The following is a 132967-nucleotide window of genomic DNA, read 5'->3' as shown; positions in this document are numbered from 1 at the left end:
TCAGTCTCCTAAAGAACTTCTGACACTATTGAAGGAATTATGCACAAAATGGTTACAACCCCAGAAACACTCAATAGACCAGATAATTGACTTTATTTTGTTAGAACAACTTTTGCAGGTATTTGACATTAAACTCTGTACATGGGTGGAGGAGCATTGGCCAAAGAATTCTAAAGAAGCAGCAGAACTGGCTGAGGTGTTCATGGCTGCCCATCGTCCAAGGAACCTGCGGAAGGAAGATAAAGTCATTCAGAGGCCCAGAACCACAGCTAAGCCCACAGGTATGTCTCGGGGTGAAATGGGTCGTGGTCCTATAACCACCAAAGCCAGATTATAGGGGAGGTTGGTTGTGTCATGGTTGTGGACAGAAAGGCCATCTAACTAAGTTTTGTCCAAACAAACGAAAGGAGACAAAACTTTGTTTTGTTCCATGCCCCATACCTGAAAAGAAGATGCCTTTTAAGAACAGGGAGAAGATTCTAGGGGTTTCTATGACAGGTAAGCTGTACCCTGCATTAATAGACACAGGAAGCACCCAGTCTTTGGTCAGGAAAGACTGTTTGGTTGACCAAGTGGTACAGTCAGGTCAGCAGGTAGTATTGAGGTGTGTCCATGGTGAAGAAGTCACCTATCCTCTAGTCCGGGTGAATCTGGAGATTCAAGGTTTGGGTTATGAGTTACCCATGGGCGTATTAGACAACATGCCTTACCCGATTTTACTAGGGTTGGACGTGCTGGGGACCGAAGATCTCTTACAGGGTACTCTGCAGGCGGAGACTCTGATGTTCACAAGGGCCCAAGCGGCAAGGCAAAAACAAAATACCCAGTATGGCTGGGACGTGCTGCCGTTTCGGGAAGCTGACAAGAGAGGCACAGTCTGTAAAGCCCGTAGTCAGAGAAGGCGTTCCCCAGAAGCAGGGCAAGCTCATATTGCCTTTGGATCTCATAGGAAACAGTAGCAACTTACCGAGTGATGTGGCTTCCACTCAGCAGGATGACCCCAGTCTGCGTGTCTGCTTTGACAAGGCCCACAAAGGGTTAGCAGTCTAAGACGGGAGAGAAATTTATGATTCAAGATGACTTCCTGTATCATCAAGATGACTATGGGCAGAGACTGGTGTTGCCATCTAGTCTGAGGGAGAAAGTGATACATATTAGCCATAGCATTCCCTGGTCAGGTCATTTGGGGCAAGTAAAGACATCCGATAGGCTAGCAGGACATTTTTATTGGCCTGGATGGTCCAAAGGTGTAGCAAATTATATAAAAGCATGTGCAGAGTGTGAGAAAGTTGGACCAGTGAAGAGAGGAGACAAAGTTCCACTAATACCTTTGCCTGTAGTGGAAGAGCCTTTTTCCAGAATAGCGGTTGACATTGTGGGTCCTGTCCAATGTAGCTGCACTGGACATAAATATATTCTGGTGGTGTGCGACTATGCAACCCGGTTCCCAGAAGCCTTTCCCCTGAAAAAGACAATACAAGTAACATTGTGAGAGCTTTAATACAGCTAATTGCCAGAGTGGGGATCCCAAGAGAAATGTTAACTGACCAGGGGTCCAACCTAACAGCAAAATTGATAAGACAGGTGAATAGTTTGTTAGGAATTCTGGGGTTAAGGACCACACCCTATCACCCGCAGGCAGATGGGCTAGTGGAGCAATTTAATGCCACCCTAAAACAGATGTTAAGGAAATTTGTTAGCATGACTGGATCAGATCATAGGAGGTTTTGTTTAACCCCTCCTTTAACCGCCACCTTATCGTGGTGGAGGGGTTTGAGTGTCCCAATGATCCTAGGAGCTCTGTTGTCCGGGGCTTTATGCCCCTGGTAGGGCCACCCAAGGCAAACTGGTCCTAGGTGAGGGATGAGACAAAGAGCGGTTAAACAAAACCTCCTATGATGAAAAACAATTTTGGACGGCGTTTTCCCTTGCCCGGACGCGGGTCACCGGGGCCCCACTCTGGAGCCAGGCCTGGAGGTGGGGCTCGATGGCGAGCGCCTGGTGGCCGGGCCTGCACCCATGGGGCTCGGCCGGGCACAGCCCGAAGAGGCAACGTGGGTCCCCCTTCCCATGGGCTCACCACCTATGGGAGGGGCCAAGGAGGTCGGGTGCAGTGTGAGTTGGGTGGTGGCCGAAGGCGGGGACCTTGGCGGTCCAATCCTCCGCTACAGAAGCTGGCTCTTGGGACGTGGAATGTTACCTCTCTGAAGGGGAAGGAGCCTGAGCTAGTGCGCGAAGTTGAGAGGTTCCGGCTAGATATAGTCGGACTCACCTCGACGCACAGCTTGGACTCTGGAACCAATCTCCTTGAGAGGGGCTGGACTCTGTACCACTCTGGAGTTTTCCCCCGGTGAGAGGCGCCGAGCGGGTGTGGGTATACTTATTGCCCCCCAACTTGGAGCCTGTACATTGGGGTTTACCCCGGTGGACGAGAGGGTAGCCTCCCTTCGCCTTCGGGTGGGGGGACGGGTCCTAACTGTTGTTTGTGCGTATGCACCGAACAGCAGTTCGGAGTACCCACCCTTTTTGGAGTCCCTGGAGGGGGTGCTAGAGGGCATACCTTCTGGGGACTCCCTCGTTCTGCTGGGAGACTTCAATGCTCACGTGGGCAATGACAGTGAGACCTGGAAGGGCGTGATTGGGAGGAATGGCCCCCCCGATCTGAACCCAAGCGGTGTTTTGTTATTGGACTTCTGTGCTCGTCACGGATTGTCCATAACGAACACCATGTTCAAGCATAGGGGTGTTCATATGTGCACTTGGCACCAGGACACCCTAGGCCTCAGTTCGATGATCGACTTTGTATTCGTGTCATTGGACCTGCGGCCACATGTCTTGGACACTCGGGTGAAGAGAGGGGCGGAGCTGTCAGCTGATCACCACCTGGTGGTGAGTTGGCTTCGATGGTGGGGGAGGATGCCGGTCAGGCGTGGTAGGCCCAAACGTGTTGTGAGGGTCTGCTGGGAACGTCTGGCAGAGCCCCCTGTCAGAAGTAGCTTCAACTCCCACCTCCGGCAGAACTTCGACCACATCCCGAGGGAGGTGGGGGACATTGAGTCCGAATGGGCCATGTTCCGTGCCTCTATTGTTGAGGCAGCTGACCGGAGCTGTGGCCGTAAGGTGGTCGGTGCCTGTCGTGGCGGCAATCCCCGAACCCATTGGTGGACACCGGCGGTGAAGGATGCCGTCAAGCTGAAGAAGGAGTCCTACAGGACCCTTTTGTCCTGTGGGACCCTGGAGGCAGCTGATAGGTACCGGCAGGCCAAGCGGAATGCGGCTTTGGTGGTTGCTGAGGCAAAAACTCGGGCGTGGGAGGAATTTGGGGAGGCCATGGAGAACGACTTTCGGACAGCTTCGAGGAGATTCTGGTCCACCATCCGGCGTCTCAGGAAGGGGAAGCAGTGCAGTGTCAACACTGTATATGGTGGGGATGGTGCGCTGCTGACCTCGACTCGGGACGTTGTGGGTCGGTGGGGGGAGTACTTCGAAGACCTCCTCAATCCCATTAACATGCCTTCCAATGAGGAAGCAGAGCCTGGGGACTCAGAGGTGGGCTCCCCCATCTCTGGGACTGAGGTCACCGAGGTGGTCAAAAAACTCCTTGGTGGCAGGGCCCCGGGGGTGGATGAGATACGCCCGGAGTTCCTCAAGGCTCTGGATGTTGTAGGACTGTCTTGGTTGACATGCCTCTGCAACATCGCATGGACATCAAGGACAGTGCCTCTGGATTGGCAGACCGGGGTGGTAGTCCCCCTCTTTAAGAAGGGGGATCGGAGGGTGTGTTCCAACTACAGAGGGATCACACTCCTCAGCCTCCCTGGAAAAGTCTATTCAGGGGTCCTGGAGAGGAGGGTCCGTCGGATAGTCGAGCCTCAGATTCAGGAGGAACAGTGTGGTTTTCGTCCTGGTCGCGGAACAGTGGACCAGCTCTATACCCTTAGCAGGATCCTGGAGGGTGCATGGGTGTTTGCCCAACCAGTCTACATGTGTTTTGTGGACTTGGAAAAGGCATTCGACCGTGTCCCTCGGGGAATCCTGTGGGGGGTACTCCGAGAATATGGGGTACCGGCCCCCCTGATAAGGGCTGTTCGGTCCCTGTACGATCGGTGCCAGAGCTTGGTCCGCATTGCCGGCAGTAAGTCGAACCCATTTCCAGTGAGAGTTGGACTCCGCCAGGGCTGCCCTTTGTCACAGATTCTGTTCATAACTTTTATGGACAGAATTTCTAGGCGCAGCCAGGGCGTTGAGGGGGTCCGGTTTGGTGGGCTCAGGATTGGGTCACTGCTTTTTGCAGATGATGTTGTCCTGTTTGCTTCATCAGGCCGTGATCTTCAGCTCTCTCTGGATCGGTTCGCAGCCGAGTGTGAAGCGGCTGGGATGAGAATCAGCACCTCCAAATCCGAGACCATGGTCCTCAGCCGGAAAAGGGTGGAGTGCCCTCTCAGGGTTGGTAGCGAGATCCTGCCCCAAGTGGAGGAGTTCAAGTATCTCGGGGTCTTGTTCACGAGTGAGGGAAGAATGGAGCATGAGATCGACAGGCGGATCGGTGCGGCATCCGCAGTAATGCGGGCGCTGCATCGGTCTGTCCTGGTGAAAAAGGAGCTGAGCCGCAAGGCGAAGCTCTCAATTTACCAGTCAATCTATGTTCCTACCCTCACCTATGGTCATGAGCTATGGGTAGTGACCGAAAGAACGAGATCGCGAATACAAGCGGCTGAAATGAGTTTCCTCCGCAGGGTGTCTGGGCTTTCCCTTAAAGATAGGGTGAGAAGCTCAGTCATCCGGGAGGGGCTCAGAGTAGAGCCGCTGCTCCTCCGCATCGAGAGGAGTCAGATGAGGTGGCTCGGGCATCTGATCAGGATGCCTCCTGGACGCCTCCCTGGTGAGGTGTTCCGGGCACGTTTAACCGGGAGGAGGCCCCGGGGAAGACCCAGGACATGCTGGAGGGACTATGTCTCTCGACTGGCCTGGGAACGCCTTGGGATTCTCCCGGAAGAGCTAGAAGAAGTGGCCGGGGAGAGGGAAGTCTGGGCATCTCTGCTCAAGCTGCTGCCCCCATGACCCGACCTCGGATAAGCGGGAGACAATGGATGGATGGATGGATGGACTGGATCAGATTAGGACCAATGGCTACCATACCTGTTGTTCGCTTACCGGGAGGTTCCGCAGGCATCCAAAGGATTCTCTTCGTTTGAGCTGTTGTATGGTCGTCATGTGCGGGGACCCCTTTCTGTGCTAAAAGAAACCCTAGAGGGAGATAGAGACAGAACTGAATCCCAAAATGTGCTAACATTTGTCCTTAAGTTGCAGGAAAAATTTGCCAACCTGTCGCAGTTTGTAAAAGTAAACATGGAAAACGCACAAGCCAAGCAGAAAGCGTGGTATGACAAGGCAGTCAGAGACCGAAAACTTACAGTTGGACAGAAGGTACTGTTATTATTGTCTAGTTCAGAGAGCAATCTTTTAGCCAAGTGGCAAGGGCCATACACTGTAGTTGCTCAAAAAGGTCCTGTCACTTATGAGATTGATATGCCTGACCAGAGAGGAGCTGGAACAGATGAAAGGTTTAGGCATCATCGAACCTTCAGTGAGTGACTGGTGTAGTCCTGTGGTACTCGTTCCTAAAAAGAATGGACAGATGAGGTTCTGTGTGGACTACAGTAAGCTTAACGCCATCTCAGCTTTTGATACCTACCCAATGCCTAGAGTGGACGAGCTGGTAGAGCAGCTAGGTCCTGCAAAATATTTAACAACAATTGATCTTTGCAAAGGTTATTGGCAGGTTCCACTCACAGAAGAGGCAAAACCACTTAAAGCTTTCAGGGCTCCCGGAGGTTTGTACCAGTTCACGGTCATGCCATTTGGGTTGCATGGAGCTGCGGCGAACTTCCAGCGCCTCATGGACAAAGTACTGCAAGGAGCAGAGATGTACACTAGAGCATACATAGATGATGTTGTTGTGTACAGTAAGACCTGGGAGGAACATCTACAACACCTAGCAGATGTGTTTGATATGTTAAAAACAGCTGAGTTTGTGGTTAACCCTGAAAAAACAGTCATTGCTAAAGAAGAAGTGCAATACCTTGGGTACACCATAGGGGGTGGTTTGATCCGACCCCAAATTGACAAAATGGCCACTATAAAGGATCGTCTGCGTCCTGGAACAAAGAAGCAGGTACGGTCGTTCCTTGGTTTGGTGGGGTGGTACAGAAGATTTATTCCTAATTTTTCTAAGATTGCAGTGCCCCTCACCAACCTGCTTAAAGGATCTGCACCACAAAACATCAAATGGACAGAATCATGTGAAAATGCCTTTCAATCTCTGAAAAAGATATTTTGTAAAAATGTTGTATTGCATTGTCCTGACTTTGCGAAACCTTTTATTTTGCAGGTTGACGCCTCTGGGGAAGGTTTAGGAGCAGCCTTGATGCATGGGGAGGGTGACGAGAAGAGGCCAATTTTGTTTATTAGTAGGAAGCTGTTTGACCGAGAGAAGAAGTATGCTACTTTAGAGAAGGAAGGATTAGCAATAAAATGGGTTGTAGACAGCCGAAAGTATGATCTTCTTTCCAATAAATTCATTGTGGAGAGTGACCACCGAGCGTTGCAGTGGATCCAAAAGATGAGGCATTCTAATGCTCGGGTGGCCCGCTGGTATTTGGCACTCCAGCCATACAGGTTTCAGGTATGTTATGTTGGTGGGAAAAAGAATCTAGTGGCAGATTATTTATCCGGAACATATGACCTGAAATCTTGAGGGGGAGGAATGTATGGTAATGTGCCCTACTGGCATTACCAGTAATTAAAGAAATTTAGTTTAGTGTCCTCTGCAGTGTTAAGAGAGAGGCATTTGTTTGGAAATAAAAAGAAAAAAAAAGGTATAAAGAAAGGAAACTTGCCTTTTTCTTTTATATAGTGTAGAGAGACATTTTCGCTGATGATATGAGCGCCTTTTGGGGAGTGTCGCAGCGGGTCTCATGTAGACTGAAGAGACGGCCCTGCCATTAACCGGCCGGGATTGCATTGTCAGTCCTCCACTCCTGCATGTGCCTCCCGCGACCTCATAACTCTATACACGATAAAGAAAGTGTGAAGCGCCTTAATATTAGTTTATCGCAGTTTAGAAAAGGGATCCAGTGTTTGCAGTTGTCTGGGCTGTAGCTCAGGGGAAGGAGGAAAAAAATTAAAAATGCTTACTTTCACTTTTGGGAAAAGCGCAGTTCGTGTCTCAAAAGCCAACACTGCTATGCACGCGCGCCGGCTGCTCAAACTTTTATAGTATTTTTACAGGGCAGGAGACGCCACTTTTTGCAGACGTGTTCACGTCATCGCGTGCCTACGGGGGGATGATGGAGTGCAATTTAATTGGTCGGCGCGAGGGTGCCGAATACAAAAGGGAATTACGGCCTTTAGAGGCTGGTTCCTCTGACTAGATCTTGCTAGAGGAAGGTACTTGGTAGAACAATTATTTGAATTTACCAAGCACTACTGCTTGTGCCATGATTATTGTAAATATTTTTCTTGTATATATATATATATATATATATCCATCCATCCATCCATTTTCCAACCCGCTGAATTAACTTTGGTGGAGTTATTTATTGGGTTGTGGTTATTGGTGCACTGTTTATTTTTGTATATACACTTTTTTCTGTGTTTTGAATATTTTGGGTGAATCCTGTATTATACACTGTTTGGAGGAGCAGCTTCCTGACTTGGATCACTGTGGAGGAAGACAGCTTCACATTTTTTTTCACAGGGTGTCACACTGAGGAGTAATTAAAAGATACAATGACAGCTTTTCTCCTGCCTGATTACTGAATTGTCCTGTTAGAGGATGTTTCTTTCTTTAATAAGATGTTAAATTTCTACCACAATCCACAGAGGTACCGTAAACCAGGGGCGCTGCCATTTTCTGTTTCAGAGGAGTAAATAATCCAGGTAAACTGCCTTCTCTTGTCCCTCCATTGTACTGGCATCCCAGCCAATTAAGGATACTTTATCAAGTGCTTCCAAGATTCTAGCATATCCATTTCTGTCCATCTCCTAACTGTGGCACAAACCACCCTGCCTATTTGGTGGTCCAGCCTCCCAGCCAGGTAAAGAATCTTGAACCAGTCCAGCTGGAATGCCATTCCATGCCTGCCGTCCATTACATTACAGTAATCCCTCGGTATATCGCGCTTCGACTTTCGGCGGCTTCACTCTATCGCGGATTTTATATGTAAGCATATTTAAATACTAGCAAAATACAGCGGAGAAGTAGTGTATTAAAGAGGTTATGTAACCATATATATATACATAAACATATATACATATATATACATATCTACATATACACATATCTACATATACATATATATATATACATATACAAATTTACATATCTACATATATATATACATATAAATATAGACATACATATATACATACATACATACATTCACATATATATATATATATATATATATACTGTATATACTGTATATATACATATCTACTTATTGGCTCCTGTATTTAGGATATAGCAGGTTGGATAATGGATGGATGGACATCTGTATGCATAGCCCTATTTGCCCGTTTTCGTTTTTTTTCTTTCTTCAGTAATATTTCAGTAAACCCGGAGCTTGTCAATTCAAATCCTGGTACTGACACCACTGTGTGACCCTGAGGAAGTCACTTCACCTGCCTGTGCTGCAAAAAACAAAAGTAATGTAACAAATTATACCTCAGATGTTGCAAGTTGCTGGAATAAAGGCATAAGTAAAATAGATAAATATGTATTATACACATAGGAACTATTCATTTATTTTCAGTTAAGTCATCTGCAGCAAACCTTTATAAATGAGGGTTTCTCCTTTTTAGATAGTGCAAACTGTTTGTTCTTCATTGAGGTTGTCTCTTGGAGAGCTTTTTTCATTTCATTGAAAATTAAAGCAGCAGCTGCCAAAATATGTAGCTTTCTTATTAATTTTTCAACATTGTGTAAAATAAATTTATAAAGTAACATAAAAGGTTTAAATACTGGTTATCCTTTTATACTAAAATATTACTAAAGAGATACAAAAAAAGTAAAATGCATATGTTATTTTTCTTTAAGGAGATTAAATATTACTGAAGAAAGAAAAACAAAAACTAAAACAGCCAAATGGGGCTATGCATACGAACTTAAAAGGTTTAAATAAAACAGAAATATATACTTTTATTTTTACTTGCTTAACTTGTTGAGGGTGTATCCTGTAGCAAAGTCCTAACTTTTTTCGTGAAAGCCCGTTTCAGTCAATAAGTCTTAAAAAAAGGTGTAAAAATATTGACAATAAGCTACGCAAACCCAGCAAGACATGGAATCGTTTAAATCAAGTATCATTACATCTTCCTTTCTTAAAGAGAAGTAAGGCAGTACTTATAAGCTTACATATATATATATATATAGACATATATATATATATATATATATATATATATATATATATATAGCAAAATACCCACGCTTCACAGCGGAGAAGTAGTGTGTTAAAGAGGTAATGTAACCATATATATACATAAACATATATACATATATATACATATCTACATATACACATATCTACATATACATATATATATACATATACACAGCCACATATACATATATATATACATATACAAATTTACATATCTACATATATATATACATATAAATATAGACATACATATATACATACATACATACATTCACATATATATATATACTGTATATATATACTGTATATATACATATCTACTTATTGGCTCCTGTATTTAGGATATAGCGGGTTGGATAATGGATGGATGGACATTTGTATGCATAGCCCTATTTGCCCGTTTTCGTTTTTTTTCTTTCTTCAGTAATATTTCAGCAAACCTGGAGCTTGTCAGTTCAAATCCTGGTACTGACACCACTGTGTGACCCTGAGGAAGTCACTTCACTTGCCTGTGCTGCAAAAAACAAAAGTAATGTAACAAATTGTACCTCAGATGTTGCAAGTTGCTGGAATAAAGGCATAAGTAAAATAGATAAATATGTATTATACACATAGGAACTATTCATTTATTTTCAGTTAAGTCATCTGCAACAAACCTTTATAAATGAGGGTTTCTCCTTTTTTTTTCTTCTTCATTGACGTTTTCTCTTGGAGAGCTTTTTTCATTTCATTGAAAATTAAAGCAGCAGCTGCCAAAATATGTAACTTTCTTATTAATTTTTCAACATTGTGTAAAATAAATTTATAAAGTAAAATAAAAGGTTTAAATACTGGTTATCCTTTTACACTAAAATATTACTAAAGAGATACAAAAAAGGTAAAATACATATGTTCTTTTTCTTTAAGGAGATTAAATATTACTGAAGAAAGAAAAAAAAAAAGTAAAACAGCCAAATGGCGCTATGCATACGAACTTAAAAGTTTTAAATAAAACAGAAATATATATTTTATTTTTACTTGCTTAACTTGTGGAGTGTGTATCCTGTAGCAAAGCCCTAACTTTTTTCATGAAAGCCCGTTTCAGTCAATAAGTCTTAAAAAAAGGTGTAAAGATATTGACAATAAGCTAAGCAAACCCAGCAAGACATGGGATCGTTTAAATCAAGTATCATTACATCTTCCTTTCTTAAAGAGAAGTAAGGCAGTACTTATAAGCTTACATATATATATATATATATATATCTATATCCGAAGCCGTGCAAGCACACTCTTGAGAATGCAACGTATAGTTGTACAGGAGAAAACAATCTTACCTCAAATCAATGGCAACCTTTTGTAGGTCTATGAACTTAATTTAAACTTTAGGTTTACACGGTGCTTTCTTTCCGAAGTACCTGCACTCATTAATATGTCTGTATGTGTCAGTCGGTCAAATCCACGCGCTTCGCACCGGCGAAGTACCGCTTTTAAATTTTTATTAAGAAGAAAAGAAAACCTTTTTAAATTGAGGGAAAATATACTAATAACAGTTTGTTAAGGATCTGTTTTTTTGTGAAGCTGCCTTCACTCGAGTGATCACTTCGAGCTGACTTGCTGGCCAACTATAAGCATTACCTGGTAGGTAACCACCGATACAATCAGATTGTGAATCAGACTACGAATGCCGTGAATGTAATTACCCCGATCTACATGTTGTCAAATAAACGAACCACACGCCGTGGCGCAATTTTAGGGGCTTCGCCTCTAGCGCTGACGTCCGAGGTTCGATTCCCGTAAGGGAGTGAAGTGAGTGGCTGGTTACCTACCAGGTAACGCTTATGTTTGGCCAGCAAGTGAGGTAACATCAGCCACGGTGCCTTCAGTTGTGAGAAGCAGATCATAGAATGGTTGAAAATAGTTTACTGTCAAATAATGCAAAGAGTACGCGACACGTCTTTCCCCCTTATTCTTGGCTCATCAGGCGTACACACTCACTGCACTCGCTTACGGTAATCGAACCTCGGACGTCAGCGCTAGTGGGGCTTCGCAGCGGTGAAGTATTGCTTTTAAATGTTAATTAAGAAGAAAAGAAAACCTTTTTAAATTAAGTCTTAAAAAGAGGTGTAAAGATATTGACAATAAGCTACGCAAACCCACCAAGAAATGCAATCGTTTAAATCAAGGCGCGAGTCGAAAAACACCATCCCATAATATTAGTTAACCCATCCATCCATCCATCCAGTTTCCAACCCGCTGAATCCAAACAGGGTCACGGGGGTCTGCTGGAGCTCAATCCCAGCCAACACAGGGCACAAGGCAGGGAACCAATCCCAGGCAGGTTGCCAACCCACCGCAGGACACACACAAACACACCCACACACCAAGCACACACTAGGGCCAATTTAGAATCGCCAATCCACCTAACCTGCATGTCTTTGGATTGTGGGAGGAAACCCACGCAGACACGGGGAGAACATGCAAACTCCACGCAGGGAGGACCCGGGAATCGAACCCAGGTCCCCAGGTCTCCCAACTGCGAGGCAGCAGCGCTACCCACTGCGCCACCGTGCCGCCCATATTAGTTAACGATTAACACATTTCTATATGTATTGTAAGCATACAATACAACTGATAATATGTTGCGCTTATTTATCTGGTGTACCGACATTTTTGCGCGTTTAACGTCTGAAATCTAACATGGTTTGTGCCCTTCAGAATGAAAACAGTTTGCATTTACCTTTTTAATAAAAGGCGAGCTTTTAAGCCTGAGAAATCATCCCGTAAATGCACACGTTTAATTGCACATGTGTTAATATGTATGCTTACACAGTATTAAAAGACACTCAACAACGTCATTTACCTTTGTTCCCGTGTTTGATAAAAGGCGAGCTTTTAAGCCTGAGAAATCACCCCGTAAATGCACACGTTTAATTGCACATGTGTTAATATGTATGCTTACACAGTATTAAAAGACACTCAAAAATTAACATCATTTACCTTCGTTCCCGCGTTTGACTCGTGCTGTAAATCTCTTCCTTGTTTTTAGTTCACGTGATTACGTAGGAGGCGTAATGATGTGATACGTGACTCCGCCTCCTCCATTAGAGTAAATAGACAAAAGACAGGTTCCAATTATGACCATTACGCATAGAATTTCGAAATGAAACCTGCCTAACTTTTGTAAGTAAGCTGTAAGGAATGAGCCTGCCAAATTTCAGCCTTGCACCTACACGGGAAGTTGGAGAATTAGTGATGAGTGAGTGAGTGAGTCAGTCAGTCAGTCAGTGAGTCAGTCAGTGAGTCAGTGAGGGCTTTGCCTTTTATTAATTAGTATAGATATATCGCGGATTTTTTGCTGGTTCGCGGATTTCTGTGGACAATGGGTCTTTTAATTTCTGGTACATGTTTCCTCAGTTGTTTTGCCCAGTTGATTTCATACAAGGGACGCTATTGGCAGATGGCTGAGAAGCTACCCGACCAGAGCGCGTATTACATATTAAATAAAACTCCTCAAATATATTGTGAGTACGGGGGCTGTTCGCACCTCTAGAGGATACGGCCGCTCCTCAAAAAACGCTGAAAGATTACCTTCATATTGCTCTCTTCCTTGCTGTGCTTACATATGGCTGCTTTGTCAAGCGATATGCTTCCCGCACTGTGCTTCGCATACTTAAAAGATCAAACAGCAAATATTGATTTTTGATTGATTGCTTTTCTCTCTCTCTCTCTCTTGCTCTGACATTCTCTGCTCCTGACGGAGGGGGTGTGAGCAGGGGGGCTGTTTGCACCCCTAGAGGATACAGACGCTCGTCTGAAAATGCTGAAAAACTACCTTCACATTGCTCCCTTCTGTGGAGCTGCTTTGTCAAGCGACATGCTTCGCATACTTAAAAGCTCGAAGGGCACGTATTGATTTTTGATTGTTTGTTTTTCTCTGTCTCTCTCTCTGACATTCTCTGCTCCTGATGCGCACTCCTTTGAAGAGGAAGATATGTTTGCATTCTTTTAATTGTGAGACGGAACTGTCATCTCTGTCTTGTCATGGAGCACAGTTTAAACTTTTGAAAAAGAGACAAATGTTTGTTTGCAGTGTTTGAATAAAGTTCCTGTCTCTCTACAACCTCCTGTGTTTCTGTGCAAATCTGTGACCCAAGCATGACAATATAAAAATAACCATATAAACATATGGTTTCTACTTTGCGGATTTTCACCTTTCGTGGGGGGTTCTGGAATGCAACCCCCGCGATCGAGGAGGGATTACTGTATATTGACAATCCCCAGTTGTGATGAACGGCAAGTTTAGTTTTTAAAATTATTTGTGTGTCTCCTGCCTGGGATAAAATTCATTTTGAATTATTTTTTTTAGACAAAAGGAATTCACCTTATTTTTAATCAGAGGCTACCCAGAAATGTTTATAATTATTTAATGCTGTTTTTGCCATCATTTTGTTATGCCCATGGATGTTACAGGTACTGCCTGGCAACACCAGTCTTAATGGAATTTATGACCCTGAAATTCAGGAGAGAAAAAAACAGCGAAGTCAAGAGACACAAACAGTGCATAGCTCTTATGTTCTGAAAAGCACAAATTAATTTATTGAACAACGTTCTTGATAATAAAGTACATGTTGTCACTTTTCTCTTAAAACAATATACATTTCCTGTCAGTTATTTAAGAATATAATTCTTAATTGTATACTCATAGCCATACTTGCATGAAAACAAAATACAGTATATTTATTAATTAGTAAACCTAAACATTTGTCTTACCGGCAAAATTCCTGTTGTACCTTCATTCAGTTTCTAATGGATATCTAATTGAAAGCACACTTTTAAAAATTCCACTTGTTATTCCTATTTTTCTTTTAGATTTAGGCCTACTTTCTTTAGTATTTAAATGATTACATCACACTTTACATCACTAACATTTACTTTTCAAAATAACAAACATATTCAACAAAATAAATAAAATATTTAGCAAATAGAAATTCCTAAAATATTAAACTTTATTATCAATCTGGAATCCAATTAATCAAAAGAAAATGGACTGAAGAAAGTTACATCTCTCAAACTAACTTTACTACTAACAGGTAAAGTAAACATGACGCCTCCATTACAGTTTCTTTGTGTGGCCTATGTGCTCATTGCTTTTGCACTAAATGAACAATAACCTTCACAATTTTGCAACATTTACCCCTGGTAACTAATTGTGACTTGCAAACTTTATGCACATTTCCCATTTGTAACTCACAAAGTTTTTCATTCCACTAACCTGAAAACAGTGAGAACAGGAGACACAAAAAGCATGTACCTTTTATGTTCTGAATTGCTCACATCAATGAGGAAACACAGTACTCACAAAACTACTAATCATCTCAGACTCACTTGTGGGCTCATGCTACAATCTACTGGTGAGGAGTGGAATAGCAAAATGGGTTTACCAAAGGTGCAGTATACTGCTTAGAGAAAGAGGTTAAATCCATAATTTGTATGGTTTTCTAGAGATACTATTTCAACAATGAAAATTGAAAATACTAACTTTAAACAAATGTGATCATACATTAGTGGGCATCACAGGGGCACCACCATTTTGGAATAGTTGTGTGGTCATTCCCTTGGCAAACTTTCCCATGATGTATGGGGAGTGTGCAACGGTATACGGGTCATTACCTGAATTTCTTGGATTATTTAAGATATATTTAATTTTTTTTGTGACTCCTAGTTATAGAAGAATAGCTTTGAATTCTTGACTTTGATTTTTGGGTTAGTGATTTGGCTTTGTAGACTTTATGACTTCTGGTTTTGACCCATGCCTGTTTTTGACCATGTCCTTTCTTCCTCATCATTGCTCATACATTTTTTTTCTTCCTGACTGCTTTTTCAGTCAGTACACCAACCTTTCAAACTTGCCAAAATTATGTGTATCTTTTCATATTATACTCATTCCCATCAATAGGATTCAGCTAGGTTTCTGTTACTATGACATCAGTATTTACATACTACTGTATACTGTATAATTCCATAATATACTATGATTTTTTGCTAACACTTTGTAGAACACATTAGCTGCCATACAGTAATTTTCACTACAATTCATTTTGTATTGGTAAAAGTAAATGTAAATAAATCTGGCTCAGGATCATGTTGTATTCCTTGGATATAGTATTTCTTAGCAGCAGCAACAGCCATGCAGCAAGGAACATTGACATGGAAAGAGCTGTCCAATACAAACAGAAATAACAGCATTTATTGGTATGTGTTCATTCTGTTGATGATTCATTCTAAATATAGCATACATGTGCATTAACATAAAGTATTTTTCTAATAGGCTGAAAAGTGACACACATCACTCGATAAGGGAGTGAGGACATTTACTCCTACATTAATCTATCAAAACATTCAGTTGAGGCTGTGGTGGTGCTGGAAAAACAGAGAGTAAAACTTGTGATGGCATATGAGAACCACATTTTTATTTCTGTTAAGAGTCCACTTTTGACTGGGACCTGTAAGATCATTTGTCAGTTGTATAGCCTTTCTAGCATGATCTGGGAATAACCACCATTATTACAGATCACCAGCAACCCAGCCACAGGGGATGCACAAACCAGTGTGTTTCTTCGTGCTGGTCCCAAGCCCGGATAAATGGGGAGGGTTATGTCAGGAAGGGCATCCGTTGTAAAATTTTGCCAAATCAATATGCGGACAACAATTTTGGATGATCCGCTGTGGCAACCCCGAACGGGAGCAGCCGAAAGAAGAAGAAGAAGATTACTGATCACCAGCAAGCAGTAAGTCTAAGACATTCTCCATTGACACTGTGCTTAGTGGAAAGAGTATCTGAAAAGCAATGGAGATGGGCCTATATGACTGAGTGCTGAAGTACAACACATTACACTTTCATAATTGTCACTCATCGTTTTACAGGCCAGAGTCAAGTCCTTATTTCAGAATGGCCTGCAACATATCTGTTCTCACAGCAAGGATTATAACCTTTGCTGAGGCAGCCTTCACTAATATAGACACCTGGCACAGATAAGTAATGCAATAACAAACAAGCAATATAAAGACTAGACATTTATACATTATTTTTAAATAAACTGCTACTTATGCAGGCAGAGGAATTTATGAATTACAGCAAGATGATCCAGATATCAAAAACATTCCTGCATGACTTAAAAAGGGTGGCATCATGGTGTATTGGTAACACTACTGCCTCACAATAAGGAGACCAGTTTTGACATGCTGTGTAATCCCTGTGAGGAATTTGCATGTTCTTCTGTGTCTATGTGGGTTTTTTCCTGGTGCTCATGTTTCCTTTCACAGTCCTAAGACATACAGGTTAGATGAATTGACATTGCTAAATTGGCCGTAGTGTGTGTGTTTGAGTGTGTATTTGCCCTGCAATGGATTAGCATCCTGTTCAGGTATTGTTCCTGCCTTGCGCCCAATGATTGCTGGGATAGGCTCTAGCTGCCATGGGACCCTGCCCTGGATAAGCAGGTTAAGAAAATGGATGGATAGATGATTTAAAGATGTACAAAGATTAAAGTACCCCAAAATTAATGGGACCTCTCTAGATCTAGAAAAAAGAGTGCAAAATGCTACAACTTATCAGTGGTGACTAACAAGCTATATTGAACACCAGCCACCCTTTGATGGGGCCTGTGCTTCTCCGGAATGAAATTCTGCGGAGACTGGCATTGGATTTGTTACATCAACAGCATAATAGTACAGTTTTTTAATAAGCAAGAAATATTTACTGCTGGCCAATCAGGTTTAGTAAAATTACGAAGTGGTATGAGCAGCTCAGAAATGTCAGACTACATTAGTCAGATTACATGCTTTACTAAATCAGAAAGCACAGCATGTAGATGTGATATTACAGTATTGATATACTTTGTCTGCGGTGGGTTGGCACCCTGCCCGGGATTGGGTCCTGCCTTGTGCCCTGTGTTGGCTGGGATTGGCTCCAGCAGACCCCCGTGACCCTGTGTTCGGATTCAGCGGGTTGGAAAATGGATGGATGGATGGATATACTTTGTGTTAATGTGTGGAATATGCTAAGCCTTATTTAATGATACAACACTATCAGTTCCAGGAAGAAACTGTTGAAAACATTGTATGACCACCTATATTCTGAAGTCCAATAGAATAGCTAATTTTCTAAAAAGAATTTAAAATCAAATAGCAAAGAAAACTTGCTCTCATGGTGTAGAGAATGTAGTGTTATCTGAAACAGCTGTTTTTTGCATTAAATGTGTATATGCACACTGGCACCAAATACATATACTATTTCTGTTGGGAACCCTGAGTGCCTGTGGATGTATATTCATCTCTCATAACATAGACAGTCCTAAGGAGTTTGTTTCTTCTCTATATCAGAAGTGGACTTGACTTTTAGAGTTCATCATTAGTAAAATGCTGCTTATTCAAATATGGAAAAGGAAAACATTGAAAACAATCAGCTAATAATTAACAGAATCAGAAGGGTACAACACCTATGGTGACTTATGGCTATCCAAGAGTTCAACTTCACAGACACTTTTGTGATAGATTTATAAGAATTCTAGTTACTATATTTTTGAATATGTTGAAAATGCTAGGGTTAATAGAACAGCTTAGTTGTTGTTGTTTATCTTCAGAATGACCTTTCAATATTACTTGCAAACTATGATAGGATATTGCTAAATTACAGATAAAAATTGTGTAAATGAGCCAAAATCTAAAAAGTGTTTAGCCATTTCTCTCTCTATATATATATATATAAAATCCAATGTCTGTATGTCTGTCCGCTTTTCATGAGATAACTACTTAACGGATTTAGACAGAGGCTGCGGGCCGAGGGTAGGGGAAAGTGTAATGTCAGGAATGGGGAGCCAGTCGGGGCCCTCCTCACTCATGTGCCAGCCTGCATTTGAGTCAGTGTACCCCTTGCCACATTTTGGAGTGTACCTTGCCTCCACTTAGCTAGCGATACCTGTTTGTTTATTTGTTTTTAAAGTTTGTCCTGTTTTACGATTACGTGGGCAGAGTCACGGGGGACAGCTAGTTTATATGTTAAACTGTGGTTTATGGTTAGTTTGTTTAAAATATTACACAGGATAAACAAAACAACAAAAATTAGAAAATGTACTTTTTGAAATGGCAGTACTGTAGCATGTGCACCAGTAATTTGTTAATCACCTATTTCTCTCTAGTATAATAAAAAAGTCCTGGGACGAGACAAGACTTTTTAGCTTGGGGTGAGATGTGACTTTTTCAGACAGATACTTTCATGTCTCACAAGATAAGACTTTGTGCCAAGAGATGTAACCATGCCCGGGGCCGGAAATAAAAGACAAAGAGTAGATGACAAAGTAGAACGTCGTAAAGAATTCAAAAACGTTGGCGTGATACACATGCAGAGCAGGTTAGAGATAATGAAAGTACTAAAATTTGAAAGTCTCAAAAAAACTGATAGTTAAGATTGCATTAGCGCAAACAAATGGAAATTATTACTCAGTGAAATAACAGAACAGCGAAAAGAGATTGAATATATTGTTCAGATTTAAACTTTAAGTCGGAGACATGTAGATCATCTAATTCGTGTTGCCATCAGGGAAAAGTAGTGTTTTTTCCCAATGAAGAGATGTATTCGCAAGAATTAAAAAATTTGTTGTTTGGTGAAAGTGAAATCTACATACACGAGTGGCAGAGATGCGAAGTGGCTGGCGCGTAGTGCAGGCCGGGGGCTTGGGTTGTTGAGTGAAGCCCCCTAGTCTTAAAGATAGATATCTGTCTTTCTGTGTCTGCATTATGTAATTTTTATTTGTAATTGCATTTTACCAGTGAACTTGTTACAGTGATCTGCACCTGCACTCTGTAAAGATTGTTATATAAAAATGTACTAAATAAAAACTAAATACAGAGGCATAATCAGATAAACTAGGAATGTGTGAGGGGGTTTACATAGTGCTAGTATGTATTAAAGGGAGATATTAAATGTAATTTTTGTCATGTTCTGGACATCTCCTTATCTTTAAAATTTAACCAGAAAATAGTGTAATAGTTCATTGCAGAGATCAATCCTATCCACATGTACCAACATTCATACCCACAAAGAGGCCAATTTGCAATCACCAGCTAACCTAAATTGCATGTCCTTTTAAATGTTGAAGGAAAGCTGGAGAGCCTCAAGGAAAATCCACACAGATAAAAGGAGAACATGACTGTACAATCCAAAATTATTAATGTCAAGTCTCTTTATTGACACATCACTTAACACAAATATACATGTGAGTGAAAAGCTTGTGTGCAAGGGCCATGTTAGTAGAGCAGTATTACACAAATTTACACAACAGAGCATACACATAATAAATACAATTAAATATCAGTACAAAATAAATTAATCACATAAGCAAACAATTAGAAACACACTATACAATGCACACTAATAACACAAATTAGTTGAGTTGCAAAAAGAATTTAGGGATGAAGGAACAGCAGCATGAATGTGAGGGAGGGTGGGTTGTTGCTAAGGGTTAGTATCAGACACTATGCTGACTTCAGCATTTTAACAACTTGATGGAAGAAGCTGTTTCGGAACCAACTGGCCCAAAAACCTGCTAAGGTATCAGCAGCGTAAAGGTAACATTATAAACAGTACATGATGTCTGGGGTCATTGAAGTCCCTAACTTTCTTTAAACAATGCCTAGCAGATAGGTCTTGAAGGTTAGAAACTTCACCTCCAATGATCTGATGGACAAAATGTACTATCTTCTTCAAGGCTTTGTGATTGACGGCAGTGCAGTTCTCATACCAGGCAGTGATGCAAATAATTACGATGTTTTTAATAGTGCAAATGTAAAATGATCTTAGGGTGCATAGGCTCATCCCAAACCACTTCAGCCACATGAGGTAAAAAAGGCATTGTTATATCTTCTTCACCACTTTTTCACTGTAAACAGTCCATGTGAAATCTTTGGTGATATGCACACCAAAGAACTTAAAACTGCTCAATCTCTCCACAGTAGACCCATTGATGGTTATATGGGAGTGTATGCCTCCTTGTTACCTGAAGTCCACTATTATCTCTTTGGTCTTGGCCACACTAAAGGAAAGGTAGGCTCACAAAAATTTGACAGTTGAAGACTAGACTTCTACCTAGGAAAAGTTTGGGCTCGTGCTGGAAAAGGTGTTTGTGAGGCCAGCGGGGGATGCTTACTCTGTGTTCTGAATGTGAATCCCAATGTCCCAGTAAAGTGATTTGGACACTGTGTTGCAAAAATAGCACTGTCTTTTGGGAGAGATGTAAAACCGAGGTACTGACTGTCTGTGGTCATAAAAGATCCCTGGGCATCCTTCATAAAAAATAGGGTGTATCCCAATGTCCAGGCTAAATTGCCCAACACTGTGTACTCATGCTAACTCCTTAATCATCCACTGTCTCTAATTAGGTATCTCTCTCTAACCACTTCACCACCTAACAGCTAATATATGGTGAGCATACTTTTGCAAAAATGGCTGCCATCACATCATCCAGGTGGATACTATACATTACTGGTGTTTGAAGTGGCTCCTTATACACTAAAGTGCTTTGAGTAGTGAGAAAATAAATGTAAAGAATTTATTACTATTATTATTATTATTATTATTATTATTATTATTATTATTATTATAAAAACTGGTCTGATGAATCTCGATTTCTGCATAGCACACAGATGGTAGGATCAGAATCTGGCACCAACAGCATGGTTCAATACACCTAACCTACCTTGTGTCTATTGTCCAGGCTGGTGGTGGTGAAGTGATGGTGTGGGGAATGTTTTCTTGGCACATTTTAGGCCCATTAATACCAGTCACTCATTGCTTGAATACCACATCCTATTGAGTTTTGTTGTTGACCACATACATCGATTCATGGCCACGATTTACCCATCTGCTAATGGTTACTTTCAGCATTAACCAAGCATTCAGCATGATAATGCACCACATCACAAAGTAAAATTCATCTCAAACTTGTTTCATGAACATGACAATGAGTTCATCATTCTTCAGTGACCATACCAGTCAGCTGATGTGAATCCATTAGAAAACCTTTTGGATGTGGTAGAATGGGAACTTTGCAGTATGAATTTCCAGGAATCTTTCCAACATTTTATGGAATACATGAAACAAAGAATTGATGCTGTTATGATATTAAAAGGAAGCCTTAGCCAGTATTAGTATAGTATTCCTAATCATTTTCTATTTCTGTATGTGGCACATAACATAGAACAGACAAAGTCTCGGACCAATCTCTCAGAACATTTACTTACTTGTAATGGACTGTAGCAGTGCTGACAAGTTGCATCAAGGGGTGAGTCACCCATCGTATGAGCTGGCATTTCACCAGTGGCAGGGGCGTCTATAAAAATGGTAAGCCTGCAAAGTTTCAAACAAAATTCCATCTAGGGCGGCACTGGCAAGCAGTCATTTTAAGGATTGTGGGCCACCTAAAAGAGCCATGTAAAGAGCAAAAGGATTCATTCTGGCACCCGATGCTGGCAATACATTGATGTCAGAAGCGGGACAAAATGAAGACCCATAATCCAATTTTAGCAAGTGTTGAGTGCTGCATTGATCATGATGGACCTGCCTGGCCCTTCTGGAGAGTCGTGAGCCTGAAATCCAGGACCTAGAGTGCCGTTTGCAGAATTGGTAGAGGGGTAAAACAGGTGAAAGACTGGCTCCACAAATGCTTATCCATCTGCTAAGGTCCATTGGCCTAAGTGCGTGGATGCCACCCAAGCTTCCAGTTCATGTAGCTGGGAATAACTTTGGGAAATCCAGTTGTCACTGAGCTCAGGTGGGCCATATGAAGCAAGGCTGGTGGTGAAACTGTGCAGGCAAAGGATGAGGCAGATACATTGCAGAGCAGCAATGGAGGGAAGTCTCAAAGCTGAGATCCAGGCCTGGAAATGATGTTTGCAGTGTCAAGTGGAAAAAAAAGACCTCCCCACTTTTTTCAAAGAGTCATGCGCTGTTTCAAGAAGTTGGAATGGGTCAAATTGCAAACAAAATTGTGCAGCAACGTTGAGAGGCCCTTTAAAGGATGCCGAGCCACCTACAAAAAGCCATTTAAATAGCAAAAGAGCTATTCTGGCACGCAGCACCTACGCTTTATTTTTGTGTCTATATGATGTGCATGGTGTTTTGTAATGCTGAGAAGTGCTCTAGAGCAGAAAAAAAATTTAAGATGAAATAAAATAGTAATCAGATCACAAGTTATCTGGTGTGAGGTAAGGTGATTACACTCAAGGGCCAAGCAATGATGAAAGGTTTAAGCTGTGGTGTATAAGCACAAGCATATGCCACCAAAAGCAACTCACCTCTTTGAACAGTAATGTAGGGTTTAAAAGCATAACATCACGTATCTAATTGTTTGAATATGGATACACATAGATTGCATTGTTTTGAAAAATGTCAGGATTAATATTACATGTTTCAGGCTAAAATAGTAACTGAACCTAAAGCGGTCCTGATGAAGAAGTAAGCAGATAAAATTAAAAACGTCATTTCCCTGCACAACTTTAGAAGAAGCCAAAACAGAGTCCACGTCATTGCAAAGGTTAATATTGCTTTAAACTAGGGGTCCTCAGTCACGGTCCTGGAGGGCTGCAGTGGCAGCAGGTTTTTGCTCCAACCCAATTGCTTAATAAGAAGCACTTATTGCTCAAGTAACACTTCTGTTTCACTTTAGTTGTCTCGCTCATTAACATTTTGAACCCTTATTGCTTATTTTTTTCAAAAACAGCTATATTCTTGGTTTTTAATTGCTCCTAATTAGCAATAAATGCAAATGACAAAAGAAACCAGCATTTCTCCATTTAGCTTGTTACCATTTACACCTGTGTGTATTTATAGTGCACTACTGGGTTTAATTAATTGGAAGGAAAGTGAAGGACTGAGAATTACTCATCCATTTTGACCTTCAAATCATATGGATGATATCCTTAGAAAGGGGAAGAAAATCTAATATATGAGAATTACCTGACATAGCAGTGTTAAAGCACTAACAAGCCATGAAATTAAATTATTGGCAAGAATTGCTTTTAAATTAACCAAACGGGTTAGAACAAAAACCTGCAGCCACTGCGGCCCTCCAGGACTGTAACTGAAGACCCTTGCTTTAAACGAACAGGTGATCTCAAGGTCAGCTAAATATCGCCTATTCACAGGTAGATGGGACACGCGCAGTCCCGCGCTCTCCGCCGCATGGGTTCCTGGGAACTGTAGCGCGAGAAAACTGAGGATTGTGACGTCACGGGCGCCATGTTGGAACGCTGCTCTTGTCTCGGAGGCCGTAAACTCATTTGCTTTCTGTTTCCTGTTCGGCTCAGAGGAAGGAGAGACAGAGTACAAAACCCTATACAATAATTTATCTTTTTAAAACATGGAAATCGACACTCTTCTGGAAGCAGTTAAAGGTTACATTTGATATATTTTTTGTTTGCGTTGTATATCTGAGGTTGTTTTCTAGGTTGTGCTGGACAGTAAATAGCAAGTGTGTACTAATTTAGTGATTCTGCCATATACCTCAAAACACGATAAAGTCGTAGCCTATTAGCAGTTTATGTGTTAATTGTAATAACTTTTCATCATTGATTATGATGTTTGTGGAGTACAACGAGTTACTGTGTTTTTGTAAATAACGCTTGTCTTTTAGCATTGATAATGTGTGCATATCGATAATAATTTTGCCATTTAATCTTTTTGATTGATCATCGACATAGTTAATCTTTAATATAATATGCTTTTACAACTTTTACTCACATTAAGCTTAGACTTACGAATTGCTAGCCTCGCTTTTCTTCCATACAGTCTTTACTTTTTTCATTGCAGAATTTGAGAAGAAGGGAAAGAAGGAAGCCTGTCCTGTACTGGATCAGTTTCTGTGTCATGTTGCAAAAAGTGGCGAAACAATGTAAGTCAACAGTTTTTAAATTTAGTCTTTTACGTTTCAGAAAACCAGTTTTGTTCTTGTACGAAAACCATGGTACGTAGATTTTGAGGAATATTTTCCTAAATGAATTTGGCCTGTTTTTGTGTGTTGGACACTGCACCGTTATTTGTGTATGGCCATAAAAATCAAACTTTCTTAATTTAATGTTTACACCGTTTCTCCTGGAACTGTAAGATACAATACATTTACTTTTTGCATCGAGGTATTTTACAACTATCTGTCCTTATTCTAGGAATTCGTTTTCATTTGCAGTTAAATGCGTTTATACTGTTATACAAACGGTTTTTGTCATTCTGTCTGGAAAAATCCATCTGAACATGCACAAGGATGACAGTTTAATCTGTAAAAAAATTGTCCGCGAATAAAAGTAATGAGTTTTATAACTCCATACAAGATTCGCCCCTAGAAGTAACAATCGACAATATAAAAATATTTGCAATTCTCTGCAAATAGAAAAGATACACTTTGACTTTTGTGTGACTGTAAAATGTTTTATCTATTGCAAGTTATGTCTTTCTTGTGTCACTATGAGGCGTTTATTTTAAATGCCTCATGATTTATTTAAGTGAAAGAAAACTGTAGAAAATAAAATACTACTTGCTTACCATGATCAGTTTTCCTTTTTTAAACTGAATGTAGTTTTAAAATCATATTTTCTATTGCTGAATTTTTAATCTTCTAAACATACTGCATTTGAGCGTGTTCGTTTCAGCAGTGTGCCAGATAGCCTTTGAGTGACTATGAATGTTAATTAACCTGTAAAGAGATTCTAAGTTTAGTTTAATTTTTGTATTCTATGTGTACGTTGTTTTTGTTATTCTAGTCTGCAAACCTGTCGTTAAGTCAGTTTTGTAAAATTTAGATTTAAATCCGTTGATAGTCTCATTGTGTTCTTAATTGGTTAATACTGTGCGCACATAACCACAAAATAGAGAACTTCATCTTGGTCCAAAAATAAAGAGCACTTTTACATTTGAAATTAGTTAACCTGTTTCAACAGTAAGAGGTGTTGGAAGATCATTTCAAAGCCTTTATTTAGAAGGAGTATCAATTGAATATTTATTTCCTAATTCCACTTTCACACCAGCACTGTAACTGAGTGCAAATACTGACTACTGTTTATGGCACACTGCACCAGGACTCACTTTACTGAAAAAAATAGGAATGCCCTCCACAGGCTCCAAGAGGAGACCTGTACACCAGAAAAATAAACAGAAGTAGCATTTTATAAATTAGCATTCTAGACTTTGAAATAAACACATTTTTTACTCTTTGTACGCATTGTATGTGTTTTTTTTTTTTAGATATGGTAGCAAAGCAATGCCTTAAACTGGAAACTAAAATGAAGGGATCACTGTGATTAAATATTCTTGCTCTAGCTTTTGATCTCATGACTTCTACCTGCACATAAAAAATATAGGGTTAGGAAGAAAATTTTAAAAATTCTGACCTATGTAGAGTGGTACAACAGCTCTAGCTGAAGAGATGTATTCTCCATGTAATTTGATGTTTACTTATTTTTGATATTACAGCAGTTATTTCTTTTAAATATATCTGTAAGATTTTCTCTGCATAAATCAGAGATTCAGTTTCCTCTGCTGTTTTCATCCCACTATAGTCCAGTGGCTTTCCTATTCCTACTTCAGTGTGCTTAGAAGACAATCAGAAATGGTTAGTTTCTTGTTGGATGCATGCATTGATGACCATTTACCATTTCTTTGCATTAATGTGGTTCAGATTACTGAGTATCTTATCTAAAAATCGTGTCACTTCTGATGTAACTAGTACAACTCTTTTATAATCGGTCCTGTTTGACATCTGCAGAAATTCTTACTAATCAAATACCTGGGCACATCTTGTGCTGTAGGAATTATAACACATAGTTTATGAAAGAAATTAGTGTACATGAAACTGTTTGCTTCTGCCAGTGCCCACTTAGATTTTCTCTTGGCACTGTATACTTTCGCATCAAAGTACGACCATCCAATCTAGTGTTTGCTTTTGCACAAAACTGATGTGGATGTCCAATACTCTGCAATGGAATGAGCAGTTATGGGTAAAAGGTTGGGTGGGTATAATATCAGTAAAACATGAACCAGGAAACGCTCTGATTGTGCAATATACTTTTCATTTACAACTCTTAAAACTGTTTTTGTAACCAGAGAGGTAAAATCAAGTTTTCATAGAGGTACTGTTCTCTGGTATATGATGTTTCCTGTTATGAGATGCTGAATGGTTATATTTGTAGATTGAGAACACTTAATGAAAATGACCTACTGCCTTCTCTTCAGAAATTTACTTCAAAAAGTTGTTTTCCAGTGTTTCCTTTCACTGTATCTTATACATTTATCAGATGTTTGCTGTTGCTTAGGTCCAGAATTAGTCCAAAAACAGAACTTGCTTTAATGCAGAAGTCTGTCATTTCTTTAGTGCACATACATGTAGTGTTCGGCATTATGGTGGGGGGAAAAAAGTCATCACAATAATATTTTTCATAGTCGATAGTGATATCTCTCTCTCATTCATACATATATAAATACACAATGTCATTATCACAATATAAATTGAATCACTATTTCTGTCAAGCGTAAAGGTTCCTTTTTACTCCTAAGTTAGATGTGAAGATATATTTTGTTTTTTTTTTTTTTGTCAAAAATTGAACAAGTACTTTTAAAACAGTATACAACTGTATTTCACGTAAATAAAATGGGTATGTATGAAGTAAACTAAACTAAACTAAACTGGTCTTAATTCTGACCAGTCAGAATCTTGAAGTGTTAAGGAGAACACAAACAAAATGCACCACTAAATTCTTTGGTCAATTCCAAATAAGTAAAATATGTAATAGAAAATAAAAAGTCTCCATTCTGACCAGCCAAACGTTTTTACAGGAGAACGCGCTAAATTTGGTGGTTAGCTCCAAATAAATAAAAAGTTAATTCTAAAATCTTAAAACTGTCCCATTTTACAGGAAAACCCAAAGTAAATTCTTTGGTCAGTTCCAAATAATTTAAAGTAAGGTATTAAAATCTCAAACAAAACTACCCCAATCCTTTCCTTTGTATAGATTTCAGACTGTTTTAAATAGTTGGGAAACAAACCCCCAAATAGACAAAAAAACATTCTGTATATATTCTCAGTACAACTTCGAGCAACTTTCAAGGAGAATATTAACAAAATTGACATATTCACTCAGTTGTGGTCAGCTTATGTTCCAAGGCAAAAAGAGACGCAAGAAATCTCCATTAGTGTAGCACTTCCTTGGGTCTGGGACTGTAAAGCCTTTCATTTTGCGTGCTCTAAAGGTTGGCACTGCTTCAGACTTTACAAAAGATTAGTGGTATTACCTGTCTTTGTGGGAACATGATTTCGACACAATTTCAAGTGCATTTTACTCTGCTTCTTGTTGGGCTTTAAATAGCCAAAATATATCCACACTACCAAATTCCTCAGACCCTTCTTTTCAACAATGTTTTTCGTCTTTTGAACCTTGGGGAGTCTGTTGGGGTGTTGTCTTTGGTAAGTGTAATTTTTGAGTTTTCGTTTAAAAATTTTTTTGTCATTTTTTCTATTTTATCTTTCTCCCCCTCCTAATGTACTGGGGTTTTCGCTGCTGTGCTAATGTTTGGACTACACGTGCTCCTACACTCACTGCAGTGTACACCATGGAACCTAATGTGGTTGTAACTCTATTCCAGCCGTATGAGTGGTTTGGTGCGGCACTATTCTCATTATCATTGACTTTCCGTGTCAAAACATGGGTCAAGTGAGTTCTATCGACTTGTATCTTCTGTGTCTTTCTATTCGGGGGGAAAAGTTATTTGGCAGTAATTCTTTATCGTTTTATCATCCAGCTGAGGTTGTCTCTTGTGCATATAAAGCTACATATCCCTGATTGACTCACTGACAGAAATTCTTGGGTATTTCTGTGTTCCAGATGAGTAAGGGATTAGTGCAACGCTGAGCTACTGTGTGGAAAAAGTCTACGATATGGAAGTTTTTTAAAGTAAGTGCAGGGGTGTGGAAATCAAATTTTTTTTCTACTTGTCCACGGACAAGTAAACTTAGAAAATCCACTTGTCCGCCAGTTAAATTCACTTGTCCGTAAACAAATAACAAAAGTGAAAAATAGTTTATTTTTTCTGATCTCTTTTATTGATACCAAAACTGCCTTCCATTTTAAAACTGAAAGTTCTTTCAGGGAGTAGTATTTTGCCACCTTGCTCTAGAACATTTTATAAAAGATTCCCTTATCATTTTAACTCGCTAATAAACAGTGCCTTCATTATAGCTACACTAGTTCTGTTTCACATTCTACAGTTACAGTGAAGATTTTTATAGATATTTCATAACCTTTGGAAACCGTTGGAATGTTTTCTTCTTTATTTTTAATAAACTGACGGCGTGAAACCAACTTGTTTTATATGAAATATTCGATAATCAAAAACGATCTATTGACAGCTCATCAAAATTGATGTTGTCATGCAATAAATTTATTAACTCCTCAATATATCACAACCTACACGAAATCGCAAATTTCAGGAAAGATTAACTGCCTAACAAGCTTTATGTGGTGAAAACAATTGTATTGTAAGTAAAATGACTGCATTTTTATGTAGAAACAATGAATTTTATCAATATTCTTCTATAATACGCTACCGTGGCTGTTTGTTTGTCTGTCCAGGATTTTAAATCACCTGTAGCTCGCAAACCATTTCACCTTTTGACTTGAAATTTGGTACACATACAGTATGCTACGTGACGTCTACTATCCGCTTTCGGGGTGATGATTTGTATTACTCTTTATTTTTTATTTTATTGTTGAATCAACTCTCGGCAGTGCGCAGCAGGGCGGTGCATGCGTATGGGAGCTGTTCTCATTCTCCGACCCAACCCCCCCCAATTCGCTAATCATTCTTGAGGCAGATTGAAGACTTAAGTGCCAGTTTAAGTGAAAAATGAAAAAAAACGTACTAAGTAATTGGAACACAAAAACGAACTTAATCAGTTTTGACGCAAAAAGATGCCGACGAAAGAAGAGAAGCAGCGGGCCGCTAGGGTGGAGAAAAGAAGGGCTGCTCAGGAAGCAACAAGCACATCAACCTCTGAGCAAATGTACAGAGAAAGAGGATGAAAACTATGAATGCTCAAGTCAAGTGTATTTATTCACTGCATGTTATCGTGCAGTACGCCCTTACTGGTAATATATAAAAGTTATTGATTATAATGAAAAATCATCAGATTACATCGCAATGTCGGCATGAAAAAAATGACCGCATCTCCAAGCGTGTAAGTATTAGGGTAAAATACATATGTAAGACCGTAAAAGTGCTTCCCCTTTGAAAAATCAGCTGTCATTTTGTAAACAATATTGAAGACCAATTTGAGACATGAAGAACATGCCTAAGTAGACTGTTTCCGCACAAAGTACGTACCCAAATGTTTAAAATGTGAAAGTAGTGGTAAAATGTGCCCTGCACAGCACATATTTTTTCTCCAGAAAATTGCACTTGTCCGCGGACAACTGAAACAGAAAAACACGCTTGTCCGATGGTCAATTTACCCGTGTCGGACGAGTCGGGCGTTGGATTTCCGCACCCCTGAAGTGAGAGTAACATATGCCATTTGTAACACTTGTTCAACTAATGTCTTGTGCGAAATTTCAGTACCACCAGCTTAATTTCACACTTGAAGACATTCCAACGTGACAAATATACTGAACTAGCAAAATACCCGCGCTTCGCAGAGGAGACGTAGTGTGTTAGAGGTTATGTAAACATATATATTTATTATACACACACATATGCATGCATATATATATACATACATTCACACATATATATATATATATATATATATAGTGTATGTATGTATGTATTCATGGCATTCGTAGTCTCAATCACATTCTGATTGTATGGGTGGTTACCTACCAGGTAACGCTTATGGTTGGCCAGCAAGTCAGCTAACATCTGCCACGGTGCCTTCAGTTGTGAGAAGCAGATCATAGAATGGTTGAAAATAGTTTACTGTCAAATAATGCAAAGAGTACACGACACGTGTTTCGCCCTAATTCTTGGCTCATCAGGCATACACACTCACTGCACTCCCTTACGGGAATCGAACCTCGGACGTCAGCACTAGAGGCGAAGCCCCTAACATTGTGCCACGGTGTGTGGTTCGTTTATTTGACAGCATGTAGATCGGGGTAATTACATTCACGGCATTCGTAGTCTGAATCACAATCTGATTGTATGGGTGGTTACCTACCAGGTAACGCTTGTGGTTGGCCAGCAAGTCAGCTAACATCCGCCACGGTGCCCTCAGTTGTGAGAAGCAGATCATAGAATGGTTGAAAATAGTTTACTGTCAAATAATGCAAAGAATACACGACACGTGTTTCGCCCTAATTCTGGGCTCATCAGGCGTACACACTCGCTGCATATAGCCAAATTCCCGCGCTTCGCAGCGGTGAAGTATTGCTTTTAAATTTTAATTAAGAAGAAAAGAAAACCTTTTTAAATTGAGGGAAAATATACCAATAACAATTTGTTAAGGATCTGTTTTTTTGTGAAGCTGCCTTTACACAGCCTGTCCGCTGTTTTATAAACGAATGCCATATAAGGCCGTCCTTTCTCCTTGCTTAGCGGTTCTGTATTGTTTTATTGTTCGTTTATTACGATTGTTATAGTTATTGTGTAGGTATTTGAGACTGACTTTTCTGTTCAGGTACCCATTTCCTTTATGTAATCAGCGGATTCTCCGCTATTTTTTGTACGTTTATTACGATTATAGTCATTTATTGATTCCCTTCTTTAGCTGACTGCCTGCTCATATAAGGCGCTCTGCTGTTTTTTTGTGAAGCAGTCTTTACACAGCTTCTCTGCTGTTTTATAAACGAACGCCATATAAGGCCATCCTTTTTCCTTGCTTCGCCAAGGAAGCAGCCTTTTTATTTAATCCACGGGTTCTCCGCTGTTGTTCGTTTATTACGATTGTTATAGTTCTCTTTGTATACCATGTTGTCAGTTCAGCACTCCGGTTGTAATATGACCAAGTAGTGCAAGCTTACTGTTGAGAATGCAACGTATAGTTGTACAGGAGAAAAGCAATCTTGCCAAACTTAATTTAAACTTACGGTTTACACCGTGCTTTGTTTCCGCCTTAGCTGCACTTATGAATATGCTTATATGCGTCACTCGCTCACTTCTTATTGTTTCACTGTCTTCTCAATTGTGTAATGAATGTTTTCTTCAGCGCTCTTTGGGGCTCTTCCTTGTTTTCTACGTACTGCATTGTCAGTTCACGTGATTACGTGGGAGGCGTGATGACGCGATACGCAACTCTGCCTCCCATGGCCAGCGAGCTACAGTCCATTACAGTATATGGACAAAAAAGAGGTTCCAGTTATGACCGTTATGCTTTGAATTTCGAAATGAAACCTGCCTAACTTTTGTAAGTAAGCTGTAAGGAATGAGCCTGCCAAATTTCAGCCTTCCACCTACATGGGAAGTTGGAGAATTAGTGATGAGTGAGTGAGTGAGTGAGTCAGTGAGGGCTTTGCCTTTTATTAGTATAGATTCCTCAGAGCAAAAGAGGAGAAGCCTATGCCTCTGTACATACAAACTGCAGTTGGTCAACCTATTGATCAGTTTCTTGGAAAAAAAATTGATAAAGGTAGCTCTTAAACTTAGGTGATTACTGCCAAGGAGATGGAATTTATTCCTCTTGACGATTAGCCATTTTCTGTTGTAGAAGATATAGGATTTCAAAGGCTGGTTGAGGATCTCGAGCCCCTTTACCTGCAACTGTAATGCCTAATCAGTGAGGTTTGATTGAGAACATCATCCTCTTTGATCCATTTGAAAAAGTGATGAAAGGAATTTGCCAATCTGAAGCTCAGTTAATGCATTAAAATGAGTGTTGATTAAGAGTACTCCTACTGATGTTTGGAGTCAAAACCAGTAAAAATACTCTGTTGGAGGCTGTAAACAATCATTCTATTGAGATTAGACACAAGCGTTGCTGTTTCAATGCAGAGGTAAAATTACTGGCACTCAAAATGTTGCAAACTCGGACGGAACTTCCATCAAACAAAATGCAAACAAGTGACTCGCAGGTAGATTGTCCACAACAGAAAAAGATCAAGGTAAATGATGAGGGGACAATCGAAATTTACGATGAAGTTCTTGAAGCAAACATAATGACACCTCGGGAAAACAGCCAGGTGGCAACAGAGGTGAGTTATGGGTGTGTGGGGGGGGGGGATGATCTGTGGAGAACTATATGAACGTTTATGTATTGTTGGAGACATCACATTTGGTGCCATCCAATGGTATAAAGTTTTGTGAGTGTTTAAAACCTAATTACAGTAATCCCTTGCTACTTAGCGGTTCACTTTTTTGCGGATTCACGACTTCGCAGGTTTTTAAATACAAGTGATTGCCTGCCTATCGCGGAAGTTATGTTCCAGACCCATCAGCAACATGAGAAAATCCGTGATATAGAAAGACCATATAAATAAACATTTTTATAGTTTAAGCCTTAAAATACCCATCCCACATGCTTTAAACACATGTAAACTTATAAAACACACTTTGTTAACACATATGATATGTGGATGTCGGGCTAAGGATATGAGTAACATCTCACTATTATAAAACATTTTAACTTCACACAAGACAGTGAGACAGGAAAATTGGTGATGTACAGGCTTTTAAATTATTGACAGGCAGAGCGACAAGCAGCACAAAGTCCACTTCTCCTTAGCGTTCATTCAGCTCCCCACCCCCTTGACAATGCGAACTGCGCCTCCGGGGAGGAGGGTTTGAGCTAACGTGCGTTCAGCCCTCACATACCCACACACACACTCCTCCTCCTTCCGAAAGCGCAGAGCGACAAGCAGGCATTTTGGCAGAAGCAGCACAAAGTCCATTTCTGCTCAGCGTGAGTTCAGCTGCCCCCCTTCACAAAGCGAGTGCAGACACATTGACGTCTGATCGCTGCGTGCAATGTGCAGTGTTGGTCTGCGGTGTTTAAGAATGTAGAAAGTGTTTAAGAGCATAGGAAGTGTTTATAAGAGTGTGGGAAGGGTTTATAAAGCCTTAAAATATGTATAAATATAGGTCGCTACTTCGCGGATTTTCACCTATCGCGGGGGGCTCTTGAACGTAACCCCCGTGATAGGTGAGGGATTACTGTATCCGCAAATGTGAGGTGGTACTTACCAAAGGTTGCCTTGCGACTCCACTTATTTGGAGAATATCTTAAGATTGACACATTATGCAATAATGTGCTTGGACTTGTTTACATTAGGACAGTCTGTAGATATTGTTTTGTGAAGTAATATGTGAGAGCACATGAAAATTCAGAAGAGCGTTGTAATGTTTCTGGTTTTCAGCCTATAACTCAAGTTTGCTTGGCCAATGGGATGGTTCATTGCATTTGTTAAAATCTATTGGTTGGGACTTTTTGATTAATGAATAATACTTAAGTATTCCTTATACAGAAGAATTACTTCATACCAAAATAAGTCAACTGAAATATTGTAACAATTTGATTACTAGGAGTGTGAAGTCAACACCCATAGCTTGCAAATTAGGTATTGTTAGGGTCAGTGTGTGGCATAGCTCATCTGTATGATATGGCAAAATATTTAACGGCTGGTCAGGGTGTAAGTTTAAGTAATAATGAGTGACAGCCCTGGTTAAAAAATCCAAAATGCAGGTCTTTCCTTTATATTTGAAAGACAGCATTGAATATAATGCTGTATATGTATGCGTGCTCTTTGGCAGATGCAGGGATTTAAGTCAGAAGCACCAATCCCAAGGAATGAAGATCTACTGGAATAACAGGGGTTGGTTTCCTACCATTGCCAGAGTATCACGCAAGTTCCTTTCACCCCCATATACTAGTGTGGACAGTGCAGCCTCTAATGTGATCAACAGAAAGAGAAACAGAATTTCCTGCAACAAGGCAGAGATGCTTTTGTTTGTTAAGAAAAACCTTCCCATCATACTAAAACAATAGGATAGAATGATAGACTTTTTAAGTTATTTCTTTACCATTGTATGGTTTTCAATTTTTAAAAATTCCAGTTTCATTTGTGGTTTGATTTATTTCATCAAAAAGAAAAGAAAGGGGGGGGGGGGGGAGTAATGATGTAGCATTTTAATACTGAACCCTGTAAAACCAAGGATCAGAGAGACAGCTAAATGTGGTTGAGCAGAAGCCATTTTAATGATTGTAAATATTCTGCAAAGGTTATCGTTATTCTTCAGTTGTATTGCTTATTTCATCGTCGTCATATCATTTTATATCAATTTTCATTTGTTCATTATTTCTAAATTTGTTCTATCAAAAAGAGAGAAGTGTTACTTAAAGCAACCGCCTGCAAAACTACTTACCATATAACCAACAGGTAGCCAGCTAAATGTGGTGCTTTTCATTTATTTTTTTTAATGATTGGGTGTGGTATGCAGAATTGTTATACAAATAAAAATGTTTCTCAAATTTTCATCCAGACTAATTTTTCTCCTGAATCTTATAAAGGTGTATGTCTGCATTGGACTTGGCAGGGAAGAACATAAACATTACTGGATACAGTAATCCCTCACTTATCGCGGGAGATAGGTTCCAAGGCCGACCGCGATAACTGAATTTCCGCGAAGTAGGGACACTATATTTAATTATTTAACGTGTATTTGGACGTTTTTAAACCCTCCCTATATTGTTTACAACCCACCATTTACTCTATTAAAAACAGGGACAACTGCTAAGCAATATGAAATCGGTAGATAAGTTTACACTTACTGTATAGCGAAGTACACGTAGCAGCTTGTAGGCGGTCATGACGTCGTCGACCTTGTTGCAAAGATTCCTAAAGCAGATTCCATCCAAACTACTGCCTTATCATGTCCACTTGCAACTCGTTTTGCACCCTGGTTAAAGGACACAGCGGCCGTAGATCTTATATGCTTTTCCTCCTTTTTAAATAAAAAGAATCGATGTCCTGCAGCGGTGTAGCTGTTTCCTTCCTTCAACATATCCAAAACTTTTACCTTTTCTGCAATCATTTGCATCTTCTGTTGGTGCTTGGACACGGCCCCTGAAGCATTAGCACGTTAATGATGAATGAGTGAGATGAGACTTCCTGGTTAATGCAAAACTCCGTCGCTGTGCCAATCAGCAGCACACAGGAACTTAACTGCGTGCTCTGATTGGGTAGCTTCTCAGCCATCCGCCAATAGCATCTCTTGTATGAAATCAACTGGGCAAACCAACTGAGGAAGCAAGTAAAAAGACCCATTGTCCGCAGAAACCCGTGAAGCAGCGAAAAATCCGAGTTATGAATTTAGATATGCTTACATATAAAATCCGCGAAGTCGTGAATCCGCGAAAAGTGAACCGCGAAGTAGCGAGGGATTACTGTATTGGCATTGGCCCAGAATTTCCATATCGGTGCATTCCTAAAAATTTGCAAATAATGTTTAGCCACTCTAATGCCTACACAAACGTATACAGTGCATCCGGAAAGTGTTCACAGTGCATCACTTTTTCTACATTTTGTTACATTACAGCCTTATTCCAAAATGAATTAAATTCATTTTTTTCCTCAGAATTCTACACACAACACCCCATAATGACAACGTGAAAAAAGTTTGCTTGAGGTTTTTGCAAATTTATTTAAAAAAAAAATTGAGAAAGCTCATGTACGTAAGTATTCACAGCCTTTGCCATGAAGCTCAAAATTGAGCTCAGGTGCATCCGGTTTCCCCTGATCATCCTTGATGTTTCTGCAGCTTAATTGGAGTCCACCTGTGGTAAATTCAGTTGATTGGACATGATTTGGAAAGGCGCACACCTGTCTATATAAGGTCCCACAGTTGACCGTTCATGTCAGAGCACAAACCAAGCATGAAGTCAAAGGAATTGTCTGTAGACCCCTGAGGCAGAAATCTGGGGAAGGTTACAGAAAAATTTCTGCTGCTTTGAAGGTCCCAATGAGCACAGTGGCCTCCATCATCCGTAAGTGGAAGAAGTTCGAAACCACCAGGACTCTTCCTAGAGCTGTCCGGCCATCTAAACTGAGTGATCGGGGGAGAAGGGCCTTAGTCAGGGAGGTGACCAAGAACCCGATGGTCACTCTTTCAGCGGTCCTCTGTGGAGAGAGGAGAACCTTTCAGAAGGACAACCATCTCTGCAGCAATCCACCAATCAGGCCTGTATGGTAGAGTGGCCAGACGGAAGCCACTCCTTAGTAAAAGGCACATGGCAGCCTGCCTGGAGTTTGCCAAAAGGCACCTGAAGGACTCTCAGACCATGAGAAAGAAAATTCTCTGGTCTGATGAGACAAAGATTGAACTCTTTGGTGTGAATGGCAGGCGTCACGTTTGGAGGAAACCAGGCACCGCTCATCACCAGGCCAATACCATCCCTAAAGAGAAAGATGACTGCAGCAATGTACAGACACATCCTGGATGAAAACCTGCTCCAGAGTGCTCTTGAACCGTCGCCCCAGTCTGAGGTCATCTTTCATCAGGACAACGACCCTCGGTACACAGTCAAGATACAGTATCAAAGGACTGGTTTCAGGACAACTCTGTGAATGTCCTTGAGTGGCCCAGACTTGAATCCGATTGAACATCTCTGGAGAGATCTTAAAATAGCTGTGCACCGATGCTTCCCATCCAACCTGATGGAGCTTGAGAGGTGCTGCAAAGAGGAATGGGCTAAACTGGCCAAGGATAGGTGTGCCAAGCTTGAGGCATCATATTCAAAAAGACTTGAGGCTGTAATTGGTGCCAAAGGTGCATCTACAAAGTATTGAGCAAAGGCTGTGAATACTTACGTACATGTGATTTCTCAGTTTTTTTTTTTATTTTTAATAAATTTGCAAAAACCTCAAGTAAACTTTTTTCACGTTGTCATTATGGGGTGTTGTGTGTAGAATTCTGAGGAAAAAAATGAATTTAATCCATTTTGGAGTAAGGCTGTAACATAAAAAAATGTGGAAAAAGTGATGTACTGTGAATACTTTCCGGATGCACTGTATTTATTTTTTTTATTGTTGTGGCTGATCGGAGTGTATCAAGCTCAAGAAGTGTTTGGATTTACAAATGCATCTCAATAAATAAGAATATCATCAAACTTAATTTATTTCAGTAATTCAATTGAAAACGTGAAACTTGTATATAAATTCATTACACACAGAGTGATATATTTCAAGCGTTTTTTTTTTCATTTTTGCTGATTATGGCTTATAACTAATGAATACCCAAAATTCAGTATCTGAGAAAATTAGCATATTACATAAGACCAATAAAAAATAGTGTGTGTATATAATATATATATTAATACTTTTCAGTAGGCCAAATTTCTGTATGTCCATATATAAACTCAACACTTGGTTGGGGCTCCTTTTTCATGAATTACTGCATCCATACGGCGTGGCATGGAGTCAATCAGCCTGTGGCACTGCTGAGGTATTATGGAAGCACAGGATGCTTTGATAGCGGCCTTCTGCTCGACTGCATTGTTGGGTCTGGTGTGTAATCTTCCTCTTGACAGTACCCCATAGATTCTGTCTGGGGTTTAGGTCAGCGAGTTTGCTGGGCAATCAAGCACTGTGATACCATGGTCATTAACTCTTTTAGGGTGGATGTTGACTTTTGTCGACAGGAGGGGTTGAGGGCGACAATCAGCTGTTAATGGCGACAAAACTCACTGTTACATCACAGGCATTCCCTCACTGCTTGGAGGAATGTTAGACTCATTGACTCTGCATCTAATCTTTGCGTATACGGGAGTTATGAAATGTAAACAAAGGCAAGATGGCATCAACATCTCGCGAGGGAGTGAAGTGAGTGCAGAAAAGAAAATACTTGGCAGACTTTTGTGCATTATCACTGAGTCTGACTCTGGTTTTTCAGAATCTGATTTTGTTGAGTGTAATCAGGAGATCAAGCAAGAGAGTGAGGAACTGGCATCAGCTGATCAGACACCAGCTGATCGGCTTACCAGCTGAGCGCATTCGCACAGCCAATGCACCTACGGCAAGGTTCATGTGGGAGGATTATCCAGACATTGATCCGTAGGATACAAACTGGCTACTGGACTTCACAAGGCAGCATGGCTTGCTGTTGGTCACGACAGATTACCAGCCTATGAACTGTGTCAGGCTGCTCTTTCCTGAGGCTGCCTTTCAGCTACTGTCAGACGAGACAAACGGGTATGCGGAGCAATTTTTTGAATCGTGGGCTGCGCTTGCACCGCATTCTCTTTTTTCAAAGTGGAAACCCACAGCAAAAGACGAGATGAAGGGCTTTGTGGTATTACAAATACAGATGGGACTAGACTGGCGATATAACTTCAGGGAGCATTGGTCCTAACGTGTTTTGTCCCCTGCTGCTTTTGGACCGGTTATGCCACGTGATAGGTACGTGCTCCTGCAAAGTTTTATTCACTTCTGTGATAACCAGAAGCAAATCCCAAGGGGTGAGCCAGGCTATAACCCCATGTATAAAGTTTAGCCCCTGTTTGACATTGTGGAACCAACATATAAATAATTTTATCATCGATTCAACCAGACAAATCACGGCCAGGCTGACAAAATACAAGGGACACCTTTTTTTTTTTTTTTCTTCTGCCAGTATGCCAGGCAAGCCCACAAAGTATTGCATAAAGGATGTTGTACTGGCAGAAGCAAACACTGGTTTCTGCCTGACAGTAATTACATATACAGGAAAGTTTTCCTTTCAAAGAGAGAACTGTCCCATGACAAGTCAGGTTGTGCTGGAGCTGCTTCAGGGCTATGGACATTTGGGTCATGTTGTGTATATGTACAATTTTTATACATCACCAGAATTGTTCATGGAGCTACAGAGCAGGGGAATTGGAGCTTGAGACACGGTGAGGATGACCAGGAGACACATGCCTTCGCAGTTGAAGCCAGACAGGCTGAAGATGAAAAGAGGTGACAATCCAGTTTTTATGCGGGCGGAAAACCTGGTGGCAGTGGTGTGGCACAATGTCAAACTGGGGACTTGTCTCTCTACAGTACACACTAACAATATGTGTGAGAAAATACAAATCTGACTGTGTTGTGTCAGCAACAGACAATTGAAAAGGAGGCACCAGTGCAACACATTGTAAGCAGTGCAATGTGGCAATGCATGCAATTGGCTGCTTTGAGCAATATCATACTTTGCTGTGTAACATGTATGTGAAATCATATAGTTACTGTATTGCATGTTGTACAAGCCTGCATACATTTGTCAATTTTTTTTTTTGTTGATTAGATATGTTAAACCATTGCTTTGTGTTTTTGTTTTGGTTTTTTTTTTGTTAGTTTTTGGAAAAATATTCAGCCCTGGGAGAAAAGAAACAAAAAAAAATTTAACCAAATATTAGTACTTTTGGCACTGTGGGTAGGTGCGAAGTCCTCCTGGAAAATGAAATTGGCATCTCCATAAATCTTGTCAGCAGAGGGAAACATGAAGTGTTCTAAAATTTCCTGGTAGACTGGTCAACTATATTTTATCAAGTCCAAAGTCAGTGCAGCAAAGTCCTCTTTTCAGATGAAACTCAGTTTTGCATTTGATTTGGAAATCAAGGTCCCAGAGTCTGGAGGAAGAGTGGAGAGGCACAGAATCCAAGTTGCTGAACGTCCCGTGTAAAGTTTCCAGTCAATGATGATTTGGGAGCCATGTCATCTGCTGGTGTTAGTCCACTATGTTTTATCAAGTCCGATGATATTTTAATTTATTGAGATGCACCTGTACATGCATCCTACCCTTGTGTCGTTTGCAGTGGCTCGCAACTCTGGTCAGGGCAGCAGTCTGGTTCAAATTGTTAGATCTAAACTGCATAGCAAACGAGTAGCCATAGAATTGCAACTATTCTTCCAGTGTTTCTCTAAAACTGATAACAAAATCCACTCTTATATTATTCATTGTTCCTCTTATTGTTGTTGTAACATCAACATATATACTCCTACATGTAAGCCTGCACAAATTATTTCTTAATGGCTTGTGCCTTTTTTTCCTGTTGTTTCTTAATCTAATTCAGAACTCTGATTTTCGCTCATTTATCTATCTACTTGCTTTGCCCAGGCATATTTGTAGAATAAATTAAGGAAAGAAAGCAAAGGTTTGTGTGGGTTGTTTATATTTAAAAAAAAAAAAAAAAAAAGTGACCCTGTTATTGCTAGCTTTCCAGTCTATTGTCTACTGTTGCCCTATTAATGGCTGTGCTCTAGTCGAGAATTTGGTTTTTTTGGGTCTGAATGGATTCCAGAATATGGTAACTCCTTGCTGGGTTGTAATAATGAACCTGGTTTTATCTGACTTCCTCTAACTTCAATGCACACTGTTCTTAGTCTTAAATTACGAAGAAAATCTGACAAAGCAGGAGTTAAACCGTAACCTTTTGATTCTCCTTTGTGTTGTCCTGCAGTTCCACTCTCTATGAAGCGTCGCCCAACACTCACTGCAAAAGTGCATGATACTCATTTTTATCTTACAGTAGATAGAAGTAGAATGCGGTGTTGCCCCAGGTAAGTAATGTTAAGCTCTAGTTATTTTGTCTGGTTTCAGAATGTTCAGATGATTCACTTGCTCTGAGCCAGCAGGTGGGAGTTGTGTGCACACGGGTTTAAAAAAAAAAAAAAAAAAACACACTGGAACACCCATTGTCATAATTTTGGGTACTAAAGTAGTCTTGTCTTGTCCGTAGTGTCCAAGGGAGCAACTTAGAAAAATTTAGTCCAGATCAATCAACGGGTGTACAATTGTAAAGGAAAAAATCATTCAATTTCATATATGTGTTAATTAGTTTGGCATTAGTCTGGTATTAGTTTGTATCCTGTGTTCTAATGTCACCCTAACATTTATATTTGTAGTATTTCTTTAAATATTTAAGAACTTATACCTTTGGAAAGGGACTATAAAAATAACATGTATTATACATTCAAGTTCGAATACTAATACAGCACCATCCAATCAAAAAAAAAAAAATCAGTTTAAATATTTTCAGCATATGCTTACAAAGTAGTTGCACATTATAATGTTATCTGTACCATTGTTATCTATGTAAGATGTGGCAATATTACAACAGCATAACCACCACAGTATGCACAGTATTTATTTTTTAGAGTAACTACCATAACGATATTCGCTAATTGTCGAATGTATCCTATGACAAAGCTTTTTAAGTCTGGTCTAATCATTTATAGCAGTGCCATTCAAAATTTGTCCCCATTATGTGTAGCATACAAACTTGATGATTCTCCTACAAGCCTCAGGTAGCCAGTAAGAATCTTGAGCAGTTGCATCTCCATTCTTGAAGAAAGTATGCTGTTTGCAGGATTCTGCTTTTCAGAGTAAATTCCTGACCATTATAATGAACAGTTACAATGAACAGCTGATGCATGCTTCCATAGTTCAATTTGACCACAATCAAGTTGTATCACATCCATTTCAATTTTGGCCAACATTTTGGGTAAAGTATAGGCAGTGCAACTTTGGGAGAAAAAAACTACAGGAACGGATTATGCATCTCTTCCCCAGGGTGTTGTATCTTAATTTTATTTATTTTTTTCTCCAGTAGTTTTACTTTGGAACCTTGACTATTGGTAACTAATACACAACGATTAGTTATCTGATTTGCTTGTGGTTGCTTACTAGATATCGACTTGCCTTATAGGGGCACAATGACAAAGTGTTGGGGAGCCATCCTCAGACATGACCAATGTGGTAACTTTAATTGGTCTCAGTGCCTTTAACATCTTACGCTGTTCTCTCATTCTCAGGGAGGGTGTAAATACTCTTTGGCGGTGTACCTCAGGTAACAGCAGCGCTGTTGAAATTGATGGCTGCTGTTCTAAAAACCTGTTTAGCATCTCCAGCTCACTGTATTGATCAATGCTTGCGTGTAGGTAGTTCCAACAACTTTTGCTTCATTTTAATCCCAGGACTAGCCATAGTGCTACAGTGCAAATGTTGCAGCACATCACTCCACCAAGTAGTCACGTAACAGACGGAATGTTGAGGGCAGCTTGTTACAGCCTTATTTCAAAATGGATTAAATTATTTTTTTTCCTCAGAATTCTACACAACACCCCATAATGACAACGTGAAAAAAGTTTACTTGAGGTTTTTGCAAATTTATTAAAAAAAAACAAAAAAAACTGAGAAATCCCATGTCCATAAGTATTCACAGCCTTTGCTCAATACTTTGTAGATGCACCTTTGGCAGCAATTACAGCCTCAAGTCTTTTTGAATATGATGCCACAAACTTGGCACACCTATCCTTGGCCAGTTTCGCCCATTCCTCTTTGCAGCACCTCTCAAGCTCCATCAGGTTGGATGGGAAGCGTCGGTGCACAGCCATTTTAAGATCTCTACAGAGATGTTCAATAGAATTCAAGTCTGGGCTCCGGCTGGGCCACTCAAGGACATTCAGAGTTGTCCTGAAACCACTCCTTTGATATCTTGGCTGTGTGCTTAGGGTCGTTGTCCTGCTGAAAGATGAACCGTCGCCCCAGTCTGAGGTCAAGCGCGCTCTGGAGCAGGTTTTCATCCAGGATGTCTCTGTACATGGCTGCAGTCATCTTTCTTTATCCTGACTAGTGTCCCAGTCCCTGCCGCTGAAAAACATCCCCACAGCATGATGCTGCCACCACCATGCTTCACTGTAGGGATGTTATTGGCCTGGTGATGAGCGGTGCCTGGTTTCCTCCAAATGCGATGCCTGGCATTCACACCAAAGAGTTCAATCTTTGTCTCATCAGACCAAAGAATTTTCTTTCTCATGCTCTGAGAGTCCTTCAGGTGCCTTTTGGCAAACTCCAGGCAGGCTGCCATGTGCCTTTTACTAAGGAGTGGCTTCCGTCTGGCCACTCTACCATACAGGCCTGATTGGTGGATTGCTGCAGAGATGGTTGTCCTTCTGGAAGGTTCTCCTCTCTCCACAGAGGACCTCTGGAGCTCTGACAGAGTGACCATCGGGTTCTTGGTCACCTCCCTGACTAAGGCCCTTCTCCCCCGATCGCTCAGTTTAGATGGCCGGCCAGCTCTAGGAAGAGTCCTGGTGGTTTCGAACTTCTTCCACTTACGGATGATAGATAGACACTTTATTAATCCCAATGGGAAATTCACATTCTTCAGCAGCAGCATACTGATACAATAAATAATATTAAATTAAAGAATGATAATAATGCAGGTGAAAAAACAGACTAACTATGTATAATGTTAAATATTAATGTTTACCCCCCCCGGGTGGAATTGAAGAGTCGCATAGTTTGGGGGAGGAACGATCTCCTCAATCTGTCTATGGAGCTGGACAGTGACAGCAGTCTGTCGCTGAAGCTGCTCTTCTGTCTGGAGATGATACTATTTAGTGGATGCAGTGGATTCTCCATAATTGATAGGAGCCTGTTGAGCGCCCTTCGCTCTGCCACAGATGTTAAACTGTCCAGCTCCATGCCAACAATAGAGCCTGCCTTCCTCACCAGTTTGTCCAGGCGTGAGGCGTCTTTCCTCTTAATGCTGCCTCCCCAGCACACCACTGCGTAGAAGAGGGCGCTCGCCACAACCGTCTGATAGAACATCTGCAGCATCTTATTGCAGATGTTGAAGGACGCCAGCCTTCTAAGGAAGTATAACCGGCTCTGTCCTTTCTTGCACAGAGCATCAGTATTGGCAGTCCAGTCTAATTTATCATCCAGCTGCACTCCCAGATATTTATAGGTCTGCACCATCTACACACAGTCACCTTTGATGATCACTGGGTCTATGAGGGGTCTGGGCCTCCTAAAATCCACCACCAGCTCCTTGGTTTTGCTGGTGTTCAGGTGTAGGTGGTTTGAGTCGCACCATTTAACAAAGTCATTGATTAGGTCCCTATACTCCTCCTCCAGCCCATTCCTGATACAGCCCACGATAGCAGTGTCATCAGCGAACTTTTGCACATGGCAGGACTCCGAGTTGTATTGGAAGTCCGATGTATATAGGCTGAAAAGGACCGGAGAAAGTACAGTCCCCTGTGGCGTTCCTGTGTTGCTGACCACAATGTCAGACGCGCAGTTCCCAAGACGCACATGCTGAGGTCTGTCTTTAAGATAGTCCACGATCCATGCCACTAGGTATGAATCTAATCCCATCTCTGTCAGCTTGTCCCTAAGGAGCAGAGGTTGGATTGTGTTGAAGGCGCTAGAGAAGTCTAGAAACATAATTCTTACAGCACCACTGCCTCTGTCCAAGTGAGAGAGGGATCGGTGTAACATATAGATGATGGCATCCTCCGCTGCCACCTTCTCCTGATATGCAAACTGCAGAGGGTCAAGGGCATGTTGAACCTGTGGCCTAAGGTGGTGAAGCAGCAGCCTCTCCATGGTCTTCATCACATGTGATGTCGGAGCAACAGGCCGAAAGTCATTCAGCTCACTAGGACGTGATACCTTTGGGACTGGGGTGATACAAGATGTTTTCCAAAGCCTCGGGACTCTCCCCTGTTCCAGGCTCAGGTTGAAGATGCGCTGTAGAGGACCCCCCAGCTCCGATGCACAGACCTTCAGCAGTCGTGGCGATACTCCATCTGGACCCGCTGCTTTGCTGGCACGAAGTCTCCTCAGCTCTCTGCTCACTTGCGCTGTTGTAATTATGGGTTGGGATGTCTTTCCTATGCTGGTATCAGCAGAAGGATGTGTGGAGGGTGCAATACTCCGAGGTGAGGGTGAGAGAGAGTGGGTTAGGGTGGTCAAACATGTTAAAGAAGTTGTTCATTTGGTTTGCTGTCTTCACGTCTCTCTCAATGGTGGTATCCCGCTTCGAGCTGCTGCCAGTGATGATCTTTATCCCATCCCACACTTCCTTCATGCTGTTATTCTGCAACTTCTGCTCCAGCTTTCTCCTGTACTGCTCCTTCGCCACCCTAAGCTGGACTCGGAGTTCCTTCTGCATGCGCTTGAGCTCATGCTGATCACCGCCTTTAAAAGCCCTTTTCTTCTGAGTCAAAAGGCCCTTGATGTCACTTGTAATCCATGGCTTGTTGTTAGCATAGCAGCGTACTGTTCTTACTGGAACTACAATGTCCATACAGAAGTTGATGTAGTCAGTAGTGCAGTCAACAACTTCCTCAATGTTCTCACTATGAGATCCCTGCAGGATATCCCAGTCTGTAGTTCCAAAACATTCTCTGAGTATTCTCAGCCTCCGGGGTCCACTTCCTGAATGATCGTGTGGTTACAGGTAGGACTCTTAACTTTTGGTTTATAGTGAGGCTGAAGCAGAACCAGGTTATGATCTGCTTTCCCAAGCGCAGGCAGCGGGGTGGCGCTGTATGCGTCTTTAACGTTTGAATACAGTAAATCAATAGTCTTATTTCCCCGGGTGTTACAGTCCACATACTGGGAGAATGCAGGTAATGTTTTGTCCAGCGTCCCATGGTTAAAGTCTCCAGCGATTAGCAGAAGCGCCTCAGGGTGCTGCGTTTGTAACTTAGCAACAGCGGAATGGATGATGTCACTCGCTGACTCCACGTCGGCCCGAGGAGGGATGTAAACGATAACAGCAATGACGTGTCCAAACTCTCTGGGCAAGTAGTAGGGACGTAAACTTACGGCCAACAGTTCGATATCCCTGCAGCAAGTGGAGATTTTGACGTTAACATGTCCAGAGTGACACCACCGTGTATTAACATAGAGAGCGAGTCCTCCTCCTTTGTGCTTCCCACAGGTACTTGCATCTCTGTCCGCTCTAACTGTGCTAAACCCGGGTAGCTCCACGTTGGCATCTGGGATGGTGTTATTTAGCCAGGTTTCGCAAAAACACAACAAACTGCATTCTGTGTAGGTCCTGACATTTTTCACCAGCGCAGCCAGTTCGTCGATCTTATTTGAGATTGAGTTCACATTCCCCAGAATCACAGAAGGCACCGAAGGCTTGAAACGCCACTTTCTCGCAAGCCGCTTCTTTTTTTAGCTTAGTGCCGGCTCTGCTGCCACGATACCGCCTTCTTACCTCGTCGGGTAAATATGGAACCACACTGGCACTGGCATTTGTTCTCAGCGCCCGAAGTTGAGTACTTGAATAGGCGAGGCCACTGTGCTCATTGGGACCTTCAAAGCAGCAGAATTTTTTCTGTAACCTTCCCCAGATTTGTTCTTTGAGACAATCCTGTCTCAGAGGTCTACAGACAATTCCTTTGACTTCATGCTTGGTTTGTGCTCTGACATGAACTGTCAACTGTGGGACCTTATATAGACAGATGTGTGCCTTTCCAAATCATGTCCAGTCAACTGAATTTACCACAGGTGGACTTCAGTTAAGCTGCAGAAACATCTCAAGGATGATCATGGGAAACCGGATGCACCTGAGCTCAATTTTGTGCTTTCTCAATTTTTTTATTTTTAATAAATTTGCAAAAATATCAAGTAAATTTGTCACGTTGTCATTATGGGGTGTTGTGTGTAGAATTCTGAGGGGAAATAAATGAATTTAATCCATTTTGGAATAAGGCTGTAACATAACAAAATGTGGAAAAAGTGATGCGCAGTGAATACTTTCCGGATGCACTGTAAGAATCGGTCACTCTGGATGTCCACCTATAGCAAGTTAAGGCCACTTTCTTTGTCGATTTTAAATGAACTGACAGTGTTGCCTTTCACATCTTCATAAACCTTCTAGAGCAGGGCTCTCCAACACGTCGCTCGCGAGCTAACGGTAGCTTGCAACCCCTTTCCAAGTAGCTCACCAAAGAGTTAATGAATCCTATATAAGTTTGAAAACTTGTAGTCAAATTAGGGGTGGGCGATCTTTGCAAAAAATCGTATCACGATCCACAATCTGAATTGCAATCTTTTCAGTGTGGCATACACTTAAGAGAATATCCGGATTCGAAGTCAAGACCTAAGTAGCACTTTATTTGAAATGTCCGACAAAGTTGAATTCAGTTGTTCTCTCGTTCGCTAGCTAAGCAGAGTTAAGGAACACGCCCCTCCCCTCGGCCCGCTGCATCTCTCTTGGATTCGCGCAAATAAATCGGTACTGCAAGCGAACTATGATACATAGCGAAATGAGCGAAGTCGCAAAATCAACTGGAATGTTCAAGCAAATTCTAGAAAAAAACCTGATCTAAATCCATTAGGTAGTTCTCTCATGAAAAGCAGACACATTGGATTTTATGTATTATACTAGTCATTTAGCCCATTACAATAACAGGCGCTAGAACAGTAGTGCATAAACATTAGTAGGAACAGTCTATATTAAATGGCAAAGGACTTTGACCTCATTCTTTTTGTTGGTCGTATTTTTCTTTCTTTCAGCCTTTCTTTTGTTGATGTTTACTTGCTGAGCTGACCATTCTTCGTGGGCTGCCGCCGTGTATTGTATGTCTTTAATTTTCTGTGACAGTAATACTGGCTTGTACATCCGATGGCTTGAGCGTCCGTAATATACCTTTAATTTTCTCTGGCGGTAATACGGGTGTGTGCGGCGGTAATATGCCTCTAATCTACTCTGACAGTAATACTGGCTTGTATGTGGCTGTAATATGCGTCACTGTATTGTGTACCTTTAATTTCCTCTCGCAGTAATACTGGTTTGTATTTTCGTAAAACGCCTGTAACTTTCTCTGACAGTAATATCGCACATCGCACCGCGCATGCGCACTTCACCAGAAGACACACACACACGTACACCTGGACGCACACAGGGATTTTATTAAGGAGGATATTAGTAAACCTTGACAATAATGTGCAGTTAGTCTCAACAGCATTCTCGGCATTTCTGGAACTTAGTAGAGTCAGATAACTACAGTACAAGAATCTTCACCAAGCATCTCTGAAAATGTCTGCTTTGTTTGATTTAGTGACATTCATGTCAGAAAAGGTAGACTCGCAGAGGTATGCAGACCCAAAGTTTAGAACAAGCCAGACAGATGAACATTTAAATGACTCCATAAGAGTGAACCTAAGTGGCTACACTCCACCATACCCCTCTTGTTGACTCCATGCTGTGCCAGTCATCTGACTAACGTGTTTTTAAAAAAAAAAAAAAAAAAAAAAAAAAATCAGACATGCAACCGGACATGTGAATACTCTTATGAAGTGAAGACATGACATGTAATAAAATTATTAATGAATAAGTAATATCTGTGTATTTGTAATGGCATTGTTTTGTTTTGACAGCATTCATATTTTAATTCAATAGTGTGAGATACACTAGAAAATGTATACAGACATACAAAATGCACTTGCAGGTGAAATAAATATTTTTTTAGTGATGTTTTAATGCAAAATGTGAGTTGTGAACACCAACATTTTGTAATTGTTCAGGCAAAATAAGCTTATTCAGTTTGGGTTGAAAATAAGCTATGAGAATAAACCATTAGAAAACATGAGTAGTTCTTGGCCATTTTCATTTTATAATAGTAGCTCTCTTGGTGGGGGGCATGCGAAGGTTGGAGACCCCTGTCCTAGACAGTCATTTCACTGAAATGTTTTTGTTTGTAACACACATACAGCTTTGATTTTTGTCCAAACCATAACTGTTCAAGTTTTTTAAATCCAAAATGTTTACATACATTGGCATTTAGGGTTGCTGGTGCTGGGTGTACGTCACTAGTTTCAGCCACTTTTGTAAACTAAAACCAATGTAGCCAAAATTTGGATGAGTTTGGTGACACCTGCACATCCAGATTTTCTTTGCACTTCCACACTCCTACATCTGTGTGAATTTATAGAATCAATCTCTGAATTCTGTGAATTGATATTGCATCATTTAAAATAAAAATCAAATTGAATCTGAAGATTTGTATAACCTGGCTCAAATGATGATATTGCATGGATCTTGAAGCTCTGTGCTGGAGCAGAAAGGATGGAATGAATGCTGTAAGTGATGGGACTAGGTGAAGGGCTTCTGTTCTGTAAGGGGTGGACACACCTCTTAGGAGACGTTAGGAGGAAAAGGAAGGTGTGGTGCAAGGAGGTTTTGGATAGGGAGTCAGGAGACAATAAGCAGGAGTTTTTGCAATATAGGGGGGGGAAAAAGAGAATGTAAAGTGGTAGGAGATAAACTGCTTGGTAGGGAAAGCCTCCTTATTGTTTTGAAGGTGTGCTCCATAACCCAGATAATGGCGTATAAGACGGGGCACAGTTTGTTACGGAACAAAGACTGCAAAAAAAAAAAAAAAAAACTAACTCTGAGTTTATATTTGCTTATGCTGGTCGTTAAATATTGTATCTATTTACAAAAGATTAACAAAATAAATTCATACGGCTATTCGTTAAACGGATCTACTATATATCATTTTTAAAATATCTGTTTTGTTATCCGTCCTATGTCTTAATAGTCATGGCCTCGGTCCCAACCCCTGATGGATAATCGAGGTTTTAATGTACTCTGTATTAGCTGTCAGACATGGTGCCTGTGTATTCCTGGCACTTCGATTAATTTTAGATTGCCGTTGGTACCATTTATCCTCCTGCATACAGTGCTTTGGCCTTTGAACTAAAATACCACCCTCTAACTTAGACATAAGACTTTTCTGGGATGTAATCCTTTGCCTGTCTTTAAATGGAGGAATGCTTTGTGCTTACTTCATTGATTACATTTTTAACAAACAGTACTGCTGGTAACCATTATATAAATTTTTATGATCAAATTTTGACAATGAGTAGTTAAAACAGTAACACCTTAATGGGAGGTCATTCTCTTATGTGCTGTACTGTTGCTGTACGTTTCCCAACCCACCCCCATCCCCATTAGGGAACTAGCAACAGATGCTTTTTATTATACTTAAGGTGTGAAGACAGTAAATTGAATTGAAACAATAGCGGAGGGCATGCCTTTTGGATATGCATCAGAGCTGTTTAACTGAAGCATCCTATCGGTATGCATTGAGAGGAAATCTCAGTGAGAACATGTATTTAAATGGAATATTTCATATAATTGGAGTAGTTTGGTTCTAAAGGGAAAATATTTTCATTTATATAGCACAATTCATAGTTATAATTACCCCAAATATCAAATTAATCTTCAACCATAAGCTACAAAAAGATTTTAGTTAAACTCTATTCTCTCTTTTTTTTTTTTTTTTTTAATATTTTTGTGCAAGGGATATTAATGAGAAATATATGGTCTGTTATGATGGAAATGTTTATCATGCTTTTAATACTACAATAGGCAGTGCTCAGTTTTTAATTTTGTGTTTTTGTTTTTTTTGTTTTAGGATTCAGTGGTCACAGTTTAAGAGTTATTTCCTTTTTAAGCTGGAGAAAGTGATGGATGACTTCAGAGCTTCAGCGCCTGAGCAAAGAGGCCCTGCTAATCCCAATGTTGAGTACATTCCTTATGAGGACATGAAAGAGAGAATTCTGAAAATTGTTAATGGCTACAATGGGTATGTATAAATATTGATAGTGAAATGTGAAGATTTTTTATGGTCATGGTTTTTCTTACTAAGTTTATGCTTTAAACCCAATCAATTTTCAAATTAATGAGGGAATGCTGGCACATATACTTGCTGCCTCTCCTTTTTGGGAATAACACTTTTCATTGAAATTTGTGATAAACCTTTCATTTTTTGCATTACTGTTCTTTTTTTAACTTGTTTTGTTCATGGATCCAGATAACTACTTTTTGTCTTGAATTTTGATTTGTTTTATTGGAATATGGCTTGGCTGAGTATTTTGCTTCTGGGACAATTGATTTGAATCTCCATATGCTTCACTGGATGAAACTTTGTTTGCCCATCTATTGCCTGATAGTTGAACATTTTTTCTTTACATGGACATACTGTTTTTGTGAATGTTTTATTTGATACACTGGATTGGTGCCATCACTGTCTGTATGTGTTTCAGTAGAAAAATAAACTGATGCCTGTGCTCACCTGTAAATCTTTCACGGTTGTAATGGAGGTCCTGCTGGCCAATTAGGTTGCCTTTTTCTGTACTTCAGGCCATGTTGATCACACCTGCTAAATACCCATGGCTGTGCACTGGAACCTTCAAGCTCTGGTGATTATCTTTTGCGTGTATCCTATATTATCCATTTTTTAATGGATTGATCAAACCTCCAGTATTAGGTATGTTCCGATCAGGTATTTTAAGGCCGATACCGATCACCAATTTCATGCTACTGGATTGGCCTATTCACTGTTCGTTTTTTTTCTCCATCATTCCTTTTTAAAATCTTTTTTTTCAGTAAGCTCCTGCATAGAAGCCTTATGTCCTATATTAAAGTGTGACCTTTGGTATTTTATAATTTAACACCTGTGGTCTACTGTATAGTCTATAGGTAATTTTTATTAACAAAATTAAATTCTGTGGGCTTACTAAGTTCAGTGATTTATAAAATACTAAAATAAACAATTTCCTTAAAATTCATTCATTACCTTATAAAATATGTTCAAAAATATTTATCCATATTACATGGCACAAAAGAAAATGCTTCTAATAATTTACAAACTGTCGTATTGTTAAACTTTATTTGTAATGTACTTATTTGAAACAGTTTAAAGTAGTTTTTCCCCATTTCTGTAACAAAAAATATATGTATACACACACACTTGATATTGACAATTAACTGTTCACATATATAGATGCCCTTTGTTGGTTTTTAAAATCATTTTTAATCAATAGTTGCACCACAGCCTTTTTTACTGTTAAAATATACATTTGGTATATTCAGATGTTTTTCTTTGTTCAGTGTACCAGTTAGACATTTGTAATTCTTATTATACATATGGTTTACCTTTTTAATAATGCAGTACTTGCTTCTTAGTCAAACTTACACTGTGTGACACACAAATAATAAACACAGTACACAGAAATATATACACAGTGGATCGAGACATCGGCAGGGTGCAAGTCTGAAGTTCACCAGCAGCACCTGTTCTGGAATACGCTGTCCTTCTCGGGATTTTTGCAATAATTATGACAGTGTGCCAAATCAGTGCTACATTGAAATACACTGTGGATTTTGATCTGCACACACAGAACACTTTTGCTAACATTTCCTTGTTTAACACAAGGTCTATCAATGGCAAAGGACTGGTAATGTCAGAATTCATTGCAGCCTGCAGCCTTGATGTATTGTGTTAAGCAGAAACTTGGCAGAGACCAAATTATCTCTAAATCGTGGCAACTCTGTCTAGTAAAGTTTTGTTTACTTCACAGTGGCTCGCACCTCAAGGCAAGGTGGGTGTCTCACTGTACCTGGCGAAATCTGAGCTAAACATCAAAAGAATCCCAATTAAATGTCCATTCTTCTTCAAATACCTGGCTCTAAAACTAATAACAAAATCTGGTCTTATTTATGTTCTGCATCATTCTCCAAAATACATTGAGTCTTATTTGCCTGATATGACTGAATTACTAACTCATTTAAGTTCTCTTTCCTGGACAGTTACTCTTACAGGTGACTTTAATATTCACATTCACTGTGGGTGTTTTTTCATTTTATTGTAATCATTCGGTACATATAGATCAATTTTTACAAAAAATAGGGTTGAAAACAAATCAAACCCCACCCCTGAGAAGGAGAGCATGGCCTAAGGAGTAAAACTTAAGGCTTGTAAACATACCTAAATTATTGAGTTTAATAGGGCAGAAAATATAGATAAATGGAGAAGGAAAAGAAATGCAGGAATAATTATTTCTTCTTATTCTAAAATATTATTGATTGGATCCTGTCAGGTTTTGAAAAAATTCTGTACAGATCCCCTAACTGAGAATTTGATTTTTTTCCAATTTCAAATAATATAAAACATTGGTTTCCCACTGACTTATTTAGAGGAGAGTTAGGATTCTTCCAAATTAACAAAATCGCTCTGCGTGCCAAAAGTGTAGTGAATGCAATCAGTTTGCTTGTCCTTATCCATTTCAAATCCATCTGGAAGAACACCAAACACAGCTATTAATGGGTTAGGAGGGATTGTGACACCAAGGCTGTCTGAAAGGCACTTAAAAATTTTGGTCCAAAATGTTGTTAGTTTGGTGCATGCCCAAAACATGTGACCCAGTGAGGCAGGAGCTTGGTTGCAGCATTCGCAGGTTGGATCTTGCCCTGGGAACATTTTGGACAGTTTTAGGTGAGACAGATGAGCTCGATTATATAATTTTGAGTTGAATAATTCTATGCTTTGCACATATGGAACTTGAGTGAATTCTCTGCATTGCTACCTTCCACTCCTTTTCTGATATATGAAGAGATCTTTTTCCCATTGTCCTCTTGGATCTTTGAAAGGAAGGGACTCTAATAAAATTTTTATATATTGCAGAAATGGTGTCTAAATCCTCAAAGTTGAGCAGTATTTTTTCCAGCATGGTGGAGGGTACGAGATGAGGAAAATCGGGCAGGTTCTGTTTGACAAAGTTTCTAATTTGAAGATAGTGAAAGAAATGTGTAGCTGGAAGTTTTAAATTTGGAATGTAATTGTTCAAAGGATTCAAAGATATTGTCTATATATAAAGATCTCTGAGCAATTTAATCCCAAATATTTTCCAGATATTAAAAACTGCATATGTTTGCGAGGGTTGAAAGAGGTGGTTCTCTTGCAGGGATGCCACAGATGGAAAATCTATCTTAAATTGCTTTCTAAATTGGTTCCATGTTCTGAGTGAAGCACAATTGGATTATTAGTGTATTTGCGATAACTTGCATTTATTGGCGCGCAGAGCAGGGAATATAAAGAAGTGCTGCAGGATTTTACTTCTATTGCAGACCAGGCCTGTGTGTGTTCATTTATTTGTGTCCAGGTTTTTATGCCTTGTATGTTTGCTGCCCAGTAATAAAAATGAAAATTCGGTAGAGCCATGCCACCTTCTGCCTGAGGTCTTTGTAGGGTCGCTCTTCAGATACTTGAATGTTTTGAGTTCCAAATAAATTAGGTTATGGTTGAATCTAATTGCTTAAAAAATTATTTATTAATATATATTGGGATGTTTTGAAATAAAAAATGCTTAGGTAGGATATTCATCTTAACGTTAATTCTTCTGGCAAGAGTGAGATGAAGGGTTGACCATCTATGCAAGCCTTGCTTAATTTTTTCCATACAGACGGCGAAATTTTGCTGATAAAGAGCTTTGTTTACTTGTGATATTTACCCCTAAGTATTTAAACTGATCTGCTATGGTAAAAGGTAGGGTGTCCAATCTGATATTATATGCATGTGAATTCACTGGAAAGAGTATACTTTTATTCAAATTAATTCTGAGACCAGAGATCTTTTGAAAATCTGAAAGTGCTGTTAAAACTGTAGGCACAGTGTTTTCTGGGTGTGAGATTATAATATAATAAAAAACCATATCATCTGCATATAGAGATTTTCTTTTCCACGCCTTCTTGGATAATCCCCTTTATCTGATAAGAATTTTGACAGTGGTTCAATGGCGATTACAAACAGCAGTGGTGACAAGGGGCATCCTTGTCTGGTGCCACGTTCTAGTTTAAAGTAGTCTGAACAAATGTTGCTAATACAGACTGAAGCTTCTGGACTGGTGTACAGTAGTTTGAGCCATGCACAAATATTTGGGCCAAACCCAAATTTCTCCAATGTAGTGAAAAGGTAGTTCCATTCAATCATATCAAATGCTTTTTCTGCATCCAATGATAATATCTCTGGGGTGTTTGACTTTGCTGGTGAATATATTACATTAAACGGGCGTCGAAGATTGGAAGATAAGTGTCGGCCTTTAATAAATCCAGTTTGATCCTGTGATATTACCGAAGGCAGCGCTTTCTCCATCCTTCTAGCTATAATTTTTGAGTGTATCTTAACATCATTATTCAGAAGTGAAATTGGTCTGTATGATGCACATTGTAACAAGTCCTTATTTTGTTTAGGAAAGACGGTGATTAATGCTTGACGAAAAGTTTGAGGTAGAATTTGTCTCTAGCTTCTGTAAATGTTGCCAATAAGAGGGGAGCTAGTTGAGTGGAGAATTTCTTATAAAATTTTATAGGGTAGCCATCAAGGCCTACTGATTTCCTGCCTTGAAGTGACTTTATAGCATCTAGTAATTCTGATAGGGTCAGAGGTTTATCCAGTTCCTCAACACTAAAAGTATCTATTTGTGGTATCTGTAATGTATCCAGAAATGCATTAGATTGTGTGTTGTCTTCTTTAAACTCAGTAGTATATAAGGTTTTATAGTAGTCTCTAAATGTGAGCATTATATTTTTATGGTCAATGATTTCATCTCCATTCGTGTTGGTGATTACTGGGATTGCATTGCGAACTTCTTGCTTGTGGATTTGTTGAGCTAAAAGCTTATTAGCTTTCTCTCTGTGTTCATAGTAATGATGTCTTGATTTATAAATAAGTTGTTCAGTTTCTTTAGTTAATAATAATAATAATTCATTACATTTATATAGCGCTTTTCTCAGTACTCAAAGCGCTTTGTCACGATGTTGAGTTCTGTATGCAGAGCCTGCATTTTCCTATGAAGAGCCTCACTTGGATGCCTGGCTTGTTCTTCATCTATTCTAGTAATTTTGCTTCTTAGCTCTGACACTAATTCTAATTTATTTCTGTGGGAAAGATATGAAATAATCTGTCCTCTTAAGAAGGCCTTTAGGGTTTCCCAGAGTGTTCCTGCAGAGACCTCTGATGGTGTGTTTGTCTCTAGGAAGAAGCTAAATTTGTTTGGATATAAATTCTGTACAGTTCTCGTCTGCTAATATAAGTGGGTTAAGGCGCCATCTGAGAGGTGAGTGTGGGGGGCATAATGATTTTAGCTCCAAAACTAGAGGGGCATGGTCGGAGATAACAATTGTCGTATTTACAAGATTTAATCGTAGGCAAGAAATTATTATCTATAAAGAAATAATCGATTCTTGAGTAGCTATGATGCACTGGTGAGTAGAACGAATATGTTCTTGAGTTTGGGTTTAGAAACCTCCAGGGGTCTGATAAGTTGTGGTCGGTTACAAACTGTGTAATTGTCTTTGCAGTGTTAGGACTCCTGCCACAGAGGGGGGCGACATCTATCTAAGAGTGGATTTAAAACACAAAGTCCCCAGCCATTATAATTTTGAGTGTTCACATTGGGAATGGATGCAAATAGATTTTGCATGAATTCCTTATCGACATTGGGTGCATAAACATTTATCAATCATTTTACAGTTAAATAAGTTGCCCATGACCATCACGTATCTCCCTTCAGGATCCGATACTATCTGATGCTACAAATGGGACTGTTCTATGTATGAGAATTCCCACACCTCTATTTTTCTTTGTAAAGCTAGAATGGAACATTTGGCCAGTCCAGTCTTTTTGTAGCCGGAATTGATCCTTGCTTAGTAAGTGGGTCTCCTGTAAAAATACTATTTTAGTGTTTAAGCCTGTTAGGTGAGAGCATACTTTCTTTCTCTTTAATTTGTGATTCAGGCCTTTAACATTCCAGCTCACAAAGTTAACTGTCCCATCATGGAGACGTTGATTCTGAACTTTTAATGTCATTTTATAGTCTTGTAGTGAGGCAGTTTTAATCTTAATTTCCAATTTCCCCACGAGTTATTGCCATACAGCCTATTGTTGCGTTGATAGTTATAATTCTAAGGATTAAAAGGATAGCTTGCTCTCCTTCTCCCCCCCCCCTTATCCCCCACCCCCCATTTTGCCTCCCCACATGAGGCTAGACCCCACTTCACAATGTCCCAGTCCTCTGATATACCGAGAGACTGAGCACGTCCAAAACAAAACAAGCCCCCTCCTACACCCCAAAGCGGTGTGTGAGAATTAAAAAGTAGAAATATCTATTGCAGCTAAAGTCTAACTGCCAAAAATATAATCATTAGCAGTCTTTAAGCTTAAAATATCTTCAGCAATTTTAAAATAATGAACCCTGGGATTGGTGTTAAAAAGTGGTGTAGGATAAGCATAGTAAATCCTAATGCAATAATAGAAATAACAATTAACCAAGGGTATGATGTTAAACAGTCTCCTTTAGGATAGTAAAAGAAATAAAAAAAAAACCCTACTCTAAATTACTTCCACAACACACTCGTGTCTATAACTTTAATTAAAACATAAAGCTTACTTAAAAAACCATATATAGTGTCCAAGTAACGATAAGGATGTATGATTATAATACCCATATCTTTACATGTGATCAGACAGCAGATGATAGCTCCTTGCCATGCCATGACAGAATACGGCTCATTATTGTCTTTCAAAAGAGTGTCGAACAGCTTCTTTTATTCCTTTTCAGCTTCCTCCTTGCTTGAAAATACATAAAGTTGGCCGTGAACTTCCACTTTCAGTTTGGCGAGATACAAGAGGCCATTTGATATCTGCTTTCTATAACAGCTGTTTAATGTTGAAGAAGGCTGCCTGTTTTGCAGCTGTTAAAGGTGAAAAGTCAGGGAAAATACGAATGAGATTATTTTCAAATCTCTTGTTTGTGTCTGAGAAGTGCCATCACTTCAAGCTTACATCGTAGTCGTAGTAAAAGACCTAGGTTTAAAGGTATTTGAACTGTGTATACGATAAGCTGCTGCTATCTCGGTATCTGGTTTAAAGTCATCTCCAATTATTTTAGAGAGTAATTCTACTGCAAATTTCACTGGGTTTGTACTTTCTCGTTTCTCAGGTATACCTTCGATTCTAATATTATTCCTTCAGTACCCATCCTCCAGGGCTGCAAGTCTGAGTTTTTTGCATTCGGAATTCGCAGCTGTAGCTTTTTCATTGGCGTTAGATGCCAATTGTTCCGCTGTTTCAATTCGATCCATGAATGCCTGCTTAATGTCATCCAGCTGACCAGCAAGTTTTTTTCAGTTTGGATCTGTTTTCTTCAATGTGTTCCTCTAATTTCCCCAATATGCCTTTAAAGATCACGTCAAAATGATTAAATAGATGCGTTTCCCTGTCATTGTTATCATTCTTAAGCTCACTCATGGCAGTAGCCACTAATGAGATCATCTTTCAGTTCGGACAGATCGTTTCGGCTTTCGTGCTCCGCGGGTGGAATTGCAGCTCCTATTACAGCCGATGCTGCGAGCTTGTGATGAGTAGATGAGAGCACATACTGCAGGGCCTTTTCTAGTTTCCAATGATCCTGTGAAATCGACAATCCATCATGACCACTTGCACCCTTGCTCCCATTTTCGCTCTCGAATGGAGACAATACAGTGGAGCGGGTTCTTATGAAGTCTGCGCATTAGTCTGCTTGTTCCAGGTCAGTCTGCAAGAGGCCGTACCTCGTGCTCAGGTTTGATGTCTGTCCAGGCTTTGATGTAGCTTTAAGTTTCTTTTCCGGTTCTTTCTGACATCTCTTCTTGTTACTCATGTTTATATATTGTAATGGAAGTGCCTTGGGTTGGGTAAATACAGGATACCTCTAAATAATAAATACGTGGGAAAATAAAGCCACTGCTAACGGAGCTCTGCTTCAGACGTCCATCTCCTGTAACGGACGAGACCAACTCCCACATTCACTGTGTTTACATATGCGCACGCACATAATTGAATTAACATAAGTCACCCAGTTAAGGGAAAAATAATCCACATTTACTTGTGCACATAATATTCTCGAGTTCTTCTTTTGGCAAAACGTTCCTATGCCATTAAACTGTGCAAGAAAGAGTTAAACATCCTCATTGGCCCCTGTGAATAGGAAAATAAGCATGACGCTTAGGGTTACCACCTATTGCTTGTTTTACATAATTGTTCTGCATTTGAAACTTGACAGGTTGTGTTCCTTAACAAATCGATACAAAATGCTATTAGTACTGTATTTTATACATGACTCTGCGAGTATGGAAAATTATGGCTGGAGCGATTTTTCATGAAACTTGGTACACGTTTCTCAATGGTCGACTAAAAATATTGTATGGTGAAATCAGCCCTAACTCACCCTCTTCTTTGGGGGGGGGGGGGGAATGGGGGGGGGTGATCTTACGGTTATGTATGCATTTTATCATTCAGTTGACACTTGGAATGATCACCAGAGGGCGAACTGGAGGTGACTGCCACCATTCTTTGTTTGAGCACCACCACGCCCCTGCTCCTTTTGAAATTAAATAGAATTCTACGCCTGCAAGTGTGTGTGTGTGTGTGTGTGTGTGTCTGTCTGGCCCGGAAGTGAGACTTAGAGTTGGGGTGAGGACTCCAGCTCCGAGAATACGCAAGTGATGCCAGCACACTAGCGAAAGGAAACCTAAGAAAAAGAGCACATTGGCAACACTAATCCTCATAGCAGAGATGCCCTGAGTAGTTCTGATGATTTCAATACTTTCTAGGAAAAGCACGGGCTTACACAGTTAGTATATAGCAGGCAACTGCCAGCATTCTTTGTTTAAGCAGCACTGCGCCCCGTTGCTTTTCAAATTAAATAGAGTTGGCCGGTTCCAAGCGTCAACTGAATAACATACATGCAAGACCGCAAGTCAAGGACATTAGTGAGTCTTTAATTTATTTTTAAAGTTATTTGTTTTTTTTTTAATTATATTTTTCTCAAACAAAAAAAAAAAAACTATTTACCTCCCGGGCAACGCTGGGTATTTCAGCTAATCTATAATACAAACCCTTATAATTTTTTCCTTAATAAACCATTTTAAACGTGTGTTGTATAAATAAGTCGAGGAGCAATGTGAGCTCTTTCTCTCTTTTCCCCCCCTTTGCTTCATCTGTGTCCTGTTTATCGCCAGATGTTCAGACACCAATCGTGGAAGCCACTTAGTGCTAGTGTGACTTTTAACATGATGCCAAGTCCCCCTTCAAAATAGAGACGTTTACAGCATTATCCCCTTAAATGTGAATGCCATTATTGATGGCGTGAATCTTACTGGAGATTCCTACAAGGCAAACTTAATGTGCTGTGGTAGGGCTGCACGATCTTTTTTTTTCTCATGATAACGATATTTATGACCCACGATCAGTTAATAAATATCGTCGCGATTTTACAGTATAAAGACCAAACTGTTTTTTATGGGCTGAGTTTACGGATTGGACTACGTCACTATGACGTTACTGCGTCTAGATTGCAAGCGCTTTCTGAAGCAGTTGAAGTCAATAGCAGCAATAACAGTCAGTCAGAAAAAACATATGATGGCGGAACAACGTGCAGAAGTGCGATCGTTAGTTCCTAAAAAGGGGTCATACTGGTTTATTGTTTCTCCGCTTTTCTGGAAACGTAAAAAAAAGTTGTGCCGCTCAAACGTCACATTGCGCTTTGGGTTGCAATACGTTTCGAATTTTTCAACTATTTTGTTCAATTTCATATTGTCTCCATCTTCTTCAAACTGAAAATTGTTATACACCTCTAGCGCCTCTTCACCAATTACATGTAGAAGCATAGACGCTTTAATTTTTTCACTTTTCCTATCTGCTTCAATCGCAGCAAGATACAACTCGAATCTCTGTTTAAATCTTTTCCAATTTTCAGCTACATTTCCCTTTAACTGGTGATTTGGTGGGGGCTGTAATCCTAACATATTTGTTTTTCTCTTTTGCTAGAACGTGTTAGCGCTTTCTGATCACGTTTTCGGGTTACTAACAGACACGCGACTCGTTCAAAAGCTGAACCTCTTCTTCACATTCCTCTTCCAATCCGCCACTTCTGACACCATGTAGTGATCTTGTCTGGAACTATTTCGATTTCGAGGAATGTGATGTTGATCAGGTACGAGTCTTGTGCAAACTTTGCTCCTGTTCCGTCCAAACGTCCCAAGGTAACACAACAAACCTCATCAACCACCTTAAAAGCCACCACAAAGTACACTATCAAGAATTTCAACGACTGAAGGCACAAACAGCAACAACAAAAAATTACCAGCCATCCACAACACAGACAACATTATCAAGGACATTGTTCAACGCAATACCATATCTGCCTAGCTAGCAAAGACACCGGGAAATAACAGAGGCGATCGCGTACCATATAGCCAAGGATATGTGTCCCAATAACTACCGTGAGCAGTGAGGGGTTTAACAAAATGATCGCAACACTTGATAAAAGATATAGCATTCCCTCACGCAACCATTTTTCCAATGTTGCGCTGCCCTCGCTGTATGCGAAATGCCAAAAAGAAATAGAAAGAGAAATTCTCAGGCTCAGCCTTGAATATTTTGCTGCCACGACCAACTTATGGTCAAGCAGAACTGCGGAACCGTATTTGAGCTTGACAGTTCATTTTATTGACAGCGAGTTTGAGATGAAAAGCAAGCTTTTGCAAACTTCGTTTTTCCCACAAGACCATACAGCGGAGTTTATTGCAGTGGGCCTCAAAGAAGCGATGTCCGCTTGGGGCTTGGTGGAAGAAAGACTTGTGTGCATCACAACGGACAACGCAGCTAATATGATTAGGGCAGCATCTGTGAATAACTGGCCGAGTCTACACTGCTTTGGTCACAGACTTCATTTACCAAAGGAATAATCGTCATTATTAATCGTGATAAAAATTTTGAGCAAAATAATCGTGATAATCATTTTTTCTGTTATCGTGCAGCCCTATGCTGTGGAGCATTTTATTTTGCACTTGGCAATTTAAATGATGACATGCAGCTGGTGAGAGGTGTGCTGTTAACACGAGAAGGAACACCCAAATTATTGCAAGGTTCCTCATGCCTCGCACATCATTTAAAGCAGACCTGGTAATGATACATCATTGATAGTTTCAGTATGCTAATTTGATTAATAATGCCTTTTATGAAATATATTTCAGGCTGAACTACACATACCCAAAATCATGCCTAGCATAGGGGCCATGTAATAAGCTTAGCTAATAGGAGAAATATCTATTTCATTTCTAATAATGTTATGCAATAAAATAGTCTTCAACTTATGATCATCTTTATTATAGATGACAGCAGCTGCACATATTTACCGCATAGTGAAGCACAATCTAAGCTGTAATAGTCTAAATTGTGCTTTGAAATTAAACCTCAAGTTTAAGAGTAAGTGCTCTTACTCAATTTCTGGTTGCCAGAAGCAACTTAAAATATACATATATCAGAATATAAAATAAAGGTCAATGTTGCTGCAACAGTGCTGTAGAATGAAGCTCTTGTAATATTTTAGGAGCTGTTTTTGCTAGATTTTATATTTTTGGCACTATCAATGAATCTAGTTAATGCAGTTTAAACATTAAGTTTTGGCTGCATACTGCACTTGCTGTTGGTGATACTGTTGCAGTAATATTTTTTGCTTCTTTGTTTGCTGTGGAACTGTTGTCAGTGAATATATTTAAGACAAAAGCTAAAGTCCAACAGTGTCATTTATCAAGTGGGTTATGGGTACACTGAAACTTGTTATCAGTATTTAAATAGGAGAGGTCAGTTAATAATCAAAATTGGAGACGTTTTGCCTGAAGTGTTTCAAAATCTTGTACATTTTGGCAATGTTTAATTGTAGATACCACTTTCAGAGCATCTATTATATATTATGTCATAATGAAATGTGAAATTTATCTCTAGTTTCCACTTTGTCTCTGATAAAGGGGGTAGAGACTGGAAAGTTGTCGGCCTGTTGGACAATAGTGTGAATATTCATTTTAAGGTTAAATCCTGGATACTATGTAAGTAGCAAAGTCCAGAGGATCAGTACAGCCATCTTCCACTGAAGACTGTAAATTCCTTCATTTTTTTTTTTCCCCTGATATTTTTAAAATCAAAATAATTCATCTAATACAAATTCATCCCGCTCTTATTTTTTTCTGTCTTCCCTCTCCACCAGCTCCTTTTCTAAATTTTCACCAGTTTCATCCACATTTATTAATGACATGGTCTGTCAGATGAGGTATATTACTTGTTTACTGGACCCCATCTCCACTCAAATCCTGCCTTCATGCCATAATCCCATCTCTGTGCCAGCTACTTTGAAAATTGCTTCTGTAACTTCCACATGAAAAAAGTCTGTTCTTCATTCTAAGACTCAACTATTCTTAAGCATATTGCGGTCTCCCAACTAGCCTGTTATTTAACTTATAATAAGCTGATGGAACCCTTTCCAGTCTGGCTTCAGAGCACAGCACAACTGTGAAACTGCCCAGCTTCAAGTAACTAATGATTTGCTTATGGCACCAGACACCGGGCAAATTAGCATATTAATTCTGTTAGACCTTAGTGCAGCATTTGACACTATCAAGCGTCATTTCGTACTGTCCAAAATCGAGAAAATTTTAGATATCTCTGGTACTGCCCTCCGCTGGCTCAAGTTTTATCTGACTGATAAACAAGTTTCTTAGTTTTGGCAACAGCAGGTCCAGATCAGCCCTTCTGTATCTACATGCTTCCCCTTGGCCTTATTATTTAGGACTGGGTTATCATTTGTTATCATTTATATTTGAATGACATTCAGATCTATTTCAGTGTTAAAAGTAAAATTTCTCAGCTCACAACTTGCCTCCGTGAAATTGAAACCAGGACAGAATATAACTCTCTAACACTAGAATTACCAGAGCCTACGAAAGAACTCGTAGATCCGGCCCACCTTAAATCCGTTCGCACCTCTCCCTCAGCATCTTTTGTCCTGTAAATGTGCCAATTTAAGACCAGCAGCAAGCAGCCTGCTATTCCATCCCCCACTGCTGCAGACCGTGCACAGACTTCTCCCAGCTCGTGCCTTGATTTATCTGGGAGTGAAGTGGAGTTTTAGAGTGGAAATAATGGATCGTTATTTGGAACACATGCATTTCATGTGTATTCCGTTTCTATAATAATGTGTGTAAACACATTGTTAAAACAGAAACATTTGTCATATTTTAGTAGTAAATGACAAAATGTTGGCATAAACTATGTAGTGTGTGAAGCCTGAAGTCCAAAGATCAAATAAACACTTTCACAAAAGGTTCAAGGACGATACAACAGCTTCCATGGCGTAGCGGTAAGATTTGCTGACTAGTCTTTGATTAGTCAAGAGTCCCCAGTTCGATCCCATCTGCCTCCTGTATTTGCCGTTTTCAGTAGTGAGCTGCTCTTATTGTTAATATTGTACAGTACACACATTTGGTTTGAGTCTGTAACAGACGTTGTACATTTATAGGACTTGTGAAAGTTACTTATTTTTTTCCTTTCACTTTTATTCTCTGTCACGATCATGATACATACTACCGCCCTAGGGATCTGACGCTGTTAGTTTTTATTTGAAACTGGGAGTAACTGTAGATGTGAGTGGTGTTTTGAGGCAATGGAACTGGACATTCTCTGATCTGGAGGGATAAAAGCTGGCACACAAACGCTGGTGAATCTGCCTTCTTCATATCTCCCTGTCACTTGATTTTTTTTTTTTTTTTTTTAATTCAGTTTTATTGAGTGATCCTGCTCACACTGAATTAGTATGCACCTTTATGGTCTATGATGTCAAAAAAAACAAAAAAAAAACAGACATAGGTATATATGATATTTGGAATTATTCATTTTATGACCTGTATAGTACATTTCGGAAAACATTGTGGCACGGATGCAACATTATTCATATTATTCATATTCATTCGCATAACATTGTGTGTGGTGTTTTTTTTTTTTTTTTTTTGTTTTTTTTTTCTTCCCCCCCGATCTTGCCAGTCCCCACATGTTGCTGTTTCTTTTGTACTCCAGGACATGCAGAGGCAACAATAGTACAGAGAGGTCAGTTGTTAACAGTTCACACCCACACATGCAAGGACCCGTCCTTCCTACATTTATGACGTGTGTACCTGTTGCAATGCGCACACTTCTGTCTATACTGTGGTTTCTATTACACACCTGAAAGAGAGACAATATATGTGACATTTTGAAGAAGTCATTTTATGACCTGAATAGTACCAACCAGAAAACATCATCGCACTAATGCAATATTATTTGAAAACTAACAGCGTCGGATCGGGTGTGAATTTATGCTGGCACTGTTACGTAGTCGGATCAAGTGGGGGGGGTTCAGTGTGATCATGATTCACAGAATACTTCTACAAGTACAATAAATTTATACTCAATGTCCCATATGTAGTATTTTTTTTTTTTTTTCTTTTTCCTCTCTCTCCTTGGTGCGTTGACATTGTGCACTAGAAGGCGTGAGCTTATTCAGTGCGCGCAGGAACACGCAGGTAGTAACACAAGCAGCGCACATGTACTGCGCAAGGCATGCACGGAGGCCACTGAGAAGTGTTCATGACTCACCTTGCAGAGGAACTTCGTTGTCGCATCTTATCTTACTAGAAAAGGCGATGGAAAAAGAAAAGGAGGATGCAACATCGACAAGCTTCTGTTCCAAGACAGCCATTTTCCCCAGGAAAGTAAACTGAGTCCGTGTCAGGTGCCCTTTCAATGTAATAGGAACAAAAAGCATAGAGAGAAGTGTGCGCAAGGACGGGTCCTTGTGTGTGTGTGAACTGTTGACTACTGACCTCTCTGTACTGTTGTTGCCTCTGCATGTCCTGGAGTACAAAAGAAACAGCAACATGTGGGGACTGGCAAGATTGGGGGGGGGGGTTACACGCAGTGTTGTGCAAATGAATGAATAATATGAATAATGTTGCATCCGTGCCACAGTGTTTTTCGAAATGTACTATACAGGTCATAAAATGAATAATTCCAAATATCATATATACCTATGTCTGTATTTATTTATTTATTTATTTTTTTGACATCATAGCCCATAAGGTGCATACTAATTCAGCGTGAGCAGGAACACTCAATAAACCTGAATTAAAAAAAAAAAAAAAAATCAAGTAACGGTGAGATATGACAAAGGCAGATTCACCAGCGTTTGTGTGTCAGCTTTTATTCCTCCAGATCAGAGAATGTCCAGTTCCATTGCCTCAAAACACTACTCACATCTACATTTACTCCCAGTTTCAAATAAAAAAACTAACAGCATCCGATCCCTAGGGTTGGTAGTATGCATCACGATTGTAACTGAGAGAATAAAAGTGGGAAAAAAAGGGTAATTTTCACAAGTCTTATAAATGTACAACGTCTGTTACAGACACAAACCAAATGTGTGTACTGTATAATTTTAACAACTAGCAAAATACCCGCACTTCGCAGCGGAGAAGACACACATACATACACACACACACATACAGGGTAGGATTCAAAAGTAATGAGCCTTTGTTCAAAAAGACAAATTTATTGAGCAAATCGGTACAACTAATTAATAGTCTTCAAAATAGGCACCTCCTGCATCAATACACTTTTGTAGGCGGCTTTTCCATGACTCGAAGGCGTCCACGTAGGCCTGTTCCGGGATGGCTGCAAGGGCTGCCTTGACATTTGCTTGGATGTCTTAGATCGAGTCGAAGCGTTTTCCTTTCAGCGCTGATTTTAAGGGCGGAAACAAGAAGTAGTCAGAAGGCGACATGTCCGGACTGTAGGGAGGCTGTGGGACCACCGGAACGTTCACCCGGGCCAGGTAGGCGGTCACGATGAAGGCGGTGTGGCTGGGCGCGTTATCGTGGTGAAGCTTCCAGCTGTCCTTGATGTCCCTTCGCTTGCGCGCGGCGCTTCTTTTCAGCCTTTTCAGGACTTCCAAGTAGTAAGCAGCATTCACGGTCTGTCCTTGCGGGACAAACTCGTAGTGGATGATCCCCTTCACTCCGAAGAAGGCAATGAGCATGGTCTTTGTCTTCAACGCATACTGTTGCTCTAACGAACTTTCCATTCCGCCGTGTAACGCACTACCGCACAGGGGTTCCCGTCAAGGCCGATCCGAAAGCTCGGAGCGGTAGGAGCTCCGTTGCGTTGTGAAGCCAACACCCACCGTCGCCATCGCTGGCAAGTGGGGCGCGCGGCGAGGTACGTTCGCGTCAGAACAAAATGAGGCTCATTACTTTTGAATCCTACTATATATATATATATATATATATATATATATATATATATATATATATATATATATATATATATATATATATATATATATATATATATATATATATATATATATAAATATATAAATATATAAATAAAATATACACACAGTGGAACCTTGAGATACGATCACATCTGAATACGAGGAAAGTATGAGCGAAAAATTCAGATCTAAATGCGAGCATTGGCTCACGTAACGAGCCACGAGCCAGGCTGTGGGTATAGCTCGCGGCTTAACGAGGGGGCGTGGTAGCAGTTGCGAGCCGCGATCTGCGGTGTCTGCGTTTCTCACTTAAGTGCACAGGTGGGAAACTGCCCACATCCATGATTGTTCCTGTGGCTGATGGGCTGCAGCTGCCATGTCCTCCCCGCATATATAGAGAAGCGCGAGCCGGTTAAGGGGGAGAAGAAGTAAAAGAAAAGAGAGGAGAGAGAACGGAGGTTGAGGCAGGCAGGCAGCAGTAGGAAGTCGGTGCGGGAGAGCGAGCGAGTGCAGGCTCGCGTGTAGCTGAACAGTGAGCTGAACAGGCGAGCCAAACAGCTGAAGCAGGATGGTGTAGAGAAGGTCAGCTGCATTAAGAGTGTCTCGCCTGTTGCAGAGCCCGCAGGTGAGACGCTAACAGAGAAGAAGCACCGGGGATTGTCATCTGTTTTTTAAAGACTGCATCCTTTTGACGTTTTAACCTCGTGTTAAAGGATTGTTATTCTTGTGTATTTTAAACCTCCACTTCACAACTGTTTTAAGGATTATTTATTTAAAGATTTATTGAATGCTCTACTGCACTTTGGACACCTGTTTTGATTCTTTTAATAATCAGTTATATTATTTACCAGTGTTATTTATTAAAGGTAGACTACAGTATATATAATTTATCAGTGTTATTTGTTAGGAAAATTGATTTTTATGTTAATATATTTGGGGTGCGGAACGGATTAACTGGATTTCCATTATTTTCAATGGGGAAGTTTGTTCTAGATACGAGAAATTCGCTATACAAGCTCAGTGCTGGAACGAATTAAACTCGTATCTAGAGGTTCCACTGTGTGTGTGTGTATGTGTATATATATATATATATATATATATATATCTATACTAATAAAAGGCAAAGCCCTGACTCACTCATCACTTATTCTCCAACTTCCCGTGTAGGTGGAAGGCTGAAATTTGGCAGGCTCATTCCTTACAGCTTACTTACAAAAGTTAGGCAGGTTTCATTTCGAAATTCAAAGCGTAACGGTCATAACTGGAACCTCTTTTTTGTCCATATACAGTAATGGACTGCAGCTCGCTGGCCGTGGGAGGCGGGGTTGCGTATCGCGTCAGCACACCTCCCACGTAATCACGTGAACTGACTGTGAAGGAGAAAGGACGGCCTTATATGGCGTTCGTTTATAAAACAGCGGACAGGCTGTGTAAAGGAAGCTTCACAAAAAAAACAGATCCTTAACAAATTGTTATTGGTATATTTTCCCTCAATTTAAAAAGGTTTTCTTTTCTTCTTAATTAAAATTTAAAAGCATTACTTCACCGCTGTGAAGCCCCTCTAGCACTGACGTCCGAGGTTCGATTACCGTAAGCGAGTGCAGTGAGTGTGTATGCCTGATGAGCCAAGAATAAGGGGGAAACGCGTGTCGCGTACTCTGCATTATTTGACAGTAAACTATTTTCAACCATTCTATGATCTGCTTCTCGCAACTGAAGGCACCGTGGCTGATGTTAGCTGACTTGCTGGCCAACCATAAGCGTTTCCTGGTAGGTAACCACCCATACAATCAGATTGTGATCAGACTACGAATGCCGTGAATGTAATTACCCCGATCTACATACTAGAGAAAACCTCAATGAAGAAGAAACAGTGTGTAAGCATACATATTAACACATGAGCAATTAAACGTGTGCATTTACGGGGTGATTTCTTAGGCTTAAAAGCTCGCCTTTTATTAAAAAGGTAAATGCAAACTGTTTTCATTCTGAAGGGCACAAACCACGTTGGATTTCAGCCGTTAAACGCGCAAAAATTTTGGTACACCAGATAAATAAGCGCAACATATTATCAGTTGTATTGTATGCTTACAATACATATAGAAATGTGTTAATCGTTAACTAATCGTATGGGATGGTGTTTTTCGACTCGCGCCTTGATTTAAATGATTCCATGTCTTGGTGGGTTTGCGTAGCTTATTGTCAATATCTTTACACCTGTTTTTAAGACTTATTGACTGAAACGGGCTTTCACGAAAAAAGTTAGGGCTTTGCTACAGGATACACCCTCCACAAGTTAAGGAAGTAATAATAAAAAGTATATATTTCTGTTTTATTTAAACCTTTTAAGTTCGTATGCATAGCCCCATTTGGCTGTTTTAGTTTTTTTTTTTTCTTTCAACAAAACAAAATGCATATGTTGTTTTCCTTTAAGGAGATTAAATACAGTGATCCCTCGCTATATCGCGCTTCGCCTTTCGCGGCTTCACTCCATCGCGGATTTTATATGTAAGCATATTTAAATATATATCGCGGATTTTTTGCTGGTTCGCGGATTTCTGCGGACAATGGGTCTTTTAATTTCTGGTACATGCTTCCTCAGTTGGTTTGCCCAGTTGATTTCATACAAGGGACGCTATTGGCAGATGGCTGAGAAGCTAGATTGCTTACTTTTCTCTCTCTCTTGTGCTGACTTTCTCTGATCCTGATGTGTGGGGATTGAGCAGGGGGGCTGTTCGCACACCTAGACGATACGGACGCTCGTCTAAAAATGCTGAAAGATTATCTTCACGTTGCTATCTTTTGTGCAGCTGCTTCCTGAAACGACATGCTGCACGGTGCTTCGCATACTTAAAAGCTCGAAGGGCACGTATTGATTTGTGCTTGAAAAACAAACTCTGTCTCTCTCTCTCTCTCTCTCTCTCTCTCTCTCTCTGTCTCTCTTTGTCTGCTCCTGACGGAGGGGGTGTGAGCTGCCGCCTTCAACAGCTTTGTGCCACGGTGCTTCGCATACTTAAAAGCCAAACAGCCCTATTGATTTGTTTGCTTTTCTCTCGATCTCTGTGACAGTCACTGCTCCTGACACGCACTCCTTTGAAGAGGAAGATATGTTTGCATTCTTTTAATTGTGAGACGGAACTGTCATCTCTGTCTTGTCATGGAGCACAGTTTAAACTTTTGGAAAAAGAGACAAATGTTTGTTTGCAGTGTTTGAATAACATTCCTGTCTCTCTACAACCTCCTGTGTTTCTGCGCAAATCTGTGACCCAAGCATGACAATATAAAAATAACCATATAAACATATGGTTTCTACTTCGCGGATTTTCTTATTTCGCGGGTGGCTCTGGAACGCAACCCCCGCGATGGAGGAGGGATTACTGTAGTCACTAAAACTCATCTTAAGAACATATGCTCCTTCTCAGTCGCACTTCATGATGCTGTCATCATATTAGGCTTTCTTTCACCTTTTGTAGCATATCTTGTGTTCCCTCATTCCTCTTCGTTTTACTGTGATGAGAAACTTGTCCAGGTTTTTATTACAATCCCGCATTGACCACTGTAACTCCCTACTGGCCAATGCCCCTTATCTCACATTCATTTGGTTCAGAACTCTGCTGCAAGAGTCCTAACACAGCCTGCAACAACAAGTGCACAGCACTCATTCTGCCCAGCCTTCTCTGCTTCCTGTGTCTTGCAGGTATAGAGTATAAAATTCAATTAATAACCGATAAAGCCTTATATTTCCTTGCACTTGACTATATCGGTAACCTCCTCCATCACTATGCTCGTATCCGCCCACTAAGGGCCACTGATTCTGTTAATCTTGTTGTGCCCCCTACTAACCTGTGCTCTATGGGTGACCAAGCCTTTAGCTATATAGTGTCCAGACTTTGGAATGACCACTCTAAATTAATGAGATCAGCTTATTAAATTAATTCTTTCAAAAAAAAAAACCCCCAAAAACTTAAAACTCTTTTGTGCAGGGTGGCATTTAACTTATCCTGACTTGCTGAGCATCTTTTCAGTTTAACATCTCTATCCAGATGCCCAGAAACTTTTGTGTACCACAGATTATCTGTTCAGATTTTTTTTTATACAGTATTTGTATTTCAGTGCTTTTGTATATCCTGCATTTAACTTTTAGCATTTTATGCAGATACTTGTCCACTGTTGTATATGCCCAGTCCTTTGTGAATTTTTGTGAAGCACTTCGAGCATGGCAAAGGTACTATATAAATAAAATGTACTATTATCATTACAGTTAAGGTTTTTGTACAGTAATATCAAAAATTAGTTGTTTGCACAGTCATGTAATTTGCATTTGATATGAAACAATGGTAGAGAAGGTTATTTTTTTTTTTGGTGTTTATGCTTTAATGTTTAACGCTAGAATTACCAGAGCCATGAAAAAACTTGTAGATCCGGCCCACCTTAAATTGCTTCTTAAATCCATTCACACCTCTCCGCCAGCATCCTTTGTCCTCTAAATGTGCTGATAAAAGACAAGCTGCCAGCAGCCGGCTATTCCATCCCCCCCACTGACTTAGAACGTGCACGAACTTTTCCCAGCTCATGCCTTGATTGATTATCTGGGAGTGAAGTGGAGTTTTAGAGTGGAAATAATAGATCGTTATTTGGAACACACGCATTTCATGTGTGTTCCGTTTCTACAGTAATCTGTGTAAACACATTGTTAAAACAGAAACTTTTTCATATTTTAGTAATAAATGTTACAAAATGTAGTAGTCAAACTATAGAATGTGTAAAGCCTGAGTTCCAAAGATCAAATAAACACTTTCACAAAAGCTTCAAGGATGATTCGACAGCTTCCGTGGCGTAGCGTGCTAAGATTTGCTTCTTAGAGCGCAGCATCTTTGCCGTGCCTCGCAGACCTGAGTTCGATTCCGCACAGGGGATAAAGTGTTAATATTTTTTTTCTTTTTAACCTCAAACGGACGTAAAATTTATAAATTGGTGTGCACCGTCTGTTAATGAGATCGTTACATTTTCATGTGGGATGCTCCTTTTAAAATTATTTTTTTAACAATTGAGACTGCAGTTAACATGAACAACTGTCCTTATAACTTATTTTTAAGATCCATAACACACAGACAGGCAGAGATATATAACCGGGAAGCCACATGTACTGAAAAAAAAAAAGATCAACATGTGCGTTGTTCCTGCTGCACTGAATAAGCTCACGTGCTCTAACATCACCCCTCCCCCCAATCTGACTCTCTAAGTAACAGCACAAGTACAGACGCAAACCAAGTGTAATCAAGAGTCCTGGTTCGATCCCCACTCACTCCTATATTTGCCGTTTTCAGTAGTAAGCTGCTCTTTTTGTTAATATTATACAGTACACACATGCACTTCGTTTGTACTCCTGCACATTTCTCCTTTTTGCTTTGCATCATACTGGTATTTCCAGGATAAGCTCTGGACAGGTGGATTTGATAACTAGTATGTCTTCTGTATCCTGTCACATTAAAATGTTACACCTATATGAATTGCAATGTAACAGTAAAAAGGCTTACTAAAAGTAGAGCCCTACGGATTCAATTTTTTTTTTCCCCATCTTCAGATTTAATTGTTTACATTTTCTGATTTTTGGAAATCATTTTCCTGTGATTCTGATTTTTGTTTTTATTTTCCCTTGTGTAAGATTTATAGTATAATGTAGGTTCAAAGAAAAATAATGCATAATTATCTTTTTAGTTTTATTTTTTGAATTGCAATGGATTTTTTTTGCATTCAATTTAAATGAAGCAAGTGGAACAATCGGTGCTGAATAGAGATGTCACAAGAATTGACACTGATAGTGCCTAGTCAGTACCAAAGTTCCAAAATTTTAATGGTACTAACTTTTTCACATCACATCATCCTCACCCCATGAGGCAAGATCTTGCATGGAGCTCCAGACAGAGGGAGGGTATTGGTCGTTTTTATATTTCTTCAATTTACGAATAATCGCACCAGCAGTTGTCACCTTCTCACCAAGCTTCTTGGCTGATGCTCTTGTAGCCCATTCCAGCCTTGTGCAGGTCTACAATCTTGTCCGACATACTTTGAAAGCTCTTTTGTCTTGCTCATGGTGGTGGAGAGGTTGGAATGGAAGAAATTGATTCTGTGGACAGGTGTGTTTTATACACATAATAAGTTGAAATCAGGAGGATCTGCGATTGATTTGATTGTAATCAGACACACAGCCAATCTGTGGGAGCCAGAATTCTGCTTGGGTCGTAGGGGATCAAATACTTATTTCACTCAATGACATGCAAATCAATTTATAACTTTCATGTAATGTGTTTTTTCTGGATTTTTGGTTGATATTATGCCTCTCTCCAATAAAATGAAACTACCATAAAAATTAGACTGTTCATTTCATTGTAAGTGAGCTAACTTACGAATTCAGCAGGGGATCAAATACTTATTTCCCCCACCGTATGTCTGTAACTATTTGACAAATACACCAGTATTTTATGCTGTTACTAATAGTATTTGTTTTATGTTCTACTAGCCACTTTACCTGTCAAACACAGGTAATATAATACATTTTAAAATATACTGCATCTCTTGTTGTATGTGTACTTTCAGTGTATTTCCTCTGTATCCTGTATCTCTGAACTTCTCTTGACTTCACTTTTAGATTTCCTGTCATTGAACTTCAGAGTTTTAAGAATGACTGTCGGTGTGCCTCCTATGCCTTTACTCCTCCTGATGTGTTACACTTGCACTCTTTTGATCGCGTCACATCAGATTTCTCGAAGGGACCTGTTAAACACACACACCCGTCCCCCTTACAGTTTTACTGTATAGTGCATTACAGTAAAAGGGACTGTATTCAGCTGAATAACGGAAGTTCATTTAATAAAATTAATAGGATTTCTCTTTGTTATGATATCATATAAAATTACATCGTATAAGCATGCTGATATTAGTCTTGGCTTGTGCTTTTCTCCACGCCTTTGTTTTTTCCAGCTCTGGTTAAATGCACTTACCAGGCTCATGGTTAAAGAAATTCAGTCACATTCTGTGCAACTGTCAAACCACAGCTACAGTACTGTCCCAGTTGTCAGTGGTAATGCAGGACAAAATCATGTCTGATCCCAGTTCAACAGAGCTGACTAAATGCATTCTGATAAATTCAGTGGTATAGTTGTCAAGTAAATTTGTTTAGAATTTAGAAAAAAATGTTTTTGTATCTTTAAACACCATTCACTACTGATTTAATGTATTACACTTGTGTACGTCACCATGTTGATACTAGACCGTTATGTCCTATGACTGTGGAAATTAGTTAGTTTGGGTCATAGACTGTGTCTTCTCTCAACTTGTTCGATTAAATTGGGATTGACCATTTTGGAGAAGTGTAGTAATAAGAAAATGTATGTGAATTTTTTGGAATTTCCTAGTTTTCTGCAGTAATTGGTCATAAAACGTGATCTGAACTTCAAAGTCCCAAGTATAGACACAGACAATAAGTTTATGCTGGTAACCTACAATTACAATCTTTCATATATTTATTGAACACATGCATCATACATTGTGTTCTGTGGCGCACATAGCAGCACTGCAAAGCTTTGCAGAATGTGGTGCTGTCAGCTAAATGCATCATTGGATGTGCACTCCTAGCTTCCATTACATATACATCAAATGATTTCAGACCAGGGCAAAGAAAATTATCTGTGATGCCAGACATCCCAACAACTGCTTTTTCTGTGGTGCAGTCAGTAAATGTTATCCACATGTTGAGTAAGGAAAGTATCTAGAATTATGATGTCCTATTGTTAAATCTCTTAAATTATTAAAGTTACTAATTTAGTTATTCTTCATATTTCTAATTCTATGAAATGATTTTTGAATATTTATAAAGTCATGTATTTTTATTGCCATTTTGCAACGTTAAGAAGAATATAGTCATTGGAGTTGAGCAACTTAAGCATTTCACTACATATTATACTGTATGCATAATTTAAAATTTTTTGATTTCTTTTGGTTGGAACTCATTTGGCAGCAATAGCCTCGAACAAGCACTTTCAGTAGCTATGAATCAGACATACCCAACATCCAGGAAGAATTTTGGTCCATTCTTCCATACATAACTGCTTCAGCTCAGCTATATTCGTAGGAAGCCTGTTGTAAATTTATCTCTTGAGGTAATAAACCAAAAAAAAAAATATGAAAAATGCAAAAAAGTAATAATGGTTATTCCAGAGTATCTCTGGGTTAGGGTCTGGACTCTGACTGGGCCTCCCCAAAATGCAGATTTTCTTGAAGTCATTGTGTACAAGTAGTAGATTTACTTTTGTTTATGGTTATTGTCCTGCTGTATTACCCAACTTCTATAAAAAGCTTCAGCTAGTAGATAGCCACCCTGACATTATCCTGTAGGATACAGAGATGGACTTGGGAATTCATTTTCCCTCAGTGATGGCTTGATGCCCAGTTAGCAAAGTATCAGCAAATTATTTTGCTCCCGTCAGTATACTACTTCTCTGTTGGGATGATGATTTTATTGGTTTACAGTGGCCTTTGTACTCTATTCATTCAGCTATATATTCTTCCTGAACAATTCATCCTTTAAGTTCACAAAACATTTTCCAGTGGCATTATGTCAGATTGTCTTCAGCAAACTTCAGGCATGTAGAAGTGTTTTTCTTGGAGAGCTGTGGCTTTATCCTTGGTGTTTTTCCATAAACACCATGCCTGTTCAGTGTTTTGTGTATGTAGTACCTTCTTGGTGATGTAATAATATTATAGCAATGCTTGCTGAGTCATTTAGCTGGTTTGGGTGTATTTCTCTACTTTATCAATGGTGTCGTCATTTCCCACTTTTTCTGAAATGTTGTGTATGCATGGGTCAGTTGCCATAAATATATATATATATATATATATATGTGTGTGTGTGTGTGTGTTTTTTATTATACATAAGCAAGCTTTATAAATGAGACCCCTAAAGGATGATATGGGAGTAAAAGCCTCCCTAATCTAAATGTGAGCAGTTATTGTTAGTTGATTTGTGTGCTTGGCAAGATTTGTCCATAACAATCACCATGTTCAAACATAAGGTGGCTTTTAGGTATTATTGGTACCAGAGAACCTTAGGCCAAAGATCTATTATCAATTTTATAATCGGATCATCAGATTTCTGGCTGTGTGTTCTGGACACTCTGGCAGAGAGAGGAGCAGAGCTGTCAACTGATCCCCACCTGGTGATAAATTGGGTCAAAGGGTAGAAGTAGTGCCTGGCTAGACCTGGAAAGCCCAAGCGAATAGTGACCGTGAGCTGGGAACATCTCTGGCAGGCCGCCTTTCAAAAGATTTTCATGTACATTCTCTGAAGGACCTTGTCCCACATCTCCGGAGTGACTGGGGCCGTGGAGTCTGAATGGGCCTTGTTCAAAGCCTTCATTGTGGAAGTGGCTGTAAAGAGCTGCGGCTTGGAGGCCATAAGTGCCTCTGGAGGTATCAATCCAAGGACCCAGTGGTGGACACTGAAGATGAGAAATGCTATGAGGCTGAAGAATGAGGCCTTCCATGTATGGTTGGTTAGCGCAGGAGACTCCCAGTGCAATAGAGTTTGTACTAACAGGCCAAAAGGGCTGTGGCCCTGGCAGTCAGGGAAGCAAAATCCTGGGTATGGGAGGAGTTCGGAGAGACCATGGAAAGCTGCTATCGATCAAGCTCAGAGAGGTTCTAGTAAACCGTCGAGTGACTTAGAGGGGAAGGCAGGGCTTCACCTAGGCTGTTCTCAGCAAGTGTGGTGAAGTGCTGACCCAAACTGCGGATGTAGTCTGGCAGTGGAAGAAACATTTTTAGGAGGTCCTGAACCTGATGGATGTGCCCTCTGTGAAGGAGCCAAAGCCAGAAGCTGATAGGGGATCAATGCCCATTTTCCTGAGAGAGGTCACTTAGGTAGTTGAGCAACTCTATTGTAGCAAGGCCCTGGGAGTGGATGAGATCCACACTGAAATGTTGAAAGTGGCATATGTAAAACTCCACCCATGAAAGCTGCAAACAACCCAAAAGAAAACATTCTTAACTCAAGAACATAGTAAGGTGAATCTATGATAAAATGTATTCAGTTTACTTTTCATCATAAGGATACCTCAGAAAAGCAAAAGGCATATTTTATTAACTCTTTGAGGGCTAAATATTTTCCCAAAAAACTGTTTTCTGAAAAGCAAACAAAGCAATGGTTTCACACATGAATCAACATAAAACATCTGTTGCTATATGCTATGGCTGCGGTTGGCGTATGTTCGGCATCTCCGACAGCAGTGGTTGTGCGGGGGCACCTCGATGGTCAGCAGGAATGCACAGTGAGCTGGCTTCCGGGCTGTCTTCACACAGCAGGTGGCCGGCGATGGCGGTCGCAATGTGACGCAATGTGACGCAATATGGTTTGTACCTCTTGTCATCGTAAGTGGTGGTCCTCCCAGGTGAACGCTGCTGTAGGCACATCAGCTGCACGAAAGTGCTCAGCACCACGATCAGCTGGGGACCGATCAGATGATGCTGGTATCTCACTTTCGTTTTCAATATCCATCTCCAGATCACTTGCATCAAACTCTGAGTCCGACAAGTCAGTCCTATTGAACGAAATTACTTAAAACATCCATGGAGTATTTTGCTTTGTACATTCGCTTTGGTCTCTCGACAGATGTCGATGCCATTTTAGAGGTTGTTTGCTCTTTGCTACTCATGCATGTGTAGGGAATCGAGGTTAAATCAACAAAGCTATGTATCTTTCCTTCTAGCAAGGAGAGTCGAACTAAAATGTAAGGGTGTTCTGTTGCATTTTACAGCTGATTACTATCCTCTATCCCTGAATTTTGACAAAAGTCAACATCAACCCTGAAAGAGTTAGTGAAGACTTCACCTCTTTTTTTTTTTTTTTTTTGTCATCTCCAGTTTAAAACACAAGAACCGGTTATGTATATAATTTTTCTTTTGAACTGTTATAAAATGCTTCACTTTAGAACACAATTTCATGATAAAATTTAACTTGTACCATAACTGTGAAGAGAGAACTTGGAATAACTCCAAAATTATCCTTTAAATATTTCACTTTTGCAGATGACACAGGTATTTGACATATACTTTTAAGGAAATGTCCAACTAAGAACTATTGTGCAGCTGCATATCTGGCCTTCTGCTTCTCTAAAGACAGTAGTGGACAACTTTGTTTGAAGTCTTCAGTCTCTTTGTAATCTGTTGCACGTAGTAGCCTTCATTTTGCCAAAACATCAGTCAAAGTGTCTTTTTTTGAGATTTGTTTCATTTTGGCTATTTTTAACCCCAATTTGAACTTTAGGAATGCCAGTACCTTGCAGCCAAAGGAAAGACAATTGTCTTGCTTTATTGAACAGAATAACATGTTATAGCTGTGTTAACAAAATTACAAAGGTTTCTCTGATAGTCATATTTAAATGCTAAATGGTTAAGAGTTTACCAATTTGACAATGACTATGGACAATTGGGCTTTGCAGTCATAGGTGAATAATACATGTACTGTATATATGTGTGCTTGTATCTCTCTCTAATATAAAAAAAACGGGTTGAGACAGGACCTTCTCTGAAAGACACTTTGATGTCCCGCGAGAACAATCAATTTAAAACAAGATCACAGACATCTAACCTCTGTTGTTGGAATGCATTTGGCAGACACACTTCTTGTGCTCTCAGCTCTTGAAAATTTTATATGTTCTAGATGGCACGTCAATGACAAAGTGAAGAAGAAAGAGCACTGTGTCGAAAAGAGACCCAAAAGTGTTGGAGAGAAAAGAAGGCAATAAAGAATAATGTTCAAATTCTGAAAATAAATAAGGAAAGTAATAATCAGCCCGCGGACCAAGTGGAATTGAAAACATCGTAGGTCCAATCGGGGTCAGAAATCAAAGACTTCATTAAGACGTTAAACATTGGCGCGATACATACGCAGAGCAAGTTAAAGAATATGAAAGTAGTAAAATTCGAAAGTATCAAAAAAAAGAAAGTAAAGATCACATTTGCACAAACGGAAATTATTACTTGGTGAAATAACTGAACAGCAAAAAGAGATCGAATATATGGACATAGGTGATATGTCAGAAGTATGTAGATATTGTAAGGTTTTTAAGTTTAAGTCGGAGACTTGTAGATCGTCTAATATGTGTTGCCATCAGGTAGAAGTAGTGTTGCCTCCCAATAAAGAGGCATATCTACGAGAATTAAAAGATTTGTCGTTTTGGTTTAAGTGAAATCCACAACCACTACAGGCAAAATATCAGTCTACAATAATCTAGAATCGAGAGAGTATGTAACAATTCCCATGAAAATAACAATCTCTTTAAATTGTATATCCAGTTAACCAAACCCGGGGGTGGGCTAATGTAGCGAGCGGGGGGCGGACCCCCTATTGTGTGAGATAAATATAGCACCCTCCACAATAATTGGCACCCCCTCCACCCAAATATCGGCTCACAACACAAAAAGAAAAATCCAACCTTTTAATTGAAGTATTTCATTTAAGAATTTTTTTTTTTTTTTTTCATGACCCGTAAATTCCTATAAAATAAATGTAATTGAAGCGTTTTTGTAATTTCTAGTTTTTAAAGTTGATCAGAGTAAATTGGAAATTTTAATAGTAATTAATGACTTCCTGTGTCCCTGGGGTATAAATATGATGTGTCAGTCCTATTGCTCTTAGCCACTCTTCAACATGGGAAAGGCCAGAGAACATGCCGTTCAAGTAAGGCAGATGTCTGTGTCAACCTTCATAAGTCAGGTAATGGCTACAAGAAAATAGCTACTCGCCTAAACCTGCCTGTATCTACAGTCAGAGGAATAATGAAGTGTAAAACAACGGGAACCGTGACGAACAAGGCTGGACGAGGACCCAAGTTTATCTTGCCAGCATGCACAGTGAGGAGAATGGTAAGAGAAGTAAAAAAAAAAAAAAAAACTTCTCCAAAGCTCACTGTTCGAGAACTGCACCAAAGAGTGGTATCTTGGGGTCACAGTCTCCATGACAACCATAAGACGCTGTCTCCATGCCAACAAGCTGTTTGTGAGGCATGCAAGGAAAAGCGTTTTCTCACCTACAATCATAAACATGAACGTCTGGAGTTTGCTAAGCGGTACTGGGGCCCTGGGAGCCTTGTTAGGGTGCATGGCATCATTAACTTCTTGAAATACCAGGACATTTTACATCAAAATCTGGTGGCCTCTGCCAGAAAGCTGAAGATGGGTCGTCATTGGGTCTTCCAGCAGGATAATGACTAAACATATGGCAAAATCTACATAACAATGGCTCAGCAGACACAATCGGGCTCCTCCTATGGCCATCTCCGGCTGCAATCTAGAAAGATTGTGCAAAGAGGAATGGTCAAAAATCTCTCTGTATTCTCCAAACTTGTGAAATGTTATAAGAGAAGATTAAGTGCTGTCTTGTTGGCAAAAGGGTGCTGTACGAAATAGTAACAACAGGGGTGCCAATAATTGTGGCACACATGATTTCATGTAAAAAAAATTTATTAATGTGGGATTTTTTCACCAATGAAATAAATGTACTTCAGTTAAAGGTTGGATTTTTCTTTTTTCCCCAACCCCAAAATATAGGCTGACAACACCAAAAAAAAAATTATTAGAAGCCTAAGAAGAGATCTTAACCAGGGTACTGCTTTAAAATTTTAAATAATAAACTGAGGGAAATTATACCAATAATTATTTGTTAAGGATCTCTTTGTATACCATGTTGTTAGTTCGCCCCTCCGGTTGTAATATGACCAAGTTGTGCGCTGAGCTTACTCTTGAGCATGCAACATATACTTGGCCATGTGAAAAGCAAATCAAGAACAGCAAGACCGCGCCAGCTGCGGAGCTCAGCGCGAAGCGAAATGAAGTGAATGAAATGAGGTGAATGGGAGGGGAGATGATCACGTGACTCCAACACCCGCCTTAACTCTCCATCCCTCCACAAACACAGTCTCTCGGATCCCAACTCTCCTTTATATATATATATATATATATATATATATATATATATATATATATATAATTTTATAACGCTTTGTGGTTGGCCAGCAATCTGCTAACATCCGCCACGGTGCCCTCAGTTTGTGAAGAGCAGATCATAGAATGGTTGCAATAGTTTACTGTCAAATAAATGCAAAGAGTACACGACACGTGTTTCGCCTTGTGGTTACCTGGTAGGTAACCACCCACACTAACAGATTGTGACACAGACTTCGAATGCCGTGAATGTAATTACCCCGATCTACATGCTGTCAAATAAACGAACCACACGCCGTGGCGCAACGTTAGGGGCATCGCCTCTGACGCTGACGTCCGAGGTTCGATTCCCGAGAGGGAGTGCAGTGGAGTGTGTACACCTGATGAGCCCAGAATGAGGGCGAAACACGTGTCGTGTACTCTTTGCATTTATTTGACAGTAAACTATTGCAATATATATATATTTATATAATATATATATATATATATATATATATATATATATATATATATATTATATATTTATATATTATATAAGATAAATAGCAAAATACCCGCACTTCGCAGCGGAGAAGTAGTGTGTTTAAAGAGGTTATGAAAAAGTAAAGGAAACATTTTAAAAATAACGTAACATGATTGTCAATGTAATTGTGTTGTCATTGTTATGAGTGTTGCTGTCATATATATATATATATATATATATATATATATATATATATATATATATATATATATATATATATATATATATATATATATATATATATATATATATATATATATATATATAAATAAGCCGGTTAGCTTCAGAATTGATTTTAAGATACTCCTCTTAACCTATAAGGCACTAAATGGTCTAGCCCCTGCCTACTTGAGTGTCTTGCTCCATCGTCACAATCCCCCTCGTGTTCTTAGATCCGCAGATCAGCTGCTCCTAACCGTTCCCAAGGCACATTTTAAAGCTCGTGGTGAAAGGGCTTTTTCTGTCTGTGCACCTAGGCTCTGGAACTCCTTACCTTTAGTGGTTAGGCAAGCCGCTTCAGTCGCCACATTCAAATCAAACCTAAAAACTCACTTCTTCACATTGGCTTTTAATTCTTAACCTGTCTTATTTCCACTTGCTTTTTGCTATTTCTCTGTTTTATTGGGTCCCCTGACCTGTTTTTTAGTGTCTCTGTTTTAATTCTCTCTTAATGTTTGTTTTTAATATTTTGCTTTTAGTCTTGCTTGTTTTAACTGTACAGCGCTTCGGTCAGTTGTAATGCTGTGTTTTTAAGCGCTTAACAAATAAAAATGGTATGGTGTATATATATATATATATATATATATATATATATATATATATATATATATATATATATATATAATATATATATATATAATATGTTTGTGGGGGGAGGGTGTGGGCTGGATGTGGAATTGGAAAAGGATCCCCCCCCCCACAATGTCACAATCGACGTGCGTTTGTCTGATCTGTCAATCTATCATTACTATTGCAAAGCGCCTTGATTTGGGGAATATCCAAAACCTCATGTCAGAGCTGGAGACTCAATGGAAGGCGTGTGCGCAACTTGACAGCATACGCTACACAGAGCACGGTTTCAAGACTCGGCTTTACTTGAGCCAGTTGCTACATTTAAGTGCTCTCCATTTAGGCAAGATGTTGGGGGTGATTGGCTCGCATCAAAAATTGCAACACTGTTTCACCTAAAACTCCTCTACAGTGGAGGATGAGATTTTGACACTACAGGATGACATTCAGCCGAAGTATGGGGCTCGTGGACAGTTTTGGAACTTACTCACAGAGGAAAAGTACCCAAACATAAGGAAATGTGCTACCTGTTTGACTGCATTATTCAGCTCTACTTATTTATGCGAGTCAGCCTTTTCCCACAGGAAGATTATTAACTCCAAATACTGTAGTGACAATAAACGTATTGAATTGTTGTTGTGCCATAAAGGTTATTAAGGTATGACAACATGTAGTATGTACCTGTATGTGTGTATCAAATTATTATGCAAATTGTATTTAGTGTCATAAAGATTAAATAATTTGTTTTCAATTAAACTCATGGATGGTATTGTGTCTCCGGGCTCTTTTGATCACTGAAATCAATCTTGGACATCTGTGATAATTAGTTTGCTAGGTGAGCCCAATTAAAGGAAAAACTACTAAAGAAGGCTGTTCCATATTATTAAGCACACCACCATTTTCAAGCAATATGGGTAAGAAAAAGATCTCTCTGCTGCCGAAAAGCATGAAATAGTTGAATGCCTTGGACAAGGTATGAAAACCTTAGATATTTCACAAAAACTTAAGCGTGATCATCGTACTGTTAAAAGATTTGTGGCTGACTCAGAGCACACACGGGTTCGTGCAGATAAAGGCAAAATGAGTAAGGTTTCTGCCAGACAAATACATTGGATTAAGAGAGCAGCTGCTAAAATGCCATTACAAAGCAGCAAACAGGTATTTGAAGCTGCTGGTGCCTCTGGATTCACGCGAACGTCAAGGAGCAGGATCCTCCAGAGGATTGCAGTTATGCATAAACCTTCTATTCGGCCACCCCTAACCAATGCTCACAAGCAGAAACGGCTGCAGTGGGCCCAGAACTACATGAAGACTAATTTTCAAATAGTCTTGTTTACAGATGAGTGCTGTGCAACCCTGGATGGTCCAGATGGAGTGGTGGATGGTTGGTGGACAGCTACCATGTCCCAACAAGGCTGCAGCGTCAGCAAGGAGATGGTGGAGTCATGTTTTGGGCCAGAATCATCGGGAGAGAGCTGGTCAGCCCCTTTAGGCTCCCTGAAGGTGTGAAAATGACCTCTGAAAAGTATGTGGAGTTTCTAACTGACCACTTTCTTCCATGGTACAAAAAGAAGAACCGTCAGAACACAATCTTCTTCATGCATGACAATGCACCATCTCATGTTGCAAGGAATACCTCTGCATCATTGGCTGCTATCGGCATAAAAGGAGAGAAACTCATGGTGTGGCCCCCATCCTCCCCTGACCTCAGTCCTATTGAGAACCTTTGGAGCATCCTCAAGCAAAAGATCTGTGAGGGTGGGAGGCAGTTTACATCCAAACGGCAGCTCTGGGATGCTATTCTGACATCCTGCAAAGAAATTCAAGCAGAAACTCTCCCAAAACTCACAAGTTCAATGGATGCAAGAATTGTGAAGCTGCTATCAAATAAGGGGTCCTATGTTAATATGTCTCTTGACCTGTTAAGATGTTTTTAATTAGACTAGGTGATACTGAGCTCTTGTGAATAATTGCACTAAATTACGATACTCTTATTGTCCTTGAAAAAGAAAAAATCTCAGCAAGGAAGTCAATATGGGAACCTACGCCTTATTTGACTCCCTTATGCATTGTGTAGTGTGTGTGCAAGTAATGAACTTTTGTATGTTTAACGTTTGCTGCTCAGGAACCGCTATGATATTGTTAGGAATATTTAATATGAAGAAAATCATTTGACAGTGCAAACTTGATTTAGATTAAATTTTGATTTTTACATTCAAACAATATTAAAATTACACTTTTCTTTTGACCCCAACAGTATTCCTTTTACCATTCAGAGGCTGTGTGAGTTGCTGACTGACCCTAAGAAAAATTATGCAGGGACGGACAAATTTCTCAGAGGTGTGGAAAAGGTAATGATCATTGCATCCTTTATAAAACTGTTATAAAAGGTTTCTGTTATCTCTGTGTACTGGCTACATTAGAAAAATGCACTCTATGGTAGCTCGGGAGACTTGGGATATTTAGCATGATAAAGCTGGTTCTGTGCAGGAATGGAGTATAACTTTAGAAAGTTGACAGCAGCATAATTAAAATTAAAGTCCTATAATGTCCTTTAGAGTTCAATTTTTGATGTCATTTTTGAATTGTTAAAAGTACTATGGACTCGAGTTTAAGTAAACTCAAAAACCTTAGGAATGGCACATACAGTAGGTTGTATTTGTTAGAAAAGTGTTTATGCAAATAGTTTTCATAACAGATCATAGGTGATACTTTTTTCTTGAAAAGCAGTTTTCATGTTGTCATGTTCTAATGGTTTGAATTAATGTTAAACTCAATCTGGATATCAGTTTTTGTAACTAAAGGATTTTTTCTGATTCTCATGTCAGAAGCTGGCAGAAGACATGTTTTGGACAAATCAGATGTACAGCCATAGAATTTAAGCGCTATAACATTTTTTTGTAAGACAATTTCACCCCATTAATGTTTGCATACATTTTACGTAATAATCGTTTATGCAAAAATAAAGAACCACTCATGCCTTTACTGTTGATGTGATTCTTAAGAGTACTCTACCCAAAAATGATTTTTTAAAATATGTTAATTACCCCATGTACTATGCCTTACGGCTAAAATATTGTAAAATATGTATTTCCGCAAAAGTCAGCATACATCTTAAAAAGGAAACTAGTACTTTTTGAATTAAAGGCCTCCATCTCCCCTCATTCGTTGGTCAAGGGTCCTGTATTCAAAAATTTTTAAACATTTTACAGAAGAGCAAACAAAGGACACTTGTCGAACATAACTGAAATTTACAAATACAGTGTATATATACTGTACATAACATGCCCAAATGTTGCTTAGGGCCTATTCACACCTAAGCATTTTTCTAGAAAAGTTATTTTCCATTATTTTCAATGACCCTACATACCTAAGCATTTTAGCAGCAAGCAGTTTAGAAAACACCTGCAAGTTATAGGTATACTTTTAGTTTTAATCAGGCTAAAGTTGTAGTATGCATGTTTTAACAAATTGTGAATGTGTTGGCTCAAAGCTCTTCCTCACAGAACTGTATAATAGCATGTATCTGAGCAATTCTTGATTGATTGAAATTATTGGGTGTTTTGAAGTTTGCACTATTACCTGTTTCAACACTGAATACTAAAATGTTTTAGTGATTCTTCTTAAAGAAAATACATTTAGCCCTTCGTGAAGTAACATCCATCCATTTTTTCCATTCCCACTCCAAGCTCCTGGGTGACCACTTGCCTCTGCACCACCAGATCACACCGTTTCAAAACGTCTTTAGTAAATAACTGGATTAACACTAAGCAGATATTTAATTACACCTCACTGTTTATCTGTTACTAGTTTGTACACCATACACCAAGGTAATGGAATGATATATCCTATGTGTATGAAATACTTCGAGGTGAATACCAAACAAGGAAGTGATTTGGGAAAATGTGCTATGCACAAGACTTTGTTCATGATCAACCAAGCTTTCTTTTTCAAACTAAAATGCATATTGATTTTCACTCAATTATAGAGGAAAATGTGTCCTAGAATAAACTGGCATGAGGTAAATTGAAGAATGAATTTCAGTTTGTAATGGCCAACCCCTTACCCAGCCAGCAGCTACACCTCGAAGACCTGTGGCCTGGATAAATAACTGGGTGTTGAATCTAAATATCAAGCCGTACCTCTAACAAATAAACTTTTCCCCATAATCGACAGTGTAAATATAAGCACAAAAGAAAAGCAGATATGTAAACATAGACGATTAATTGTATTAAATGAAATAACAAGAAAAAAATGCAAAATAAATAAATAGAAAAAATATATATACAGTAAATATCCCTCCACCACAGCAACATTGTGACACCACCATATATAAATACAACAAACCCTCCCTTGCCCCTGTAACATATAACAAACAACGAATAACAACAATGAATGATATACGGAAATGAATGGTCATGAACTTGAGTCCGAGTATACAATTTTCCTGAATGCAGATGACTGGTTAACAGATAGGTGGAGTGTTTGTATTTCCCGGTAAATTGAGCAACCTCACAGTGATTCCTCGGCGCGTGGTGGATGATGATCTGACCCCGGGGTCTCTGGTGATGAGGGATGGAACTCAGTCCGGCGAAATAAAAACAAACTGGATGCAAATACGCGATGTGGAACAGCAGGTACAGATGGTTCATGGTCGTGAATAAATGGTCTCCTTCTTTCCTCTCTCCTCCTAGTTTCCTCCTGATTGCTTAAATAGTCCTGTGCCGGATGTAATTGGAAAACACCTGTTAACTATCAATCAATTTGGGGCTGCGGTTTCTTTCCATCATCCGCTCCCGTTTATGGGACGACATTCACTGACACACACATAAACAGCAAACGGGACGATGGAAACAAGACGCACTCGGACTATTACTACTATGTAGCCCCGCTACAAGTTTTGAGTAAAATGCAAGGAAATGTGCGTATTGGAACTATAATAACTATGTATAGGTTAGAAAAAATTAGTAACCACATGCCGTATTCAAGCAACTTTTCAATTAGTGTTGTAAGGGTATATGTTGTTTCTTCTTAAAACATTCTAACTTTGGTAAAATTGCATTTTGTATCTCAGGATAATGCAAGTATGGCTTGATATTTCAGCTTCAGAAGTATTTAATATGGAGGATTATTTTAAGGGTCTTTGTGATGAAAGTACAGCCATTTTGTTTTTAAAACTAATGAATGTGTACACCAGATATGTCAACTGAAAGAGGTCAGGGTTAGTTTTGTAGCAGTCTTCAGTGTAATTTAATGGCAAAGCCTAGACTACTAACAAATATACCAATTGATTCCTTTTTTTAACCCACCCAGATATCCTTCAAACGGCCAACTAAAAAAAATCTGGGGGGAACACTGCATAACATATTAAAGAGAGCACTTCAAACCTCATTCCTCTCATCTTCTTCACTTCTCTTGTTATTAATAATTGGAAGCAGGATTTATTTACCTTCCTCTTACTAACAAAGGAAGTGCATGTAAATGTTTGATGGTCCATCTGTTAGCCAGCTGCAGTGTATTTATTAAATAAGGTAAAGTAAATAAAGCAGATTATTGACGGAGACTAACAGTCCCATGTATTTCCATAGTACTAGGGTGTTGTACCGTGTTAGCCATTATGAATGTAGAGAAAAGCCAAGCAAAATGACACCTTTTATTGGCTAACTAAAATGATTACAATATGCAAGCTTTCGAGGCAACTCGGGCCCCATCTTCAGGCAAGGTGGGAGTTTTTTGATTACATCTTGCCTGAAGAAGGGGCCTGAGTTGCCTCGAAAGCTTGCATTTGAGGTGGCCGGTATGACCAAAATTCTATATCACGGTATTTTTCTAAATTATCCCGGTTTCACGGTATTCGACGGTATTTTTTTCCCCATGCATGAGTGGATGTTAACCACATTTTCCACTGCAATTACTGGCTAAGAATAACCTATTCCACTGTCGAGTATTGTACATTGTACAAAAAAAAAAACATTTTAATGTGCACACAAGTATTAATACAGTTTTGCATTGCCCCATAAAGTGATAGTTTTCAAGGGGGTGGCACTAATGGAGAAGGTATCACATTGCATGACAGATGCAGTCAAAATATAGAACCTTTTTATTGAACAAATTCTGCAAAAACAAACTAATTTTGACAACATATTTTCAACCATACAAAGAGGCATTTAGACTTAGTAAAATATCCAGAAGTGCTTGTCAAAAATTGTATTGCACCGAATATGTCTTAGAAAAGGAATAAATAGTAAATATTTTTTGTAAACCAACTACACTTTCTGTTAATGTTAACAATCTCTGTCCACTGACACGTTAAAGTGACTTTTTAAACAACTTTATCATCATTAAACTGCATAATATTTAAACTAATAAATAATAACAATAAAATAAATAGTATTATTACTGATAGTTGCACTATTACTTCAAGACTTCAAGCCCAGGTGCATTACACAGCATTCACCAAATTAAAATAAAATACAAGTGCAACTTGGTTTTGACATCTTTACCAACTGAACCATCATTTAGGCAAACTGCATTAATATGGACCTTGCTTCAAGCTAAGCTATACTGGGAAGAAAAAAACAAACTATATGTCGAGAACGCCGTTTATGTCGAGATTAAAGTCGACATTTCCACTTTATTCTCATAGTTTACTTCATAATTAAAGTAGAATGTCGTAAACTAAACTTCCTAAAATCAGTGTTTAATCAATTATTTAATTTACCCCGTCATAAATTAATGCAGCACATTAAATGCTTTGTGTTACGTTCCTCGACCCAGTGGTTAATCACTACGCTTCTTAAACTGACTTCCTCCGCACTAAGAGAAGACAGCGATCACCATACAGAATCCATTCACTTCATGATATTCCTGCTTTCTGAAAATTTAGAATGCTAAGATAAATACTTATCATTTTTATGATGAAATGCATTAAAGCCGGTATTACACATGCACGGTAGTGAGGCGGTAGTGCTGCTCCCTCGCAGTAAGGGGTCCCCAGGTGTATGTTCAGTGTAGAGAACTTTATGGCAGGTGTGACGAGGCTCCAAAAAACTGGATGTATGAATAGCTGTCGCACAGGTTTAACTTAAATATTGTGTAAATGTTGGGTTTGTGATCTGCTGGTCGGAGACACGAACACAGAATTCAATGCATGTTCTTCTGAGCGGGCTATCTTTATTGCATGCATGCTGTCTCTATCCGACGTAGGCTACCAAAACCCCAGTTCCTATCCTTCCTTTTTCTTTCACCACATAACCAATCACCACACGATAAACGTCTTTGTGGAATTAAAACTAGTTATAAACTTAGCCCACGGAGTGTTCAGAACTTTAAAAATATCTTCGTTATACATGTTTAATTATGCCATCCATTCAGAGTTGCGCCCATCTCTGAACGGATCACTTAACACAAAGCATTTAATGTGCTATATAACTTATGACGGGGTTTGAGAAAATCTAGTAAATTAAATATTCATTTATGATGAAGTTTAGTTCATGATGTTCTACTTTAATGACAAATTACGAGAAAGTCAACATGTCGACTTTATTCTCGTCATAAGCGTCAAGATTAAAGTGGAAATGTCGAGAATAAAGTCAAAATGTTGTCACACTATTACACAGTACCCAGGTACATTACACTGTATTGAAAACAAATAAAACAAGTACAACTTGGCTTGCAGTATTATCCAGTAGTATAGAAACAGTATTTACACATCTGACCTTTTAAAACTAAAGCATCTCAAGGCACTTCGGCTCTCTGTCCATTTTCACCGCGCGGCATACCTATGCTACAGCCCACTATTTGGTGGTGTAGCAGTGAAAAAGAGCCCTAGTGCAACAAATCTGTGTTTAGCGGTGTAGCAGTGAAAAAGGTCCCCACTTGAACAGTTTCCCACTGTGCCACGCTCCGAACGTCATTTAGGCAATTTAAACCGGTGTTGCGGTAAAAGAAAAATCCATATCATAAAAAAAATTAAAAACGGTTTTCGGTATGAACCGGTATACCGTCCAGCACTAGCTTGCATATTGTAATGTTTTTAGTTAGCCAATAAAAGGTGTCATTTTGCTTGGCTTTTCTCTACATGTATTTCCATGAGAGACTAAGTTAAGGAGCCAGTGAGCTATGATTACAGATGAGCTGTCATTACAGATGGGCTTAGATTTGTGTAGTTACTGGTAATATGGTGCACCTCTGTACTGACAGTGAAATGTGAATGAAGCAAATAATCCGTAGAACAATTTTACCCAGCATTCGAGCATTAGTATGTTTAATGTAAGCAGTTTGTTTTCACTTAGTCAAGATATTGTGCTTTACAAATTTATAGACTTTTTATTTATGGGTTGATGGCCTTTGTAGTGGCGAACCTTCTTTGCCTCTGTGATCCTTAGATATATGCTGTCTGGAGATGTGCTCCTAAGATGGTTGCACGCTGCAAATGTGTTGGATTTCTCTCAAAAGACTAAGGACAATTCAGAAATATGCCTGTCCTAAAAGAGGGAACTTGGTGACGGCAACACTCGGGACAGCTTCAGGTATGATAGATCTGGGAGTTAATTTTCAGATTTACACACCTTGTAGAGTGCTTGTAAATGATTAGTTATCAGTGGTCAAAATACTGTCTGTGTTAATGGATGAAGAAAATGAATAAAGATAGGTTTTCAAATTTAGCTTAGTGTGAATTAAACCTTGGATACAGCAACACATCAAAAAAAAAAAAAATTTTTCTCTGAAAGAAATGTGATCAAAATCATCTGTAAACAATGTGCAGGCTTGTATTTCCTGAAAAAATTTATTATTTATAAGCATGGCATAATCTGAGTAAGACCACCTTATAATTGTGTTAATCTTATTACCAATCATTTTGATTAATTGGCATTATCAGTACAGGTGGAATCCCATTGTAACAAAAATCATGGGACCATAAAAATATTTTATTTAAAAAAAAAAAAAAAAAAAAAAAAAAAAAAGGGGGGGGGGAATGTGTATATTGTTGTGACCAGGGTTGCTGGCGATTCACCGTCACTAACGACAGCAGCACATGTTGTGTGCTTGAGTGCTAAGGTAACAGCTCCTATTTTGAATGAAGGCTTGAGACTGTACCTGATTTTTCTATACAGTAATAAAGTACCTGTATTGTCCTTGGAAACCTGGGTTCACCTTTCTGTCTCTCGTGCAACTAACTGTATGACCCAACCTTGACAATAACTGTGTTTAAAAAAAAAATAAAATAAATAAATAAATAAAAAAATTTGAAAATGAGATGTTAAATGTAATCTTTTTTTTTTTTTTTAAACAACAACAACATTTATTTATATAGCACATTTTCATACAAAAAGTAGCTCAAAATGCTTTACATAATGAAGAAAAGAAAAATAAAAGACAAAATAAATTAAAATAAGACAACATTAGTTAACATAGAAAAGGAGTAAGGTCCGATGGCCAGGGTGGACAGAAAAAAAAAAAAAAAACTCCAGAAAGCTGGAAAAAAAAAAAAAATCTGTAGGGGTGCCAGGCCACGAGACTGCCCAGTCCCCTCTGTAAACAGAAATACAGGTATGAGTACAGGATAAAAATTAGATGTAACTTTATTTTTTTAATGGAAATTCAGATGCACTAATTTTTTTTTTTTGTTCCGGTCTTAGTACCTGGTCTTAACTTTGTCTATTTTTTTTCGATCCTTGAAAATTTGACAGTGTTGAAGGTGAGATTCCGAATGCTTTTACAGCATCATTTTTCTTAATTTCAAAATCAACTTTTCCAGGATTATTTTTCTTTCAGCATAAACTGACACTGTCACCTTTTTTTGTTCATCGCAAAGAAAAATTTGAAAAGCCTCGAGTACACTGTCAGAGTTTAAACAGGACCAGAAATTTCGCAACAGACTGTCACTTTCTTTTGGTGGAACAAGAAAGAGCCTGTTGCAGAGTTTATTTTTTGTATCACATATATTATCTCCAGTGGCCATTTTTGGTTGAGAAAACATTCATTGTATTGAAATTTACATTTTGTTAAAACAAAATCCGTTAAACATGATGCTGTATAAAAAATGTGTTCAGGCCAACAAAAAGTGTATTGTTCTGAAAATTTTGTCACTGTGGTATTCACTAGAACAGGATTTTACCAGCATATGAAGTTCTGCACTTTTGTAATTTTTTTTTTTTTTTAAATTAAAATTAAGTTCTCTTCATGCATCTTTACACTGCATGCTGTGCTCACTTTTTTACTTTTAATGGGTACATCTGATTCAAAACTGAACATCAATATACTGTAACCAACCAGTAGTCCCAATTTGTTTCTCATTACAGTGAAAGTATTCTCTAGGGACATTGATCAAAGTGTGGTTTTTTTTTGTTTTTTTTTTCCTGATACCGGTCACTGATAACATGTTACTGGATCAGCTGATTCTGATATATATATATATATATATATAGATATATATATGAGATATACAGTAATCCCTCGCTATATCGCGCTTCGCCTTTCGCGGCTTCACTCCATCGCGGATTTTATATGTAAGCATATTTAAATATATATCGCGGATTTTTTGCTGGTTTGCGGATTTCTGCGGACAATGGGTCTTTTTAATTTCTGGTACATGCTTCCTCAGTTGGTTTGCCCAATTGATTTCATACAAGGGACGCTATTGGCAGATGGCTGAGAAGCTACCCAACTTACTTTTCTCCCTCTCTCTTGCGCTGACTTTCTCTGATCCTGACGTAGGGGGGCTGTTCGCAAACCTAGACAATACGGACGCTCGTCTAAAAATGCTGAAAGATTATCTTCACGTTGCTACCTTCTGTGCAGCTACTTCCTGAAGCGACATGCTGCACGGTGCTTCTCATACTTAAAAGCTCGAAGGGCACGTATTGATTTGTGCTTCTTTGTTTTTCTCTCTCTCTCTCTGCTCCTGACAGAGGGGGTGTGAGCTGCCGCCTTCAACAGCTTTGTGCCGCGGTGCTTCGCATACTTAAAAGCCAAACAGCCCTATTGATTTGTTTGCTTTTCTCTATCTCTCTGACATCTGCTCCTGACGCACACTCCTTTGAAGAGGAAGATATGTTTGCATTCTTTTAATTGTGAGACAGAACTGTCATCTCTGTCTTGTCATGGAGCACAGTTTAAACTTTTGAAAAAGAGACAAATGTTTGTTTGCAGTGTTTGAATAACGTTCCTGTCTCTCTACAACCTCCTGTGTTTCTGCGCAAATCTGTGACCCAAGCATGACAATATAAAAATAACCATATAAACATATGGTTTCTACTTCGCAGATTTTTTTATTTCGCGGGTGGCTCTGGAACGCAACCCCCATGATGGAGGAGGGATTACTGTATATAGATATATAGAGATATGTATATAGATATAATTTTTTTTTTTCCCTTCTATCTCTTTAAATATAACTTTTACACTAAGCTCTTGCATAACCAGATGCAGGAAACCTGTTTTTCTATATTAAAGTTTTAACTTACTTGTTCATTTTTTACTACCAAAATTAAATTATGTAGGATTATTGTACAGTAACAAGAAAAATGAATTCCCTTAAAATACATTTTTTTTAAGAATCTTCAACTGATTTAAAATTGTTTTACAAGTAACGCAGGACACATACCTAAATTTGGAATTAATCGGAAATTTAATAAAAACTGCAGTAGGTTAATAAAGAGTTGAAACAGAAGCTACATAGGAAAAAACAGCATAAGGGGGGTATAAGACTAATAACTCCAATGTGAATCATAGGGCATATGGGAACATGGCAACCATTATGAAGGATATTAGGTAGGCTTAACTCTTTTAGGGCGGATGTCGACTTTTGTTGACAGGAGGGGTTGAAGGCGAATGTCGACGAAAGTCGACATCCAGGGATAGAGGGCGACAATCAGCTGTTAATGGTGACAAATCTCACTGTCACGTCACAGGCATTCCCTCTGTGCTTGGAGGAATGCTAGACTCGTTGACTCGGCAACTAAACCTTGCGTGTGCGTGAGTTGCGAAATGTAAACAATGGCAAGATGGCATCGACATGTGAAAGGGGAGCGAAGCAAGTGCAGAAAAGAAAACACTTGGCAGACGATGTTTTGTGCATTATCGTGGAGTCGGACTCTTGATTTTTCAGAATCGGATTTTATTGGCAGTGATCAGGAGATCGAGCAAGAGAGTGAGAAGCCGGCATCAGCTGATCAGACACCAGCCGATGCCGCGGCAGCGGATCTGCTGCCAGTTTAGTGCCTTCGCGCAGCTGATGCATCTACGGCAAGGTTTGCATGGGATAAATACACAGACATTGATCCGTTGAGAGCCGATCTGGCTAACGGAGTTTACAAGACGGCATGGCTTGCTGTTGGACACGACAGATCACCAGCTGCTATACTTCAGGCTGCTCTCTCCTGATGTTGCTTTTCAGCTACTGTCAGACGAGACAAACAGGTAGGCTGAGAATTTTTTTGAATCGCGGGCTGTGTTTGCATCGCATTCTCGTTTTTCAAAGTGGAAACCCACAACAAAAGACGAGATGAAGCGCGCTGTGGCATTACAAATAGAGATGGGACAGAACTGGTGATATAACTTCAGGGAGCATTGGTCCAAATGTGTTTTGTCCCCTGGTGGCTTTGGACAGGTTATGCAGTGTGGTGATAGGTATGTGCTGCTGCAAAGTTTTATTCACTTCTGTAATAAACAGAAGCAAATCCCATGGGGTGAGCCAGGCTATAATGCCATACATAAAGTTCATAAAGTTTCAGAAGATGAAAAGAGGTGACAATACGGTTTTCATGCAGGCAGAAAACTTGGTGGCAGTGGCATGGCACGATGGCAAATGGGTGACTTGTCTCTCTACAGGTCACACTAACAATATATGTGAGAAAGTGCAGCAACAGACAATTGAAAAATAGGCACCAAAGCAACACATATTGTAAGGAGTGCAATGTGGCAATGACTGAAATTGGCTGCTTTGAGCGAGATCAGACTTTGCAGGACTTTGCTGTGTAAAATGTATGTGAAATCATAGAGTATGCAGGCTCATACAACATGCAAGACAGTAACATTTGTCAAAAGTAAATATTTTTTGTTGATTTGATATGTTAAACAATTTGTTCTTTTTTAAAAAATGTTAGTTTTTTGGAAAAATAATCAGCCCTGGGAGAAAAGAAACAAAAAAAAAATTAGCCCTAAAAGAGTTAGACAGTTGATGAGTAATATAGCAAATAAGGCGAAAGATGAACCAGAGAGATTCTTTCAGTATTTTAGTTGTAAAAGATCAGTCAAGAAGGAATAGTAAAGGGGAATTTAAAAATATAGTGTACACTGTAAAGTAGCGGATTTCTTTTAATTAGCATTTTTCTAAGGTCATCACAAGTGAGGAAGTAGATAAACTCCCAGCGGTAAATGGGACTACTAAGGAGGTACTGATTTATTTGGAAAATGTAGAAGGAGAAGTACTGCTCATATTAAATAAGCTGAAATAAAACAAATCTCCAGGACTAGATAATAATTACTCTCAAGCTCTTAGGGAGGTTAGCGAGTACGTATATAAACCCTTGACACACATTTTTAGGCAGTTACTGCACACTGGGGAAATTCCGAAGGACTGGAAAATGACAAATATCCCATTATACAAAGAGGGTGACCCGGCAGATCTAAGCAACTATAGGCCAGTTGGCTTAATGTGCATCTCAGGAAAAATAATGGAAGGAATTACTAAGGATAAGATTGAGCTGCACATGGCAAGTACAAGAGGTTTTCTGAACAGTCAGCATGGGCTCAGAAGAGGGAGGTCATGTTTTACTAACATGCTGGAATTTTATGAGGAAGCAGCAAAATGGTATGATCAAAGTGGGACATATGAGATTTATTTATTTGGACTTTCATGTGGCACCTTATCAAATGCTTTCTGAGAGGTTGGGCATCGGACTAAAAAGTGAGAGTTCAGGGTGATGTTTTTAGATGGGTGCAAGATTGGCTCAGATTCAGAAAGCAGAGGGTGATGGTGCAAGGAACCTTATCAGAATTGGCTGATGTTAAGAGTGGTGATCCCCAGGGGTCAGTGCTAGGGCTGCTGCTGTTTTTAATATATATCTTGTATATAAATGTCTACAAGTGGAAGTGTGTCTGTCTGTCTGTCCAGCCTGGACGTGCGAGGCTACTGCATGAAGCTCAGAGCTGGCAAGGCTGCCCCAGATTAGTCGGAAGAAGAAAGAACAAGGCTACAGCATGAAGCTGAAAGACAGCAACTCCGTCGCCAAAGTGAAACTGGCAAGTCCATTTTGCTGAAATTTCATTGCAGCAACTCAAAATCGTACTCTGTAGTTTGTCAGGCATGCATGCAAGCATGTGTAGGCCATACAATGTCAGGGCATGCTCCTAATGAGACGACAGATGGTGTATTGAGGGGATCTCCTCCCCTTTCTGGACCAGGACATCACTGAGCTCCTGGATAGTCTGAGGTACAACCTGGCAGCATCAGAAATAGTGAAACATAATGTCCCAGAGGTGATCTGTTGAATTTAGGTCAGGCAAGCATGGGGGCCAGTCAATGGTATCAATTCCTTCATCCTCCAAGAACTGCCTGCATACTCTTGCCACATGAGGCTGGGCATTGTCGTGCACCAGGAGGAACCCAGGACCCACTGCACCAGCGTAGGGTCTGACAATGGATCCAAGGATTTCATACCGATACCTAATGGTAGTCAAGTTACCGTTGTCTAGCCTGTAGAAGTCTGTACGTTCCTCTAAGGATATGCATCTCCAGACCATCAGTGACCCACCACCAAACCGGTTATGCTGAAAGATGTTAGAGGGAGCATAACATTCTCCATGGCTTGCCCAGACCCTTTCACATCTGACACATGTGCTCGGGGTGAACCTGCACTCATCTGTGAAAAGCACAGGGTGCCAGTGGTGGACCTGACAATTCTGGTATTCTGTGGCAAATGCCAGTCGAGCTCCATGGTGCTGGGCAGTGAGCACAGGGCCCACTATAGGACAATGAGCCCTCAGGCCACCCTCATGAAGTCTGTTTCTGATTATATGGCCAGAGACATTCACACCAGTGGCCTGCTGAAGGTCATTTTATAGGGCTCTGGAATATTTTGATGCAAGTATTTAGGGGCAATGAAACTAAATACCCCCAAAATCTCAAACATCTTGACGTTGTAGAAAAAAGAAAACTAACTGACGTTTGTTTTAGTTGATATTGATTAATATTATGCTGAGAGTGTGCTTTATGTAAATGAAGGATTTAGCAGAAGTGATTGATGGGCCGCTTGAATACCACCACAGTTGGGTGCCCGCACATAAATTGTTAAATGAGATCCAACTCTGCTTAAGAGATCTATTTGTTAAATTACCCAAGGGCCTGTGGAGGTCTTAATTGTCCTTGTACAGTGGCATTTAAATTTCTAATGGAAAAGTACACTGCATTCCTCATGTTTCAGGTTAACACATCAGCGTAACATATAGTTTATCGGCACTTAAGTATATACACTTCAAACACTGCTTTGCATATTCATTTACATCTGCAGACTTTAAATAAGATCTACATTGAACTGACAAAAAATATGAAAAGAAATATTGTACTTGAGTAAATGGCATGAACAAAAGAATATCATAAACCATATAATAATCATATACCAAACATTCTCATTATTCCTACTGACTGTTTCAGTTCAGAAGGACACTTGCCTGTAAAGTTGTTTTGCAATAACCATCAAAAAAGCCAAATCACTAGGAAAATCAGGAATTGATCTTATTGCAGGATTATTTTACTCTTAGGCAATTTTGTATAGCATATTCAAGAGTAAGCAGCTCAAGTGACATAATCATTTTTTTTTATTTATTATTTGAATTACAACATTTGGGATCAAATTAGTTAGGTTTCTTTTTTCAGTTGGAGCACTGGCAGATGAAATGACTTGTGGTCACACACTGTCCAAAGCAGCATCTGAACCCACAACCTCAGTTTGAAAACCTAGGTCCAAAGCCTTAACTGCTACACCACATTGTCTTCCAATAATGTTAGCCTTTTGTTTTTAAAAAAAAAAAAAAAAAAAAAAAAAAAAAAAGACACAGGAAAACAGTCACATAGTAATTCTACTACACCCAGTTAACCAATGGCACCTATTGAGATTTTCTCCAAACGATGCTGGGTAACATAGCTAGTTTCTAGTATAAATGTTATTGTATGATCATTTGAAGTGATCTCTCCTTACCATCATATTGATATAAACTGGGATATTATCAGGACATTTGTAGCAGCAATTACTAATTTGCACTTTTCTTTTTTTCTTTAAGAATGTCATGGTTGTGAGCTGTGTGTATCCTTCTTCAGAGTAAGTAAAATTTTATATTTTCTTCCATTAAACATGATCATGCCAGAATCATTTAAATTAAAATGCATCTTTTGATGTATTAGTGTTTATTTGCATTTCAGTGTGTACATTTGGCAAATTTGAATGCTGTACACTTAAACTGATTCGGTGTGTAAAATATCCTCCTGAGCAGTAGTTACTAAAAATGTTTTTCTCAGTAAAAGTAGTTTTATATCCTTCACTGGAATCATTTTGCTTAGTCAGTTCACCAGTTGTTTTATTCTTCTACTACCTGAAAGGTAAGAAATAGAGTAATTTCTCAACCAAAATGAGTCCAAATTGCTTTCCTGTGTTTATTCATTGTCACCATCCTTAAAAGGGAACCATTTTGTATAATTGGGAACAGCCATGAAGGGATCTTGTGATCCCCCTAACTAACAAGGTCACTTATTAAATGCCCTTTAATCTAGTAGTTCCCCGATACTAACATCGTAGATCTTTTTAATGGACAGTACTTTTTGGGTTGAACAGGCTATAGGATAGGTCAAATTTGTTCAAAAACTGACCTCTAACATGTCAACTTCAACCTTGGAAGACTGTGCACAAAACCAGAGCTGAGAGGTTTTTTTTTTTAATAAATAATGTAATAACTGTTGTTGCTGCCGCTCTGGTACTAAAATATTTAATGATCAAGGAAAGAGGTTAATTGTTTTTAGTATTTTTTTTTGTGTAAAACCAATACACAAGGGAAGAATTTTTTTACTCACAAAAATGGGACTGAACTGTTATTTTAAACCAGTAACAGGTTTGCTTTCATACAATCTTGTATAGCTATTGTCTGTTGGCAATTGCCAAAATTTAAAAATGGTACAAATGAGTTCTTCTTGGAGTCATCACTTTAGGCAGATGTAGAGGTAATCCAAAGTGGAGGAATATAATAAGGAGGTATAGAAGTACCTTTCTCACTCAAAATGTAAGAGATCTTAGAACCCAGGCTGACGTGCCAAGGAGTGTGGAGATGGCCTGGATTGTATTACACTCATAAATCTGACCTTTTTTATGATGACTCTTGCATACATAAAATACCTTTTCAGCAGGTACACATTAAATGGGCTGCTAAGTCATACATACATGCCTGTAATGCATATTTCAAACCCATACAAAATCACTCATGATTAATTAAGCACTTTATATGCATGCATTACTGTAGTCCCTGCACCTGACCCCGTCCTCTCCGCTTTGCTCCTTTCCACCGTTGCAAATGTTGTGAAGTCGGTGCCATCTGTATTTTAGAAGTTGTAGCCTATTGAGTCTATTTGTATTTCACAAAAGAAGTTAATGAAAGTACTAAATGTTTCATTCTAATGATCTTTAAATATTCTTTTATTTTTTTATTTGGCATATGCTTTCAATAACCGGAACTTAAATTCTGCACCTAAGTTTTTAAAAAAAATAAATAAAAAGTTCAAATCGGTTAAAGTTTTAAAAAAAAAAAAAAACACCTTGGTAAAGGCAGAACAAGAGTGTGGAGCAGCAGACAGGATTAACCTAAATGGAATTCTCTTTCCCCTTCAGTAAAAATATAACACATGTAACCTTCATTTTTGCATTTGTTTTAGGAATGTGTGTCAAGCCAGCAACCTCGAAAAGACGTGTTGGTTGAGGTAGCTAAGTATGCTTTCCTGAAATGCTGTTTAAAATGGCAACTTTAAAGCCCTTATAATGAAAGAAAGAAAAACTGTAGTTACTATGTTTAATGTGAAAGGACACTAGAGCTTTAGATTGCTATGATGATCAGGGATCTCTAATTCAAGATATGTTTAATGTGAAAGGACACTAGAGCTTTAGATTGCTATGATGATCAGGGATCTCTAATTCAAGAGTGAAACATAATGATACTTCTAATGTGCTGGAGAAGGTTTTAGAATGTGGTGTTAGTACACCTGTTCACCAAAATGCAGAGCAGTGTGGTAGAAAAATCTATTTTTTAAATGCCAATACAAACTAACAATTAAAAATTATAAAGATGATTATTGTGGAAATGATGTGCACCTAACATGGAAAACACAAGTTTTGCAGCCTATGATATCTTGAGTAACGCAAAGCCGAAATTAGTGATTTTTTTTTTTTTAATCTTTTACAATCGAATGTCAGTGTTTACCTTCAAATAAGAGATTTTTTTTTTTTAATGTAGATTTGAATTATATTCCGATACTGATGTTCATTCTTTGGTAGCCCAATGCTGGGTGTCCCTTTAAGATTCTTAAACTTCATCTGACAAATGTTCATGCATATTACCTTACTAACTGTATAAAATTGAAATCTAACTGTTCAGGTGAAATTTGTGAAAGGTCATTTTTAGCAAGAACGGAAAAAGAAGAATGGATTGGCTAACAAATTAACAATCTAAATTATAAACTGTCAGCCTTGAGTTCCCATAGTCCAGTTTGCTTTAAATACAGATGAGTGATTTGTATTTGTTCAGAGTTCTAGGCAGTATATTTTAACTAAATTGTGCACAAATGTGAATGTAAAATGGAGTACTTCAACCAAAGTAGCTCATTGACCTATCTGCACTCCTTCAGTTTTTAAATATTTAACATACTGTCTTTTAAACAAGTGAGTTTTAGGGAGGTTTAATTTTTTTATATAATCTTCACTACAGATCACATTATACAATAGTTAACTCTAGAGGAACAACTTCCTTTACTTGTAACAGAGAAAAGTTAAATCATTTGGATGACCCACATTATATTCAAAGTTAAGACATAAGGAGGGCCTGGGAGTTTGAAAGATTAGATAATGGCAATAAATGTTTCTCATATGTGAGATGCACTAAAGCTGAAACATTCAAGCAAACTTTAAATTTCCTGATTGAGCTAATGTGGAGGTAAAGAAATAATCCAAGGTTGAACCCAGCAAGTCATCACTTTATTCGAATTTGTGCCTTCAGAGATTCAAGTACATTGACTTCAGACAGATATGTCATACAACTCTGCTGCAGTTTGTTTATAGAATATCGAAAAAAGACATTACCTTTGGTTGATGGTTAGCAGAAGCTACACATCTCATGCCCAAGGTTATAACAAACCAGTAACAATACCATCTTACAAGGTAAAATTACGTTTACAGCACAGCTTAGTAAATAAATAATCCCTTCATTTAAGTACTGGGCCAAAAACAAAGCAGATAAAGTAATGTCAGAAAATATGTTCAAAAGAGTCGCACTTTTTCATTTATTCATAGTAAGAGTCCCACACTTACCACTTAGTGCTCTCGGAAGCTTTACAATGTGATTTGTAGCGGAGGTCAGTATTAATAAAAAATATTATTTGTGTGTTTGACTTTTTTAAAAATCACCTGCATAATTACATGAAACCTTTCTTCCTGCTTCAACTGTTCCTTCTTATCAATCATTTCTGTTTGCAATCTGTGATCCTTCTGGTTACTTGATCTTCTGAGCCTGTCTTCTCTTTATTCTATTCTTGTAAGCCTAATTTATAATTTGGAGAAATAATCTATATTCATTCATTTTTTTGATGGTTTTTCAATACAAATTTGAGAGTTTATACACGGCAGTACCATTTTTGTTGCAAAAGGTATATCCATATAAGTTTTTTTGTAAACCTTTTAAATTTATTCTCAGAGTATTTGGTTTTTTTTCTTCAGATATTAGATTGAACAACTATTTAACCTGTCTCCTAGGACCATATCCAACAAAAGCACTGAACCATCTCAATTTTAGCATGTCCTCTCTACATGTCCTTGATATTTTGAATTTGAATTTATTATCACTATTAATGTACGTGTTAGTAGAATTCTCCATGTTTGGCTGGGATCTTCAGTAATAAATTACATTGAAAAACAGCTCACAGCTTCAGTAATTATTAAATTCATTTACATTTTAAATGCTGTACTTTGGCTAAGAGCAAGTTGTAAAGTTTTACCTGTTATTAAAAAAAAAGTATGAAAATGGAGTGTATGTCCACATGATTTTTTGTTTTTGCAACTTTGTCAAGATTTCTTTTTATCAGAATTAATACATTTTTTTTTCATATAGAAAAAATGGGTCAACTAATTTAAACAGAATGAATGGAGTAATGTTTCCTGCTAATTCCTCAAGTTATTCTGATAGGTAAGTTGATATTCTCTTTGTATATTTATATTTTAAACTTCAGACTTTTATATTTGCATTTACAGTTCCCTCCATAATGTTTGGGAGAGAGGCACATATTTGCCTTGATTTACCTCTCTCCCCTACAGTTTAAAATTTCAAATCAAAACAATTCAGACTAGATTAAAGTACACGCTGCAGACTTTAATTTAGTGGTGTTTACATGCATTTCAGTCACACCATGTAGAAATGACCAAATTTTTTATGTATGAGACCCTCCAACCCCCCATTTCAGGGTATCAAATATTTGGGACTATTAGTGTTACAGTTGTTTGTGATTACTTAGGTGTGTTTAATTGCTTCATTAGTGCAGGCATAAGATACCTAGGGTTGCTTATACTCATAGACTACACTTGTAGTCTGTAGTTGCTATCATTCAACATGAGGACAAGAGCTCTGCCAGTGGAAGTCAAAGAAGCCATTATGAGACCAGAAAACAAGAATAGAGGCATTGGCAAAACCTTAGGATTACCTAAATCAACTGTCTGGAATATCATTAAGAAGAAAGAACTCCATGGTAAGTTCATTGCAAAAGGACTGATAGGCCAAGGAAGACCTCCACTGCTGATGACAGAAGAATTCTCACTATAAAGAAGCCCCAGACGCCTGTCCAACAGATCTGAGAAACACTCTTCAGGAGGAAGATGTGTACAGTGGTGTGAAAAACTATTTGCCCCCATTCTGATTTCTTATTCTTTTGCATGTTTGTCACACAAAATGTTTCTGATCATCAAACACATTTAACCATTAGTCAAATATAACACAAGTAAACACAAAATGCAGTTTGTAAATGGTGGTTTTTATTATTTAGGGAGAAAAAAAAAATCCAAACCTACATGGCCCTGTGTGAAAAAGTAATTGCCCCCTGAACCTAATAACTGCTTGGGCCACCCTTAGCAGCAATAACTGCAATCAAGCGTTTGCAATAACTTGCAATGAGTCTTTTACAGCGCTCTGGAGGAATTTTGGCCCACTCATCTTTGCAAAATTGTTGTAATTCAGCTTTATTTGAGGGTTTTCTAGCATGAACCGCCTTTTTAAGGTCATGCCATAGCATCTCAATTGGATTCAGGTCCGGACTTTGACTAGGCCACTCCAAAGTCTTCATTTTGTTTTTCTTCAGCCATTCAGAGGTGGATTTGCTGGTGTGTTTTGGGTCATTGTCCTGTTGCAGCACCCAAGATCGCTTCAGCTTGAGTTGACGAACAGATGGCCGGACATTATCCTTCAGGATTTTTTGGTAGACAGTAGAATTCATGGTTCCATCTATCACAGCAAGCCTTCCAGGTCCTGAAGCAGCAAAACAACCCCAGACCATCACACTACCACCACCATATTTTACTGTTGGTATGATGTTCTTTTTCTGAAATGCTGTGTTCCTTTTACGCCAGATGTAACGGGACATTTGCCTTCCAAAAAGTTCAACTTTTGACTCATCAGTCCACAAGGTATTTTCCCAAAAGTCTTGGCAATCATTGAGATGTTTCTTAGCAAAATTGAGATGAGCCCTAATGTTCTTTTTGCTTAACAGTGGTTTGCGTCTTGGAAATCTGCCATGCAGGCCGTTTTTGCCCAGTCTCTTTCTTATGGTGGAGTCGTGAACACTGACCTTAATTGAGGCAAGTGAGGCCTGCAGTTCTTTAGACGTTGTCCTGGGGTCTTTTGTGACCTCTCGGATGAGTCGTCTCTGCGCTCTTGGGGTAATTTTGGTCGGCCGGCCACTCCTGGGAAGGTTCACCACTGTTCCATGTTTTTGCCATTTGTGGATAATGGCTCTCACTGTGGTTCGCTGGAGTCCCAAAGCTTTAGAAATGGCTTTATAACCTTTACCAGACTGATAGATCTCAATTACTTCTGTTCTCATTTGTTCCTGAATTTCTTTGGATCTTGGCATGATGTCTAGCTTTTGAGGTGCTTTTGGTCTACTTCTCTGTGTCAGGCAGCTCCTATTTAAGTGATTTCTTGATTGAAACAGGTGTGGCAGTAATCAGGCCTGGGGGTGGCTACGGAAATTGAACTCAGGTGTGATACACCACAGTTAGGTTATTTTTTAACAAGGGGGCAATTACGTTTTCACACAGGGCCATGTAGGTTTGGATTTTTTTTCTCCCTAAATAATAAAAACCATCATTTAAAAACTGCATTTTGTGTTTACTTGTGTTATATTTGACTAATGGTTAAATATGTTTGATGATCAGAAACATTTTGTGTGACAAACATGCAAAAGAATAAGAAATCAGGAAGGGGGCAAATAGTTTTTCACACCACTGTATGTGCCAGAGATTACTATCTACAGAAGACTTTGTATACGAAAATACAGAGGCCACACTGCAAGCAGGAGACTATTAGCTAGATACAGAAACCAGATAAACAGATTATAGTTTGTGGAAAAAGAATTTCACTGAGCCTATGGAATTCTAGAAAAAGGTCAAGTGGACAGACAAAACAAAGATGAACCTGTATCATAGTAATGGCAAGAGCAAAGTGTGGAAATGAAAAGGAACTGCCCAAGATCAAAAGCACACCGCCTTGTCTGTTAACAATGGTGGGTGGATGGGGTGTTATGGCTTCGGCATGCCTGAATGCTACAGGTACTGGCACACTTCTTTTCATTGATAACAGCTGGAGATAGCTGCACAGTGAATTCTGAGGTGTATAGAAACTTCTTATCTGCTCAAGTTCCAGTAAATGCCTCCAAACCCTTTGGACAGTGTTTCATCTTACAACAAGGTCATGATCCCAAACCTATTGCTAAGGGCAACACAGGAGCTAACAAGCTAAGAAATAGAAAATTATTGACTGGCCAGACCAGTCATGTAGTTTAAATCCAATTGAGCATGCTGAAGAGAAAGCATAAGAGGACAAGCCCCCAAAATAAGGAGCAGGTGAAACTGGCTACATTAGTGGCTTAGCAGAGCATTACCCAAGAAGATACTCAGCACCTGGTCAAGTTGGGGAGCATGCATTGGTACAGTACGTTGCCGCACACACTACACAACGAAACAACTCGGGATCCCGGTTTGCAACCCCCCAGGCAGACACGCCATCCAGTCCCACCCTCCGGATATGACCCTCTATCTGCCGCAGCCAGGTGTTACGTGGGCAACCCATTGGTCTGGTCCCCAACAATGAGGATCTTAAGAGCTGGGTCACCCTTGGGGAAACACGCCATATGGCCGTAGTGCCGTAACTGACGCTCCCTCACAGTGCAGGTAATGTGACTCGGGACTCCATGAGTATCTGCTCATTTGACAAAGTCAAACCAACGGCACCCCAAGGATTTTTCCGGAGAGACACAGTACCAAAGGAGTCCAGTCTTCGTCTCGGGTCACTGGATAGCGTCCATGTCTCACAACCATATAGCAAGACAGGAAGCACCAGGACTCTAAAGACTTGGACCTTCGTCCTTTTGCATCGATATCAGGAGCACCACACACGCCTTTCCAGCGACCTCATGACCCCCCCCCCCCCCCCCCCCCCATCCTCTCCTATTCCGTCTACTGACTTCATAGAAAGAGTCACCAGAGACATGGTGTGACTGAAATGCATGTGAATGCCCTTAAAGTCCGCAGTGTGTACTTTAATAACAGAATTTTACTAATGTCCTTGTTTTATTTTATACTTCTGGTTATGGTTTTTATACTTCAACAAAAAGACTGAATTTTTTTTAATGTGCATAAACACTCCATTACTTAACTACTTTGTCCTGTTTGTTTTTTTTAAGGATTAATATAAATGGTCCTGGAACACCAAGGCCAGTGAATCGGACAAAATTTTCTTTGTCAGTTCCTTTAACAGCAAATGGTTTGCCTGACAGTACAGAAAACAAAGAATCCACAGTTGAACACGAACCAAGAGTTCACAGGTACTGTAAAGGGATTACAATTTTTCAAGTTTTCTAGAACAGCAGTGATTTTTGTTTAAAATTTAGTTTAAGTACTTTTTTTTTTTTTTTCTTCAAATGCTATCAAGAGCCTTAACTTGAGACAACCGAACATCCAAAAACTGACGATATATATTAGATCAGTGGTTTCAAATTCAGTTTTATTGAGGGCCAAAAATAATACTATATACAGTCATATGAAAAAGTTTGGGAACCCCTCTCAGCCTGCATAATAATTTACTTTGCTTTCAACAAAAAAAGATAACAGTGGTATGTCTCATTTCCTAGGAACATCTGAGCACTGGGGTAGTTTTCCGAGCAAAGATTTTTAGTGAAGCAGTATTTAGTTGTATGAAATTAAATCAAATGTGAAAAGCTGGCTGTGAAAAAATTTGGATACCCTTGTAATTTTGCTGATTTGAATGCATGTAACTGCTCAATACCAATTTACATTGGTTGCATTAGCTTGTTAAGCCTTGAACTTCATAGACAGGTATGTCCAATCATGAGAAAAGGTATTTAAGGTGGTCAGTTGCAAGTTGTGCTTCTCTTTGACTCTCCTCTGAAGAATGACAGCATGGGAACCTCAGAGCAACTCTCAAAAGATATGAAAACAGATAGTTTTATAGCCTTCCCCTAAACCATGATACTGAACAATCTCAGAGGTTTAAACTGTCAGTTTCAACTGTAAGGAATGTAATCAGGAAATGGAAGGCCACAGGCACAGTTGCTGTTAAACCCAGGTCTGGCAGGCCAAGAAAAATACAGGATCGGCCTATGCGCAGGATTGTGAGAATGGTTACAGACAACCCACAGATCACCTCCAAAGACCTGCAAGAACATCTTGCTGCAGATGGTGTATCTATACATCATTCTACAATTTAGCGCAGGTGGCACAAAGAACATGTGTGTGGCAGGGTGATGAGAAAGAAGCCCTTTCTGTACTCGTGCCACAAACAGTCGCTTGTTGTATGCAAATGCTCATTTAGACAAGCCAGATTCATTTTGGAACAAAGTGTTTTGGTTATAACAAAAAGCGTTTTGAATGGCGGAAGAACACTGCATTCCAAGAAAAACACCTGCTACCTACTGTCAAATTTGGTGGAGGTTCCATCATGCTGTGTGGCTAGTTCAGGGACTGGGGCCCTTGTTAAAGTTGAGGGTCAGATGAATTTCAACCCAATATCAACAAATTCTTCAGGATAATGTTCAAGCATCTTGTCACAAAGTTGAAGTTACGCAGGGGTTGGATATTCCAACAAGACAAAAACACACTTAGAAATCTACAAAGGCGTTCATGCAGAGGAAAAAGTACAATGTTCTGGAATGGCCGTCACAGTCCCCTGACTCGAATATCATCGAAAATCTATGGGAGGATTTGAAGCAGGCTGTCTATGCTTGGCAGCCATCAAATTTAACTGAACTGGAGAGATTTTGTACGGAAGAATGCTCAAAAATACCTCCATCCAGAATCCAGACACTCATCAAAGGCTGTAGGAGGCGTCTAGAGGCTGTTATATTTGCAAAAGGAGGCTCAGCTAACTATTGATGTAATATCTCTATTGGGGTGCTGAAATTTATGCACCTGTCTAATTTTGTTATGATGCATATTGCATATTTTCTGTTAATCCAATAAACTTGATGTCACTGCTGAAATACGAGGGTTGTCTGGGTTCCGCGCGGAATTTTATTGTTTGTCGAGTGTCAGCCTGTCGAAACCTGTTCTGCTGTGTAGAGGGATTTTTCAAGTGGTTGCATGTTTTTGTTCAGATGTTTTTCTCCCTCTCTTCCTTCAGAATGAACACGAGAAGCAAACGAACTGAGAGTGCACAGCCGGCGCTAGCGGCGAAGCTCCCAACTCCGTGCGTGCGTGACTTTCGAGTGATGATTTTTTACGACTTTTCTGATGGTTTAATCTGCTCGGTGGAACGCACCATGTTTGCCATCTTTTTCAACATCGATGGCATTGTCGCGTCAATTCCGCTGATGGAGGGGACAACTGTCACCTCTGAGTGGTACACCACTCAGTGCCCGCCTGACGTTTTTTCTGCGATGGCTAGAGGCTGGTCCAAGACCTTGCGAAGGCACTTTTTGCATCATGACAATGCGCCAGCCCACACGGCTAATGCGACGAAGCATTTCATTGAAGACAGTGGTGTTAACGTTTTGAACCTGCCACCCTACTCGCCTGATCTTGCACCATGTGACTTTTGGCTCTTCCCAAAGGTGACAGAACCCCTGCGAGGCCACAACTTTGAAACTCGAGAGGAACTGATTGCAGCTGTCAAAGAACAGCTGGACAACCTCCCAAAGACAGCCTTTCGCGAGTGTTTTGTGGCGTGGGTCAGAAAAGCCCAAAAGTGCATTGATGTTGGCGGTGAATACTTGGAAAAAGTTTAAAAAGGATCGAAGTACATGAGAAAAATAGAAAAAAGAAATCCTTGGCTACTTATTTCGAGTGATTCCGCGCAGAACCCAGACAACCCTCGTACTACTTGTTTCCATAAGACATGTCATATATTAAAAGGAAGTTGCTGCTTTGAAAGCTCAGCCAATGATAACACAAAAATCCAAAGAATTTAGAGGGGTTCCCAAAGTTTTTCTTATGACTGTATATCCTACATGGGCTGGAATCAGTGGCAGATTTAAGATGATGGAGCTCTGTGCATAGACTGTAGTAGGCCCATATTTTACCAAAAATCTAGGGATGATTTTAATAGGCTTGAGAAAACAACACTATGACCTAACAATGCTACTTCAGATTTCAAATGTAATGCTCAAGTATTGGTTGCCGGTTGTTGTTCCAGCCAAGTTATGTTTTTAATTGGATTCCTAGCCTAATGAAGCAAGCTCTCATTTCCTGGTTTGCTTTATTTTGGGCTTAATATAGAAATAAACTGAGTTGAGTATTTTTTTAAATTACAATGTATCTATTATTTATGTATGTTACATGTTAGTATTCTTTAGCATTGTTTTTACAGTTATTCTCTATCTACTAATGAGCATGTTACTGGGTTAAACACTGAAGTGGTTGCAGCCTTTTAGCATTCAGTGTTGTGAAACTGATGGGGCAAAAACAGCCACATTGAGTTGCAAGGACTGAGTTTGAGAACTACTGCAAAAAAAATTTACCCTAATTTTAATTGCCTGGAATTCCAGTCATGGAACCATAAAGTCAGAATCACACACCTGTGTACTGTTAACATCTTTAAAATGAATGCAGTGAACACCTAAAAAATCTGTCATCACTGCAGTATTACCATTATATTGAATCATATCAATTAAAGACAAGAATTTGGGTAAGCTGCTTACATTGGGTTAGACATTTACTTTTAATTAAATATAAAATATTGATTAGACAATTTATAAGTGGTCTTTTATTTGTAGAGACATTAAAATTGTGAAGCATTTAGTGTTAGAATGTTTGTTTTACTTTCGGAATATAAGGAATGTAGGTTAAAAAATGAGGTTGATCAAAACTTTAAGGTAATAAATGGATTCTACATTTTAATCTTGTATTATATACATTAGACATTCTGTTTTAAGTCCACATTATGATTCTATGGAAATACAACAATTATAGATAAAATATTCTTACATATTGAAACAAGTAATAGATATTGGCAGCTGAAACACTGTGTAAACCTATTTGTTTAAATTTGTAACAATTGTACTACAGTTTTTACCGATATTACCTTATTTATGTGATACACATGAATAATTTTTGCACAAAGCCATATATATTTGAAGAGTATAGCGTTTGATCATTAGGATTGCTGCACTTATTAAATGCTGGGGAGTTGTAGTGAAACCAAAGTAATTTTTGACTTTAAGTGCACTCCCATTCACAAGATGCATTTTGATAATGATTATAGGTTAACATGAATAGGCTGTCTGCGGTGGGTTGGCACCCTGCCCAGGATTGGTTCCTGCCTTGTGCCCTGTGTTGGCTGGGATTGGCTCCAGCAGACCCCCGTGACCCTGTAGTTAGGATTCAGCGGGTTGGAAAATGGATGGATGGATGAATAGGCTGTGTCATGTTTTTATGTCACTGCTACTACAAGTAATTGACACAGCTTTTGTTTCTGTATGTGCTTTTAACACTAGAATTACCAGAGTCTACGAAAAAACTCGTAGATCCGGCCCACCTTAAAACCGTTCTCACCTCTCTTTTGTCTTCTATATGTGCCGATTTGGAGGAGCAGCGAGCAGCCGGCTATTCCGTCCCCCACCGTCGCAGAACGTTCACTAAGTTTTTCCAGCTCATGGCTTGTTTGATTATCTGGGAGTGACTGAACTGCTGGAGTTTTAGAATAGAAATAATAGATCGCTATTTGGAATACATGCATTTCATGCGTGTTCCGTTTCTACAGTAATCTGTGTAAACACATTGCTAAAACAAACTTTTTCATATTTTAGTAATAAATGTTACAAAATGTAGAATGTGTAAAGCCCGAGTTCCTAAGATCAAATAAACACTTCCACAAAAGCTTCACACACTGTGTAACAGTTTCTGTGGCGTAGCACGCTAAGATTTGCCTCTCAGAGCGAGTAGCTTTTCTCTGCCTCACAAACATGAGTTCAATTCCCCGCTGGGGATAAAGTGTTACTTCTTTTTTTTGTTTTTAACCTCAAACGGACATAAAATTTGTAAATTGGTATTCACTGTCAGTTAATGAGATCGTTATATTTTCATGTGGGATGCTCCTTTTTAAAATATTTTTTTAACAATTGAGACTGCAATTAACATGAACAACTGTCCTTATAACTTATTTTTTTCAAGATCCATAAAACACAGACAGACAGAGAGCACTGCGTAATACAGAGACAGACAGGCAGAGATATATACAAACAAACAGGGAAGGCACATGTACTGAAAGAAAAAAAAAATCAACATGCGCGTTGTTTCTGTAGCACTGAATGAGCTCACCCGCTCTAACGTCACCCCTCCCCCGATCTGGCTCTCTAAGTAACAGCTCAAGTACAGACGCAAACCAAGTGTAATCAAGAGTACTGGTTCGATCCCCACTCACTCCTATATTTGCCGTTTTCAGTAGTAAGCTGCTCTTTTTGTTAATATTATACAGTACACACATGCACTTGATTTGTGTCTGTACTTGCGCTGTTACTTAGAGAGTCAGATCGGGGGGAGGGGTGATGTTAGACCAGGTGAGCTCATTCAGTGCTGCAGAAACAGCGCACATGTTGATTTTTTTTTTTCTTTCAGTACATGTGCCTTCCCTGTTTATTTGTATATCTCTGCCTGTCTGTCTCTGTATTACGCAGTGCTCTGTCTGTCTGTGTGTTATGGATCTTGAAAAAAATAAGTTATAAGGACGGTTTGCTGACTTGGAGCACCACTGCCTTACTGTGCCACAGAGACGCGAGTTCGATTCCCAGCTTTGAAGAAAGTGATTTTTTTTTCCTCAAACGGACATTGAATTTATAAATTGGCATGCACTGTAAATCGTTAACTTTAAAATGTCAATCGCGGTTATTTCTGTTGATTCATGCTTTTTTACTTTAGAGTCAGAACAGGAACTTTTTCAGCTTATTCAGCTTCTGATCTGACTCAAACAGCGCCAGTATAACTTCACACCCAACCTGACGCTGTTCGTTTTCAAATAATATTGCATTACTTCGACGATGTTTTCTGATTGGTACTATTCGCGTCATAAAATGATTTCTTCAAAACGTCACATATATTTGTCTCTTTCTTTTTTAAAATGTGCGTTGTAGCACTCAGCAACTGGCCACCTGCATGTTCTTGCGCACACTAAATCAGACAGCGCTATATGCAATCATCAGATTCAAATGTTAACAGTTATATAGCACAGAATGGAAATCAGCAGTTCTTAGCATTCCACCACGCAAGCTGTCATATCAACCGCCTACTGTAACTTGCTTTCTTTTTTCTTCGGTTATAGTCTTGAATAAAAGTGCACTTGTTTTGTTATACTTTTACAACAACATATGTTCCTTTGTTTGAGCTACATGGGCATGCTCAAAAAATACGCATGTAATGCCACGAAAAGTGCATGCAGATACTTCAGTTCGCAAGCATTGGTACGACAATGCAGTCACAAGTACACTGCAGAGCTTTGGCGCGTCTTTATGTGAAAACAGCAGTGTCAGATGGGGAGTGTCTGATGATTGCATATAGCGCTGAAGTTACTGCTCTTTACTATGCTTTCCTCTGCATGTCCTGGAGTACAAAAGAAACAGCATACAGCAACACGTGGGGACTGGCAATACTGGGGGGAAAAAAACACGCGGTCGTATGTATCGTGATACACTGCAGAACTATAGCGCGTCTTTATGTAAAAAACGCAGTGTCAGGTTGGGAGCGGTAGGGATGGATCCTGAACGCGACTGAGACAATGAAAAGTGAATTTAAAAAAAATAAAGCTAACCTTTACAAATATCATAAATTACACCAGCTGTTACAGACTGAAATCAAATGTATCTTTTTATTCTAAAATAGTGAAAATAAGAACACTTCTTAAATGGGAGTTGTGCAGGATTGAACTCATGAGCTTCTGATGCGTAGTCAGCGACTGATACTGTTACGCCACGGAAGCAGTGATTGTTAATTCATATCAATGTCTCACACTAAGGCGGGTTTTTTTGGCGGTGGCTTTTTTTTGTATCTTTTGTGAAAGTGTGTCTTTGATATTTGGACTTCAGGCTTCATACATTATATAGTTTATGCCTACATTTTGTCAATTGCTACTAGAATATATAACACGTTTCTGTTTTAACAATGTGTTTACACAGATTACTGTAGAAATGCAACACATATGAAATGCGTGTGTTTCAAATAACAATCTTATTATTTCTACTCTAAAACTCCACTTCACTCCCAGATAATCAATCAAGGCAAGAGCTGGGAAAAGCCTGTTTACGTTCTAAGTCGTTGGGGGGATGGAATAGCCAGCTGCTGGCAGCTTGTCTTTATCAGTACATTTAGATGACAAAAGACGCTGGCGGAGAGGTGAGAAAGGTTTTAAGAAGCGATTTAAGGTGGGCCGGATATACGAGGTTTTTCGTAGGCTGTGGTAATTCTAGTGTTAAAAATAACTTACCGGATACTCCCAGTTGAAAAATGGAAAAAACTTTTCTCTATGTGCTGTTCGTTCTCTCCTTGTTTTGTTTTTTATTTTCCAATGCCTGCTGATGTTTCATGTTACACTTTTTATAAAATGAGTTAAGATCTTTTCTAAACATTGAGTATGTCCAAGCAAACAGTGGCAGAGCAATAACTTTGTATTTCTAAATTGCTTCAGGCTGACAGATTTTTACAGTCAAAAATAAGTTTAGTATTGTGAATACATTTGAAATCAACAAAGCGAAGACGTACAAGTCTGAAAGCCTGAAATCTTTTTTTTTTTTTAAATCGGACAGTACTGACCTGCAAGTACAGTAATCCCTCCTCCATCGCGGGGGTTGCGTTCCAGACCCCCCCCCCCCCACCGCGAAAGGTGAAAATCCGCGAAGTAGAAACCATATGTTTATATGGTTATTTTTATATTGTCATGCTTGGGTCACAGATTTGCACAGAAACACAGGAGGTTGTAGAGAGACAGGAACGTTATTCAGACACTGCAAACAAACATTTGTCTCTTTTTCAAAAGTTTAAACTGTGCTCCATGACAAGACAGAGATGACAGTTCCGTCTCACAATTAAAAGAATGCAAACATATCTTCCTCTTCAAAGGAGTGCGCGTCAGAGAGAGAGAGAGAAAAGCAAACAGTCAAAAATTAATAGGGCTATTTAGCTTTTAAGTATGCGAAGCACCGCCGGACAAAGTAGCTGCGAGGAAAGGAGCAAGCATTTTTCAGCATTTTTTAGAGGAGCGTCCGTATCCTCTAGGCCAGTATGCGAACAGCCCCTCTGCTCACACCCCCTCCGTCCGTCCGTCCGAGCGAGAGAGAGAGGAACGCAAACAATCAAAAATCAATACCTGCTGTTTGATCTTTTAAGTATGCGAAGCACCATACGGGAAGCATATTGCTTGCAAAGCAGCCACATGTAAGCCCTGCAAAGAAGGGAGCACTGTGAAGGTAATCTTTCAGCGTTTTTTGAGGAGCGGCCGTGTCCTCTAGGGGTGCGAACAGCCCCCGTGCTCACAATATATTTGAGGAGGTTTATTTAATAGGTAATACGTGCTCTGGTTGGTTAGCTTCTCAGCCATCTGCCAATACCGTCCCTTGTATGAAATCAACTGGACAAACCAACTGAGGAAGCCTGTACCAGAAATTAAAAGACCCATTGTCCGCAAGAAATCCGCGAACCAGCAAAAAATCTGTGATATATATTTAAATATGCTTACATATAAAATCCGCAATAGAGTGAAGCCGCGAAAGTCTAAGCGCGATATAGCGAGGGATTACTGTACCACAGAAGAGTAACTAGACCTGATGTGTAGCTTTCTTCCTGCCTGCCTAACTGCCTGCTGTGCTGCACAAATAAATGTGATCAGACAGTAACAGTGCATTTTAATTCCTAAATTCTATAAAGATTCAATAAATTTATGAAACGAATAATAAAGGGGGTATTTTGATAACACCATAATGGCTTGTATATAACGTGTTTTGATTATGTATGACCTGAGCAGCATTAAAAAGGGTCCATAGGCCAGATCTGCCGTGAATTTGACACACATGCATAGGATAGTGTATGTAATTTGATTATTTTACCGTTTTTAGGTTTGCATCTTATTGCAAAAGTATTCTAACGGAATAAAATGTGAAAGTGATAGGAAAGTTTTTCTACAGATAAAGTACACTAAAAAAAATTAATGTATTAGTAGTAAACCTTTAACTTAAGTTTCTTAAACTGAATCAGAATAGTCCCTAACTATATACAATTGTTACTTTTTATTTTTTAATTATGATCAAACTAGAACTTGCAGTAGTCTTGCAGTGTATCTTTGTGCAATGTCTGTCCCAGTAGGTGTATACCAGTAATCCATAACAGTAAAACTCTGCCGCTTGCTTCTCTTTCTAAATCTGGGATAAGAGGAGTAGGATAGCATATTTGAATCTATTAAGTATAGCATGCATTGAGCAGCATCCATTACAACCAAAAAGCAAATTGAGAATACAACATTCTTCTGCTTTGTTAAAGCTAATGAATATACAGTAGCTGTTCCAGGTCAGTCATGGTTACAAAAATGTTTAGTTAGCTATAGTGATGGACCAGTGATACCAAAATCCTCAACATATTGTGTGACATCATTTTAGCATATTATATACTGTAGAATGTCGATGATAGTATGGACAACCATTTTTGTAAATATACAAGTAGTTCATGGATTTTCTGTTTTGGTTCCTAGCTCTGACATAAGTAAAAGACCCTTCTCTGTATCAGAAAAGTAGCTATGCAGTCCTATTCTGCTGCTGCAGGTTGCAGTGGGCAAAGATTTAAAAGTAATCTGCAGGGAGTGGAAACCCAGAATACAGTGATCTGTTACTCTTTATAACTGAAGTTTGTAATATAGCTGCTACATCAGCAAATAGTGTCCTAAACTATCACAGCATGTTACATTCTCTGGTACTTTCCCATCATCGAATATGCAGCAGGTGTCCTCCTGTCAAGATAAAATAGCAAATAGTGTTGCACCCCCTTTTTTTTTTAATAGATTAGGTATGTTCCAGGACATTTCTTTCAGTAACGGTCAATGAGTACCAATAAGAGTGATGGCTTAATCTGACCCATTTTTGTAGCAGCACAAGCAAACTGTTATAAGGGTGTAATTAATGTCTTTTGTCTTCAGTGCCATTTTATAAAGTGTAGAATGGTGATTTGCTTTAATAAAGTTGGTATACAGTTAGGTCCATAAATATTTGGACAGAGACAACTTTTTTCTAATTTTGGTTCTGTACATTACCACAATGAATTTTAAATGAAACAACTCAGATGCAGTTGAAGTGCAGACTTTCAGCTTTAATTCAGTTGGGTGAACAAAACGATTGCATAAAAATGTGAGGCAACTAAAGCATTTTTTTAAACACAATCCCTTAATTTCAGGGGCTCAAAAGTAATTGGACAAATTAAATAACTGAAAATAAAATGTTCAAGTCTTGAACTCATGGACATCACCAGATGCTGGGTTTCCTCCTTTTTAATGCTCTGCCAGGCCTTTACTGCAGCGGCTTTCAGTTGCTGTTTGTTTGTGGGCCTTTCTGTCTGAAGTTTAGTCTTCAACAAGTGAAATGCATGCTCAGTTGGGTTAAGATCAGGTGACTGACTTGGCCATTCAAGAATTTTCCACTTCTTTGCTTTAATAAACTCCTGGGTTGCTTTGGCTGTATGTTTTGGGTCATTGTCCAACTGTATCATGAAATGCCGCCCAATCAATTTGACTGCATTTAGCTGGATTTGAGCAGACAGTATGTCTCTGAACACCTCAGAATTAATTCGGCTGCTTCTGTCCTGTGTCATATCATCAATAAACACTAGTGTCCCAGTGCCACTGGCAGCCATGCATGCCTAAGCCATCACACTGCCTCCACCATGTTTTACAGATGATGTGGTATGCTTTGGATAATGAGCTGTTCCACGCCTTCTCCATACTTTTTTTCTTGCCGTCATTCTGGTAGAGGTTGATCTTGGTTTCATCTGTCCAAAGAATGTCTGTTTTTCCAGAACTGTTCTGGCATTTTTTAGATATTCTTTAGCAAAGTCTAATCTAGCCTTTCTATTCTTGAGGCTTATGAGTGGCTTGCACCTTGCAGTGCACCCTCTGTATTTACTTTCATGCAGTCTTCTTTTTATGGTAGACTTGGATATCGATACGCCTACCCCCTGGAGAGTGTTGTTCACTTGGTTGGCTGTTTCAAAGGGGTTTCTCTTCACCATGGAAATGATTCTGCGATCATCCACCACTGTTGTCTTCCTTTTTGCGTTGCTGAGTTCACCAGTGCTTGCTTTTTTCCCCAGGATGTACCAAACTGTAGATTTTGCCACTTGTAATATTGTAGCAATTTCTCGGATGGGTTTTTTCTGTTTTTGCAGCTTAAGGATGGCTTCTTTCACCTGCATGGAGAGCTCCTTTGACTGCATGTTGTCTGTTCACAGCAAAATCTTCCACATGCAAGCACCACACCTCAAATCAACTCCAGGCCTTTTATCTGCTTAATTGATAATGACATAACGACGGACTTGCCCACACCTGCCCATGAAAAAGCAACAACCACATTGTTTTTGATCAAAAACCATGTGCCTGATAATGCTGTGTGTGCAGGTCATGGTACGAAATGCAGTTTTAGGTGTTTCAATTCTCTAGACAGTTCCCCCAAACCCCCGATGCTTTCCCATAAAGGCCATAGCAGTTCAGTGTAATTTTTCTGATTAACAGTCTATCCACAGGGAGAAAACTCTTTATGAACAAGTCTATCAAGGTTGAAAAATGCTATTGTTCTCCAATATCTGTCTGCCCTTTTGGATTGGAGAAAAAAATCGCAGATGTCACCTGTACAATTGAAGAATGAATGCCAGAAATATGCAATTGATAAACTCCGCACAGTGCCACTCTGTGGACTAATTAACCATACTAGCAGGCACACAATACCTAGTTTCATACTATTGAAGTCATATGTTTATGTGCACTTAGGGTGAATTCTTTAAAACTCTCACTTTATAGCCCTTCCACAGATTTTATACTTAGATGTCATAAAAATATACCAAATTTATAAGTTGTGCAGGACAAAAGTAATTTTTTTTTTCCCCAAAAATGTTCAAAGATAGATTATTTCACGTTCTGACTATATCACAAGTCCAGTGGATCACATCTGTACAAACAATAATACGCAAGTATAAGCACCATGGAACTATGTACTCCTCATACCTCTCAGGAAGGAGGCGCATTCTGTCTCCTAGCGAAGAATGCAGCTTGGAACAAAAAGTGTGAATCAATCCCAGAACAACCAAAAGGCCTTTGTGAAGGTGCTGTAGAAATCAGGTAGACAATAAAATTCTTCCTTACTGAGCAGCCTTTCAGGTTATTCAATATAGGACTAAGCCACTGCTCCAAAGCTGCTATGTTTATATAAAAAAAAAAAAAAAAAGCCAGACTGCAGTTTGCATTGGCACACGGGGACAGAATTCAGTGAATTTTAAGTTGGTTAATTAATCAAATCATATCTGGTAATTAGATACTTCAGTAAGGCTCTTACTGTATTTACTGTACATTTCTCTGGTGTAGAAAGCAGTTCTCCAGCCTTGAGACTTGCGGTTACAGTGACATGCAAAGGTTTGGGCACCCTTGCTTAACTACAATATCTGTTTCTGAGAATAGTTAACTGAGCAGAAAATGAAGTGATCACAAAAAGGCATAAAGTTAAAGATGAGTAAAATGTTGAAAGTGTATTTGTTTTGTACAGTTGTTCTGTGAAAAAAGAAAAGGAATGCCATGGAAAAGTTGGAGGAACTCAAGATACTTGATGTCTCTGATAACTTTACCAAGGTCTCAGACCTAAATTAGCTTGTTAGGGCTATGGCTTGTTTATAGTCATCATTGGGGAAACCCCAGGTGATGCAAAGTGCAAAGCTGTATAAATTCTCAGACTCCTCAAACCTTGTCCCCAACAATCAGCAGCTATGGGCCCCTCTAAGTAGCAGCCTAGCACTCGTAAAAATAAAAAGTTTGTTCACAAAGTAGTAGAAAGATACCTAAAAAATGCTTTGGTATTTTCTTGTAGCCGTTTCCTCAGTCCATAATTTTATTAAGTAATGGCAGTTAACGGGAACGATGGAGGTCAAGATATGAGGTCTGGAAGACCAAGAAAAACTTTGTGTTTTGGTGATTGGTTCATCTTCTGCTTACTTAACTCTTCGCAGTAACGGACATTTTAAACAAGGGTGCCCAAACTTTGCATGCCACTGTATCAAGCTAACTGAGGCACACTTAGTTTAAGGATCAGAATAATACAATTTATTAATAAACACAATTATAGAAACATAAGAATGGATGCAGACAGACAAAAATATATACACGTTTGTTGGTTATTTAGAGTTCTAATTTATCTTGGCACAGATAATTAATTTTACAATACCATGTCTTTATGGATAATGTCTGTTTTGTGGAGTCATTGCTTAGTTCTTGATCCAGGTTCAAGCAGGGTATTTTTCATGCACTGCAATGTCTTCTTCTTTCTTTGCTTCAAGATCTCTTGTCCTTGATATGCTTTGCCTTCACTGCTCGCCTTTTGCTGTCTTTCTTTAACTTCATGGAGAAAAGCCTGTCTTTAGAGCCCAAGACTATACGTGTTGAAATTCCCTTCTTGAAGTAATTTCTGCTCCTCAGCAGATAGTTCTCCGTGCTTAACTTGCTATACTGGATCTCAACTGTCATGTCCACAAAAGGGAAGAGTGAGGTGCCCTTCCAGCTCTCCAGGGAGAGTTTGCTTCTGTGAGAAGGATTTTAGAATGTAATGTTGGAGAATGTGCAGTTTCCCAGGGATGAATCCGAGTTCTTTCACAGTTCCTCCAGGATTTCATTGAATGTATCCCGAGAGAAGACCCTTCATGCAGTCATTCCCTAAAAACCCTGTTGGGTGCTGTGATTTTAAAAGGAAAAGTTGAACCTTCTTCTGACTGGATAAAAGTCACTATTCAGTTACAAACTCATTGTCTTCTAATAGGCGAGTTGTTCTGTTCATCCTAGTTGTTGTCCTTTGAATTATAGGCATTTGTCCTGCCTGGAGTCTATTTTCGTACTATTTTGCTAGAGAAAGAGCCTTGGCAAAGGTGTCTGGTCACCTCTGATTTACACCTTTATCAGATGAAGTACAGGCAAATCCTAGTACAAGGGGTTCAGCCATTTTCTTTTTTTTTTTTTTTCCCCTATTTTTTTGTATACAGTTGGAAGACTGCTAAATCTGCTACCTTTACAGGCCTTGTGTGTGCCCCTAAGGCCTAGCATAATGAGCAACTTGAAATAATGTTCTTTGACACTCTGACTTTCATTGTGTTACAGATCATACTGTCATTCGCCTCCCTGCATGGTTCCTCTCAGCACACAATTCCACATTAAAGATAAGTTACACTAGACGGGGCCCACCTTTCTGAAAAGTGTTTATTAAAAAAAAAATAGCATGTCCTTATTATCAGGTTTATACTGTTATAGCCGAATGGAATGTATACTTCTGTGATAACCTTTTGATGAGTGATTTACAAATAACTGGCCATGAATGTAAATTATAATAATTTTGCATTAAATACTGATTGACAGATAACAGAGGTATAATGTACAATTCTTCCATGTTGTCACAGACCTCTTGATAGATGAAAATGCCTGTTTATGTTTAACTTAATTAATAATTGTACTGTATGTCATTGTACTGTATGTCAATGCTTTTCTTAGAACTGTATATATGCTGTTAGAACAAAGACGATACCAGGCAAGTAACACCATTAAGTGGTGTTAAATATTCATTGAAGTGCTTTGTGAATAAGGGTCATTTTTTTATTCAGCAGTACACTAAAGTTCATTTTGCAAATGTATACTAACCATTCATTATTTTATCTTTCAAAGTGAGCTACAGACAGGCAAAGAAAGTGATTCAAGTAATTCTGTCAAAAATAAACACATTGAAGAGGATGACACCATGAGTGACGGGCATGAGGTTAAAAGGCTAAAGTTTGATAAAGATGAAGAGGATGAGATTGCAGATTCTCAATCAGAATCCAGCTCTTCAGATTCTGTTTCAGTCAATGTAACTTCAGAAATTCCGTCATTTCAAAAAACCAGTCAGTGTGTTGAGCAAAACAGTTCTGAACAAGGTAAAATACCCATTACTTGGTAAATTTAATTAACTGAAGTTTGCTGTAATTTGCTCAATTTTACCAGTGTTGTATATTTCTAGTTAGTCACAATAGCATTTGAATTTGGTCAGTTTACTCTCTTGAATTAGTTTTAAGTCTTCCACATACAAAATAAGTTTCAATTTGATTTAACAATATGCCTTATATAGTTTTTTTCATTGCTATAACTCTGAAAATTTCATTATTTTCAGTTTTTGTTAATCCTAAACTTTTTTTTTTTTTTTTTTAACCTCCTAACAGTTCTGCTTTACTATTTTCACCATTTCAGGTTATTCACTGAACTTAACTGCTTAAATTTCAGTAAAAAATGGAAAACTGGGTTGTTTTAAACTTTTCACCGGTATGATGTTTTTGTGTTATAATAATACTGTGCATACATGCAGTCATTTCTATGTGTTAACCATTTTATTTTAGTATTGCTAAAAGTGTATCAGTTTTTTTAATTCAGTTTTATTAATCCTACTATTAGTCTCTTTATTGCTGAGTGCCTCTTAAGTCTATAAAGAATATGTAGGATTATATGTATGATCTTAGGTGTCTTAGGAGTCCAGTCGTTAACCTTGTAAAGTGTCTGTCTACCACTTGTGAATACAGGTTTTCTGACCTTGTCTCAGCTTGAAGTTGAGTACTTTTCTGGGGAGATGGGAGTTGGGCATTTTGATGTAGTGGCTGTTGCAGCAGAGTTTTGTCTGTAAGGTAATAGTCATCTTTGTCAAGGTAAAGATGCTGGAACTAGTGCAGTGATCCCCCCAGTTGATACTGTGAATGTTCCAGAGGAATAGAATCTGTCAAGAGTGTTAAAGGAGCCCCCATATTTTCCGATGTTACCCCATGCAGTTTGTTTACAAAAGTGGCTTAATTTTGGTAATATATTAGTAAAAATGTGTTTTTGGGATGTGGACAGTTTTATTAATGCTTGCCGTTGTCCTGTGTTGGTTGCCATATATGGCTATTGTACTATCAGAATCTTTCTCTATGAAAACATGAGATTACTTTTTTTTTTTCCCCCCCCCTCAGCTGTCAGTACAAACTCGATGGCGTTAGTAACGTAGTAACATATTAAAATATGTCTATCTTTGGGTGGAAAATTCCTTTAATGCAGTAATGGTTGGTAGCTTAAGTCTTGCTACCCATACAGGTGTGTAGTGATGCAAATTACTTTAGCTCCGTTCCTATCTTAAGGCCACACTTCATGAGTGATGCTTTGGCACAGGTATTGCAGTGCTCATATAGTTCGCTGCCAATGTATGGAAAGTTATCAAAAGCTTCTGAAGTTTTTTTTTTTAAGAATTGGTGAATGCCAGGAGCTTGATTTTGGGTTTTCCTGATTTTTCCAGGACAGTTTGAATATTGCTAGAGCTGATGAAGCAGTGTTTCTGGTTTCCAATTGCAATTGCAATTTTTAATTTTAAATTAAGTATAAACTTTTTTGCACACTCTTAATATTAGGATCTCCCATTATATTAATATTATCAATAATATATTTAGTATGCACACTAAAACTATTTGATGTTGGTTACAATGTTTAATCAAGGGCATTTTGTCGTTTGAGCAGAGTCACGGTATAAAAACACAATCATATGCCTAGCTTATATAATCAACCTACTGACTTTACGTAGTATTTAAAGCCAAGAATGTGCTTTTGTTAATTTTACGGGTTTGTTTTCAGATTCTCAAGACATACAGACAGATGAATCAAATAAGATGGAAAATGAAGAAGCTGAAAGTGTGAACTCTGCTAGCCTTGATTCCACAGAAAATAGTAGTGAGATGGACTACTCAGAACAACAATATCGTTCAAATGAAGAATTAAATCTTGAAGTTAAACAAACTGAAGTACACAACGTAGTCATTAGCAGAAGTGAAGCATGTTGTGGAAAAAAAGAAACGGAAGAAACTTTTTTTGCTGAAAAAGTTGTTAGTCCACCTGAAATGGAAAATAGCTCTAAAACTACAGAAAATGTACAAGAGCCCGTGGAACATAACTGACTGTATGTATGGTATGGTGCAGTATTTCTCATTCTACACTGTAAAAATAAAATGAGGGCCACCATCCTTCCAGTGCTATTGGTTCTCTAGACTTTTCAAAGAAAAATAGCCTGAATGAGCTATGCAACCTTAGAACTGTGAAAAATGGCTCATTCTGGTTAGTTAGACCACTGAATTTTTTTTATTATATTATTTTTGACCAGTGGTTTATGTACAGATTTTTATTTAGAATACAGAATTTTTAAACTGGAAACTTGATATAGATTCAAAAAAAATTTTTGAAGGTCACAACATTTAACTGCAATTTTTTTTGTCTGCATTTTCTCATTTTTGTGGTAAATCTTTAACAATTAGCAAATGTTTTACCATGATTCACCTTACGGTTACAATAAGAGATTCCTTGTATAATTTAAATACTAACTTTCAGTGTGTCGAGAGTGAAATAATATAATCTCATCTTTCCCTTTAGTCTTAAGAATTTTGTCAGAAGATTGCATTTATTTTTCATTGGCAGAAATTAATTCAAAGCTCTCAATGTTTTACCAGGGAACTATGTAAAGAAAAATTGTGAAAATTAGGTGCAAACAACACATTCCAAAAAGTATAATTGTAATAGTCAAAGTCTTCAAATGGTTTATTTATCTTGAGTAAGTTTCCCCATAGAGTTTACATTTTAATAATCTGTATTTTGAAGGTATGGTTGTGCAGCAAATCTTTTTTTTTTTTAAACAGATTTCCATTTATTTGAAATTTCTAAAATATTACTAACTCATATTTGGGAGAATGTGTATTATATTTGTGAAGAGACTGATACGTGCAATTTAACACATGGACTAGACGAAGAGAAATCTATTTAAGGTAAAATTATATAAGGATTTTTTTTTTTTTCTTGGGGAAAATTTCCAGAATTCATTAAACAACCAATATTCATATACAATTTTTATTACCTGCTTTTGGACACAATATTTGACAGTCAATGGTGGTTTTTTCCTTTATTAAAACCACCTTAAAGCACAAAACATTTTTTAATGTTCCAAACATCTTGTATGTTCCAATTTTCTTTGGTTATACTTATCACAGTTTTTGGCTTCTAAGTTTCTACTTGTTTCAGAAGCTGTAGTTTTTGATATTTAGAATTTTAAAAATTAAAATAGATTTTGTAGAGTGTAAGTGTTCACTGCCTTTGTGAAATATTGTATAATTCTCTTGTATTCAGAATGCTTGGGCTTTCAAAACAGTATTCAAATAAGCAATAAATGTTGATGTTCTCTGTGTGGGTATGCTTTGTTTATATTCATGATTTTTTTATTTGAACCTTTTGCAGCAATAAAAGCTTTTCTGTTATTCTTGTCTGCTTCATGTCTAGCCTGCTATTCTCATTAATGTAATTACCAGTTGATCAGACTAATTCATTTGCCTGAAAAATGTTTTACATTGTGTTTGAGTGTTTGTATACACAATAACAAATAAAACAAGCTAAGATGTATATAGGTAGTACATGGTCATTTTGGGAACTATTAATGATTTTTAACATTATAGCTAATTAAGTTAAAAAAAAATGTACATGTAGCATATGTTTTCAGTGAATTTGAAAATTTTATACTTGGTTGATATCTTTGTTAGTCACTCCTTGAAAATTGAAGAGAAAGCTAAATAAGTTATTCAAATACAGTACATTATGCATTAACTGTTTATGGCTAGCCAATCTTTGGTTAGTTATTCGTTAAAGCCGAAAGAAAGCTGTATAAATGATAAATCAGTTTTGAACTACTTTGTTTTCTGTGTCTTTATGGGTATTCATTATGTAATTTGTAAAGTTTGTAATTGCATTTAACTGTGAACTTGTTACAGCGCTCTGAGTCTGCAGTCAGTGAAGAGCGCCATATAAAAATAAAGTGAATTGAGATTAGAATTCATACAGTAATTTGAAGAGGAATATGTTGTTTTGATACCTGTTAGAATGCAAGAATATTGAAATTGAATCTATTTTTCATGAACAAATTAAATGTGAGTAAGGTCAATGCAAGTTGGGTGTCCAGAATGTTAAATCCTGAAATTAAGCATCGCCAAATCCTGTGTCTTAGGAAGAATCTGGATCTAATGAATTCTGACTGGGAGAAATTTAAGTTGCTTAACCATGAATGAAATTTGGATGCATCACTTTGTTCCAAAGTCCAAATAATAATCAAAACAATGGGAATACAGTGCTAGCTGTTTGAGGGCTAATGATTATTATAATGATTATAGTCACAGTATGCAGAAACGGAAGTCTGAAACAGCGGCGCCAGTGTAACGCATTCTGGCAAAGGGAGTCCAACTCTAACACAACAGAGGGTTTGATGGACGTTTACAGCTGATTACCATCATCTGCCTCGGATTTGACATCCGCCTCAACCCAAAGTGTTGACATAAGTTGACACCCACCCTGAAAGAGTTAAAGATCAAAGTTGGTAGTTTCTATTTTAACCATAGGATTCAGCCCCTTCATCTTCCTTGTGTAATATTTTTATTTCACAACTATTCACAGGCTTAAACAAGTAAATTTGAAATCTCCCATCAGATTTTCAATAATATTTCCAGTCTTTGCACTGGGAGGGCTATTTCAAAATATTAGTATTTTGTGGTATGTTATGGATTTTTTTCTTGCTGAAATACCTTACCCCTTCCTCTGCTTTATTTATTTATTTATTTATTTTTTTGGAGTGTCGTCATATGATTTTCAGTTTTTTTATTTGAATCCAGTTTTCTTTCCACACCCACAATAACTTTTGTATCTCTGGCTGCCACATAACCCCCAATATTGCCTAATATTTGGTTAAATGTTCTTTTTTTCAAATTTGGGAAAGGTATGAGAGGTATTTTCTCCATAAAATGAAAATGCAATCACTCTTTTGCAATTTTCATTTTCAAAGTATGCATGCAAAAGTGCTGCATAAATTAAAATGAAACTACAGTCTTTGCAGTTTTATTTTCCATTTGAACCGCAATTAAGCTGCAAAAATGAAAAGTAAAAAGCAAATAAGCACTGGGGCCACCTGCTGCTCGTTGAATTTTCATTTTCCACTTTGCAATTTCATTTTCAAGTACTCAACATACAAATAGCAAGGGTCAATGGGCGAGACTTTGTACCGCAATATCCCACAATTCTTTGTCCTTTGTAGCTGTAGAGCCGCTTTGATCGCTAGACTGCTTCTTACTTAGACTGTGTTTAATTCACGTGATTTTGATCTTTTCATCCCCGTACTGCGAGCTTCACCACGAAACCATCTCACACAATCAGAAGACCATGCATAATTGTAGTTCAGAAGTAATTAATGTGCAATTTAATTTTTAACATGACAGAAATTAGCCTTTATTATGTTATAATTTACATTTATTTACACTGAAGCAGAAAAGGGTCACTTTTGTATTTTTGTATTATAGTGCAGCATTACCACAGAGTACCTCAATGGCCTTTTACATCTTTGAGGGGGTTTGTTATCCTTAAACGGAGTGCTTGCCTTTTGCTGCACTAGTCTGAAAAGCCCATGCGACTGTGCACAGTTGCTATTTTTAATAATAATAATACATTTTATTTATATAGCGCTTTTCCCATGCTCAAGACACTTACAGAATATAATAAAGAACGGCAGCGTATACATAAGAAGATTAAGACAGTGAATTCTGAAAAGAAAAAAACTGATGGTCTAGCACACACACAGGTTACATGAGCATCTTGACAGAGAAGTAAACTGAGAGAAGGGTAATAAAGTCAAGTAGAGCTAAAAGCCTTCCTGAACAAATGAGTTTTGAGTTGTTTTTTAAAAGAATTCATGGAGTCAGCTGACCTGATTAATTTTGGTAGGTCATTCCAGAGTCTGGGCGCTATACAGCTGACGGCCCTGTCACCCATGGAGTGTAGATTAGTGAGGAGCACAACAAGATTACCAGAATCAGAGGACCTTAGTGGGCGGGCAGGCACATAGTGATGAAGTAGGTCACTGATGTAGTTTGGCGCGAGGTTATTTAAGGCTTTGTAAGTTATTAGTAGGATTTTATATTCGATTCTGTAGGACACAGGGAGCCAGTGAAGATGGAGCAGGATGGGTGTGATGTGCTCGCTGCTGCTGGTTCGAGTAAGGACTCTTGCAGCTGAGTTTTGAATAAGCTGGAGCTGTGATATAAGATTAGAAGGGGCACCTGCCAGTAGGGAATTACAATAATCGATGCGGGATGTGATAAAAGCATGCACAAGTTTCTCAGCATTAGAAAAGGAGAGGAAGGAGCGAACACGGGATATGTTACGGAGGTGAAAGTAAGAAAGTTTCTTAATGTGATTTATGTGGGCGGAATAAGTGAGGGAGGAGTCAAAAATGACACCAAGATTTTTTACAGTAGAGGCAGGTCTGATGAGATCACTGCCAAGATGGACTGGGAAGGAGCTCATTTTATTAAGTTGCATTTTAGTCCCAATTTGTAGGAGTTCAGTTTTATTGCAATTTAATTTTAAAGAGTTCTGCTCCATCCAGGTTTTAATTTCACTAAGGCAGGTTGTGAGCTGAGAAAGCTCTGATGAAGTTCCACTTTTAACATTGAAATAATTTTTATAGACGCTGTTTCCATTGGTTATGAAATTCCAGCTCAATCTTTTGGTGACTCATCCCAAGTTGATGTAACTTCTCCTGTGCCATTGCATAGCACTCACTTCAAAGTCACTGCCCACAGCAACCACTTCTAACTCCTTGCAGCAGTGCACAAACTCGTTGACATGGCTGGGTGATATTCTCTCCCGCTTTGATCAAGCAACCATTATTGAGGGCACATCAGCAGGGTTTGGCAGTGCTGTGTTATCAGATGACGCAGCTGGGATGGTGTGTGCTAGCACTGGTAGGTGGCACAACTGGCATGTTAAGTGCTGTGCTGCTGTTAAGTGCAGCAAGTGTGTTCAACGCAGGTCAGCAGTACACAAGCAGGTAAACCTCTTGGTGTGGAGATGCTGATGTACCTGAGTCTTTGCATCGCCAGTTCAGTAAACAAAAACAGCAAACCGTGTTCCTGGTCTGGATCTCCACTTTGAAGTGTTGTGAAAGGAGAGCCTCCATGATCTGCCTTGTCCTTTGCTTGTGCATTTTTATCACCATCCTTGCTTCTTATGGCTTTACTCCAGCTTCATGAGACTGAAGCTCCGCCGATGTCTGCACACCTGGAAAAATGTACTTTAGCAGATGGAAAAATGGTGAAGCATCCCAGGTGTCAGCCTCTCAGCTGTCTCCATCCCTGTACTATTGCACACCAGGTTGCAGATCTGTGACTCAAGGCTCTCCTGCACCTCCACCGAAGAGTAAAATATAATACAAAAATGCAAAGCCTTCTGTTTCTGCTTCAGTGTACATAAATGTAAACTATGATGTAATAAAGGCTGTCTTGTTAAATATTGTAATTAAATTGCACATTAATTTCTTCAGAACTACAATTATGCATAGTCTTTGGATTGTGTGAGGCAGTTTCACTGGGAAGCTGTCCGTACAGGAGTGAAAAAATCAAAATCACAGTTGAAGTGAGTATTCTGTTGGTCAAAGTGGCTCTACAGCCACAAAGGTAAAAAAAAAAAAATGATAGAAAATCTCCAGGGCCCACCCAGTGACCCTCGTTCTTTGTATGTTGAGTACTTGAAACTGAAAATGCAAAGTGGAAAGTGAAAATTCAGTGAGCAGCAGGTGGCACCAGTGTTTATTTGTGTTTTATTTTTCATTTTTGCAACTTCATTGCGGTTCAGGCCGAAAATGAAATTGCTAATGGAGTTGTTTCATTTTAATTTTTGCAGCATTTTTTGTGTGCAGACTTTGAGCGTGAAATTGCGACAGAGAGATTGCATTTTCATTTTATAATTTTCATTTTTGCAGAAAATACCCCCATAGAAAATCTATTTAAAAAAATTATGTATTATTCACCTACTTTATTTAAAGGATATATCCAATAGTGTGAAGTTTTTGTTTGATCAATTCACAGCAGTATATTTTAAAAAGATTTTATTCATGTGTTTTTCATATGACTTTTGTCAACTCTTTCATCTATTATTTTTGTTTAAGTAATGCTCTAGTATAAGTTATATTGGTATGAGTTCTGGCTTGCATGTTTGACTTACTTTTCAAGCTATTTTTATATATATTTTAATCAGATTTGTCTAGGTCTTTGAGGTCTTTCCTCAATTTAAGAAAAAATCCCTTTACTTTTAGCTATTAGTGGTGTTCCTGTCAGTGGACAGGTTAAACCTGGAAGCGTTTAACACATCTTTTGATATTTCCTTTGTAAGAGTCAGATGTCTGTTTTTTTGCCTTCATGCAACTACTTAAAGGATCTTTTCTGTTTTTAACTATTAGATTTAGTCATGTCTTACCCATTTATAGTGGATATGTAAATAGCAAATTAAAAAATATGCAGTTGTCTTTCTGTATGCATACATACACTACCGTTTAAAAGTTTGGGGTAATCCCAGAAATTTTTGTTTTTGATTTAAAATCGATACCTTTTTATTATAAGGATACTTTTAAATTCATTAAAAATATAGCCAATTCCTTACTAGTGTTTATAATGGTTATTACTTTGTGAAATTACAGATTTTTCATTTATTAATCGCATATGGCTGCAATGCCCCATTTTCAGCCACAGTTCCTTCAGTGTCCTAATAGTAAACTCCCTTAGCTTAACCTTAATTAATCGTGTTTACAAACTTCTTGAGAGAGGAGGGCAAACTGCATATAAACAGTACAGAAAACGAGGGAAATGACCTGGATACACAATTGCATAAGAAGAGAAGGACACCAGAATCTGTAGTTTGACAAACAAACACCATACTAGTCCTCGGTTGATTTCTTCTTTATATACACACCAAATACAAGTGTCATCTTTAACAGAGAAAAGGTTCTGGGAGGGTGGCTTTAGAGGCAGAGTTTTAAAGAAAAAGGATGCATGTGAAACTAGCAAATAAAAACAAAAGGTTAAAATGGACAAAAACAGCCATTGGACAGAAGACTGGAAAAGAGTCATGTTAAGCATCCTGGAGTTGGGGTTTTTTTTTCTGTTGCAGAAGACACTGGTGTTTGTGTATTTAGTGAAGAAGACAACGGAGGACCTGTAAGGAGTTTGTGTCTGAAACTACAGACTCTGATCCCCTTATTCTCTTCTTCCTGGTTAAATCCAATTTGCACTTGTTGAGATGAAGTTAACAAACACCTTTGTGTTTCATTTTCTTTGGAAGCTGTCACAAGGAATAACCTTAAACATTCAAAAAAATCAACAGGCTGGCATGTTTCTTGAGAAAGCTGATGAATTTTGACCATTTTTGAACCCAGAACATCTTTAGGAATTCCAGTATCTTGCAACCTGAATGAATGCAATTACAAAGATTTCTCCTATAACCAATTAACATCCTCACTATTTAAGAGTAAGTTAAAGGAGTTTAACAGGACACTGAAGGAATTGCTGTTGAAAATGGGCTTTGCAGTCATGTGTTAATTCCATCCATCCATCCATCCATTTATTTTCCAACCCGCTATATCCTAACACAGGGTCACGGGGGTCTGCTGGAGCCAATCCCAGATAACACAGGGCGCCAGCCCACCGCAGGGCACACACACACACACACACACACACACACACACTAGAGACAATTTAGGATCTCCAATGCACCTAACCTGCACGTCTTTGGAATGTGGGAGGAAACCTGTTAATTTAAAACAAGTAATTTTACACTAGTAATGCCAAATTTACGTTTTGTAGCTCACTGTATAATTAAACAAATACAAATTTTGTGTCTGGAAAAAGTTGTGTATCCCAGTACATTTACCACTACCCCATATACCTCAATTTAGGTATCAGAAGATCATTAGAGAGGATCTTGGAGGAACTTGTCTAGAGGACTCCATTCCCACAGGACCCGACTCATTTTTTTGAGTTGCCAAACTAAACTAATAATGAACTGTTGCAGACAAGATTCCTGAGAAAATTCTTGAAAAATAAATTATACTAGAAAGCACTATGCCTCCAGTCCTTGAAGAACGGTGCTTTTCACATTACTCTGAGCCTCCAGTCACTCTGCCAAGGGTGCCACTACCTTTCTTGTGCCGATCAGTCAGCCTGTAGGGTGTTCTTCACTAAGTTGCTGCTGTTCTCTTTCTGACATCCTTGCCCTGTCTCATGATTGATCTGCCATTCGCCATGTGAAGGACCTGAAGCCTAGTAACATGAAGGAGGTAACCTGCTCCTCTTGGTTGTGTGTGACTTTCTGTTGGACTTGCAGTGTATAACTTGCATTTGCAATTGAAATAACCAGTTGGCAGTGCAATTTGCTTCACCATCAGCAGAGTTTCCCACAGTTCTCTTCCTGCCAGCAGTGCCATGCGCTCGCGCTGCTTTTCTTTTCCTGTCCGTGTCATTGCTTGCCAAGAAAAGGACCTGAAGCCCAATTACATGGCTGAGGTAACCTGCACCTCCGTTTCATGGGTCGCATTACACTTATCACGTCATAAGCTCTCTCGATTAAGATCAACATCAAGGTTTAAATCCCAGTGTTGTTTGCAACTATTTGTGGTAAAGACAACCTTTTACATTTTACATATACCATTAACCTGTTACTTCACTATTACAGTCTTATTGTTGGAGATATAATCAATATAGTTTCACTATAAAAGCTCATATGGTGTACTGTGTGGGAGTGGTGTTTCTCCCTGATTAATAATTTCAAGCATTGTGTTGAATATGTATAGCAGCTTGTATGGCATATGCACAATATGATCACCAAATTTAACTACAGTTTTTGTTTTCCTTTCCTTCATATGTGTCAGGGTTAGTAACGTATTCGGCCATTCTGTGTTGGCTCACTTCGTGCCTGGCATGTATGTGAATTGCGCATATTTTAAATGCTTATGCGTTGTGCCACAGCCGCCCACGAGGGATGCCCTCTAGCTTCCCAGGAGAAGTATTGCCTATGCATATGCGTATATAAACTGCTCAAAAAAATTAAAACACTTTTTAATCGGAGTACAGCATCAAGTCAATGAGACTTCTGGGATATTGATTGGGTCAGTTATGTAGTACAGGCAGTTGTTAATCAGTTTCAGCTGCTTTGGTGTTAATGAAATTAACAACATGTGCACTAGAGGGGCAACAATGAGATGACCCCCAAAACAGGAATGGTTTAACAGGTGGAGGCCACTGACATTTTTCCCCTCCTCATCTGTTTTTTCACTAGTTTTGCATTTGGTTAAGTTCAGTGTCACTACTGGTAGCATGAGGCGATACCTGGACCCTACAGAGGTTGCACAGG

The 132967-nt window shown here is 39.0% G+C and overlaps 2 protein-coding genes across 3 annotated transcripts in view; both read left to right on the top strand.

Moving 5' to 3' along the window:
• LOC127526276 (neurotrophin receptor-interacting factor homolog) overlaps positions 1 to 337 on the top strand; it is an 876-nt gene extending 539 nt beyond the window's left edge. Inside the window, exon 1 of the mRNA XM_051921378.1 lies at positions 1 to 337. This exon is cut by the window's left edge and continues 539 nt beyond it. Within this exon, the coding sequence (XP_051777338.1) occupies positions 1 to 337 (337 nt within the window).
• A 23342-nt stretch (positions 338 to 23679) lies between these two features.
• Positions 23680 to 125007, top strand: LOC114669215 (serine/threonine-protein phosphatase 4 regulatory subunit 2-like). Of its 2 annotated transcripts, XM_028825407.2 has the most exons (9): positions 23684 to 23870; positions 24286 to 24367; positions 50634 to 50804; positions 84747 to 84840; positions 98771 to 98808; positions 102848 to 102922; positions 106686 to 106826; positions 121385 to 121632; positions 123344 to 125007. In XM_028825407.2, the coding sequence occupies exons 1-9, from the start codon at positions 23837 to 23839 to the stop codon at positions 123661 to 123663; spliced, it is 1203 nt and encodes a 400-aa protein (XP_028681240.1). In that variant the 5' UTR covers positions 23684 to 23836; the 3' UTR covers positions 123664 to 125007. The 2 variants fall into 2 exon arrangements, with proteins under 2 accessions (XP_051777468.1, XP_028681240.1); XM_051921508.1 differs by lacking the exons at positions 121385 to 121632; positions 123344 to 125007 and adding an exon at positions 120827 to 121368 and having other exon boundaries at positions 23680 to 23870.
• Positions 125008 to 132967: the final 7960 nt, after the last annotated feature.

Source organism: Erpetoichthys calabaricus, chromosome 18 (assembly GCF_900747795.2).
Source record: "Erpetoichthys calabaricus chromosome 18, fErpCal1.3, whole genome shotgun sequence".
In the NCBI taxonomy this organism is placed as follows: domain Eukaryota; kingdom Metazoa; phylum Chordata; class Cladistia; order Polypteriformes; family Polypteridae; genus Erpetoichthys; species Erpetoichthys calabaricus.
Note: the sequence above shows the minus strand (reverse complement) of the source record. Positions and strands in the feature narration are given on the sequence as shown.

What these genes read in the sequence shown, in the direction of transcription:
- LOC114669215 (XM_028825407.2), top strand. Translation starts at nt 23,837, where the DNA reads ATGGAAATCGACACTCTTCTGGAAGCAGTTAAAG. An exon ending in TGTGTGTATCCTTCTTCAGA is followed by an intron (nt 98,809 to 102,847) that starts GTAAGTAAAATT and finishes TTTTTCATATAG; the next exon opens with AAAAAATGGGTCAACTAATT. An exon ending in CACGAACCAAGAGTTCACAG is followed by an intron (nt 106,827 to 121,384) that starts GTACTGTAAAGG and finishes TATCTTTCAAAG; the next exon opens with TGAGCTACAGACAGGCAAAG.